This window comes from Eubalaena glacialis, chromosome 9, assembly GCF_028564815.1.
Source record: "Eubalaena glacialis isolate mEubGla1 chromosome 9, mEubGla1.1.hap2.+ XY, whole genome shotgun sequence".
NCBI classification, from domain to species: Eukaryota; Metazoa; Chordata; class Mammalia; order Artiodactyla; family Balaenidae; genus Eubalaena; species Eubalaena glacialis.
In genome coordinates, this window is record NC_083724.1 from 100,606,662 (window position 1) to 100,750,840 (window position 144,179).

A 144,179-nucleotide genomic window follows, 5' to 3' on the forward strand; every position below is an offset into this window, starting at 1 on the left:
CACCAGTCCCATAAAATAGTCACAGTCACACATCCAAATATAGACAGCTCCTGAAAATGCACACACACAAACACCCCATAACCATACAACATGCCCTGAATACACAAATGATCATCCTACATTCCCCAAATACACAAAATAAACAGACTGGACACCCAAAGTAATATACACCACTACTTTTCCTGACATTGCCCTTATGCATATGCAGATAATCCTTCCAAATCCACCATTAGACACACATAAATCCCCAAATTCATGGGTGAAAAAAACACATGGAAACATATTCCCCAAACACCAAATTACAAACACCTAACCACCAACTCCTTGAGTATGCCTGCGTCACATCTCAACACCCTCCAAGTACAACACTCACTCTTACACACTCTCACAAAAACACAGGCATGACCTCCCTTCAAACACAAACATCCACAGACAAAACCAACCCACACATTTGACTACATATCAGATTCCCACCAACCAATTAAATATGTACAGACCCCATCTATGCTTGCAAATCAATCATGATTTGACATCAGACTACAAATACATGTTTATTACCACATTCAGCGAAGTTGCTCCCATCATTGACAAAAGAATGCAGTTTGAACATAAGTGTTGATTGATGTTTTTATGATAAGAAGGAAGACACTAGTGAAACCATGAGTGTGTTCCTTCCATCTTCACTCATTTTCCAATCACCTGAGCTACACCTTTGGAACCAGATGAGGGTTTTCAACTCGCAAGAACGTCCCTCTAGCTTTTGTACTCTTCAGAACGCGCAGCCTAGAACGGCACCTGTTGAATAGCTCACACACACTATTTACCCCCCACTGTAGGCCCCGCAATCACTGAACCCTTCATGCAGCCGGCTCCCCAGTGGTGCCAATAACCCTGGGGTAAACCCCTCAAGAGAATCGAGCTCTATGGGGGCGTGAATCCACATTGTGGGGAGTCTCCTTACACGGACAAGGGCACAAATAACCCACAGGGTGAACAACAGCGCAGAGCCGTGACACCTGAGGGGTGAAAAGTCCCCGTACCCCTTACCTCAGGGTTCCTATAATTGACTCCAGAGGCGGCCATGACAGGCCCCGCCCCCGCCGGACGGCCGTTGGGGGCCCCACCCTCCGCGCTCGCGCATGCGCTCCTGTCTTCCGGAGCCGACTGCCCCAACAGACGCCGGGAGCCGTTGGAGGACGGCGGTCCGCGTGCCCGAGAGCCCCGCCCCAGTGGGCGTGCGCAGGCGTGCAGGCGAGGGGCGCGCGGGGATCTGTTCCAGGAGGTCTCTGCAGGAGAAGAGAGAAATGCAGGGTCGGGCACGCTGCGGAGCATCTCTGGCGACGCTCCTCGCCGGGAACCTTCGTGACGGTCTCTTCTTAAAACCAGCTCTTGTGAGATGTGCACTCGTGATTTTTATATTGCACACGTGAAACCCATGCACTTAGCTACAAAGAGTTCTGGAGAGCTCCGCTCTAAGCACAGTAGCCTCAAATTGGGGCAAGTGCTTTCATGCCCTTTGGACTGCAGTTCCTTGGTTCTTGTTTATGCCTTTCAAAAAACAGTAGGTCCTTTTTCCTAGCAAGCCTGAAGTTTCCGTTAAAGAACAATTCTAGCAAAGAATTCAGACCTGGGAAACACTCTTAAGATACTCTCTCCTGACTCCGTTCCTAGAGTTTTTCCAAACGCATTTACTCTACTAGAATATTTTTTCTCAGTGTATTTAATACATGGAGGTTTTTCAATAAATGTTGATTCACAGGTGTTTCCTTTGTACGGTTTTTTTTTTTTTTTTTTAATAACTTTGAGAGAGAGTGGACAATCTGGGCCAATTTCAACACAGCAGGTAGTATGGGAACAATTTTACTTTCCCTCCCTCCTTTTTTGTAATATCTTGCAGACTTTCAGTTGGCATTAAAAAAAACAACAACAACAGAAATAGTAGCGGGATCAACTTACTGACCTGACTTTGTAATACTTCCCAAAGAAACTTCAATCATCAGATCCTCTTTCTGGTCAATTGCAAGATTAGAGCATTTCTCACGCAACAGGATGCCTCTGAAGACCCCTCACATCTAACAGCACTAAGCGCCTCCAAGTGCACAGACTTGAAAACTCCACAAGACACAAACATGGTATCTCTTCGTTTCTTTAATGTTTCGTGATTGAGTGGAAGATGAACTGTCTTCTGAGGCTTGTGATGCATGTCCAGAGTTGTTTCTTCTCAGTAGTCAATGCCTGCCCCCAGCCTCTGTGCAGGAATAGTCAGAGATCATGATCCAAAGGACTTTTAGATACTCCCTTCTGTGACTGGTCTTCCCAAATTACATTTGGGCTAATTTGATGATGTCTGTCTCTGGGGTGTAGGATTTTGAAGTGGTACAAAAGTGATTGCAGAATTGGGACTGGCTAATTTTTGCACAGTGCAATTTTTGTATCAGTGGCCTTGAGAAGAGTCCTTCAAATACTGTATCAGAATTATGAGTGAGAATCTTGTAAATAATTGGTTGAATGACTGAACAAAGGGAGGAAGCAACAAGGAAGCCTGCCTTTCTCGAGTGCCTGGGTACAATATTTTGCCTCACCATCCCTCTAGTATGAAGTTATTGGTTGAAAATCATATGAGTTTTCCTTCATTGTAAAAGCTCCCGTACTGAGCGATATTCCCAAACTGTTTATTTTTTTCAGTCCCCGACAGGAGTTTCTTTAGATATAAAGTTCATTTAGAAACTTTATGTCTAAAGTTTCTTTAGACATAAAGTTTCACCATGATGTTGCTTGAAATATTCTCACCTTATCTTCTCATCTTCTTCTGAGTCAGTTTTTCCTGACAAGGGGCAAGGAACTTCTTAAGCACCAACAGGAGTCTTTTTCACACTGTGGAACAGTCCTTCTAAACCTCTGTTTCCTTCCCCAACACCCCACAATCAGTTGGAGTTCTACTGCAGCTACAGCAGTGAGAGAATCTCGTCTCCCAAGAGATTTGGTTGCCATCCTCTGAGGTTTTCAGCCTTCATCTCCCTTGACAAGTTTCCAAACAGTCCTCTCTTCTCACAACACAGAACACGAATACTCTTTCATATCATTTTGATAGTGGTAAACTGACTGACATGGATTCTCAATATGAAAATAATAATCAAACAAGTTTTGTAAAAGGAATGCTACCATGATTCCCATGCAGATGGGGCCATATGCAATGATGAGCCTAGATTCTAAAGAGCAAGTGTATGTAATGCAGACAGGAAATTAACAAACTTGTAAGCAGGGCTTGCAGGCTAGGATTTAGATGGAAGTGGGCTTGTATGAATGGGGATTGGACACTGGTGGATAAACTCTTGGCATTGTGTCAAGGTGCACATCCATCTCATGGGTAGTGGACTTTTAACACCTAGAAAAACCAGGGCTCTAGGATGTTTAGTCCCTTTAACATAAGGAAAGAGAAGAAGATTTTCTGCCTTCTTGTTCCTTACTTCTGTCCTTACCCCTACTAAGCCAAGATGTTCAGTGCTATATGATGGCTCTTCCAAATCCATTTCATCCAAAGAGGCTGAAGATTTTGTGTATGTTTACAGTTGTGTTTTCTGTTGGAGCCAAGATGCACACTTGAGTCTCGTCACTCCAAGTTCTCTTTCTCATAAGGATGAGTAACTGATAATAGCTTAGTGTGTTCTAATTTTTTGGTAGTGTTGCCAGATAAAATACAGATTTCGAGTTAAATGTAAATTTCAGATAGACAGGGAAAGAATTTGCAGTAAAACTATGTCCAAAATGTTGCATGGGACAAAGTTGTACTAAAAATGAATTCATTGTTTATGTGAAATTCAAAAGTCAAATTCAGTTAAGCATTTGTTACTTTTCTTTACTAGATGGAGCCACCCTATTCTTTCAGGTGCTTTGAAATTTAAGAGACTGTAGAAATTCTTGTTCTAGGAATCTAGTGCAGAAACAGAGGAGCCACGATACCCGTACAAAGACAATCATTGGAAATATCCTCAGATATATTGGAACATATATGAATTTTCAACTAGAAAAAAAATGAAGGCATTTTAAAAAATGAAAACAGATTGCCTTCGTTTTTAGTTGCATGACGTATCTCTGGGAAGATTTTAATGAAAGAGATAACACTGGTTTCCTCCGGGAAAGAGGATTGGGTTGACAGGGGAAAGAGGTGGGAGGAGGACTCGCCACTGCATGTTCCATTTTGCACAATTTAATTTTGAACCATGAGAAGGTGTTGCTCGCTTAAAATATTATACTAAAATCATTTAAAAGGTAAAAAACTAAATCTTTAACAACCATGGAATACTATGAGAAAGACATTTAGTGAATTCTGGTCTTGGACATGGGGGCTGCATGACGGTTTTTTGATGGACGGGGGCTTTCCAGCACAAAGGATCATTAGTAAGGCTGGTCCTGCTGGATGTTGGTTGGAGCACAAGGACCACTCCCTTAGGAGTGATGTACATACAGCAGTCAAAGACACTGGATCTGCTGAGACAATCCTGATTTCAAATACTCAGTTCCATGTGGCCATAAATACCCAAGTGTTTACCAGACTAACAGTTCTGAATTTTGTTCAGAAAGTCTAGTCTCTGTTGAAGTAAGTCAAGAGCCAGGTAGGAAGCAGAGTGTGTTGAGGGACACAAAACTAGGTTGATGGATAAAGAAGTGAAAGGAAGGGACCGTCAAGTCCAACCTCGGTGCCGTGAATCAAAAAAAGTCTATAAACTGCGTAAAGAGGCACACGCCAATTGTGTTGCCACTGTGTGAGGTGGAAGGAACTTCCGGTTCTTGCCTACCTGCCAGAGCCCTCGTGGAATGTCTCCCCACCCCCACCCTACCCAGACCCACGTGCCCTCTGCCCCTCCCCCACTGCAGAATGTTTAAATTCAAACCTGTCCCTCCTTCACTTGGATCCTGAGCGTCTGCTGAAGCAGGTCACTCTCTGGGTCCTGGTCTTGACTTTTCTCATTGAGGCTACCAGGCAGCAGTAGTCCGTGCCCAAGCCTGCAGGATGGCTTCAGAAGGAGGTAAGCCTATAGGCTGGGGGTGTGTTCTCAGAGACCCTGCCATCCCTCACATCCTTCGGGTTCACACGTGACACTTCACTGTGGGCACATAGTTGGACTGAAGTAGAGGGAGAAGAGAGCACTGGACGCACAAGGACATTTCACCTGGGGAGACTGGGGAGCCTGAAGAAACCTGAGACTGCACTGGGGAGGAGGGGTCATTGGAGGTGGATCAAGAGGAATTGCCCTAGCTATGGAGAAAGGATGGCAGCAGGCAGGTTGATTCTTTCTAGAAGGGAGACAAGCCACTTTGAAACGTGTGTGTAAGGATGTGTGTGATGTCCTGGTGGTGACACAGGGAGGGTCATGAGGAAAGCCTAGACCTGTATTGTGTTCCTGAGGCACCTGAAGCTTGCCTCACCATATCTTTCTAAGGGATTTGAACAGGAGCATACTGTATCTAAGGGGATCGTGGGGAGAGATGGTCTTGGTGAGAAAACTATTCAGTGGGGCTGTGTGTGGCCACACCTGCAGTGAAGTGTCCTCTCCGAAAGCTAGGCAGGAGGTTACTCTAACTGCTGCAGCCCACACCTCGTCCACTCTTCCCAGCCCAGAGCTCACTTCTCAGTTCAGGCAACTGTTGCTTTGGATTCAACAGGGGATGGGCAACCGTGTAACTTCAGCCAAGAGAAGGCTCAGATTCCTGAGTTGCTCTGAATTGTTCTTCCTTTTGTGGAATCGCAGTACTTCAGACCTACTTCATCTCGTCCAGTATCTCATGGTGGACCCTCAGGCTGCCTTGAGAGGAAGAGTTTGTTCATATTTCACGTCACTCCTTCATGGACAGGGAACAGATGTGGAGTGGGGTTGTTTCGGGTGGATTGTCTGTGAAGGCTGCTTCCTCTTTTAAAGGGGGAAGGAGTGTAGCCCAAGGGCAGGAAGACGATCTTCTGTGTTATTATTAAACGTCCTATGACACCTGTTCTGATTAATTAGGTGCACCGTGGTGCGTACTTTGTTCTCCTGAACAGGGATGTGTTCCAGACAACTTGATCGCCATGGCACCTGGCTTATGCCTGCGTCTCAGATTGTCTTTCCATTATTGGGAGCTGGCAGGGGAAGGACCACAGGCGGTCTGTACTCCCACGACCAATGTAACATGACAATTCCCTGGCCCTTGTTTAATCCTCTGCAGCCATCACTGGCTGTGAAATGACAGAATCTAAGGGACACGCACCTACTTCTCAGACCCCCCCAACCCGCGCCGCCTCCTAGGAACAGAACTCCTGAGTGATGACAGTGACTCTGGGCACTGGGGAGGGGGTGGCAGGACCTGGCCCATGTTACGTGTCTGCTGTGGGTTGTTCTGAGATGCAGGTGCATTCTGGGCCAGTGTTATGGGTTTGTATCAAGATTCCATTAGAGAGATATTTTCCAGCATTTTGTTTTGTTTTGTGAGGCTAGGAAAGAAAGAGGGGATTTATACTGAGCATCAGGAAAAGGAGGACTGAGGAGGAGGTGGGGCCCTAATATTTTACACAATACCTGTCCACAAAGGGCCTTTGGGTGCCTAGAACTTACCTTGGAGAAGGTCCCTACCTTTCAGTACGCCGGCTGAGGGGCATTTCTCACAGAGCGGATGTCCACCCAGTTCCAGGTCTTGGGAGACAGCCTGTGAGGCTTAGGTGCCAGGGGGTGCCTCAGGGAGGCTCTCCAAGTCAGTGCTTGCTGAGGCGATTTCTTCTCGGCAGACAGGGGTCAGGGACCTTGGTGGATGGGCGCGGGGTCACCAGTGGAATAATTCTCAACTGGAGGTCAGGGCATGAAAATCACTTGAAGACATTTGCACGCTGCACAGTTTCCCTTGTCCAAGTGTCCCTCACCTGTGGAGATTTACACTCTGATGCCACAGAAAGCCTCAGTCCCACGTGCCCATTCTCCTCCTCCATTCACTCCTTTCCTTTGCCTCAACAGCATCTCCAGTGCTGGGAACGGATGTGACCATGAACCCCGGTGCCTCCTTGTCTGCTTTCACGGCAGTGCCCTTCCCTCCACCCATTCCTGGCGCCCAGCACCGGCCACCCTGGCAGCAGCACTTGCCATGTCCCATCACCCCAGCATTCCCTCCTGGAAGCAGCCTGCTGCTGCCAGCTTTCCCCAGGACGCCTTTGGTGGCTAATGGTGGCCGTGGCCCCAGTGCCCCTGGGGCTTGCAACCTCACTGTCCAAGTCAGGTCACAAGGGAGGCCAGTGGAGGCCCCCCAGACTCAGACCTTTGTCGTTACTCAGGGCCCCCTCGACTGGAGCGCTCCAGGGGCCCTCAGCAGGAGTGCTGCATGTCCTGCACCCGTATTCTTAGCAACCCCTGTGATGGAGACCGTTGTGACTGCTCCAGCTGTTGGAGTTAGTCAGGCTGGCAAGGGAGGCTGGACCGCAGGCTTTCCTCCTCAAGCTCCACCACCAGCTGCCCAGCTGGCCCCTATCATTCGCCCAGTGAACTCTGGGCCATGGCCACATGGCACTTCCAGGGAGGGCCGCCTGGCCACCAACCAGTCCAACGCCTCGCAGGATGGCTCCTCTAACCCCCAGAGCGTGTACAGTAACTTCCGACGTTGGCAGCACATCAAGCCCCTGGCCCGGAGACACTTTCGCCTGAGTCCTGATGCAGAAGCTTTCTCCTGCTTTCTCATGTGAGTGAACGCTCAGGGGGTCCTGAGCTTATCGGAGCTTTTAGATAAAGAGGAACTGGGGATGGACTCGCACGTTAGGTTTCTAGGGATACTGGAAGGAAGGTGTGAGGGCGATGTCCATGCTATGAGAAGGCACATTGTTGGTCACATGGGTGGGCCTGTCAGCCCATGACATCATGACTGAAATGTGCCCTATCTCAACTGGCCCCACCACCCTGTGAGTCTCGCCAGCTTGCTCTTCCATGATTCTCATGGTAATATGGACTGAAGACTTGCAGTCAGAGAGGGTCGTGGTGTAAGGTGAGGAGCCAAGGAGTGGATGCCGCACTCTCCTGTGGTGCCGTCTCCTTTCATACAGGACTTGAGTGTACATGGCCAGGGGAGGTCACTTCAGAGGAGGGGGAGGAGGGCGGGGCCCAGGAGAGCGCTTTATGCATGCCTCCACTTCGTTGTGGAGAATTCCACTAGGAACAGGGTGATGGTAGAGCTCTCCTAAGGGCGTGGGCTCTCTCCCACTAGAGTTGTGAGCCTGGCAGGCATTTCCATCCTAATCCTCCGGTCCCTCGTAAAAGGGGACAATTACACTTCACTCAGAGGACTGTGCAGAAGACTCCTTGGGCTAATCTATGAAGTGTTAGCAGATTGCTTGGCACATGCCACGCCTCATTGATGATGGTGATTTTTATTATGAAAATGCAGCCTTGAGGAGGAAAAGAGCTCCCCAAGGCACAAAGTCCCAGCTCTAGCCTGGGAGTGGATGGTCATCCTTGAGTGAGTGTGAGGCGGTGACAGCAGTGGCCGGGAAGGCTTGTCTTTGCCCTCCCAGACCCCCGCCTCTCACCCTCCTGTTGCTCAGTCATGCTGTGTTGAGTGATGTGTGGTCCACATTGGCGGGTGGGGTCAGGCAGGTGGGGCTGGGCTGGGCCTGGAGACTGACCCCGAGGGCTTACAGCCCAGTGCTTCGATCCCTGGCCCGCCTGAAGCCCACCATGACGCAGGAGGAGGGACTGTGGAGGGCCGTGCAGGAATGGCGGCGCAAAAGCAACTTTGACCGGATGATCTACTACAAGATGGCAGAAAAGTGAGTCAGCGTCCTGGGCCCAGGGGCTGCGTGGAGGGTGAGGCGAGTGGGTGAGGGCAGGATCTGGCCGTGGGGGTGCTCATCAGAGAGGACAGAGGAGAAGGGCTGTCACCCAGCACAGGGTCCCCGCAGCCGAGAGGCCCTACTGTCCTCCAGAATCCCCTCCCTCACCTTGAGAGTTTGAGACTTCTGTCCTTCCTCCACCAGGAGCTCTGCCTTCCCCTGATTTTGACCTACCCTTGCCTTGACATGAAGGTCTCAGGACGGGGCAGGGTGAAGCTGTGTGTCCAGTAGGGGTCCAACTCCGGCCATATGGGCTGGGCCGGGAAAAGAGCTCCACCCACCAGCCTGCTGCTTCCTTAGTGGTGGGTGGCTGGCGGCCACTGACATAGATTTGGGACCACCTCTCCATGAAAAGTGCCCTGAGTGGGTACCCTGGAATCCCTGAAGAGGCTGGGGAAGCCAGCTGTCGTCAGCCCAAGGGTCTCCGGCCCTTCCACTGTTTGCTCCATGGTAATCCCCTGGTTTAAGAAACAAAACCAAACAAATGAGCGCCTCTCAGAGGAAAGAAAGGCCTCTCCTCTAAGCTCAGCATCCACATCGTCCAGCCTCTCCTGGGCCCTGTCTCCAGGTCTATGTTCCAGGACTCTCAGTCCTAGCCCAGGGTCCTGGATTCGGGCAAGGACCCCTGTGGGGAACACATGCCTGTTCCAGCCTCTGGCTGTCAGCCCTTCATGTGGTTCTGGATGGGGACGGGGGGCATGAGGAGGGTGCCCCCTGGGTCAGCCATGTGTCCCGTTGACCTGGTTCAATTCAGCGACCTGGGTCTATGCTGTTGAATGCCCTCCAGTGCTGGTGAGGCAGGAAGGGTCCCAGATCTTGTTATCACTTCCAGGAGCAGCTCTCTGCTGTGGACAGCACCTCACAGGGCCTTGACGGCCCCAAGGCACATCCTCTCCCAATGCCTCATTCTTGGCTGCCTTTGTTGGGCTCCAGAACCCAGGCCTTTTTCTCAGGGTGGCCTGTGCCTCCGTCACCCCCCAGGTTCATGGAATTTGCGGCCGAGGAGGAGATGCAGATTCAGAATTTGCAGTGGATGCAGCGCGCGCAGGACCTGCCTCCTCCAGCCTCAACGAAGCTGGATCCTCGGGGGCCCCCAGCCCCGAAAGTGGGCCTTCAGCCAGGCACCCAGCTTCCCACTGGAGTTGAAGGCACAGGTAACAGGGGCCTAGGGTTGGCCACTGTCCCCATGTGGATCCTTTTCCTTCAAGACAGGGGCATTGGTCTTTCAACCAAAACAGCCACCGAGGCGGGGGGTGGGGGGGGGGGTGGGGTCTCAGCTGCCCTTTGTCACTACGGGGTATTGACTTGGTCAGTTTTGTAACTCCTCTCACACCTCCCTGTCAAAGGACCCCACACTAAGTCTGCCTAAGAAGTGGGCTTGAAGGGGAGACCCCTAGAAAATTGGAGGTTCCCCACTTCCTTACTTGTGACTCTCTTAGATGACCCCCTAACCTCCCCTCTCCAACTGTGCATGAAGCTTCAGATGGTCCTGACCCCTCCCACACCCACATCAATGTCCCCCAAACAATGCCCTCACCAACGTGCGCTCGGTGGTCAGGAGGTGGACCGGGAGTCCCTCACCTTCCTTCCCTTCCTCCTGCTCTGCCTCAGCCTGTGCTCCCAGGATGTCCGGCCCCAGGGCCCAGCCCTCGCACCCGAAGCCACACAGATCCCAGCGGACCCCGGAGCCCAAGACACCCAAGGAGATTCCCCCTGAGGCTGTGAGGGAGTATGTGGACATCATGGAGGCGCTGGTGGGGCCCGTCCACTCAGCCACAGGCGAGTCACATGCAGAATGTGGAGAGGATGGAAATGAGCTGAAGCAGGAAGAGGACGACACCTACTCGGACCCGGGTCTCTTGAGCTACATTGACGAGCTGTGTTCCCAGGAGGACTTTGTCACCATGGTAGGCTGGGCCTGGAGCCTGGGGTCTACAAGATGCCAGGGCATGGAACTCTCAGCCCCCAAGGTCTGGGTTCTGCTCAGGCCGATGGGACTTAAGCTCAGCTCCTTGTTCCTGAGCCTGGTGTTAGGGGAGGTTTACGCAGATGTATGTGTGTATATGTTTGTGTCTGTGTGTATGCCTTTGTGTGTCTGTGTATGTGCATCTGTATATGTGCTCTTTTGTGTGTGACTGTGTATGTGCATGTTTGTGTGAGTGTGTGTGTGCTGACCATCCCCGCTTTGTGGAGGAGAGTGGAGGTGGGTCTCTGCTTTTCACTTTCCCTCCTGGTCTTCTTGTGTCACAGGCCACTCCTGGCCAAGGATGCTCACAGCCTCTTCTTTCTGTCCGAGGTGGAGGCAGTCATTCACCCTCGATTCCTGGCAGAATTGCTTTCCCCAGACCCACAGCTGGATCTCTTGGCCCTTGCTGAGGAGCTGAAGCAGGAGGAAGGACTCACCCCTGAAGAAGTGAGCCAAGGGAGGGAGAGGGACACTCAGGGAGCCAGGGGACTCCAGGGGAGGGGGCACCCCAGGTGATCCAGGGGACAGGGGAAACCAGGTGGCCCAGGGGAGCCAGAGGAGGGAGGGATCGCAGGTAGAACAGGGGAGACAAGGGACACCCAGGAAGACCAGGGCACGGAGGGACCCCAATGAGCAGGGGAGAGGTAGGGCCCCAGAACAGGAGGCCCACATGGCTCTGTGCATCCCTTCCCTGCCTCGGAGGCCTGGCATGGGGAAGGGCCCTCTCTGGGGTGGGTGCAGTGCAGGGTGATAGGAAGGAGAGGATGGGGAGCCGGGAGTGGAGGGAAGGACACAAAGCTGGGAATAAGGTGCAGGAGGATGGCAGGGATGCCACCGTGTCTGTATTTGGAGTCTAGTCCTGGGGTCACCCGTCCCCTCCTCCCCGCCAGGGCCATTGTCCCACTGCCCAGTGCTCCTCCTCTCACACGTGCGTGTGGAGCCGTCACTGTCCTCCTCCCTCCTCCCAGCTGGTGCAGAAACGACTCCTGGCCTTGAAAGAGGACGAGGGTTGGCCGGCAGCCCCGAGCCACAGTGCACCGGGAACGGGCTCAAGTCCTTCTGAGTCCCACGCCGGCCAAGGTGCCCAGAGGCATGACCAAGACCGCCATCTAGGGGTCAGTGATGAAGCCTGCCCACCAGGGATTGATTTTGAGGCTCTTCATAGGCCCATCCGAACAGACACTGGCCTGTTCGGGCCCAAAGTCTTTGTTCCCTCTCGAGGAAGTCAGGAGGTCTCTCCATTCCGGGCCGGACGGCCCTCCCCTCCCCAGGGTCAAAGGCGCACTGGCCCTCTACTGGGACCCAGGGATGCGTCTGTTCTCAGAGAGGCCTCTCATGTTCGGGAGGCCCGAGGGCCCAGGGACACGTCCAGTGAGGACGAGGAGGAGCTCCCCAGCCTGGCCTTCCTCTTGGCCTCTCCGCAGAGCCTGCTGCCTTGCGGGCTGTCCCAGAGTCCTGCCCCTGCCTCAGGCCTGGCCTCCCCTGGAGGTTGGGGGGCCCAGAGTGCTCCCCAGGCCCCCTCCCCTCAGAGAAGAGGCCTCAGCCCAGCTCCACCAGCCGCTCCCAAGTCGAGGAAGCGGGCTCTGTGTGGGCGCCCAGCCGCTGCTGAGAAGCCGCCCATCCCCGGGGCTGGCCACGGGGTCTCTGTGAGGCCAGCCTTGGCTCTGGGGCTGGCTCGCCCCTCACAGCCGAGAAAGAGAAAGCGTGACCCGTTTGTCACAGGGAAGAGGAGGAAGGTGAAGAGGAAGCACTGCAGCCAGTAGGGAACAGCCGGGCCGGCCCTCCAGGGCGAGCCCCCCAGGGCGGCCCCCAGGGGAGCCTAGGGGCTCCTCCTCACCCCAGTGCTGATCCTGGAGGATGTGGGGGGAAGGGAGGGAGGGCAGGACCACCAGGGCGGAGAGGAGGAGTGGGATTGTGGGGGGTTAGGGAGGTGGGGGAGGTGGGTGTTGGCAGGACCTTTGGAGTGATGTATGTAAATTGTGAATAAAGATAGTTTTGGTGGGAAATGCTCTCAGGCCACTGTCATCTTGTTCGTGTGGAGCTGCTCCACAGAGAGCAATCCTGAGAGGAAGGAAGGGTGAGGGAGGTCACAGGAGCTATGGATCTACAGGTGGCCAAACCTTTCCTCCACATACACAAGGACTCCTCAGGCTGCCCCTGGGAACACAGCTCTCACTTTCCCCAGGGACCCCCTCATCATCCCCTTCTCTAAAGCCTGCTTGGCTAGGGGCCTTCTGGAGCATCTGTAGTGTCTTCTGCATCCCTGAACCGTCTGGGGAGGGAGAGCTGCTTTTGTGCCTCTCAGCCCTCTGGACACTAACCAGTTTCTAGGATGGAGCCTGGAGGCGGCCCTTGTCTTTATGGAGCTTCTCTCTGCCTCCCTGAAGTGGCCAGGCGATGGCGCTGGGGTGACCCTCCGCTCATCCAGGGTTTCCTGTGTGGGTGGCCTGACCAGAGAGGAAAAGTCTTGGCCATGGGGACAGGACTGTCTGCCTGGTCGTAGCGGGAGCGTTCTCTAGTCCCACTGGGATTATTGCAATGTGGAGAGTGGTTGAGGCAGCTACCTCTTAATCCTAATGAGGATGCAACAAGGGGAATGGGTGCGGGGAAATTCATGGGGCACCCGTTAAAGGTGTGTATAAGGGTAGTGACAGTTGGGCCCCTTTGTGGAACTTGTGGGATTTCTGTGCAGCAGCATCTCGTTCAACTGAGGGAGGAGGACCTATCTGGCTGTGGCTGTGGGGACTGGCCTTAGGGGCTTATGGGTGTGCAAAGACACCCCAGAACTACTGTCCCTTCCCTTTCCACCCATGGCTGGACATGTGTGTGTATTGGTATCAACACTGATTTGTATTCCCATATAGAACAGTTCTCACTAACAAACTATGACCGTGTTTCGCAAGAACAGCTTGCTCACAGGGAGAGCAGGGGTGGGGGAGAGGTGTCTGTGGCCCCAGATCTGGGTGGGAGCTGGGATCCATGCTGAGGAGTGTGGAGGCCTCAGTCACCGTCCTGTGGGTGCCGGCAGAGACTTTGAATCATCAGAGCAGGGGAAATGACCCGCTCATAAGTGTGAGACGAGCAAACAATGAGGGGCAGGGAGCAGACCCCTGCTATCTCCCCGAACTGCCCCCCCCCCAGTCTGCTTAGCATCTGTCACAGCCTGTGCTGGCCCACCTCTGAAGCCCCTTCCTCCTAAAGCACTCAGATGCTCTGATCTTTTGTAGACCTGCCCTGGGCCTCACCCTCCTTCCCTGCTGGCCAATGGCTCTTCTCCAGGTTCTGAGTTCTGATTCCTTCCCCAGGACCCAGGCAGGGGTTAGGACAACAGAGACTCCCTGAACATGACCCCTACACCATCAGCATGCAAAACTGGGGCCGCAGGCTTCCACAGGTGGCATGGCTCTCTGCTGGACCCTGCAAAGAGCTTGGAGAAGAAAGGGGCTCATGTCTCTCCACCTCCACTAATCTGTAGGTCAGGCTCACAGGTCCTCCTCTGTCCAGGTGGGCAGCACATATGTGCTCCCAGCCCTCCTTGACCCTTTGTGAAAGAAAGTTTTTGCAGCTCAGTAGTCTATTAGTCAAGGTGTCTCAGGGCTTGTTCCTTTTGAAGCCCTACAGGAGAATCTGTTTCCTTTCCCTTTCTGTCTTCTAGAGGCTGCTTGCATTCCTTGGAATTAGTCCTTTCTTCCATCTTCAAAGTGCATCACTTTAATCTCTGCTTCCCTCATCACATGGTCTCTCCAACTCTGACTCTTCCTGTGTCCCTCCTATACAAATCTTTGTGTTTATATATAGTCCACCCAGAAAATTTATGATAATCTCTTCATCTCAAGATTTTTTACTTAGTCACAGCTGCAAAGTCCTTTTTTCCATACAAGGTAACATTCACATATTTTCATAGGAGGGGTTAAACACGGACCTTTTTGGGGAACCGTAATTTACCCTACTAGAAGAAATCCACAAGAATACCTATCATCAGAATCCACATGAATAACAGACTATGACCAAGTGGAATTTATTCCAGGGATGCAAGCCTGGTTCAATGGTAAAAAATCATCAATGTAATCTACCATATTGAGTCTAAAGGAACACATACTGTCACACCAATTAATACAGAAAAGGCATTTAACGAAATTCAACACCCATTCATATTAAAAATGCTCAGAAAACTAGGAATAGAAGGTCACTACTTCAACCTAATAAAGAACATCTACAAAAAACCTACTTCTAACATCACATGAAATGGTGAAAGAATGAATGTTTTTCCCTGAGTTCAAAAAGAAGGTTAGAATGTCCACTCTCATCTCTTAGTTTTCAACTTAGTACTTTAGATTCTAGTTAGTGTAGTACAGCAAGAAAAGGAAAAAAGAGGCATACATATTAGAAAAGAAGAAATATAATTGTCATTATTTACAGATGACATAATTGTCTACATAGAAAATTCCAAGGAATGTATAAGAAAACTCATAATAAATTATAATAAATTGCTTTAGCAGGATCTCAGAATATAAGATCTATACATAAACATTAATACACACATTGATCATATTTCCATATACTAGTAACAAACTGAACGATTGAAAACCAAAATTTAAAACATAGTAAATAGGTTCCAGTTCAAGGTGGCAACATAGGAAGATCCTGAACCCACCTCCTCCCACAAACACACCAAATCTACAGCTACATATGGAAAAATTTCCTCTGAAAAAAACTAAAAGATGGTGGAGCAACCCCTTCACATCAGGAAAACCAGAGGGAAACCACATCAAAACAGGTAGGAAAGGCTGAGACACAATTTTTCCATAAACCCCATCCCTGGTGTGGAGACACACAATCAGGAAGGAGCTCAAAACCTGGAGCCTCTCCCTGAGAGGTGAAGGGTTTGGACCCCACACTGGGCACTCCAACTTTTAAGGCTGGCACCTGAGAGATAGACCCCCAAAACATCTGACTTTGAAGACCAACAAGGCACATCCCATGAGACCCACAGGGCTGTGGTGAACTGAGGAACAGCTCTTAAAGGTCCTGTGCACAGACTCACCTGCCCCAGGGCCAAGTGCAGAAGCAGCCCTTCGAAAAGCACTCTGACTTTTTGTGAAAGAGACTCACTTCCCAATTTTAAAGCATTAATCTGAGGAACAGGGGCCTGCTGGAATACTCCCCAGGGACAGAGGCTGGCGGGTGCCATCTTTCTGCTCTCTCTCTGCCTTGATAAAGCTGAACGGTGCCATCTTTTTTCCCCTTTTTCCTTTCCTGCAGGTGACAACTTTGTGCTCCAGCCAGCTGGCTCCTTCTTCCCTGCTCTTCCTCTGTCTTGCTATATATATATTTTTTTCTTCTTCTTCTTTTTCTTTTTTTCTTTTCCCTTTTCCCCTTTATTCAGATGGTGTCATCTTTGCACTCTTCCCACTGCCTCACTCCAGCCAGTAAGCATCATCTTCACACTTTCCTTCTGATGTGCTCCAGAGAGCCAGAATCTCCAAGACGGGAGATCCCATTTTTGTGGCCTCCACTCAGGGGATGCTCCTTGATCACCTGGCTCTGGAGGCCAGGAGGGATTTCTTTTCTGCATCCCATGGGACTGTAACAATTGGAGAGACAGTTCTTGGCAGGATACCACCCCCAGGATGTACCAGTACACATCAGACTGAGACACAGTCCCAGCCTTTACATGAAAAAAGCCTATTTGCTAGTAGGGACAAGACTTAAGAGCAGGCTTCAGGTTCAGCACACATCTAGAGGCTACGGATGTGCTCTCAAGGAAGGTAAGCTGGGGGTACCATCTTTCCACCCTCACTCTGCCTTACTACAGTTCACTGGTATCTCCCAGAATGGAGCTTGTACACTTATCTGAAGCCCTGTTTTCTTGTGACTGCTCCCCAGGGAATATCTTCAGATTGCTTGCTTCTGGGGCCCAGCAAGGCTTACACTTGCAATCTCACAGGACTGAATATATTTGCATTCTTTAAAAGCTGTTACCAAATTGTCTGGCTTCCTATCAACCTGAATCTAGGTGCTGACTGAGATCCTCTAGTTTGGGATGCTCACTGGTCTTGGCACACCCTCAACTGCTGGGAGGGTGTGCCAAGTCTATTAAAAATAAACTGCTTAGACAATCACAAAGGTTTGAGAGGCAACCAAGAGTAGACAGCGTTAAATGACAAGGTTCATCTGTCACACAGCTCTTCAAGACTGGGAGATGTGACTATTTCACTTAATGCATAGAAACCAACACAGAGAGTCAAGCAAAATGAAGAAAGAGAGGACTATAATCCAAAAAAAGAACAAGATAAAACCTCAGGAAAAAACTTAATGAAATGAACATAAGTAATTTACTTGATAAAGAGTTCAAAGTTATGGTCATAAAAGTGCTCACTGAACTCAGAAGGAAAATGGATGAAAACAGTGAGAACTTCAACAAAGAAATAGAAGATATAAGAAAGTTCCAAATAGAAGTCACAGAACTGGAGAACGCAATAACTGAACTTAGAAATACAGTAGATGAAGCACAAGAAAGAATAGGTGAACTCAAAGACAGGTCAGAGGAACTCATCCAATCAGAGAATAAGGAAGAAAAAAGAATGAAAATAATGAATATAGCTTAAGGGATTTATGGCACATCAAATGGAATAACATTCACCTTATAGGAACTCCAGAAGGAGAAGAGAAAAGGGCGCAGAAAACATTTGTAGAAATAATATCTGAAAACTTTTCCTAACCTGGGGAAAGAAACAGACATCCAGATACAGGAAGCCCAGAGAGCTCCAAAGCAGATCAACCTAAAGAGATCCATACCAAGAAATATTAAAATTAAAATGTCAGTTAAAGATAACAAGGGAATCTTAAAATCACCAAGAGAAATACAACTTGTTACATACAAAAGAACTTCCATAAGACTATCATCAGATTTTTTAGCAGATATGTTACAGCTCAGAATGGAGTGGCACAATATATTCAAAGTGCTGAAAGAAAAATCTTTCCAACCAAGAATACTTCACCCAGCAAATACTTCACCCAGTTATATTCAGAACTGAAGGAGAGATAAAAGAGTTTTCCAGATGAGTATACGTTAAAGGAGTTCATCACCACTAACTCAGCCTTACAAGAATTGTTAAAAGAACTTCTTTAAGCTGAAAAGAAAGGGCGCTAATTAGTAACAAGAAAACACATGAAAGTATAAATCTCACCAGTAAAGGTAAGTGTATATAGTAAAGGTAGTGGATTAATGAATTATAAAGCTGTATGAAGGTTAAAAGACAAAACTCGTAAAAAGACTTATAATTAAAATAATTAGTTAAGGGATATACAACATAAAAACATGTAAAATATGTCATCAAAAACATAAAATGTGAGGAGGGAGGAGTAAAAAATTTGACCTATAGAATGCATTCAAACTTAAGTTGTTATCAACTTAAAATAGACTGTTAAAAATATAAGTTGTTATATGTGAGCTTCATGGTAACCACCAAACAAAAACCTAGAGTAGATGCACAAAAGATAACAAGAAAGGAATCTAAACATACAACTAAAGAAAGTCATTAAGCCACTAAGGAAGAGAGCAAGAGAAGAAAGGAACAGAGAAATCACAAAATAGCCAGGAAACAATTAACAAGATGGCAATAAATACATACTTATCAATAATTATTTTAAATGTAAATGGACTAAAGGCTTCAATCAAAAGACATAGGGTGGCTGAATGGATTAAAAAAGAAGACCCATCTATATGTGGCCTATAAGAAACTCACTTCAGAGCTAAAGACACACACAGACTGAAATTGAAGGGATGGAAAAAGATATTCCATGCAAATGGAAACCAAAAGAAAGCTGGGGTAGCTATCTATAATTATATCAGAAAAAATAGACTTTAAAACAAAGACTGTAACAAGAGACAAAGAAGGACATTACATATGGATAAAAGGGTCAATCCAATAAGAGCATATAACATTTGTAAATATTTATGCATCCAACATAGGAGCACCTAAATAAATAAAGCAAATATTAATAGGCCTTAAAGGAGAAATAGCAATACCATAATAGTACGGGACTTGAGTATTGTACTTACATCAACAGATATATCATCCACACAGAAAATCAATAAAGAAAGATTGGCTTTAAATGACATGTTAGATCAGATGGATTTAACATATATATATAACATTCCATCCAAAAGCAACAGAATATACATTCTTCTCAAGTACACATGGAACATTCTCCAGGATAGATCATATGTAAAGCTAAAACCAAATCTTAACAAATTTAAGATTTAAATTATATCAAGCTCCTTTTCTGACTACAATGGTATGAAACTAGAAATTGATTACAAAAAGAAAACTGGAAAATTCACAAACATGTGGAGAGTAAACAACAAATTCCACAATACAGTAAAATGGTCATATAACATGATCCAGTGAGATTTATTCCTAGGATGCAAGGATGGTTCAATATCTGCAAATCAATCAATGTGATATACCTCATTAACAACTTGAAGAATGAAAATCATATGATCCTCTCAATAGATGCAGAAAGACTTTTGAGAAAACTCAACATCAATTTATTATAAAAACTCTCAATGAAGTGGGTATAGAGGGAACATACCTCAACATAATAAAGACCATATATGACAAGCCCACAAATAACATCATATTCAACAGTGAAAAGCTGAAAGCTTTTCCTCTAAGATCAGAAACAAGACAAAGACGACCACTAAAGTCCTAACCTGGGCAATTATGCAAGGAAAAGAAATCAAAGGCATCCAAACTGGGAAGAAAGAAGTAAAACTGTTACTATTTGCAGATGACATGACACAATATATAGAAAACCCTAAAGACTCCATCGAAAAACTGTCAGAACTAATAAATGAATTTAGTAAATTTGCAGGATATAAAATCATTATACAGAAGTATGTCACATTTCTACACACTAATAACAAACTAACCAAAAGAGAAGTTAAGAAAGCAATCCCATTTACAATTGTATCATAAAGAATAAAATAAGAATAAATTTAACCAAGGAAGTGAAAGACCTGTACACTGAAACTATAAAATATTGATGAAATAAATTGAAGAAGACACAAAGATACCCCATGCCCATGTATTGGAAGAATTGATATTATTAAAATGTCCATACTCCCCAAACAATCTACAGATTCAATAAAACTCAATCAAAATTCCAGTGACATTTTTCACAGAAACAGAACAAACAATTCTAAAATTTCTATGGAACCACAAAAGGCCCTGAAAATCTTGAGAAAGAAGAAGAAAGCTGGAAAATGCATGCTCCCTGATTTCAAACTATATTACAAAGCTATAATAATCAAAACAGTATGGTATTGGTATAAAGGGAGACACATATCAATGAAAAAGATAGAGAGCCCAGAAATAAACCCATTCATATATGGTCAATTAATTTACAACAAAGGAGCCAAGAGTATACAATAGATAAAGGACAGTCTCTTCAATAAATGGTGTTAGGAAAACTGGACAGCCACATACAAAAAATGAAACTGGACCAGTATCTTACACCATACACAAATTCAACTCAAAATGGATTAAAGACTTGAATGTAAGACCTGAAACCATACAAACTCCTAGAATAAAACATAGGCAGTAAGCTCCTTAACATCAATCTTGTCAATGATTTTTTTTTCTTTTTGGGATTTGACACCAAAAGCAAAGGCAACTAAAGCAAAAATAAACAAGTGGAAGTACATCAAACTAAATAGCTTCTGCACAGCAAAGGAAACCATCAATAGAGGAAAAGGCAACCTAGTGAATAGGAGAAAATATTTGCAAATCATCTATCCAATAAGGGGTTAATATCCAAAACATGTAAAGAATTCATACAACTCAAAAACAAACAAAAAAATTCCAATTAAAAAATAAGCAGAGGATCTGAAAAGACATTGTCCAAAGACGATATACGATTGGCTAACAGGTACACAAAAAGATGCTCAACATCATTAGTCATCAAGAAATTGCAAATCAAAACCACAGTGAGGTATCACCTTATACCTGTTAGAATGACTATTATCAAAAGCGAAGAAATAATAAGTGTTAGCAAGGATAGGGAGAAAAGGGAAACTTTGTGCACTGCTTGTGGGAATGTAAATTTATGTAGCCATTATGGAAAACAGCATGGAGTTTCCTCAAAAAGTAAAAATAGAACTACCACATAATTCAGCAATTCCACTTCTGGATATTTAGCCAAAGAAAATAAAAATGCTAACTTGAAAAGATATATGCAACCCTATGTTCATTGCAGCATTATTTACAATAGCTGAACTATGGAAACAACCAAAATGTCCAGTGATGAATAAATGGATAAAGAAAATGTGAGATATATATATATATATATATATATATATATATATATATATATATATAATGGAATATTATTCAGTCATAAAGAAGAATAAAATCTTGCCACTTGTGACAGCATGGATAGACCTTGAGGGTGTTATGCTAAGAAAAATAAGTCACACACAGAAAAACAAATACTGTATGATCTCACGTATATGGAATAATGAAAAACAAACAAAACAGACTCACAAATACAGGGAACAGTTTGGTGGTTGCTGGAAGTGGGCATGAGGAAGGTGGGCAAAAAGGCTGAAGGTAGTCAAAACATACAAACTTCCAGTTATAAAATAAATATTATAAATCATGTGGATGTAATGTAAAACACGGCAACTCTAGTTAAAAATACTGTACTGCATATTTGAAAGTTTCTAAGAGAATAGATCTTAAAAGTTCTTATCACAAGAAAAAAATTGTAACAATATATGATGGTGGATGTTAACTAGACTTATTGTGGTCGTAATTTTGCAACATATAGAAATATTGAATCATTATGTTGTCCACTTGAAACTAATATAATGTTGTATGTCAGTTATACCTCAGTTTAAGAAAAATAAAAAGTGCTACAAATAAATATAAATAAATAAATGTATACAATAATTGCCTTCAAAATGAGATGTTTAATATAAATGTTTAAAAAATGTAAATCTGTATAATGAAACCTACAAAACTCTGATGAAAACAATTAAACAAGTGGTAAAAAAAAAGTACAGAGGCATATTATTTTCATGGATTGGAAGACTCAATATGGTAAAATATTAATTCTTCCCAAATTGATCTGTAGGTTTAAATGCAATTCCTATCAACTCCCAACAGGTTTTTTTTTGTCACAATAGACAAGCTTATTCTAAAATTTATATCAAAAGTTAAAGGAAGAAAGATGGCAGCAAAATGATGGTCTAGGAAGTTTCAAACTCTCGTTTCCCTACAGAAACATTCAAAACAAAAACCAATCAGAAGCTTCTAAACCAACTCTGTAAGAGCTCTGGAAAATCATCAAAGGTTTCCACAACCAAGCAAATGCCCAATTGGAAAAAATCATCTCCAAAGAGATAGGAAAGTTTTGTGGCCATTTACCTACTCTTGTTCCACTCCTCCCAACATAGCAGTGGTCTTAGTCTTGAGCCAGCAGCAGCCTGGTTTCCAGTTCTCCAATTCCAACTGGTTGGAGCAGAGTAGACCTTATTTACAAATTATTGTGTACCACTGTTCCAACCTGTCAGGGGGAAACCTGAAAGCCTGAAGCAAGATGCTCTTGTCTGTTTTGCATAACACAGAACACAGAAAAATGGCAGGTGCTACTTGTAAAGCTACAAGGCAACTCTAAATGAACAGATGCCTGGGTCAAGAGATTCTGGGTGGAGGAATACAATAGACCATTTAAAGCCCAACGTAGAAGCTGGAAGTGAGACTATTTGGGAAATTAGGACTTTCAAAGCAGCCTGTATGCAGGGGAATTTAGAAAGCCACATGCAGGACCAGGCATGACATGCTCAGAATAGTCCTGAGAAGACCTCAAGCTTTCTCCTCAGGCTAATCCCTAGGCTCAGAGCAAGTCTAGCTAAGTGGTGAACAAGGACCCCAGCACAGAGCCAATCTGCCGTAATTGGTGGTGGCTGTTCCCTCTTTTTACTTGTTTTTATTTATTATTTCAGCTCCTAGACTTCAAGGAAATCTCCATCAAAAAAAAAGCTGGGGGACTGGAGTCAAGGTGGCAGAGTAGGAGGATGCAGAGTTGGCGTCTCCTCACAACTAGGACACCTACCAGGTGTTGGTGGGGGACCTCGGACACCTAAGAGGACAGGAGGAACCCCTGAGTGACCCAGTAGGACATGGGGGGAGGGAAGGGGAAGGAGAAGTGGAGGCCAGATGGGACTGGTGCCTCTGAGGGGCAGCTGGAGGAGGGGAGGGATTCCCATGCACAGAGGGGCCCATTCCCAACGAGGGGAACAACAGGGACAGGGAGAGACCCTCAGGGGATTGGAGGACCAGAAGGAAATGCGGCCTGCATTTCCCCCCACCCAGTGGGCCTCGGGGAGCCTGCAGATCCCAGGCCTGATGCTCCACACGACAAGGCCCCTTCTGGTCGCACTGAGCCTAGGCCCATCAACCCCCCCCCCCCACCCAGGGCCTTTTCTGGCCCTGCGGGTCCTGAGCTAGGCCCCACCCCCTGGCTAAGCCCCACCCATGCCTAAACCCTACCCCCCACAGCCAAGGCCTTTTCTGGCTTTATTTTATTTTTGCTGTTGGGTTTCTCTTTTACATTGTTGTTGTTGTTTCATTTATATTTTTATCTTTCTAATAAATTTTTTATTTTTCTAACTTTATTTTTTATTCTTTGTAATTGTTCTGCTCCTTTTTGTTTGTCCCCAGCCCCTTCCTTTTTTATTTTTCTTTTCTTTCTTTCTTTCTTTTTTTTTTACTGTTGTAGTTCTGTTTTTTTTTTTTTTTCAAAATTTATTTATTTATTTATTTATTTTTGACTGTGTTGGGTCTTCGTTGCTGCGTGTGAGCTTTCTTTAGTTGCAGTGAGCGGGGGCTACTCTTCCTTGCGGTGTGCAGGCTTCTCACTGTGGTGTCTTCTCTTGTTGCAGAGCATGGGCTCTAGGCACACAGGCTTCGGTATTTGTGGCACATGGGCTCAGTAATTGTGTTTTGCAGGCTCTAGAGCACAGGATCAGTAGTTGTGGCACACAGGCTTAGCTGCTCCACGGCATGTGGGATCTTCCCGGACCAGGGCTCGAACCTGTGTCCCCTACATTGACAGGTGGATTCTTAACCACTGTGACACCAGGGAAGTCCCTGTGGTTCTGTTTTACCTTGTTGCTCTTTCATTTATTTTTTATTTTTTTTGAATTTTATTTTATTTTTTGTACAGCAGGTTCTTATTAGTTATCTATTTTATACATATTAGTGTGTATATGTCAATCCAATCGCCCAATTCATCCCAGCACCATCACCCCCCTCCACATTTCCCCATTGGTGTCCATATATTTGGACCTTACATTGAGGTCATTAAACAATTTTGAGTTTATTTTTGTGTATGGTGTTAGGGAGTGTTCTAATTTCATTCTTTTACCTGTAGCTGTCCAGTTTTCCCAGCACCACTTATTGAAGAGAATGTCTTTTCTCCATTGTATATCCTTGCCTCCTTTGTCGTAGATTAGTTGACCATAGGTGCGTGGTTTTATCGCTGGGTTTCCTATCCTGTTCCATTGATCTATCTTTCTGTTTTTATGACAGTACAATATTGTCTTGTTTACTGTAGCTTAGTAGTATAGTCTGAAGTCAGGGAGTCTGATTCCTCCAGCTCCGTTTTTTTCCTGCAAGATTGCTTTGGCTATTTGGGGTCTTTTTTGTCTCCATATAAATTTTAAGATTTTTTGTTCTAGTTCTGTAAAAAATGCCATTGGTAATTTGATGGGGATTGCATTGAATCTGTAGATTGCTTTGTGTAGAATAGTCATTTTCACAATATTGATTCTTCCAATCCAAGAACATGGTATATCTCTCCACCTGATTGTGTCATCTTTGATTTCTTTCATCAGTGTTTTATAGTTTTCTGAGTACAGGTATTTTACCTCCTTAGGTAGGTTTATTCCTAGGTATTTTATTCTTTTTGTTACAATGGTAAATGGGAGTGTTTTCTTAATTTCTCTTTCTGATATTTTGTTGTTAGTGTATACGAATGCAAGAGATGTCTGTGCATTAATTTTGTACCCTGCAACTTTACCAAATTCATTGATGAGCTCTAGTAGTTTTCTGGTGGCATCTTTAGGATTCTCTATGTATAGTATCATATCATCTGCAAATAGTGACAGTATTACTTCTTTTCCAATTTGTATACCTTTTATTTCTTTTTCTTCTCTGATTGCCGTGGATAGGACTTCCAAAACTATGTTGAATAAGAGTGGTGAGAGTAGACATCCTTGTCTTGTTCCTGATCTTAGAGGAAATGCTTTCAGATGTTCACCATTGAGAATGATGTTTGCTGTGGGTTTGTCATATATGACCTTTATTGTGTTGAGGTAGGTTCCCTCTATGCCCACTTTCTGGAAAGTTTTTATCATAAATAGGTGTTAACTTTTGTCAAAAGCTTTTTCTGCCTCTATTGAGATGATCATATGGTTTTTATTCTTCAGTTTGTTAATATGGTGTATCACATGGATTTATTTGTGTATATTGAAGAATCCTTGCATCCCTGGAATAAATCCCACTTGATCATGGTGTATGATCCTTTTAATGTGTTGTTGGATTCTGTTTGCTACTATTTTGTTTAGCATTTTTGCATCTAGTTTCATCAGTGATATTGGCCTGTGGTTTTCTTTTTTTGTGACATCTTTGTCTGGTTTTGGTATCAGGGTGATTGTGGCCTTGTAGAATGAGTTTGGGAGTGTTCCTTCCTCTACAATTTTCCGGAAAAGTTTGAGAATGTTGGGTGTTAGCTCTTCTCTAAATGTTTGATAGACTTCACCTGTGGAGCCATCTGGTCCTGGACTTTTGTTTGTTGGAAGATTTTAAATCACAGTTTCAATTTCATTACTTGTGATTGGTCTGTTCATATTTTCTAATTCTTCCTGGTTCAGTCTTGGAAGGTTATACCTTTCTAAGAATGTGTCCATTTCTTCCAGGTTGTCCAATTTATTGACATAGCGCTGCTTGTTGTAGTCTCTTATGATGCTTTGTATTTCTGCAGTGTCCATTGTAACTTCTCCTTTTTCATTTCTAATTTTATTGATTTGAGTCCTCTCCCTTTTTTCTTGATGAGTGTGGCTAAAGGTTTATCAATTTTTTTTTATCTTCTCAAAGAACTGGCTTTTAGTTTTATTGAACTTTGCTATTGTTTTCTTTGTTTCTCTTTCATTTATTTCTGCTCTGATCTTTATGATTTCTTTCCTTCTACTAACTTTGGGTTTTGTTTGTTATTCATTCTCTTGTTCCTCTAGGTATAAGGTTAGATTGTTTATTTGAGATTTTTCTTGTTTCTTGAGGTAGGATTGTATTGCTATAAACTTCCCTCTTAGAACTGCTTTTGCTGCTTTCCATAGGTTTTGGGTCGTCGTGTTTTTGTTGTCATTTGTTTCTATGTATTTTTAAATTTCCTCTTTGATTTCTTCAGTGATCTCTTAGTTATTTAGTAGCACACTGTTTAGCCTCCATGTATTTGTGTTTTTTACAGTTTTTTTCCTGTAATTGATTTCCAATCTCATAGTGTTGTGGTCAGAAAAGATGCTTGATACAATTTCAATTTTCTTAAATTTACTGAAGCTTGATTTGTGACCCAAGATGTGATCTATCCTGGAGAATGTTCCATGTGCACTTGAGAAGAAAGTATTCTGCCACTTTTGGATGGTATGTTCTATAAATATCAGTTAACTCTATCTGGTCTATTGTGTCATTTGAAGCTTGTGTTTCCTTATTCATTTTCTGTTTGGATGATCTGTCCATTGGTGAAAGTGAGGTGTTAAAGTCCCCTACTATTATTGTGTTACTGTTGCTTTCCCCTTTCATGGTTGTTAGCGTTTGCCTTATGTATTGAGGTGCTCCTATGTTGGGTGCATAAACATTTGTAATTGTTATATCTTTTTCTTGGATTGATCCTTTGATCATTATGTAGTGTCCCTCCTTTTCTCTTGTAACAGTCTTTATTTTAAAGTCTATTTTACCTGATACAAGTATTGCTACTCCAGCTTGCTTTTGATTTCCATTTGCATGGAATACCTTTTTCCATCCTTTCACTTTTAGTCTGTATGTGTCCCTAGGTCTGAAGTGGGTCTCTTGTAGACCACATATATATGGGTCTTGTTTTTGGATCCATTCAGCCAGTCTATGTTTTTTGGTTGGGACATTTAATCCATTTACATTCAAGGTTATTATTGATACGTATGTTCCTATTACCATTTTCTTAATTATTTTGGGTTTGCTTTTGTGGGGCTTTTTCTTCTTTTGTGTTTCCCACCTAGAGAAGTTTCTTTACCATTTGTTGTAGAGCTGGTTTGGTTGTGCTGAATTCTCTTAGCTTTTGCTTGTCTGTAAAGCTTTTGATTTCTCCATTGAATCTGAATTATATCCTTGCTGGGTAGAATAATCTTGGTTGTAGGTTTTTCTCTTTCATCACTTTAAGTATATCCTGCCACTCCCTTCTGGCCTGCAGAGTTTATGCTGAAAAATCAGTTGATAACCTTATGGGGATTCCTGTGTATGTTATTTTTTGTTTTTCCCTTGTTGCTTTTAATATTTTTTCTTTGAATTTAATTTTTGTTAGTTTGATTAATATGTGTCTTGGTGTGTTTTTCCAAGGGTTTATCCTCTATGGGACTCTCTGTGCTTCCTGGACTTGGGTGACTATTTCCTTTCCCATGTTAGGGAAGTTTTCAACTATAATCTCTGCAATATTTTCTCAGACCCTTTCCTTTTCTCTTCTTCTTCTGGGACCAGTATAATTAGAATGTTGGTATGTTTAGTGTTGTCCCAGATGTCTCTGCGATTGTCTTCAATTCTTTTCATCCTTTTTACTTTATTCTGCTCCTCAGGAGTTATTTCCACCATTTTGTCTTCCAGATCACTTATTCGTTCTTCTGCCTCAGTTATTCTGTTACTGATTCCTTCTAGTGTATTTTTCATTTCAGTTATTGTGTTGTTCATCTCTGTTTGTTTGTTCTTTAGTTCTTCTAGATCTTTGTTAAACATTTCTTGTATCTTCTCAATCCATACCTCTCCACGATTCTGGATCATCTTTACTATCATTACTCTGAATCCTTTTTCAGGTAGATTGCCTATTTCCTCTTCATTTACTTGGTCTTGTAAGTTTTTACCTTGCTCCTTCATCTGTGACATATTTTTTTGCTGTCACTTTTTTTTTTTTTTAATGAGTGGGATTTTGTTCCTCTGTTATTGATTGTTTGGCCTGAGGCTTCCAACACTGGAGTTTGTAAGCTGTTGGGTAGAGCTGGGTCTTGGTGCTGAGATGAGGACCTCTGTGAGACCGCACTCTGGTGAATATTCCACGGGGTCTGAGCTTCTCTGTTAGTCCAGTGGTTTGGACTCAGAGCTCCCACTGCAGGAGCTTTGGCCCGATCCCCGGCTCATGAACAAAGATCCCACCTTTGTGGTTCTTTTGTGAATAAGGACACTCCAAACCTAAAAGGTCATTATTTTCTGCTGGGTTCTGCCTCCACTGGGTTCCACCTCTGCTGGGTTCTGCTGGAGCAAACTATCTTTTAATAGTTTTGGTGAATTTAGCATATGACTTCAATTTTGGTGAATTTAGCATATGACTTCAATTCCTCTCCATTCCCCAAACACAGACTCACTCCCTCTGCTCATCTCTAGAGAAGTCTGCAGACCTTTTGTGCTGCCCATCAGGTCTGGCCCCACCCCCTGTCCCTTTGGACTCACCACACCACACATGGGCCCATGCTCCAGGAACCTAGGGTGGCATGCTCTCTGCTCCTTTTGTTTTAATTTGCATCAGATGTCAGAGGATGGTGCTTTTGGTTGCCCTACAGCTCTCTTGGGGGGTGCTTCCTTGTCTAATTTCATTTAATCTTTACAGTAAGCCCACAAGTTTAGAAATCACTTGATTGCAAGTGACCACAATCTCATGCACACTATCTGAAGCCAAAAGCAGAGGGGTTTCCTAGGAGAGAAAGTGACAGAGATAGCCTCCCCATGCTTGGAGTAGCAGAATGATGTCTCAGACCTAAAGGTACCCTCTCTGTACCTTCAGAGCTGCCTGAAGCACCATCTCTACTTCTCGGAACAGCTGTCACATCCTCCTGGTTCCACATGTTCCCTTTACTTGCTCATGACCCCCGCAGGACAGTCCCTAAAATGCAACCTTCACTCCAGGAGTTCCCTAACCTTCTGGTTCTGACCATCTCGGTCCTGGTATCTCTGGTTCTTGATTTTGGTGTCTCTAATGTGTTCAGCCTAAATAAGGTCACACTTCCTCTGAATACATGTGCCCTGATCAAGTCATCTGTGTCTGGAGTAGAGGGAGAAGTGTTTCATGTTAAGAATAGGGAATGTGTTAGTGACAGCTGAATTTTCTAAGGAATGAGAAACACCAAGATGTAAGTGTGTAGGAGGAAAATATAAGTTCTGTTCAGCCAGTGAGGTAGATAGTGCATTTATTCTTACTTTATAGGTACAGAAACAGACTTAGAAGGTTCAGTAGCCAACCCAAAGCCACTACACAATGGGTTAGCCTTCATAGAGACCAAGAATGTATGTGTATACGTGTGATTTAGGGAAATGGAGATTTAGGTGTGTTTAGTGTACAATACATATATATGATATATATCTATATATGTATTCTATCTCTAAGGCTTTCTTTGGTCTACCTGGATATGCAGATAGGCAGAAGGGCTCAGGGGCTACAGAGAACTGAGTGCTCCACGCAAGTACAGGGAGAGAATACCATGGATATGTTTCTTCTTGAAGGGAAAGTATGTTCAATGCATTTGACATTGGCAGATTGCATGTGGTTCTAGAAAGGAAAACAGGCTGGACAGCATAGTGACTATGAGCCTGGGTTTGAAGCCTGATACTGCCCTGGGCCAGCTCTGTGACTTCAGAAAAAAATACGTAATGTCTGTGTGCATCTATTCCCTCAAGTGAGCATGAGTAACATAATGCCTAGACCACAAAGATTGTTAATGCAGACTAAACAAAGTAATATTTGCAAAGTACTTAGAACCTTGCCCAGCACATAGTAAGCACCATAAGTGTATGCTGAAGAAAACCAGAGCAAAAGATATCTTTCCTTCTCTCTTTGTCTCAGGAGAGATTCATCTTCTCTTTCTGTCTCATTTAATGTTTGAAGTTCATCCTACAATCTTACAAATAACTTTTTAACCTGAATCCCTCTTCCTAGTCACAATAGCCCTTTGATTTAACATTCTTACTGGGAACTATAATAGAAAACGTTTTTCCATTGGGATAGGTATATTATTTTTCGTGTACTACCTCTTTATTACATTTTGTTTCTATTATTCAGAAGTCAACATGAGTAGACTGAGAAAGAAATTTCTTGTCTACTATCCAAAAGTAGCTTAGAACTGAATTATGTGCCATGTCTAGTTAACATCTCAATAACTCAATAACCTTATTAAGCCAATCTTTTGCTTTTTTTGTTTTGTTTTTAAACATCTTTATTGGAGTATAATTGTTTTCATTGTTGTGTTAGTTGCTGTTGTATAACAAAATGAATAAGCTATACTTATACATATATCCCCATATATCCTCCCTCTTGTGTCTCCTTCCCACCCTTCCTATCCCACCCCTCTATGTGGTCACAAAGCACAAAGCTGATCTCCCTGTGCTATGCGGCTGCTTCCCACTAGCTACCTATTTTACGTTTCGTAGTGTATATAAGTCCATGCCACTCTCTCACTTCGTCCCAGCTTACCCTTCCCACTCCCCGTGTCCTCAAGTCCATTCTCTACATCTGCGTCTTTATTCCTGTCCTGCTCCTAGGTTGTTCAGAACCATTTTTTAAAAAAATTAGATTCCATATATATGTGTTAGCATACGGTATTTGTTTTTCTCCTTCTGACTTACTTCACTCAGTATGACAGACTCTAGGTCCATACACCTCACTATAAATAACTCAATTTCATTTCTTTTTATGGCTGAGTAATATTCCATTGTATATATGTGCCACATCTTCTTTATCCATTCACCTGTTGATGGACACTTAGGATGCTTCCATGTCCTGGCTATTGTAAATAGAGCTGCAATGAACATTTTGGTACATGACTCTTTTTGAACTGTGGTTTTCTCAGGGTATATGCCCAGCAGTGGGATTGCTGAGTTGTATGGTAGTTCTATTTTTAGTTGTTTTTTTTTTAACATCTTTATTGGCGTATAATTGCTTTACAATGGTGTGTTAGTTTCTGCTTTATAACAAAGTGAATCAGTTATACATAAACATATGTTCCCATATCTCTTCCCTCTTGCATCTCCCTCCCTCCAACCCTCCCTATCCCACCCCTCTAGGTGGTCACATAGCACCGAGCTGATCTCCCTGTGCTATGCGGCTGCTTCCCACTAGCTAGCTATTTTACGTTTGGTAGTGTACATATGTCCATGCCACTCTCTCACTTTGTCACAGCTTACCCTTCCCCCTCCCCATATCCTCATGTCCATGCTCTAGTAGGTCTGTGTCTTTATTCCCGTCTTACCCCTAGGTTCTTCATGACCTTTTTTGTTTTCTTCTTAGATTCCATATATATATGTTAGCATACAGTATTTGTTTTCCTCTTTCTGACTTACTTCACTCTGTATGACAGACTCTAGGTCCATCCACCTCACCACAAATAACTCAATTTTGTTTCTTTTTATGGCTGAGTAATATTCCATTGTACGTATGTGCCACATCTTCTTTATCCATTCATCTGTTGATGGACACTTAGGTTGCTTCCATGTCCTGGCTATTGTAAATAGAGCTGCAATGAACATTTTGGTACATGACCCTTTTTGAACTGTGGTTTTCTCAGGGTATATGCCCAGTAGTGGGATTGCTGGGTCGTATGGTAGTTCTATTTGTAGTTTTTTAAGGAACCTCCATACTGTTCTCCATAGTGGCTGTATCAATTTATATTCCAACCAACAGTGCAAGAGGGTTCCCTTTTCTCCACACCCTCTCCAGCATTTATGGTTTCTAGATTTTTTGATGATGGCCATTCTGACTGGTGTGAAATGATATCTCATTGTAGTTTTGATATGCATTTCTCTAATTATTAATGATGTTGAGCATTCTTTCATGTGTTTGTTGGCAATCTGTATATCTTCTTTGGAGAAATGTCTATTTAGGTCTTCTGCCCATTTTTGGATTGGGTTGTTTGTTTTTTTGTTATTGAGCTGCTTGTAAATTTTGGAGATTAATCCTTTGTCAGTTGCTTCATTTGCAAATATTTTCTCCCATTCTGAGGGTTGTCTTCTGGTCTTGTTTATGGTTTCCTTTGCTGTGCAAAAGTTTTTAACTTTCATTAGGTCCCATTTTTTTATTTGTGTTTTTATTTCCATTTCTCTAGGAGCTGGGTCAAAAAGGATCTTGCTGTGATTTATGTCATGGAGTGTTCTGCCTATGTTTTCCTCTAAGAGTTTGATAGTGTCTGGCCTTACATTTAGATCTTTAATCCATTTTGAGTTTATTTTTGTGTATGGTGTTAGGGAGTGTTCGAATTTCATACTTTTACATGTACCTGTCCAGTTTTCCCAGCACCACTTATTGAAGAGGCTGTCTTTTCTCCACTGTATATGCTTGCCTCCTTTATCAAAGATAAGGTGACCATATGTGCTTGGGTTTATCTCTGGGCTTTCTATCCTGTTACATTGATCTATGTTTCTGTTTTTGTGCCAGTACCATACTGTCTTGATTACTGTAGCTTTGTAGTATAGTCTGAAGTCAGGGAGCCTGATTCCTCCAGCTCCATTTTTCGTTCTCAAGATTGCTTTGGCTATTCGGGGTCTTTTGTGTTTCCATACAAACTGTGAAATTTTTTGTTCTAGTTCTGGGGAAAATGCCAGTTGTAGTTTGATAGGGATTGCATTGAATCTGTAGATTGCTTTGGATAGTAGAGTCATTTTCACAGTATTGATTCTTCCAATCCAAGAACATGGTATATCTCTCCATCTATTTGTATCATCTTTAATTTCTTTCAGCAGTGTCTTATAATTTTCTGCATACAGGTCTTTTGTCTCCTTAGGTAGGTTTATTCCTAGATATTTTATTCTTTTTGTTGCAATGGTAAACAGGAGTGTTTTCTTAATTTCACTTTCAGATTTTTCGTCATTAGTGTATAGAAATGCAAGAGATTTCTGTGCATTAATTTTGTATCCTGCTACTTTACCAAATTCATTGATTAGCTCTAGTAGTTTTCTGGTAGCATCTTTAGGATTCTCTCTGTATAGTATCATGTCATCTGCAAACAGTGACAGCTTTACTTCTTCTTTTCTGATTTGGATTTCTTTTTATTCTCTGATTGCTGTGGCTAAAACTTCCAAAGCTATGTTGAATAATAGTGGTGAGAGTGGGCAAACTTGTCTTGTTCCTGATCTTAGTGGAAATGGTTTCAGTTTTTCACCATTGAGGACGATGTTGGCTGTGGGTTTGTCATATATGGCCTTTATTATGTTGAGAAAAGTTCCCTCTATGGCTACTTTCTGCAGGGTTTTTATCATAAATGAGTGTTGAATTTTGTCAAAAGCTTTCTCTGCATCTATTGAGATGATCATATGGTTTTTCTCCTTCAATTTGTTAGTATGGTGTATCACGTTGATTGATTTGCATATATTGAAGAATCCTTGCATTCCTGAAATAAACCCCACTTGATCATGGTGTATGATCCTTTTAATGTGCTGTTGGATTCTGTTTGCTAGTATTTTGCTGAGGATTTTGTATCTATGTTCATCACTGATATTGGCCTGTAGTTTTCTTTCTTTGTGACATCTTTGTCTGGTTTTGGTATTAGGATGATGGTGGCCTCGTAGAATGAGTTTGGGAGTGTTCCTCCCTATGCTATATTTTGGAAGAATTTGAGAAGGATAGGTGTTAACTCGTCTCTAAATGTTTGACAGAATTTGCCTGTGAAGCCATCTGGTCCTGGGCTTTTGTTTGTTGGAAGATTTTTAATCACAGTTTCAATTTCAGTGCCTGTGATTGGTCTGTTCGTATTTTCTATTTCTTCCTGGTTCAGTCTTGGAAGGTTGTGCATTTCTAAGAATCTGTCCATTTCTTCCAGGTTGTCCATTTTATTGGCATAGAGTTGCTTGTAGTAATCTCTCATGATCCTTTGTATTTCTGCAGTGTCAGTTGTTACTTCTCCTTTTTCATTTCTAATTCTATTGATTTGAGTCTTCTCCCTTTTTCTGTTGATGAGTCTGGCTAATGGTTTATCAATTTTGTTTATCTTCTCAAAGAACCAGCTTTTTGTTTTATTGATCTTTGCTCTCGTTTCCTTCATTTCTTTTTCATTTATTTCTGATCTGATCTTTATGATTTCTTTCCTTCTGCTAACTTGGGGTTTTTTTTGGTTCTTCTTTCTCTAATTGCTTTAGGTGCAAGGTTAGGTTGTTCATTTGAGATGTTTCCTGTTTCTTAAGGTAAGATTGTATTGCCATAAACTTCCCATTAGAACTGCTTTTGCTGCATCCCATAGGTTTTGGGTCGTCGTGTCTCCATTGTCATTTGTTTCTAGGTATTTTTTGATTTCCTCTTTGATTTCTTCAGTGATCACTTCGTTATTAAGTAGTGTATTGTTTGTCCTCCATTTGTTTGTATTTTTTACAGATCTTTTCCTGTAATTGATATCTAGTCTCATAGCGTTGTGGTCAGAAAAGATACTTGATACGATTTCAATTTTCTTAAATTTACCAACGCTTGATTTATGACCCAAGATATGATCTATCCTGGAGAATGTTCCATGAACACTTGAGAAAAATGTGTATTTTGTTGTTTTTGGATGGAATGTCCTATAAATATCAATTAAGTCCATCTTGTTTAATGTATCATTTAAAGCTTGTGTTTCCTTATTTATTTTCATTTTGGATGATCTGTCCATTGGTGAAAGTGAGGTGTTAAAGTCCCCTACTATGATTGTGTTACTGTCGATTTCCTCTTTTATGGCTGTTAGTATTTGCCTTATGTATTGAGGTGCTCCTATGTTGGGTGCATAAATATTTACAATTATTATATCTTCTTCTTGGATCAATCCCTTGATCATTATGTAGTGTCCTTCTTTGTCTCTTGTAATAATCTTTATTTTAAAGTCTATTTTGTCTGATATGAGAATTGCTACTCCAGCTTTCTTTTGATTTCCATTTGCATGGAATATCTTTTTCCATCCCCTCACTTTCAGTCTGTATGTGTCCCTAGGTCTGAAGTGGGTCTCTTGTAGACAGCATATATACGGGTTTTGTTTTTGTATCCATTCAGCCAGTCTGTGTCTTTTGGTGGGAACATTTAATCCATTTACATTTAAGGTAATTATTGATATGTATGTTCCTATTCCCATTTTCTTAATTGTTTTGGGTTTGTTATTGTAGGTGTTTTCCTTCTCTTGTGTTTCTTGCCTAGAGAAGTTCCTTTAGCATTTGTTTTAAAGCTGGTTTGGTGGTGCTGAACTCTCTCAGCTTTTGCTTGTCTGTAAAGGTTTTAATTTCTCCATCAAATCTGAATGAGATACTTGCTGGGTAATCCTCGTTGTAGGTTTTTCTCCTTCATCACTTTAAATATGTCCTGCCACTCCCTTCTGGCTTGCAGAGTTTCTGCTGAAAAATCAGCTGTTAACCTTATGGGGATTCCCTTGTGTGTTATTTGTTGTTTTTCCCTTGCTGCTTTTAATATGTTTTCTTTGTATTTAATTTTTGATAGTTTGATTAATATGTGTCTTGGCGTGTTTCTCCTTGGATTTATCCTGTATGGGACTCTCTGTGCTTCCTGGACGTGATTAACTATTTCCTTTCCCATATTAGGGAAGTTTTCAAATATAATCTCTTCAAATATTTTCTCAGTGCCTTTCTTTTTCTCTTCTTCTTCTGGGACCCCTATAATTTGAATGTTGGTGCATTTAATGTTGTCCCAGAGGTCTCCGAGACTGTCCTCAGTTCTTTTCATTCTTTTTTCTTTATTCTGCTCTGCAGTAGTTATTTCCACTATTTTATTTTCCAGGTCACTTATCTGTTCTTCTGCCTCAGCTATTCTGCTATTGATCCCTTCTAGAGTATTTTTAACTTCATTTATTGTGTTGTTCATCATTGCTTGTTTCCTCTTTAGTTCTTCTAGGTCCTTGTTAAATGTTTCTTACATTTTCTGTATTCTATTTCCAAGATTTTGGATCATCTTTACTATCATTATTCTGAATTCTTTTTCAGGTAGCCTGCCGATGTCCTCTTCATTTGTTAGGTCTGGTGTGTTTTTACCTTGCTCCTTCATCTGCTGTGTGTTTTTCTGTCTTTTCATTTTGCTGATCTTACTGTGTTGGGGGTCTCCTTTTCACAGGTTGCAGGTTCGTAGTTCCCGTTGTTTTTGGTGTCTGTCCCCAGTGGCTAAGGTTGGTTCAGTGGGTTGTGTAGGTTTCCTGGTGGAGGGGACTAGTGCCTGTGTTCTGGTGGATGAGGCTGGATCTTGTCTTTCTGGTGGGCAGGTTCACATCTGGTGGTGTGTTTTGGGGTGTCTGTGGCCTTATTATGGTTTTAGACAGCCTCTCTGCTAATGGATGGGGCTGTGTTCCTGTCTTGCTAGTATTTTGGCATAGGGTGTCCAGCACTGTAGCTTGCTGGTCGTTGAGTGAAGCTGGGTCTTGGTGTTGAGATGGAGATCTCTGGGAGATTTTCGTCATTTGTTATTACGTGGAGCTGGAAGGTCTCTTGTGGATCAGTGTCCTGAAGTTGGCTTTCCCACCTCAGTGGCACAGCCCTGATGCCTGGCTGGAGCACCAAGAGCCTGTCCTCCACACAGCTCAGAATAAAAGGGAGAAAAAATTAGAAAGAAAGAAAGAGGGTAAAATAAAATAAAGATAAAATAAAATAAAGTTATTAAAATAAAAAATTATTAAGAAAAAAATTTTAAAAAGTAAAAAACAAAAACAAAAACAAAAAACTGATGGACAGAACCCTAGGACAAATGGTTAAAGCAAAGCTATACAGACAAAATCTAACACGGAAGCATACACATACACACTCACAAAAAGAGGAAAAGAGGAGAAAATAATCTATCTTGCTCCCAAAGTCCACCACCTCAATTTGGGATGATTCATTGTCTATTCAGGTATTCCACAGATGCAGGGTACATCAAGTTGACTGTGTAGATTTCATCTGCTTCTGCTGAGGCTGCTGGGAGAAATTTCCCTTTCTCTTCTTTGTTCGCACAGCTCCTGGGATTCAGCTTTGGATTTGGACCTGCCTCTGTGTGTAGGTCGCCTGAGGACGTCTGTTCTTCGCTCAGACCGGACAGGGTTAAAGGAGCAGCTGATTTGGTGGCTCTGGCTCACTCAGGCCCGGGGGGAGGGAGGGGTACAGATGCGGGGCGAACCTGCGGCAGCAGAGGCCGGCGTGACGTTGCTCCAGCCTGAGGCGCGCCGTGCGTTCTCCCGGGGAAGTTGTCGCTGGATCACAGGACCCTGGCAGTGGCGGGCTGCACAGGCTCCCGGGAGGGGAGGTGGGGATAGTGACCTGTGCTCACACACAGGCTTCTTGGTGGCGGCAGCAGCAGCCTTAGCGTCTCATGCCCGTCTCTGGGGTCCGCGCTGATAGCCGCGGCTCGCGCCCGTCTCTGGAGCTCCTTTAAGCAGCGCTCTTAATCCCCTCTCCTCGCGCACCAGGAAACAAAGGGGCAAGAAAAAGTCTCTTGTCTCTTCGGCAGCTCCAGACTTTTCCCGGACTCCCTCCCGGCTAGCTGTGGTGCGCTAACCCCTTCAGGCTGTGTTCACGCTGCCAACCCCAGTCCTCTCCCTGGGATCCGACCGAAGCCCGAGCCCCAGCTCCCAGCCCCCGCCCGCCCCGGCGGGTGAGCAGACAAGCCTCTCGGGCTGGTGAGTGCTGGTCGGCACGGATCCTCTGTGCGGGAATCTCTCCGCTTTGCCCTCCGCACCCCTGTTGCTGCGCTCTCCTCCATGGCTCTGAAGCTTCCCCCCTCCGCCACCCGCAGTCTCCGCCCGCGAAGGGGCTTCCTAGTGTGTGGAAACCTTTCCTCCTTCACAGCTCCCTCCCACTGGTGCAGGTCCCGTCCCTATTCTTTTGTCTCTGTTTTATCTTCTTTTCTTTTGCCCTACCCAGGTACGTGGGGAGTTTCTTGCCTTTTGGGAGGTCTGATGTCTTCTGCCAGCGTTCAGTGGGTGTTCTGCAGGAGCAGTTCCACGTGTAGATGTATTTCTGATGTATCTGTGGGGAGGAAGGTGATCTCCGCATCTTACTCTTCCGCCATCTTCTCAAAAATCTCCAATCTTTTGTTGATGGGCACTTGAGTTGCTTCTATGTCTTGGTTATTGTAAATAGTGCTGCTATGAACATTGGGGTGCATGTGTCTTTTTGAATTAGAATTTTCATTTTTTCTGGATATATACCTAGGAGTTGATTTGCTGGATCGTTTGTAGTTCTATTTTTAGTTTTTAAGGAAACTCCATACTCTTTTCTCTAGTGGCTGCACCAATTTACATTCCCATCTACAGTGTACAATTCCCTTTTCTCCCCATCCTCTCTAGCATTTATTATTTATAGACTTTTTGATGATATCCATTATATTTGACCACTTCTTAAAAAGGCATCAGGTAATATATCCTTATGCTTCTTGGAGTAATGAGATTTCTCAGCCAATTTCCTGTACATAGATGGTTGGGGCACAAGGATTGTTTTATGTCTCAAAATAAATGCTTTTTTTTTTTTAGTGCAGGTTGATGACCTCTTTTAATAATATGACTCTGACAAAAATCTTACTCAATTTACCTTCCTTTCCAACTTGATTCCAGTCAGCTCCATGTGTCAACAGACATGCCCATGGTAACTAGAAATAAATTTCCTCCCATACACTTACCTTTCTCTCATCTTATGTCATTCAGAATATAATCAGGAGACAAAACCACACCATTAATTTAAACATATATATATATATATGTTGTTATGTAAGAAAAAGAGAGTTAAATACTGAAAGGGTAAAAGAGTGCTAGAGCAAGGAGTGTGGTGCACAAAAATAGGACTGTGCTGTAGTGATCAGATGGTGTCCTCCCCAGAGCATCTTACTTTCAATGAACTTATTCAGACAAATAATTGGTTATGGTTGCAGTGATTTCTTTTTGTGTTGGCTGAGGTAAACTGGCCAGATCATGCCCACACAAGTTATATTTAAAGGATGGAAATTAATTGGAATTGCGTACAGAAGACTTTAATTATTCCAGGAAGTAAAAAGCACTGTATTTGGGTATTTAAACATATTCACTCTTGATAGTTTTTTGTTTTGTTTATTGGAAAGAAATATTGGTGATATTTCTAGAATAATGGCATGAGGAGCTTATCAAATCCTCTTCCTGAAAAGCAATGATAAAACTGGACAAAATTATCAAAAGCGACAATTCCAGGACTCTAAAAACTAACTATGGTATCAGTAAATTGAGACGTGCTTATTGAAGTAAAGACAAAAATAACAAAAAAAACCCTACTAAACCTTGAGCAATAACAGTGGGAGTCTGTGGCATTATTGCCTGTGTCATTTCTTACCAACACCCCCTTCCCTGGTTTCATGAGCAACAGTCATTCTGCCAGGGTGGGGCAAGCTGTGAAAATCAGAAGTTTACTGCTGAAGAGGTCTGACTTGATTTGGAACAGAACTCTAGATCAGAAAGCAATTTTGGTGGAAACCAATGAGGAATGGCAACATTGCAGGTAGTATGAAGTCATGATCTTAGTTGAGGTTAACAGCAGACTGGCAGACTAACCAAAAATTTAACAGAAAAATCCCAAAATGAGACCACTATAGTGGGCCATAATAAACTCCCACATGTCCTTGGTGGTCTGGATGTGTGAACACATGTGTAAGGCTGCATACATGCTGGGAAAAAATTGGAGACAACCTTAGCTATCTACACATTCCTGGCTGAATGTAAGCTTATGTGCAGGCATGGGGGAGACAGGGTGGTGTCCAATAGAAAATAAAAGCTAGAAAGACTAGCAAAAGCTAGCAAACTTGAATTCTGAATACATTCTCCAACCCACATACAGATACATTGGGAAAGGGTGGAAACCTTACTGATGGAAAGTGTTTTAGTGTAAACATTTTCAATTGACTGCTAAGCTATGCTGACACAGGGTTAACCCCTAAAAAGATAGGGTTACATAAAAATAAGAATTTTAAAAATTAAAAATCTGAACAGAGACATCAGCAGGGAGACAGATATCATATAATTAATTTAGGTATATTTTTGAAAAGAAGAAACAGCCACAAATCTGAGAGGTAGGAGGAGGCATATCAGAATGCAGAATTGCTGTAATATTTTTTCTAAAATGTTTAATTTTCAACAAAAAACATTAAGAGACAAGAAATTGAAACCCATAAAATAGAAACTGCATGGGCTCTAGATATTGGATTTAGCAGACTAAAACTTGAAAACATCTATTATAAATATGTCTAAAAAAAAAGAGAAGGGAACCATGTTTAAAGAATTTAAGAAAAGTATGATGGTAATGACCCACTGAATAGAAAATATTAATAAAGGGATAGAAATTATTTTAAAAAAGAACCAAGTAGAAAGTCTGTAGTTGAAGGCTTCAAAAATGAAAATTTTTAAATTCACTAATTTCAACAGAAGATTCAAGATGACAGAAGGAAGAATAAATGAAATTGAAGATAGATTAATAGGAATGATCCAATCTGAAAAATAGAAAGAGAAATAAATGAAGAAAAATGAACAGACTCTCAGAGAGTCATCAGACATATTAATATATGCATAATGGGAATCCCAGAAGGAAAGCAGAGGAAGAAATGGGTAAAAAAAATTTTAAGAAACAATAGCCAAAATTTTTTCAAATTTGATGAACAATAATAATATAACAAAACCACAATGAGGCATCACCTCACACTGGTCAGAATGGCCATCATCAAAAAATCTACAAACAATAAATCCTGGAGAGGGCGTGGAGAAAAGGGAACCCTCTTGCACTGTTGGTGGGAATGTAAATTGATACAGCCACTATGGAGAACAGTATGGAGATTCCTTAAAAAACTAAAAATAGAACTACCACATGACCCAGCAATCCCACTACTGGGCACATACCCTGAGAAAACTGTAATTCAAAAAGAGACATGTACCACAATGTTCATTGTAGCACTATTTACAATAGCCAGGACATGGAAGCAACCTAATTGTCCATTGACAGATGAATGCATAAAGAAGATGTGGCACATATACACAATGGAATATTACTCAGCTATAAAAAAGAAATGAAATTGAGTTATTTCTGAGAGGTGAATGGACCTAGAGTCTGTCATACAGAGTGAAGTAAGTCAGAAAGAGAAAAACAAATACTGTATGCTAACACATATATATGGAATCCAAAAAAAAAAAAATGGTTCTGATGAACTTACGAGCAGGACAGGAATAATGACACAGACATAGAGAATGGACTTGAGGACACGGGGTGGGAAGGGTACGCTGGGATGAAGTGAGAGAGTAGCACGGACATATATACACTACCAAATGTAAAATAGATAGCTAGTGGGAAGCAGCTGCATAGCACAGGGAGATCAGCTAGGTGCTTTGTGACCACCTAGAGGGGTGAGATAGAGAGAGTGAGAAGGAGGCACAAGAGGGAGGGGATATGGGGATATATGTATACATATAGCTGATTCAGTTTTTTATATAGCAGAAACTAACAAAACATTGTAAAGCAATTATACTCCAATAAAGATGTTAAAAAAATTAATCTAAAATTCAAGAGACTCAACATACACCAAGTAGGATCAAAGAAATCTGTATCTGGACATATCAAATCAAAGATAAAGACCAAGAGAGAATCTTGAAAGCAGCAGGAGAAAAAAGACTTATCTTACATAAAGGAACAACATTCCAATTAATAGCTGGCTTCTCATTAGAAAAAAAAAAAGGAGGACAGTGAGATAAAATACTCAAAGTGCTAAAAGGAAAAATCTGTCAACCAAGAATTCCATACCCAGTCAAACTATCCTTCAAAATGAAGTTGAAATAAGGGTATTTTCAGATTAACAAAGACTGAGGTAATTCATTGCTAGCAATCTTGCCTTATAAGAAATACTAAAGAAAGTCTTTCCATATGAAAGAAAAGGATATAGGATGTTAAATCAAATTTACAGGAGGAAATAAAGAGCAAGGAAATGGTAAATATAAGGGTAACTGTAAAAGACTGCATAAATATATTTCCCTATCTTCTACTAACTGAATTAAAAAGGTTAAAGAATGTATAAAGTTTAAATTAAAATATTGTATTGATGATATATCATAGAGATGTAATAAAAATGACAATAACAGCACAAAGGAGGGAAAGTTAATGGAACTATATTGGATGAGTTTCTCTATTACCAAACTTAATAATCTAAAGTAGATTCGGGTAAATTAAGATGCACATTGTAATGATTATAGCAACTATGATGGTTAATCTTTGTGTCAATTTTACTGCACTACAGGGTGACCAGATTAAACATTATTTCTGGGTGTGTCTGTGAGGGTGTTTCTGGATGAAATCAGCATTTGAATTGGTGGACTCAGTAGACTGCCCTCCCCAGGGTGGGTGAGCATCATCCAACCTGTGGAGGGCCTGAATAGAACAAAAGGCAGAAGAAGGAAGAATTTGCCTTTTTTTCTTTCTTATTTGCCTGGTTGAGTTGGGACATTTGTCTTCTTCTGCCCCTAGACTGGGATTTACACCATTGCCTCCCCTGGTTCTTAGACCTTCAGACTCAGGCTGAAATTATACCACCGGTTTTCCTGGGTCTCCAGCTTGCAGATGGCAGATCATGGGACTTCTCAGTCTCCATAATCATGTGAGTCAACCCCTCATAATAAAAATCAATCTCTCTCTCTCCCTCTTCTCCCCCTCTCTCCTGATTCCTATTGGTTCGGTTTCTCTGGAGAACCCCAACTAATACAGCAACCACTATGTAAGTAACTAAAAATACAGCTACAAAATCAACAAAGGAATTAGCAGGGCACAATAAAAAAATTTATATAGTGGAAAAGAAAGAAGTAGAGAAGTGAAAGTGTTACTGACCAGGGTTCTTGCCCTCCTTAATCAATAGAAAATGATAAGAGGCCAGACAAGAAATTCAAGCAAGGCTTTATTGGAGCCCCTGCTGCAGCAAGGGGGGAGCCAGAACAAACAACAGTCTCCCTTGTTAACCTGCTCCCTGAGGGGGGGGCGAGCTGGTTCCTTATATGGGGGTGAGGGTAAGGGTGTGTCCAGGGGTCGGGCCAGAGGGGTGGCTTAGGTGGTTTGCCCACCCCTTTGTGATGTTGTGTGCAGGGGGCATGCACAGTACCCTGTTTTTGCTCCCAACCCCCTGTTTTTTCTCCTGGCTCTTCAGAAGTGGCATTTGGGCTTTTTTGGTCTTTTTGTATTTTTTGTCCATAATTTGTCCCAACTGAGCATGCACGCAGTTATTTTTAGTCCCTTATAGTTTCTTTGTATTTTTTGGCTTGAGGAAATGTTTGTCCAGATGCAAGCATTGCAGCACTGATGCAAAGGGCCCCAGGTCCCAGCCTGTCTCATTTCCCCCTGAAAGACTCTACACCCTTATTCTTAAGGGGTGAGGTGCCAAAGGTCTCTTCTTTTGAAACTTCTTCCTGCTGGACAGGGTCTGCAGACCCTAGCCTACCCTAGAGGTATAGAAATCCCTTGCTGACTGTTCCAACGACCTGTAGGGAGCTGGGCCACTCTCCACTGGAATGGGCTGAATTCCTTGAGCCCTCATGAGTCTTACTTCAAACTGTTAGAGCCTAGAAGGCACAAACTTAACCAAAAAGTTAAACAAACAAGGGCTAGAAAGAACAACAATAGCCACTAAAGGGTCTGGAAAGGGAAGGAACCAGGTTAACTTTGGGAGGGCTTCTTTCTTTCTTCTTCTTCTTTTTTAACTGTTGACCAGACAGTGGAGGCAATATCGCCCCTGTTGAAATTGTGAAGCCACTCTGCCTGGGTGTATATTTCCTTAATATTAACTGTTACCTGTCCTGTCACATTGATCCATGTGCAGCAGGAAGTATTAGTTATCGCACAAGCTCCATCTTGTTCTGCGAGACAAAAGCCAGACAATTGTCAAGAACCGCATCAGCCAAGGAAAAAAGAGAGGTTCCAAGTCTTGTTAAGGCTTCAAATAGGAGTCCAACCCACTACCTCATTTTACTTATCTGTCGATGGTGCCTATCTTTTGAATAGGTATCTCAGATTTTCCACTGACTCAGAGGTGTATTGTTCTTCTGTTGTGACCTGTGGGGTTTCTGGAGGTAAAACTTTAGTCTGGACAAATGTACGCAACTAGATATATATCCCTTGAAGTTTGACAGCAGTAGGGGTGGCTAAAATTACTTTATAAGGGCCCTTTCATCTTGGCAATTGTTGGTCTTTGGGGCACCCCTCTTTCCATGTTTTAAGAAGAACTTAGTCCCCAGGGTTTATTTGTGAAGGAACTGCTCCTTCCTCTATATCTTTAGTGGGAGCTGACAGTGCCTTGTGAGCATAATCCTGGATTGCCTTCTGAACTTGTTCTAGATTAATAGTATATCTCAGGGTCTGGTTCACTTCCTCATCTGGTAGAACATCAGTAGTAAGAAAAGGCCTCTCATAGGTCATTTCAAATGGGCTAAGCCTCAGACCACTCCTGGGGGCTACACAGACCCTGAAGAGTACAATAGGAAGCAAGTTGGTCCAGGGTTCATGAGTTTCTTGGCAGACCCTTGTTAAGGTTTTCTTTATTTTTTAAAAATTATTTATTTATTTACTTATTTGTTTATTTATTTATTTGGCTGTGCTGGGTCTTAGTTGCTGCCTATGGGATCTTTGCTGTGGCATGCAGGATCTTTAGTTGCGGCATGCAGGAATCTCTTACATGTGGCATGCAGGATCTAGTTCCCCAACCAGGGATTGAACCCAGGCCTGCTGCATTGGGAGCAAGGAGTCTTAACCACTGGACCACCAGGGAAATCCCACTAAAGTTTTCTTTAAAGTGTTGTTCATTTTCTCTACCTTCCCTGAAGACTGAGGGTGCCAAGAAGCGGCTTGTAGTCTATCCCTAGGGCCGTTGTGAGCCCCTGTGTGATTTTGGCTATAAAAGAGGGCCCGTTATCACTCTGGAGGGACTTTGGAAATCCAAACTGAGAATTATTTCTTCTAAAAGGGACTTACACACTTCCATGGCCTTTTCAGATTGGGTGGGGAAGGCTTCAACCCATCCTGTGAAAGTATCAACAGACACCAGAAGATATTTATATCCTGATCGTGAGGGCATTTGCATGAAATCTAACTGCCAGTCTTCCCTCAGGCATGTCCCCCGGCATTGAATTGGCCTGAGTAAAGAAGTGGGGAGTAGATAGGTCTGTGGGTTATTAGGGGCACATAAATTCCAGGCAAGCATTACTTGTTTTATTGTTCTTTTAAGCCCCTTCCCTGAAAAAGCCTTTTGCATCAAGTCCCATAGTGCACCCCTCCCATAGTAGGTGGCATCATGTAAGCTCTTAGTGAGTTTCCATTGTTAGGCCTCAGGGATTAGCACCCTATCCTCCTTTCTATACCAACCTGTGCTTCCTTGCTCATAACTCCATTTCTCAGAATTTTCTTGTTCCTGTGGGGAATAGTGGGGGAGCTAGGGAGTTCAGGGGGCCAATCACTAGGGCCATAACTTGTTCAGGTTCCTGCAATTGAGCTGTCTGTTTTGCAATTTGATCAGCTTGGCTGTTCCCTTGGCTAACAAAAGGCCCCTCCCTGTGATGGCCCCTACAGTGGACTACTGCTACCTAGGTCGGGAGCTGCACTGCTTCTAAAAGAGTCAAAATCAAATCTTTATGTTTTAGGGGGGAACTTTTAGCGATTAACATTCCTCTTTCTTTCCAAATGGCAGCATAAGCATGGAACACATGGAACCCATACTTAGAGTCAGTAAAAATATTTAATTTCTTATCCTTCCCTAATTGCAAACTCTCGTTAAGGCAATTAGTTCAGCCTTTTGGGCTGATGTCTGGGGTGGCAGGGCCTTGGCTTCTATGACTTCATCTAGGCTAACTATGGCATACACCACCTTTCAGTTTACCATTTCTACAAAACTGCTCCCATCAGTAAACCATTCGACCCTAGGGCTGTCTAGAGGCTCATCTAGAAGATCAGACCTACTGGAGTAAGTTTGTTCTATGGTCTCTATACACTGATGCAATAAGTCTCCACTCTTGACCACTGGAAGCAGAGTTTATGGGTTTGGGGTTTGGCACACCTTTAAGGTAATGTTGGGGGTGTCCATTAGGAGGGCCTGTAATTTTGTTAACCTTCCTCCAGTCAACCAATGTCCTTTGACTTCCAGCACAGATTGTACCTGATGAGAGGTTAACACATCTAAATGTTGTCCCGGGGTGAGCTTGGAAGACTCATTAACTAACAGGGCTGTGGCTGCTACTGCCCGCAGGCAGCTTGGCCATCCCAGGGCCACTGAGTCCAGTTGTTTTGAAAAGTAAGCCCCTGTTCTCTGATCTGGTCCCAGCTTTTGGGTCAGGACTCCTAGTGCTATCCCTGACTTCTCGTGAATGTATAGGGTAAAGGGTTGGTCCAAATTTGGAAGCTCCAGTGCTGGTGCTCTACTTAATTCAGTCCTTAGAGTCTCAAAGGCCCACTGGTGGTCCTTATTCCATTGAAGGGGTTCTCTTTCTTCTCCCTTTAGAGCCTCATATAGGGGTTTTGCTATAAGGCCGTAATTTGAAATCCAGACACAACAGAACACAGCCATCCTGAGAAAGCCTCGAAGTTGCCTCTTTGCGGTTGCAGATGGTAATGCACTAATTGCTGTTTTTTGATCTATGGCCAGGGCTTGTGCCCCTGGGGTCAAAACAAATCCTAAATATTGAACCCACTGCTGTGAGATCTGAGCCTTTGTTGGAGAGACTTTATATCCCCTTTCTGCCAGAAAATTTAGGACCCTAATGGTATTTTGATCTGAGTCTTGTTTGGTCTCACTACTTATCAATAAATCATCAACATATTGTAGCAGAGTTCCCTTCTCAAGGCTCAGTTCCCTCAGTTCCCTTGCTAACATGTTTCCAAAAGATGGGGGCTGTCCCAAATCGCTGAGGAAGCACTGTTCACGTATATTGGGTAGCCTCCAGGGTGTCAGGGTCCCTCCATTCAAAGGCAAAAAGGTATTGAGACTCAGGATGTAGAGGAATACAGAAAAGTGCATCTTTGAGGTCCAAAACAGAGAAATACTGGGTGCTCCCTGGCACTTGGGTGAGGAAGGTGTATGGATTTGGCACCAATGGGTGAATAGGGATGAGTGCCTCATTCACTGCTTGTAAATCTTGCACAAACCGATATTCCCCATTAGGCTTCTGAATGGGGAGGACCGGGGTGTTGCAAGGGGATTGGCAGGGCCTAATGAGTCTGTGTTTTAGGAATTTGCTGAGCAGCAGTTGGATTCCCCTCAGGGCCTCAGGCTTTAAAAGATCTTTTCCAGAGGTATTTTTCCCCAGGCTTTAACCTTATGTTTTTTGGGGGAACAGGTTTTGCCCTTCCTGGCACTGAGGTATCCCAAACTGCAGGATCTACTTGTTCCCTAATTTCTTGGGGAATGTCTTGGGGAATATTTTGATGACCAGCAGGTGGGTCATCTGGGGCTACTAACAGATGCATTCTCTGCTTGAATTCTCTACCTCCTAAGAATATACTAGCTCTTAACTTATTTAGCAAATCTCTTCTGAGGAGGAGGACAGGGCATTCTGGCATATACAAAAAGGAGTGAATAATAATAATGGACCTGACTCTGTGGGCAAGGGGAGATGTAAATCACCTTACCTTTGGCTGTCTATCAACTCCTGTCACAGTACAGTCTCTGTTGGAGAAGGGGGCAGCTGGCCAAGTCAGAATAGAGCAGGTGGCTCCAGTGTCTACAAGAAATTCAGTTCTCCTACCTGCCACATCGAGGTTGACCCGAGGCTCTGCTGGAGTGATGAGGATGGATCGAGTGGGATCTGGAGCTGGGAAGGCACTCAGGCTCCATCAGTTGGTGTGCAGGAATCTCTCATTGGAGAGAGAATTGTAAGGAACTGGGGCCAGTCAAGGTTGCCCCTTGGGTGTCTCACAGGAAAGCACTCAGGACATTCCCCCTTCCAGTGCCCCGCCTTCCAACAAAAGGCATACTTGTTCGAGCCCAGGCAGCTTCTTGGCAGTCTGTCCAGGCTTCTTGGCCCTCCAGCGTCCCTTTGAGATGGTGGGTGGATCAGAGCAGCCAAAAGTTGTGTTTTCTTTTTTAGCCTCTTATCCTTATTGGACTCCTCCATTGAGTCGTGGTTGTTATAGACCTTGAAAGCCTCCTCTACCAAGGTTGACAGTGGGGTTTGGGGCCCAGACTCAAGCTTTTGTAATTTTCTCCTGATAATCAGGAGTAGCCTGGGTGATAAAATTCATGGCCAGTAGTGTCCTCCCTTCTGCGGACTCAGGGTCTGTACTGGTGCACTTCCTGAATGCCTCTGTCACTCGGCTCAGGAAGACTGTTGGGTTTTCATCTTTTTTCCTTTGCAACTTCTCGGACCTTATCATAATTTACAGACTTCACCATACACCTTTTCAGTCCTTCTGATAGACAAGTAATATAATGTCTCATCCTAGCCTGGCCTACATGATCTTCATAGTCCCAGTGTGGGTCATGTTCTGCGACTGGATCCCCACCCACCTGAAAAATTTGGCGGTGTGGATTGGTGGCCAATAGGCCATCTGAGTGTTACCTGGCCTTTCTCAGTATACGCTCCTTTTCATCTGGGGTGCAACAGTAGGCCAGAATAACCATGATGCCCTGCCAGGTGAGAGAGAATGTCAACCCCAGCCTGATAAATTCATCCCTAAACTTGTCAGGGTTCTCTGAGAACCTGTCAAAATTCTCCTTACAAATTCCTAAGTCTCTCATTGAGAAGGGGACATGCACTCCAGTAGTGCTTCAGTTTCCATCAGCTGATTCCTGAAGGGGTAAAGGCTTTGTGGGGCAGAGGTGGGGGCTAACTTTGAACCTGATCCTGGGTGACAGGAAGTTCCACTACGAGTTACCCTGGAGGGACTAGTCTGTCCCTCCTGGGGCGACGGAAGATATAAAGGGACATAAGGAGGCAGAGATTGGGATTGGTCAGAGGGACCCGGAGAAGTAGGTGGCTCCGGAGGAGTAGGTGGCTCCAGGGAAGTAGGTGAAGCTTGGTTTCCCCCCTGAGAGTCGGAGAAAGTTAGAAGGGGATCATTTAAAATGTCGGGAGTGTTTCTGATTCCCCAGGCTTTTGATTACAGGAGACCCATAGAGCAGGGTTTTGGTAAAGGACCATGAAGGTTTATTTTGGGGGGTGGGGGCAGCCCCATGTGGTTTGTGGGATTTTAGTTCCCCGACCAGGGATCGAACACATGCCCTCAGCAGTGACAGCTCAGAATTCTAACCACTGGACCGCCAGGGAATTCCCAAGACCATGAAGGCTTGAACATAGGGAACCTCAGTCCATTTTCCTGTCCTGCAACAGTAGAGATCCAATTGCAACACGGTATTATAGAGACCCATTTTCAGACCATTTTTCTCCATTCCCCGACTTATACAAGGGCCAGGCAATGTTGCAATAGAGTTTAAATGTTTCCCTTTTCAGCCCGTCTATTTTGAAAGTTTCCAATTTTTAAGGATACTCTCCAGAGGTGTTTCTTCTGGCTTAGAAGAGGATCATCCCATGTTGAATAACATGCAACCGAGAAAAAGTGCTCCTAGAAATGAAGTCCAGTGTCCCAGAGACATTTACCAGGAGGCTTTTGTCCTATAATGTTTCCCTATGCTGGAGGTATTCCTCGAGTTTGAGCATCTATAAAACCTAGGACGTGGGCTGCTTGGAAGTGGCCACCCAATAGGTAATCTGTAACAAGGTATGGGCTACCAAGGCCTTGAGTGAAAGGGGGCCTAGAGGTGCAAAAAAGGAACTCCTGGAGGAATTGGAGTTGGGTGCAATGGAAAATGCCATTGGGGTCAGGACCTAAGGGCCTACGTTGGGAGTATTCCCACAGGGGATTTTTTTTGGACATAGAATAAGGTGAGAGAACTAGACAGCAGAAAAACCTAAAACCCTTTCCCCTATCTGTTTGACAGCTATGATAAAACTGGGGAGAGCCTGATGATTCCATCTGACACAGGCAACAATGAGTTTAGACAATGTTTCCCATGTAATTTAACACACCAAATGAACCCAATTAGTTTAGGATCTCTCTTTGGGAGGCTCCAGGGGCCCCATGAAGCATCCCAAAGTTAACTGGAAGTCAAAAGAATTTCAATTAGAATTTGATATTTGGGAAATCTGTCAAAAATTTCCAAAAGTTTTAAAACATCCAGTCAAATAGAATCATAGGCTGCTGTGAAACAATTATTCCTTGAGCTAAGGTGAAAAAACAAAAAAAAGGATTCCAAAAGTAAACGCAGATCACTTAAAGGCACAGAAACTCACACAATCTGTTATCAAAAGGAGCATTCGAGGAAATCTTTGTTCTCTTATGAGAGAAAGAAACCAAATCCAGTCTTATATCAGCCTACTCTTGATAAAATCCGGTTACCTAATTAAATTTAATCCAACCTTAGAAAATTCCAACCACATAAAAAATTCTCTTCTCAGTGTTCCTTTTCTGCAAATCTTCTGTAACTTTCTGTAGCCATATTTTGTCCCTTCTTTTTTCCATTCAGAAATAACCAGCTGTAGGACAAAATCACATTTTTCCATTTAACAAAATACATTTCCATTCCACATACCTTCTTTTCTGAAAGCACACATCCTACCTTCCTTATGTCACAATGAAATGTCTTTTACATTAGCATTCCCTGATTGGAATATCCCATAAACTCTTGGGACGATCCCATGTATCTTCCCAAAGCACAATTTCTTTCCTTAATGTGATGTAAGATATGTGTCCAATAAACCCAAACATCCTTACTTTCCCTCTCACAAGAAAACAAAAGTAGGTAAATTTAGACCTGTTTAGCAATTGATGTTCCAATATTTCATCTTATTTGAAATGGCCTGGATACTCAATGGATTCCTATCATTTAACTTAATTTAGTTTCAAGTTACCAAAATTTGGAGGGACTGTTCTAGATGGACATTTTGAAAACATGATTATTCCCATTGAGTTTACTAAAAAACTCTTATCCAGTTATATTTACTTAAAAGTTTAATCATATCAGGTTATTTTCCTTGCTAACAGATTCTATCACAGAAACAATATGCACTTATTGACTTCCAGTAACCCTAGGTACGATAGAAGTATTATACTTAATGTTGATAATACAGACAGGTCTGTATTAATTAAACCCACAAGCTTAAGCCACACAAGTTAATTTTTACAAAATCAGAGATCTCTTAGTTTTCCTGCTTGAATTTAAAAAGGCCTCTTTTTTTCCCTCAGTCTGGGGGACTACAGATGGATCAGGGAGTCCCTGAGAGTCCAGGCACAATAGTTACATTGCAAAGGCAGAGGAGAGAGGTGTAAGCCCCTCTCTTCTTTTTTTGTTCTTTAAAATCCCACTAAGTAACCCAAGGCTGGAGTCGAGTCTCAGACAATGTGCGATCCGTTTGTATTTCAGGGTTTAAGAGCTTCACCATGCCCACAATGTTAGCAGAGACTTGTAGGAGCAGTTGGACAGACAAAACTCATAAAACAAAAATACCAATGACAAAAACTTAGACACAAACAAGAAGTTTTCAGGATAAAGGGGATGGGAGTGCAGGTATAAGGACCAAGGGAGAGGTAAAGGGAGGAGGGACAGAAAAGACTGTAAAAGAGAAAGAGAAAGAGAGAGATTGCCATTTCAACCTGACCCTGCAGTTGTCTCTTCAGGCACCAACCTGCAAGCTTTCAGAAAGGGCCACTGAAGGAGGGTGCACCCTGTCCACTGCCCACCGGGGTGATCAAGCCTGGAAACCAGACAGTTGTATTTCATCTGTAGGAACCTAACCCACAGGTGGGACTCTCACCCATGCATACACCAGTTTATAGAAATCTGCTGTAGCACTGCAGCAAAGGGTCTCAGGTCCCAGCCTGTCTCAAAAGTCGGGGGAAAGATAAGAGACATACAGAAAACAAATACCAAAGTGGAAAATGTAATTCCAACCATATCAATAATCACATTGAATGTGAATAGATGAAACAAAGTTAAAGACAAAGATTGATAGACCATATTTGAAAAGCAAGGTCCTTAAAATATAGTCTCTAAGAAGTGGAGGAAAGAAAGGTGGGAAGGAAGGAAGGAAAGAAGGGAAAAAGAAAAAAAAGAAGGTAGGAGAGAAATAAGAAATTAAAGGCATCCAACTTTAAATGGCAGAATTAGAACTTTTATTACAGAGGACATGATCCTATGTGTTAGAAAACACCAATGATCCTACCAAAACAAAATACAACAAAACAAAACAGACTAGAATGAATAAACAAGTTTAAGAAGGTCACAGGAAACATTTCTTATAAAAATTAATTTCATTTCTATATACTAAGTACAAAAATATGAAAAGGAAATTAACAAAATGATTTCATTCACAGTAGCATGGAAAAGAATAAAATACTTAGAAATAAATTTAATAAAGAGCTGCAAGATCTGTACACTGAAAACTACAAAACATTGCTGAGAGAAATTAAAGATCTATATAAACAGAAACATTTCTTGTTCATAGATCAGGAGACTTCATATTATCACGAAAGCAATTCTCGGACTTCCCTGGTGGTGCAATGGTTAAGAATCCTCCTGCCAATGCAGGGGACACAGGTTCGAGCTCTGGTCCAGGAAGATGCCACATGTCGCGGAGCAACTAAGCCCATGAGGCACAACTACAAGCCAGCGCTCTAAAGACGGTGAGCCACAGCTACTGAGCCGTGTGCCACAACTACTAAAGCCCACGTGCCTAGAGCCCATGCTTCACAACAAGAGAAGCCACCACAATGAGAAGCCTGCACGTTGCAACCAAGAGTAGCCCCCACTCACCACAACTAGAGAAAGCCCACACGCAGCAACGAAGACACAAAGCAACCAAAAATAGATAAATAAATAAATAAATAAATAAATTTTTAAGTAAAAAAACGAAAGCAATTCTCCTCAAATTGATCTATAAATTCAATGCAGTCCCTGTGAATATTCTAGCAGGCTCTTTTTGTGTAGAATTTGACAGCTGATCCTAAAATTCATATGGAAATGCAAAGGATGCAGAATAACCTAAACAGTTTGGCAAAAGAATAAAGCTGGAGAACTTTCACCACCTGACGTCAAATTTTACTATAATACGTATTAATCTAGACAGTGGGTTTCAGGCACAAGGAAAGAAATACAGTTCAATGGCACAGAATTAAGAGTCCAGAAATAAAACCATTTTTATTATGAATTGATTTTCAACAAAGGTCCCAAGACAATTCAATACAAGAAAGACTAACCTTTCTTTTTTTAACCAAGGAAAGGTGCAGGGATAAATGGATATCCACAGGAAAAACCCAAAGCAAAGAAACAGAAACTTACATCACACTAGACAAAAATGAACTAAAACTCGATCACAGATCCAAATGTAAGAAACAACCCCTAAAATTTCTCAAAGAAAACATAGAAGAAACTCTTCATGCTCTATTAGATATAACATCAAAAACATGATCCATACAAGAAAAGATTAGTAAATTAGACTTCATCAAAATTAAAAACTTTTGCTCTTTGAGCGCCACTGTTGAAAGAATGAATAAACAAGCTACAGACTTGGAGAAAATCTTGCAAATCACATATCTGATAAAGAACGGAATCTTGCCATTTGCAACAACATGGATGGACCATGAGGGTGTTATGTTAAATGAAGTAAGTCAGACAAAGGCAAGTACTGTATGATTACACTTATATATGCAATCTAAAAAATAAAACAAATGAAGAAACCTAACAAAACAGAGACAGAGTTATAGATACAGAGAACAAACAGGTGCTTGCCAGACGGGAGAGTGTTGGGGGAAAGAAAGCAATAGGTGAGGGAGATGAAGAGGTACAAAATTTCAGTTGCAAAATAAATGAGTATGAAATGTACACTGTGGGGAATATAGTCAATAATTATGTGATATATTTGTATGGTGACATATCATAACTATACTTATCATTTTGAAATGTACAGAAATAACCAATCACTATGTTGTGTAACAGGAACTAACATAGCATTGTACATCAATTATACTTCAAAAACAAACAAATTCATAGGAAAGGAGATCGGATTTGTGGTTACCAGAGGCCGGAGATTGGGGGAGGGGGAATTGGTTAGCTGCAGTCAAAGGTACAAACTCCCAGTTATGCGATAAATAAGTACTAGGGATGTAATGGACAACATGATAAATATAATTAACACTGCTGTATGTTATACATGACAGTTGATAAGAGTAAATCCTAAGAGTTCTCATCACAAGGAAAATTTTTTTTTCCATTTCTTTAATTTTGTATCTATGTGGGATGATGGATGTTCACTAAATTTATTCCGATGATCATTTCATGATGCATGGAAGTCAAATCATTATGCTATACACCTTAAGGTTAAAAAAATTTTAAAAAAGAAAGAATGGACCTCAGTTAATATTAATGTCTCAGTATTGGCTCACTAGTTGTGATAAATGTGCCATAGTAATATAAGATCTTAATATTAGGGGAAAGTGGGTGAGGGGGATCTTGGAACTCCTTGTACTGTCTTTGCAACTTTTTCATAAATCTAAAACAAAAAGTTTATTTAAATATAAATAAATAAATAAATTTTTTAAAATGTACAGAAAATCATTGAATTGTCCCTTGTATAATAATAAGTGAACTTCATGGTATATAAATTATATCTTAGTAGAGTTGTTTAAAAGGTTATTAAGAAGGTCAGGGTGGGATCAGGGCTGGGCTGAGGCGGGGTCAGGGCAAGGTCAGGCAGGGCCAGGGTGGGGTCAGGCGGGAGTCAGCAACCCTGGCAATGGGCACGGAGGCGTGGATCGCCCAAGGCCGAGGCCAGCCTGTGGCCCTTCTCTGGCTGCTGCTGCTGCCCGTGGCCACCCTGGAGCTGCGAGGGTCCCCGGCCACGGCCACGGCCGCCCCCGGCTGGGCTCCAGGCGCGGGCGGAGCGGTGGAGGGCAGCGCTCCGACTCCGGAAGCGCAGCGGTTGGCCCCGGGAGCCACAGGTGCGTTGGGGCCTCTGTTGAGGGCTGAAACGGCTAAACTGCAGGGCCTGAGGGGGCCAGCTGTGACCAGGGCCTGGGTGCCCTGAGTCACTGAATTTCATCTTTTCTCTGCCCTGGCCAACAACCAGGCAGCCCAGAGACCCTCTCAACACAGGTGGGTCACCGACTCCCCACTGTGGAGCCTCTGGGTGGGAAGTGCCTCTGTGGGACCGTGGGACCTCTGTGGGACCGTGGGACCTCTGTGGGACTGTGGAAGTGGGGACATAGCAGGGTCTGACCCTGAGGCTGGGTGGCTGGGTGGAGGAAAGCACCAGGACTGATGAATGAGAGGCCCTGAGTCCAGGGCCGCGGGTCTCATTCCCCTCCGTGAGGCCCTGGAAGCGCAGGCCCTAGACCAAGATGCCCGCTCTCAGGGTGCCTGGGCACACCCCCTGCCCTCCCAGGTGTGAGTCCTAGAGCCAGGGCTGTCTTCATTAGCCCACTCCCTCTTCTTTTAGAAATGTAGAATCCTGAGTCAGAGAGGGGGAATGACTTTCCCCAGCTCACACAGCACCACAGACTGCAAATCTCCCTCCCTAAGACACCGGGGTGACATGGAGGAGGCACAGGCCCTTAGAAGCCATGATCTTGAGCAAGTAATGTTGGCAACTTCTGAGACCTTTAGTTCTTTGATCTACAAGAGTAGGCATTGAGGTGTGCTAGTTGAGGGAAATAAGGTCTGTGACGTGCCCAGCCCTTGGCAGCCTCACTCGGGGATGTCCTTCTCCCTGGAGATGCTGCTGTGAGCTGCTGTGGCTACCTTAGGTCCCCCCTTGCCCCATCCCACCAGACCTCTGGGTCCTCATCCCCACAGGGCTTGCTCTGTCCAATTCTCAGGGGCAGCCAGTGAAAGTAGAGTCCAGGTAGCGCTGTCATTTTGGCTAGGCCACTGGACGCTTGGCCTTGGTTTTCCCATCTATGAAGTGGACAGGGCCTTCCTGGTAGTGGCATTTGGGGTACTACTAGTGTCTCTATCGTAGGTGGCAGGGGAGTCTCCACAGTGTGCGGGAAACCCAAGGTGATGGGGAAGATCTACGGTGGCCAGGACGTGGTGGCTGGCCAGTGGCCATGGCAGGCCAGCTTGCAGTACCAGGGCTCACATATCTGTGGAGCTGTCCTCATTAACTCTCACTGGGTCGTTTCCACTGCCCACTGCTTTCTGAAGTAAGTCCTCCTTCCAGGGTGCCAGCACAGGCACTGGCAGGGGAGGGGGATATGGGGGAAGAGGAGAAAAGGGGTGATGGGCATCCCACGTCAGCTCCTCTGGGCTTTTCTCTGGGGCAGTCTGTGGCCTTCAGATGCATGTCATTCCTGCCTTTGGCCTGTGTACCCTCCACCTGGACGGTCCTCCTTGCTCACCTGCTCAGATCCGCCTCATGCTCTGCCATCAGCCCCTGTGCCTGTCCTTCAACACAGATGTGCCTCAGGAGAGTGGCAGTGTCCATCCTGGCTGCCATGCAGTGTGGACCAATCTCAGATCACAGCTTCTTCTTAATGTCCCCACATTTCCAGGTGTCAGATTCTAGGCAGGGACCTGGGACCGCATGTATGGCCAGCAGCTGGGCAATTCTTCTTATTACTCCTGCACAACTGTGTGCCCAGGAGTAGTCATGGCCGCTGGTGTGCGTTGTGGGGAGCCATGGTGCCAGGCTGCATAGGTGGGAATTGGGGCTCCCTGGGAGAGTGACATGGCTGCTCAGGAGTCTAATTCCCCTGGCCGTCCTGGGCCTGGCTCAGTGCCTAGGTCTGAACAGATGAGGAGGGGTCCCCAGGGAGTTGGGGCATCACAGCCCAGGTCTGGGAGCTGGAACTTTCAGAACTTAGAGTCCTATTGGCGCCTACTCCATACGACGATCCATGCAAGCCCCTTTGTGACATCAGGGGTGGCAAGTCCCCACCTCACCCTGGCTCCATCCTGTCACAAGAGAAGGCCCAACATGGGTGAGAAGGGCAGACGCATGGGCTGGGGGTTCCGGAGAAGGGCTATGGAGAGGGAGGGGCTTGCTGGAGGGGAAGGGTTTGGGCAAGGGGAGCATGAGTGGGTCTCCAGGTGGATGAGCCGTGCAAACAGTCAGGGAGGTGGGAAGTTTCAGCACCTGTGTTCAGGGAACAAGGCAAGGTTCTGTTTCCTGCACTCATCTGCTCATTTATTTAACAAATCTTTTGTGAGTCCTTATAACTAAGTGGAGAAGCAGCCCTTGGTCAGGAAGGTGTTTAAAGAAAGGAGAGGTCAGGAAGAATGTGGGGCCAGAAGGTGGACTGTAGGGAGTCTTGGGAAGGGTAAAGTTAGAGCTGGGATTGAGCCAGAACTCCTCCTGTGTACAATCAAAGACCTTCATTTGATACACCACCAAGGATCTTTCCAGCACAAGGATTCAATGCTCCTCTGATTCTAGTGTGTGATGGAGAAGCCGTGTGTCTGAGGTTGTAAGTAGAATATCAATTAGCCCCAAGAAAGAAGGACTCCTGAACGCTAGAAATGGGGAGAAAAAAGCTGTCTAGCATCATGTGGGGTAGAGGCCTGTGGGCAGTTAGATGAGGATGCAGGGAAAGAGCTAGCCCACACGCAGAGATGATGGTGACAATGTGCCCTTCTTCCTCCAGAAAATCTCATGCCCCGGAGAACTACCGGGTTCTGTTAGGAAGCACCCAGCTGCACCAGCACACCCAGCACACCCGAGAGATGTCACTGAGCCGGATTATCATGCACCCAGACTTTGAGAAGTTACATCCCTTCGGGAGTGACATAGCCATGTTGCAGCTGCTCTTTCCTGTGAATTTCACGTCCTACATCATCCCCGCCTGCCTCCCAGTCCCTGGCATGCAGCTACCCAGTAACTCATCCTGCTGGATAACTGGCTGGGGGATGCTCAACGAGGAAAGTGAGAGGGTGTAGGAGAGTCGGGTTGGGGCAGATGAGGGTGGGGAGGAGGAAGGGGAGAAGGACAAAGGAGGGAAGAAGGGAGGTGTGGCTCCTCCTGAGGGGTCCCCAAGCAAAGAGGCACTGGACCTTGGCCCACTATGCGTCATTTCTAGAGGAGTGGACCATTTTAGTTCTAGTTCTGAAAGTGTGTGATTGTAAAGCTTCAGTGTTCTCTAAGTGCAAAGGTTTACACTGAAAGTCTGGGAATCTTTGACTTTTGGAATCAAGATTCTGGGTTCTTGAAGTCTTTCTGGTTCTGGATTCCAAGGTTTTAATCAACCATGGATCTGAGATGACTTGATTCAACTCAAAGGTCATGCTTGGGGCCTGGCCCATTGCAGGCCACTGACAAACAAACACCCTGATTTCCCATTGCCATAAGAGGAGCTTGGGAAAAGTGGAAGGAAAACACACGTACGACTTCTGACCTCTGAGCCTGCCTGATGAAGTTAGAATGATTATGACTTAAGAGTGTTTCACTCTCTGAACCTCACTTTGCTCTTCTCCCAACGCAGCTCAGCTATCTACTTTGTAAGCTTGTTAGGTGAACTGCATAACGCAGGAAAAAAATTATGTTTTTTAAGATTGAAAGAGGAGAAATGTAGGCAAAGACTTATGAGCCAGAGTCTTTATTAAAGAAAGGAGTATTTATGGTTGGGGGAAATGCTTATGGTGCAAAATTAAGGGGAAAAAGAATATATATTTTAATTATTTGTAGGGTCATAATTTGGTACCGTGTTTCTCAACAGAGGTGCTACAGGCATTTTGAACAGACCCTGTCTTCATTGGGTGGGATGTGCCAGCATCCCTGGCCCTTGCCTACTAGTATGTCATGAACACTCCCTAATCATAGGACAAACAACCACGTTCCCAGCATTCTCACACCACATACACAACACATACACACCACAGATACACCACATTTCTCACACACACACACACACACACACAGATTGTTCCTCCTTGAGGACAGAAACCCTGTCTTTCTTGTTTTAATATCCCAGCCTGTGGCCCGGGCAGGGCCAGGCGCCTGGTAGGTACCCCACTGCTGCCACCCTGGTCCTATAGACCATAATTGCTTGCCTGGACCTCCAGACTGGTCTCTGAGATCCCACCCTGTGTGCTATACTTTAGTCTCCACATAGCTGTCTGAGTGTTTTCTTTAAAGCAGGAGTCATGCCAGTTCCCTGCTCATTACCCTCAGTGCCTTCTCATTTATACCTAGAAAAAAGTCGTAACTCCCTACCTTGGCTCTCAGGCCCTGTGTAATGTTGGCCCCAATTCCTCTCTGCTCATCTCCTACTACATCCCTCACCCACACCATCCCAGCCAGCAGGCCTCCTTCCTGCTTGAAAATGCCAAGGCCATCGCCACCTCAGGGCCTTCACCTTGGCTGCCTCCCTGGCCTCACTTGCTCTCCCTGCTAACCTTGTCGTGACTCACTTCTTTACATGTACAACTCAGCTGCTCCTCTGAGGCGTTTTACTTGATCATATGAGCTAAAACAGGCAACCTCTAATAGCATATGTCCCTGTTTTATTTCCTTTACACCACTTATTAGATCTAAAACAATTCTACTTATTTACTTCATTTACCCTGTTGATACAAAAAGCTCAGCTTCTCTGTACACCAGTGCTAAATAGAATCTTGGAGACAGAGTTTTGGGTGAAGTAGAAAAGGATAGCTTTATTACTTTGCCAGGCAAACGGGGACACAGTGGGCTCCTGCCTCGAAAAACTGTGTCTCTACTTGGAGAGGATAGTGAGAAGTTTCATAGTAATGGTTCAAAGAGGGCATGATCAGCTCTTGGACATTCTGCTGATGAGGTGGTGGTGAGGTAAGTAGGAGTCAGCATCATCAACCTTCAGGTTCCAACTGGTCTGGGGTCTACCTGCTTGTGGGCAGCATACCATTGTTAATCATTAACTTCTCCCACCTGGAGGGGGTTTCAGTATCTGCAAAACAGCTCAAAGATATTGTTTTGTATATCCATTGTTGGGGAGCCAGGACCTTGCCCCAAGGCTGCACTGTGTTTCTCTTGACTGTTTCTCACTGGTCTCGCATCCCCTCCCTTCCCTGATTAACAACTGCTTGAATCTGCCCGTTGGAACTCAGAGAAGGTCATGGAGGCTGAATGAAGTCTATTTCCTGTAATCAAAGAAATGGGGGACACAGAAAGCCTTTGTGCCCAGGAGCCCCTCAGGGCCCTGCTCGGTATCCCTGTCTCCCCCAACTAAGAATGTTCCTGTGTATCATTAGTGTCTAAAAGATACTGAACACAAGGACAGAGGAATAAATGAGTGATTGGATGAGAGGGTGGATGGGTGAAGGGTAGGTGGGAGGATGAGTGGGTGGAAGGAAAGATGGGTGGGTGGGTGAAAGGATGGTAGGCAGAGATAGATGGAGTGAGTGGAGATGGATCAAAAGATGGGTAAATGGGCAAATGGATGGAAGCGTGAGTGGATGAATGGGACATGAGGAAAGAGGAAAGATAGGTAGATGGATAGAGGAATTGGTGGATGGATGGAAAGGTTAATGATAGACAAATGGAGAGTGGATGGGATGGTCTGTGAAAGGGTAGGTAGGTTGGTGAATGGTTGCTAAGCACCACTGAGTGGCATGTGTTGGTGGGATTTGCCTTTTTCCTTTGTAGAATAGGAGAGGTGTGGTCTATTGCTATGAGGGAGGTAGAGGGAATAGGATGAGTTTGGAAAAGTTTGAGAAAAGGGGGAGGGCTTACTAGGCATAGGTAGAAGACTGAAACAGTGCTGAAGGCTCAACTGTGCTGAGAAAAGTCCATGTTGAAGTGGTGAATGGTAAGGCAGAGTAGCCTGTAGCTAAGCCACAGCACCCTTCACTGATTTCCTCCTTATCCTCGCAGCGCCTCTGCTTGAACCTTTCCATCTCCAGGAGGGTAAGGTGGGCTTCATTGAGAACAAGTTTTGTAATATATTTTATGGACTTAGAAAAGGCAAGAACTTCTCCGTGCATGAGGACATGCTGTGTGCTGGGGACTTCTCGACAGGAAAGGCCATCTGCCAAGTGAGTAAGGTCATTTCTGTTCTTCCCTTGCCTGTTCTCAGTTTCCCTAGGGGAGGGGCTGTGTTGCCTCTACTGTCTTTGTGGAGACCCCTGGGACTTCCCATTTCCTCCCTCCACATGTCTTCCTGGGCTCAATTCCTTGGCAGTGTCCCCCAGGATAGCCCCTTTCTAAGCCCCTTGCACATAAGGGCATCTACTGGCAGCACCCTCAAACAGCATCTTTTTATGAGGCATACCTTAAAGTTTTTATTTAAGTATAACATACATACAAAAGAATATATTCATGCTGTTTTCATAAGTTGGATGAACTTTCACATAGTTACGCAACAGATGACCAATACCCCAGAGGTCCCACTCACACCTCCTTCCTATCACCAACACCCAACAGAAACCACTATCTTCACTTTTGACAACTTAGATTAGATTCTGAATATTCCATAAATAGAATTTATTTCCAGTTGTCAATCTTTCGTGTCTTTATATTTGTGAGATTCATCCAAACTGTTAAATGTAGTTATAGTTTGTTCAGTCTCATTGCTCTACAGGACTCTATTGTGTGAATTGAATTCTATGATCAGTTCTACTCTTGATGGGTATTTTAGAGGTTTCCAAGTTTTTCATTTCATTTCACTTCCAAATATTTTATCTTCTATTTCACAGAAACCCTTGAGTAGAATTGTTGAATTAAAAGGTATGTGTATATTCAGCTTTGGCAGATATTTCCTAACATCTCCAAAGTGGTTGCACCATTTCCACTCATTCCAGCAGTGGATGAGAGTTTAATATTTATTTATTTTATTGATTTATTTTCCTTATTTTTTTTGGCTGTGTCGTGTCTTAGTTGCACCACAAGGGATCTTTGCTGAGGCATGCGGGATCTTTCGTTATGGTGCGCGGTCTCCTCCGGTTTCTCTCTGGTTGTGGTTCTCAGGCGTCTCTCTAGTTGTCGTGTGTGGGTTTTCTCTCTCTAGCTGTTGTGAGTGGGGCTCCGGAGTGCATGGGCTCTGTAGTTGTGGCATGCAGGTTCTCTTGAGGCGCACGAGCTCATTAGTTGGGGCACGCTGGCTTAGTTGCCCCGCGGCATTTGGGATCTTAGTTCCTCAACCAGGGATTGAACCCGCGTCCCCTGCATTGGAAGGCAGACTTTTTACCACTGGATCACCAGGGAAGTCCTGGATGAGAGTTTATATCTTCGCCAACACTTTGCACTTTCCATCTTTTCTCATTTTGATAGCTTATGGTGGTTTGCATGTCCCTGATGACAAGTTAAATATACTTTAATATGTTTATTGTCATTGGATATCTTCTCTAAAGTTTCCCTTCAAGATTTTCCCACCTCTCACTTTTCTGTTGGGTTGTCTTCTTTTCCTTTAGGGGCTCTTTGTGTATTTTTACATATTACAGGTATGAGTCCACTGTTGGATATTTGAATTGTAAACATTTCTTTCCTCTCTCTGTAATGCCCAATTTTAGAGGTGGGCCAACAGGTCCAGAGAGGGAAAGTAGCTACCCTAAAATAAGGCAGCACAACCTGGTCCCCTGTATTCTGACTCCAAGCCTAACCTGACCTCCACCATATCCACCTCAGGGCCCAGCCTCCCAAGCTGGCATCATGTGCGGAGCTCTTACATAGATGGCATTGTGGAGTGGAGGGGAGAGTATTAGGGTTCTGGAGTTAGAGACACTGCTCTGCCCTGAAGGTCTTTTCACTTTCTGAGCCCATGTCCTCATTTATACTGTAAGATTCTGAGGCCTCCTTCATGGGATTGTCGAAAGGATGGTGTAGTGGGTTGGATAGTGTCCCCTACATTTGTAACCATTTGGAATCTCAGAAAGTGACCTGATTTGGAAATAGGTCTTTGCAGATGTGATTAGCTAAGAATCTCGAGATGAAACCATTTTGAATTTAGAGTGGGCTGAGGGATAGACAGAGAGGTACTTGATTTCAGACTTCTGGTTTCCAGAACTGTGAGAAGAGAAATTTCTGTTGTTTTTATAGTTACCCAGTTTGTGGTAATATGCTTTGGCACCCCAGGAAATGCACACAGGAGGGATGGGATGCGCCTGGTCCTTGAGAAGGCCTCATGGACAGCTGTTTTCACGGCAGCCCAGTGGAGCTGCTGAGCCAGAGGGAAGAAGCTTGGCCACCTGCCCTCCTGGTAGGAGGTAGACCCAGCTTTCTTGCTTCCCAGTGCACAACCCATGGCTGTCTAGCTTGGGCCGTCGTTCTCACAGAGTCAGCTGCACCTGCAGGTGAAATAAAGGGCTCAGTCCCCCGAGTCCCCATCTGGCTGTCACCGTAGACCTCCCGTCCAGCCTGCAGAGGTCATGCCCATGGAGTTCAGGGCCGGAGCCCTTTGTCTGCTTGCCTGCTGGACATCCATTCTGCCTCTTGACCCCACCCCCTCTCGTTTCTCCCCAGGCTGAGGACACCATTGAGCTGGACACCCAGGAGCCCCAGCACGTGGCCCCTCCTGCCCCCCTTAGCCTTTCAGTCACCACAGCCTGTCTGAGAGGTTCCATCTAGATTCATCTTCTGTCACATGCCTGCTCTGGTCCCCAACCTCCAACCAGGGCTCTCTTCTCTCACTGAAGTGCCCTCCCCCAGCACAGGACACCCAGAAACAAGTCTGAGGAGAGACAGACCCCAGGAGCACTCAGTGCTCAGACTGTGGGGCAGGACAGACCTGGGTCCAGTCTTCAGTCTGTAATTTAGTGATTATGACCTTAGATAACCCATGAAATGGGGTTGCTAATGGCCTCCACTTAATAAGGTCCTTATAGAAGATTCAGTACTGTGCCTTGCATTCAGTAGGTGCTTAACACCTGCTGGCTTTCAATCTCCTGGCCTGGTCTGCCTCCCTCTATCTGGATTGTACCTGTTCTTCTGGGCCTGTCTTAGACCTGTCCTCTCACCCAAGGTAGAATTCATTGCTCTGGCCCTGCCCAACACACACACACACACACACACAGTTTGCTGTGTGTCTTCAGTAGTGCAAAGTGCATCTCACTTTGCATGGGATACATTAGTGTTGGGCCTTCCTCTGCCTTCTGAGAGCTCCCCAGGGGCCAGGAGGCTATTGGAGCCCTTCCCATCTCCCCCGGACTGGCCCAGAATCCACCATAATATAGACAACCACATGGCTCATCTGCATGAATCCCTGAGGCCTGGAGTGGACAGGGACCAGGCCTTCCCCTGGCCTTGAACAGCTTGGGGTGGGTACACTGTGGGGAGGGCCAAGGGCACCCCAGCTAGGGAGCACAGAGGGGAAGAGCTGAGGTGATGATGGCACATTCCCAATCTCCAAGAAGACCCCGTGTATGACTTTCTTGGGTCTGCAGTGACAAATCACCTCAAAGTGGGTGGCTAAAACAACAGAACTTTATTCTCTTACATTTCTGGAGGTCAAAAGTCTAAAGTCAAGTTGTTGGCCAGGCTGGTTCCTTCTGGAGACTCTAGGGGAGAATGTTTTCTTGCTTTTGCTAGCTTTTTCGAGGCCACCAGCATTCCTTGGCTCATGGCCCCTTCCTCTGTCCCCAAAGCACATTGCTCCTACCTCTGCTTCTGTCATCACATCTCCTCCTCTGACTCTGACCTCCTGCCTCCTTCTTTCCCCATGAGAATCTTTCTGATTACATTGGGTCCACCCAGATAATCCAGGACAGTCTTCCTATTTCAAGATGCTCAACTCCATCACAGCTGCAGAGTCCCTTTTGCCACGTAAGGTAACATAGCCAAAGGGTCCAGTGATGAGGATGGACATCTTTGAGGGTTATTTTTGGCCAGCTACACCATGTACCCTTCTCTCTCCTTCAAGCCGCCACTTCCCCCACCCCCTCCTCAGCTGGAGATCGTCTCATTTCACTGAGAACGCCAAAGCAATCAATCAGCCTAGAGCCCATTCATGTTGCCAGCCCCACCCTAACATCTTCCATCTCTCCTGAGCCTCATGGCCCATCCCAGCCAGTCTGTCCTGGAGCTCTGGGTGCCCAAAGGCTCTCCTGCTCCATGTCTTCTGTCTCCCTCTTTCCTGGCTCCTGTGTAAACGTGCAACAGCACTCTCCCTCCTCCATTGCCCAGTTTCTCTGCCTTCCTTCCCCAAAAGACTCACAGCAGCACTGAATCTAACCCACTCCACCCAGGAGTGTCGCCAGTGTGCCACCAGAGCCACATGACCAACATCCCCAAGAGCCTGTCTTGCCAGAGCCACCTGTGGACCTGAGTCCTCCTCTCACTCAGCACTTCAGCAAGTCTCACTCCCATTTCCTGGGCACCAGGACTAGCCAGCTACTCTGCTGTGCACCTGGTCCCCTCCCCTCCCACCTCTAAATGCTGGAGACCCCAGGGCTCCGTGCTCAGCCTGCTGCTTCCCCTCTGCAGTTCCTCCCTGGTTGGTGAGGAAGGCTCAGATTTGAAAGGTCCTGTTGCCTCCTTCAACATATTGCCCCAAATCTGACTGTTTCTTACTGCCCTGGCCCCTCCCCATCAGTAATCTCTCACCTTCTCTCCTGTAGCTACCTCCCAACTGGTTCATTCTCCACACAGCACCAGAGTGATCCAGGTGCTAGACATAACCTAGACAGTTCTCCATGGGGGTCAATTCTAACCCCCCACCATAAGGCCCTGTGACCCCATGTCCCATCTATCCCCCTTGCTCCGCACACATCACTGCTCTTCCTCCCCCACACCTGGCTCAACCCTCCTCTCCCCGTCTGCACTTACTGCTTCCCCTTCTCCTGCATCAGAAAGTTAGGTTGTTTCTTGCCTGGAGTCTCAGCACAGGAAAGCTTTGTGCCTCCACCCTATGAAGTGCCCTTCCCTTCCTGTCCTGTCCCTTCCATGGCTTGTTTCCACATGTCACATCTGACAATGGCAGGCTAATTGGCTTATTTACAAAAGCACCACAAAAGAAGAGCCTTGTCATTTCACCGCTGTGCCCAAAGGCGGAGGCTGCCCTGGATGCTTGATGTGCGCGTTGGGCAGGTGAGTGGAGGAGCAGCAAGCATGGCTATGGCCCCTGCTCCTCCACCCCCACCCCCAAGGATGGGACCTTCACTTTGGCTGATGAGTGAGGGGATTTCCAACCAGATTGTCCTGTCCTGACAGCATTTTAGGACTCCAGCAGCTTTCTGGGGACCACCCATCTTCTCCCCGAGCAAAACAGGCTGCCTCCACCAGGCCTGGGTATGGGCATTTTCTGAAAATGTTCAACCAAGAAGTTGAGAGAAAAATTAAAGGCCTAACTAAATGAATGAAAAAGGAGGAGGACCCACGTGGGCACATGCTGCTGCAGTTCAGGGTATTGCAAGAGCTGGGGACTGACGCAGCTTTAGCTGGCCAGGCTTTACTCACAGAGCAGCTCTCTTGGGCCCTATGGTGCAGCTGTCCCTTCTTGGCCTTGGATAATGCCCTGTCCTGGACCACCAGGACCTCGCTGGGCACAGAGGTCCATATGTTGATAGGTTTAGATCAATGATTGTCCTGAGGGTCAATCAGGAACTTCCTATAGCACGATTCCACTGCCTGCCTGCATGGCCTAATAGGGCTGCTCGGCAGTGGGACGCTGGTGTTGGAACTTTCACAGAGGTGCACCTGAGTGAGCCTGGATGGCAGAGACTCATAAGCCCCACCTTGCTACCTGGTCTTCTCAGACCTGGCTCAGTCACCCACATGAACTCCCATCTCTTTCCTAGGGCGATTCCGGGGGGCCCCTCATCTGTGACTTCGCCAGTGCCTGGGTTCTGATGGGGCTGTCCAGCTGGGGCTTTGACTGCCGTCATCCCATTTACCCCGGCATCTTCACCAACGTCACCTACTTCACCGACTGGATCGTCGAGATCCAGAGACTCACACCTCTCCCTGAGCCCACGTCCGCTCCTCCTCAGACCCTGTTTCCATACCAGACTCTGCAGGCTGCGGGCTCGCCTGGGCCTGGCACAGCCTTTGTGCCTCCACAGAGCTGGCCCCTGCTGTTGTTCATGCTTGGGGCCGTATGGAAAGCCCTGCAGTGATCCCCCAAGCCCCTCTGCTCTTGCTCTCTGCCTCAGGGCCCAGTCTCCTCGCTGGAACCTTCTGCCTCTCCCCTCCCGCAGCCCCATCACCTTTCAGTGGGCCCTTCTTCGCTTTCCTGTCCAACTGCTGCCACCCCACAAACCAAGCATGAAAAAAACAAATAAAAACTAATGAAAGAGTCATTTTGCTCCTGTCTTGGGGCCCTATTGCCCGCCTTGATCCTCAGCACTCACCCTTTCCCTTGAGGTCTGTCGTCTGACTCCGTGGACAAGGAAACAGGACCGGGCAGGGAGACTATCCCAGGAGGAAAGCAGGAGTGAGGACACTGAAGGAGTCCAGCTGGGGAGAGAGAAAGGTGTCTTCACTTGCAGACACCACTCCTGCCATGGGGGTGCACAGGCCTTCAGAGGAAGGATATGTCAGCTCCAGCTGCCATAACAAATACCACAGGCAATGTGGCTTAAACAACAGGAATTTATCACCTCACAGTTCTGGAGCCCAGAAGTCTAAGGTCTCTCTCCTTGGCTGATAGATGACCATCTTCTCCCTGTGTCCTCACATTGTCTTCCCTCTGTGTGTTTCTGTGTCCAAATTCTCCCTTCCTATAACGGCACCAATCATATTGGATTAGGGGCTACCCTAACGACCTCATGTTAACTCAATTATCTCTTTAAAAGCTCTACTCCAAATAAAGTCACATTCTGGGGACTTCTCTGGAGATCCGGGGTTTAAGACTCCACGTTTCTATTGCATTGGGCACGGGTTCCATCCCTGGTAGGGGAACTAAGATCCCACATGCCGCATGGTGCAACCAAAAAAAAAAATGTCACATTCTGAGGTACTGGGGTTAGGACTTCAACATATGTATTTTGGGGTGGGGGGCATAATTCAGCCTTTAATAGGAAGTAAGACATTTTGCCAGGTGTCTGTAGTACAAGGGAGTAAGGATCTTTCCCAAAGTAAAGAACCGTCACTCGTGGGATTTGGAGGAACAAGGACCAGCTCCCCACGGAGGTAGAGGGAAGTTCCCAGAGTGCGGGACAATTGAGTTGGACTGGAGTACATGACCCAGGCCTTGAGGATGGGGCTTCCAGCCTGCAGCATAGAGGGCTGTTGAATGTGGCGGGTCTAGCAAAGTGAGTGGGAAAGAGAGAGAGGAGGCCCGAAGCCAGGCTGTGAGCTGAGGTGCAGGCTGGCAGTCCTCAGACCTCTGCTCCTAGAGTCGACTTCCAGCACCCTCCTCACCCACTGCCATGCTCCCGCTCTCCACAGTCTGAAAGGGCCCAACGCACTGCCCCCCAAACCCACATGACACTGCTCTCTTCTGTGTAGGGGCCCAGGCCAGCCTGACCCAAGGTGTCCACACACCTCCAGCAGTTGGAGCCTGGTGTCTCCTTTCTGCTTAGCTGACTCAGGACTTAGTGGTCTGGCAATAAGCCTTGAAGCAATGCTCTAGTCATCCTTCCTACCAATATGCCTGACACAGAGTCCTTGTGCAGCCATCGGGATCCCAGGAGGCCTTGCAATGCACCCGCCCCAGCCTTCCTAACCCATGGTAATGTGGTAAATTTCCCATTTAGCACATATCCAATATGGACTAGATGCCATTCAAAGGGTTCAGTGCAAGTTCTTTCCAATCCTGGCACTGCCCAAATATCCTGAACCCTCACTGGCAGGTGAGCACAAATGGACTCACATGCACATGAACACTGGGATGCCACTGGCTGGAGCCAGGACCCTGCCCAGGAACTCCCTTCCCAAGATGATCTTGGGAGGCCTCAAGAAAGTGTCTTCCCAGCGTCCACACCTGTCTAGGCATTGCCGCACTCCCTGCCTCTGGCCATCCCTCTGGCTGGAGCTCTACCACTGAGGTACCACCACACCTAGCTCTGTGTCCACCAGCATCAGCCGTTAAAAGCCCAGCAGTCTCTGGAAGGGGGAAGACAAATATTCCCTCCCTTCATGGTAAACTCGGCTACGGGGTCTCAGGCAAGGTTGCTCAGGCCCCTGGGATGTCAGTGACTCTCCACAAGATCAGGGGAGCTCAGGCAGTTCAGCTGGAGTAGTAGCCACTCCACTGGTCCTAAGCTCCTATTTTCCTCCCAAACACAGCAACCTCAGGCTGGCTGGGCCCTGGGGTCCTCGCCTTCATACACCATAGTGCTGGAGTTAGGTGATTCTCTGCCCCTCCTGGATGTTCTCACACCTCTAACCAAGGGATCCCAACACAGAACTCATCCACACAACAGATGGACCTAATTTCAGCTCCAGCCTAGCCACTTTCCCCATTAACTGAAACCAACCTAGTTCTCAGTATTATCCTGGTTTAGCCGCTTTTTAAAGATAAACTGAAACCTAGTAGGGTTAAGTAGCTTTTCAGAGATGACATAGGTAGGAAGTAGTAGGAACAGGAATTCAAACCTTGATCTCTCTTGAGAGAACTTGAACATCTTTGTTCTTCCTACTCCTGCAGGCTGTGCCCACATGCCTGTTAGTCTGTCTGACCTCTCTTCAGACACCTGGTAAACGCTTACTGTGACCTGCCCCAAGAGCAAGCCCCAGAGACCCACTGCTGAATAGGGAGACTAAGGCAGAGGTGGAGGGAAAGGGCTGAGCAGAGGACAGGAGGAGCCAGGGAGCCTGGGAGTAGGGTCTGGAGGGTCACTGAAGTCATTGGCAGAGAGAGGGACTTGAAAGGTCTGTCATCAGGGACTCCCTGCCCTCCCAAATGGTGCACTGGCATGGGCTACTGGTGCTCACTGCCAAAGTCAAGCACAGACAAGCTACAGAGGTGAGAAGAAACTAACAAAACTCAACTACAGGGTTCCAGTTTCCAGTCTGGGATATAAGGAGCTTGGAAGTCATCACTCCCTTCCTCAAAACAAGGAAACTTGAACAAACTGAAAACTCAACAACTTTTCTTAGACTCATCAGGGAATTGAGGTCACAGGGCAAACCACTGCCCTCAAAATTGGCAAAACAGGCAGATACACAGAGTCACAGCTTACTTGAGTGAAGCCCAGGAGTGGAAGCTAGATGCCAGAGCCAGTAGTGGTGCAGGAGAACTTACATTTTAATTGATGAAGCGCTGGAGGGTTGACGTAAATGAGCTTGAGAGTTAAAACTCCAGGGGACTCCAGTTGCAGGGAGGCCCCACACTTTCATGATTTTTCCTTCAGCAGCCTTATTAGGTTCTCAAAGCACAGATCAGAGAAAATCTCCTCCTGCTTTTAGTCGGGGGAAGGGGTTGGGGGAGGGAGAATGTAACCATTTTGAAATATGCTCTGAGCATTCTATTCTACTTAACAAAAGCCTGCCCTCAAGAGAAACTATTTTAACAGAACGTAATCTATAGGGTTGTTTTTAATAGCCTAAGTGACTGTGGAAAAAGGGTAATCCCCAACTCCATCGCCCTCAACCGTTCCTGTCTCAACTCATGGAGGGAGTAGTACAGAGAATCAGTTGTGAAGGTCTCGGGTCCATGGACGCAGGCTCACAGAGACCTAATTATAGACTACAGAATATATCCTACCCACCACAAACCTCACCACCACCTCTAATAGAGCTCCTATATAAGAGGGGATTACAACTAAAGGAAACGCATGCCTTAGACCTTATTTAAGAAGTCTCTAGGGAAGTCCAAAGACAACAGGGGGGACAAAAACAAGGGTATGAGAAAAACTTTTATCCTCTGACACCTATAGCTATGCCAAATAGTAAGAAGCGTAACTACCAGCCAGATAAATATAAAATCTCACACTAAAGGCCTATTTACTTCAGTTTCTTTCACTCAGTCCATCACGTCCAGCTTTCGACGTAAAGCTGCAAGTCATAAAAAAAGACACACACATAAATAAACAGTTTGAAGGACAGAGCAAGCATCAGAAGCAGACTCAATTATGGTAGACATATTGGAATATTCAGACCACGAATATAAGATAACTATAATACTAAGGACTCTAGTGGAAAAAGTAACCAACGTGCAAGAACAAAGGGGTAATATAAGCAGAGAAATGAAAAAAATCTAAGAATTAGAAGTAAATGCTACAGTGCAACATTGTAAATCAAATATACTTCAATTTTTAAAAAATTTTTAAAAAGTAAATGCTAAAAATAAAAAGCACTGTAACCAGAATAAAGAATTCCTCTGATAGACTCCTCTGTACACTGGACACAACCAAGAAAAGAATCCATGAGCTTGAAGATATGCCAAAAGAAATTTCTAAAATGAAATGTGAAGAGAAAAGAGAATGAAAAAACACAACAATGTATCCAAGAATTGTGGGATAATTATAAAAGATGTAATATATGAGCAGTGGGAATACCAGAGGAGAAAAAAAGAGAGAAAGGGACATAAAAAATATTTGAAGTGATAATGACTGATAATTTTCCAAAACTAATGACAGCCATCAAACCACAGATCCAGAGATCTCAGAGAGCAATAAACAAGATAAATACCAAAAATTCTACACTTAGGCGTGTCATTTTCATACTGCAAAAAAAAAATCAAAGATAAGGAGAAAATCGTGAAATAAGCCAGAGGGGGAAAAAAAACACTTTACCTGTAGAGGAGCAAGGAAAACAATTACACTGGATTTCTCTTCAGAAACTATGCAAGCAAGAAGAGAGTGGAGTAAAATATTTTAAATGTTGAAATAAAGAAGCCACCACCCTAGAATTCTGTATTCAGCAAAATTATCCTTCAAAAGTGGGAGAGAAATAAAGACTTTTTCAAACAAACAAAATTTAAGAGTTTTTTTGCCAGTAGTCCTGCCTTGCAAGAAGTGTTAAAAGAAGTTCTACATAGAGAAGGAAAATGATATATAACAGAAAATCAGATCAATATAAAGGAAGGAAGAATTTTGGGGAAAGAATAACTGAAGGTAAAATAAAAACGTTTATTTTTCTTATTCTTAATCTAACAAACATCAGTTTGTTCAAAATAGTGATAATAACTATGTATTCAGTGACGGACTATAGCTTATGGATGAATGACAGCAATGTTATAAGAAACAGGAGGGAAGAATTGGGAATACTCTGGTACAAAGTAGTTGCACTACCCATGAAGCAGTATAATGTTATATGAAATTGAACTTAGATTAGTTGTAAATATATAACGCAAAATCAAGGATATCACTAAATATGTTTATATATATATTCATATATATATATATATATATGTATATATATACATATACATGAAATATTGAGAGGAGAAAAAATGGAGTCATAAAATGCTCAATTAAAATAAGAGAAGGGACCAGAGGGCAGACAGCAGAAGCAAGAAGAACTACAGTCCTGCAGCCTGTGGAACAAAAACCACATTCACAGAATGATAGACAAGATGAAAGGGCAGAGGGCTATGTACCAGATGAAGGAACAAGATAAAACCCCAGAAAAACAACTAAATGAAGGGGAGATAGGCAACTTTCCAGAAAAAGAATTCAGAATAATGACAGTGAAGATGATCCAGGACCTCGGAAAAAGAATGGAGGCAAAGATCAAGAAGATGCAAGAAATTTTTGACAAAGACTTAGAATACACTAGAAAGAATCAATAGCAGAATAACTGAGGGAGAAGAACGGATAAGTGACCTGGAAGACAGAAAGGTGGAATTCACTGCTGCAGAACAGAATAAAGAAAAAAGAATGAAAAGAAATGAAGACAGCCTAAGAGACCTCTGGGGCAACACTAGATGCAACAACATTCACATTATTAGGGGGTCCCAGAAGGAGACGAGAGAGAGAAAAGACCCGAGAAAATATTTGAAGAGATAAGAGTCGAAAACTTCTCTAACATGGGAAAGGAAATAGCCACCCAAGTCCAGGAAGTGCAGAGAGTCCCATACAGGATAAACCCAAGAAGAAACACGCCGAGACACAGAGTAATCAAACTGGCAAGAATTAAAGACAAAGAAAAATTATTGAAAGCTGCAAGGGAAAAACGACTAATAACATACAAGGGAACTCCCATAAGGTTAACAGCTGATTTCTCAGCAGAAACTCTACAAGCGAGAAGGGAGTGGCATGACATATTTAAAGTGATGAAAGGGAAGAACCTACAACCAAGATTATTGTACCTGGCAAGGATCTCATTCAGATTCAATGGAGAAATCAAAAGCTTTACAGACAAGCAAAAGCTAAGAGAATTCAGCACCACCAAACCAGCTCTACAGCAAATGCTAAAGGAACTTCTCTAAGTGGGAAACACAAGAGAAGAAAAGGACCTACAAAAACAAACCAAAAACAATTAAGAAAATGGTAATAGGAATATACATATCGATAATTACCCTAAACGTGTTGGGATTAAATGCTTCAACCAAAAGACACAGGATCGCTGAATGGATCCAAAAACAAGACCCATATATACGCTGTCTACAAGAGACCCACTTCAGACCTAGGGTCACATACAAACTGAAAGTGAGGGGATGGAATAAGATATTCCATGCAAATGAAAATCAAAAGAACGCTAGAGTAGCAATACTCACATCAGACAAAAGAGACTTTAAAAAAAGAATGTTATAAGAGACAAGGAAGGACACTACATAATGATCAAGGGATCAATCCAAGAAGAAGAAATAACAGTTATACATATATATGCACCCAACATAGGAGGACTTCAATACATAAGTCAACTGCTAACAGCTCTAAAAGAGGAAGTCGACAGTAACACAATAATAGTGGGGGACTTTAACACCTCACTTACACCAACGGACAGATCATTCAAAATGAAAATAAATAAGGAAACAGAAGCTTTAAATGACACAATAGACCAGATAGATTTAATTGATATTTATAGGACATTCCATCCAAAAACAACAGAATACACTTTCTTCTCAAGGGCGCACGGAACATTCTCCAGGATAGATCACATCTTGGGTCACAAATCAAGCCTCAGTAAATTTAAGAAAATTGAAATCATATCAAGCATCTTCTCTGACCACAGCACTATGAGATTAGAAATGAACTACAGGGGAAAAAAACAAACACATGGAGGCTAAACAATACATTACCAAATAACCAAAAGATCACTGAAGAAATCAAAGAGGAAATCAAAAAATACCTAGGGACAAATGACAATGAAAACACGACAATCCAAAACCTATGGGATGCAGCAAAAGTAGTTCCAAAAGGGAAGTTTATAGCTATACAAGCCTACCTCAAGAAACAAGAAAAATCTCAAATAAACAATCTAACCTTACACCTAAAGAAACTAGAGAAAGAAGAACAAACAAAACCCAAAGTTAGAAGAAGAAAAGAAAGCATAAAGATCAGAGCAGAAATAAATGAAAGTGAAACAAAGAAAACAATAGCAAAGATCAATAAAACTAAAAGCTGGTTCTCTGAGAAGATAAACAAAATTGATAAACCATTAGCCAGACTCATCAAGGAAAAGAGGGAGAGAACTCAAATCAATAAAATTAGAAATGAAAAAGGAGAAGTTACAACAGACACCACAGAAATACAAAGCATCCCAAGAGACTACTACAAGCACCTGTATGCCAATAAAATGGACAACCTGGAAGAAATGGACAAATTGTTAGAAAGGTATAACCTTCCAAGACTGAACTAGGAAGAAATAGAAAATATGAACAGACAAATCACAAGTAATGAAATTGAAACTGTGATTAAAAATCTTCCAACAAACAAACGTCCAGGACCAGATGGCTTCACAGGTGAATGCTATCAAACATATAGAGAAGAGCTAACACCCAACATTCTCAAACTCTTCCAAAAATTTGCAGAGGAAGGAACACTCCCAATCTCATTCTATGAGGCCACCATCACCCTGATACCAAAACCAGACAAAGATACTACAAAAAAAGAAAATTACAGACCAATATCACTGATGAATATAGATGCAAAAATCCTCAACAAAATACTAGCAAACAGAATCCAACAACACATTAAAAGGATCATACTCATTGATCAAGTGGGATTTATCCCAGGGATGCAAGGATTCTTCAATATACACAAATCAGTCAATGTGATACACCATATTAACAAATTGAAGAATAAAAACCATATGATCATCTCAATAGATGCAGAAAAAGCTTTTGACAAAATTCAACACCCGTTTATGATAAAAACTCTCCAGAAAGTGAGCATAGAGGGAACCTACCTCAACATAATAAAGGCCATATGTGACAAACCCACAGCAAACATCATTCTCAATGGAGAAAAATTGAAACCATTTCCTCTAAGATCAGGAACAAGACAAGGATGTCCACTCTCACCACTCTTATTCAACATAGTTTTGGAAGTCCTAGCCACGGCAATCAGAGAAGAAAAAGAAATAAAAGGAATAAAAATTGGAAAAGAAGAAGTAAAACTGTCACTGTTTGCAGATGACATGATACTATACATAGAGAATCCTAAAGATGCCACCAGAAAACTACTAGAGCTCATCAATGAATTTGCTAAAGTTTCAGGATACAAAATTAATAATGCACAGACATCTCTTGCATTCTTATACACTAATGATGAAAAATCTGAAGGAGAAATTAAGGGAACACTCCCATTTGCCATTGCAACAAAAAGAATAAAATACCTAGGAATAAACCTACCTAGGGAGACAAAAGACCTGTATGCAGAAAACTATAAGACACTGTTGAAAGAAATTAAAGATGATACCAACAGATGGAGAGATATACCATGGTCTTGGATTGGAAGAATCAATACTGTGCAAATGACTATACTACCCAAAGCAACCTACAGATGCAATGCAATCACTATCAAATTACCAATGGCATTTTTTACAGAACTAGAACAAAAAACTTAAAATGTGTATGGAGACACAAAAGACCACGAATAGCCAAAGCAGTCTTGAGGGGAAAAAATGGAGCTGGAGGAATCAGACTCCCTGACTTCAGTCTATACTACAAAGCTACAGTCATCAAGACAATATGGTACTGGCACAAAAACAGAAACATAGATCAATGGAACAAGATAGAAAGCCCAGAGATAAACCCAAGCACCTATGGTCAACTAATCTATGACAAAGGAGGCAAGGATATACAATGGAGAAAAGACAGTCTCTTCAATAAGTGGTGCCGGGAAAACTGGACAGCTACATGTAAAAGAATGAAATTAGAACACTCCCTTACACCATACACAAAAATAAACTCTAAATGTATTAGAGACCTAAATGTAAGACCGGACACTATAAAACTCTTAGAGGAAAACATAGGAAGAACACTCTTTGATATAAATCACAGCAAGATCTTTTTTGATCCACCTCCTAGAGTAATGGAAATAACAAAAATAAACAAATGGGACCTAATGAAACCTCAAAGGTTTTGCACCGGAAAGGAAACCATAAACAAGATGAAAAGACAACCCTCAGAATGGGAGAAAATATTTGCAAATGAATCAACGGCCAAAGGATTAATCTCCAAAATATATAAACAACTCATGCTGCTCAATATTAGAAAACAAACAACCCAATCCAAAAATGGGCAGATGACCTAAATAGACATTTCTCCAAAGAAGACATACAGATGGCCAAGAAGCACATGAAAAGCTGCTCAACATCAATAATTATTAGAGAAATGCAAATCAAAACTACAATGAGGTATCTCCTCACACCAGTTAGAATGGGCATCATCAGAAAATCTACAAACAGCAAATGCTGGAGAGGGTGTGGAGAAAAGGGAACCCTCTTGCACTGTTGGTGGGAATGTAAATTGATACAGCCACTATGGAGAACAGTATGGAGGTTCCTTAAAAAACTAAAAATAGAATTACCATATGATCCAGCAATCCCACTCCTGGGCATATACCCAGAGAAAACCATAATTCAAAAAGACACATGCACCCCAATGTTTGTTGCAGCACTGTTTACATTAGCCAGGTCATGGAAGCAACCTAAATGCCCATCTACAGACGAATGGATAAAGAATATGTGGTACATATATAAAATGGAATGTTACTCAGCCATAAAAAGGAATGATATTGGGTAATTTGTTGAGACATGGATGGATCTAGAGACTGTCATATCACTGGAGTGAAGTTTTGAAATATTAATTTTACATAGTAGTTCTCAGTCTTTTGCACTTGTAACCATAAGTGAATTCCCTGAAAATATGTAACCCTGGCAGCTGGAGCCATGTTTATCAGGGGAAGTTCACAGGCACGGGAATGGTGGGGAGTTTGTGGGTCCCCACTGCACACTTTTTTCTGGGCCAGCACACAGGGATCCAGTAGGGATCCAGGGTCCAGGAGAGGGACCAGAACTTTGGGCTCTGGTGTTTATATTGCAGAATCAGAGAAGCCCAGGTCCCGTGTGGGCAGGGACTAGGACCAGCACTGGGACACACAGGACCCAGGTCCAGTCCCTCTCCATGGAACGAGCACTCAGGGGGAGGGAGGCCCAGCCTCTCTCCTGCTAGTCAGGGCTGAGCCAAGCTGCGGGTGCAGCTGTATTGCTCAGTAGGCCCATGGCTGAGTCACCAGCTATGACAGCCATAAGCCCTGGCTATGGGTAGTGTCCATGAAGTCTTGAGGAAGGCCGGCCTTCCTCCTGCAGGGAGGCAGTCTTGAACAAGTTAGCCCTGTCCTCTCACTACTTCAACAACCAAAATTTTCATTACTCCCTCTTGCTCCCCAACCCCACTCAGATAAAAGCATAGTTTCTCATGGGGTGGCCAACCTTTTATTTTTCAAACATTATCAACCTCATTTAATAAAAGAAAGGACATTCGAACCCCAATTAACTAAGAAGCACATATTGCAGAATAAGCTCGTTTGCCCTAAAACAAGACCCTTAGCTATTTCCATGGACCATCCTTGATTTCTCCATTATACTGCTGAGTAGTGCAAAGTTGGTGCTCAAGAACTCCTTGGATGATGGTGTGCTATCAACAGCTGCTGTGAAAGCAAGAAGCTGGCATCCTCGGTGGCTATATGGGCAGAGGAGTTGAGGAGACAGTAGGTGATGGCTCTGTGCTGTCAGTGAGGGCTGTCCTCTGCCCACACCCCTTTTAATCCCTTTGTATCCCTACCACCTGAGGAATGAAGGCAGTGATGAGTTATTGGCAGATTTGCCCTGTCTGATAAGAGGGTCACCTGCAAGCCAGAGGGCCCAAATCCTCCCTGGAACACATCACTCCCTACCCACCACTTAACAATTCCCTTCAAACAAAGGTGCAAATTTGTAATAGCTGTACCGTTAAGATATGCAGTCTGTGATTCGGAAAATTGTGACTCCTTTCAATTTTCCTTTCGGAAAATTGTGCCCTGTTCTTGGAGAAACATGACATTTTGTAGGGAGAACCCAGGCCAGGCGGCCAAAGTCTCTGTCAAGTCTGTTTCTTCAGCCAATACTTTGATTTCAAGGGAGGGTGTTGGAGATGAGTGCACCTTCACCATGATAGCCTTTCCCTGGTATCACTGGCCAAGGTTCCCTTTGGTGAATATTACATACAAAAGCTTGCCCAGCACATGCCTCTCTCTCAGACGAGCCGTGGCCATGCTGCTCCTGGGATTAGGCACCTCCTTTGCACACCCTGTGGGTGGTGGTCCTTTCTCTGATTCTATGAATGTGTCATTTGTTAAACTATTATTTCTTGAAGCCTGTAAACTATTATTTCTTGATATCTGTGCAAGTTTCAATTCTGCAATTCCTATTTCATTCTTCTTATGGATTGAAAAACACTAGTGAAATTCCTCATCTTACAATCTATGCTCCTTAACATTAACCCTAGTCTTCTTAAAGTCCTTAGTCTTGCTCTCTCAAAGGCTTCCTGGGGCTTGATTCCAGTGGGCTGGTGAGGTGGACACCACTGAGCTTGACAACATACCATACTCCACCCAAGCCTGGAGATCTCCAGTGTCTGGGGGAAAAGGCAGGGGCCACGAGACAGGAGACAAGAATGGAGGTAAATTCAGGGGTAAAGCCCAGGGAAGAGTCCATATGTCAGTTGCAGGTCAGCTGTGTGCCCTCTGTCCGAGAAGACGCCCCTCAGTGTGGGATGACCAGCTGCTCTCAGAGAGAGCGAGGCTCCTGGCCCCGGCTTCTCATGTGATACTGGGCAGATCCTATGCACAGAGGCTGTGGCCTGCAGGGGGCATCTATCAGCACCTCTGCAGGGGTGGGGGGCCATAGGGGGCCGTGGGCAACCTATCCTGGGAGAAGTCACCTGTCCTGGGGCTGGGGCATCAGTCCCTCAGGCGCCCAGCATCTACCTTTCCACCTGGGTTCCAAGCCCAGCAAGCCACAATTCTGACTTGCCCAGTGTAGGATTTCCCCAGTGTGTGACAAGCCAGGCTGTGGCCACCTACCCCGAGGGTATAGTTCAGCAGGGCAAAGCCCGTCACTGCCCCCTGGTGAGGCAACTACAACAGGAATGTGAGCTTCTGAGAGCAGGGTCCAGGTGTCAGGGAGGAGAGGCAGAAACTCAACAAAGCTGGTGTCTGATGGAGGGACCCATTGCCTGAGCCCACGTCCTTTTCCACGTCTGTGGTGTCAGTCAGCCTCCAGTGTCTGGTCTGGGATTACAATACCCCACACTACTGGCCATCACAACCACCTGCCTCAGAACAAAACAAGAGGTCATGAGGGCAGGAGGCCCATATGATAAGTGTGGTCCGTTGAGGAGGTGCTCCCTGGGCCAAGTGACAAGACATGGCTTCTCAGGACACAGCTGCCCCCAGACTCAGCATGAAGGTCTGGGTTGTGAACCCATTGATTCTGGGAATGGTACCAGCACAAGGTGAACAGATGCTCCATACATTGAGTCAGGCAAGCCAGGAGCCAAGCACTGACAATCAGCCTGCATTACACCCTCATGTTTCACAGGGCAGGAGCCTCAGGGGTGGATGGGGCCTGCCCTGAGGTCACAGCAGAGAAGGTTTGCTGCTGGGTGTGTCATACACAGGACAGCTGTATAGAATGTGAGCAAAGGTTCTCTGGTGCTTCCTGCCATCCAAATCAGGGGCTCTTAAACAGCTGGAAGGTAGGATACCCCCAAATCCTTGCTGAAATTTCTGAGCCCATCCTCAGATCCCAAATTTTGCACAGATTGCCAAAGGTTTCATGGACTTCTGGTCAAGAACCCGATTCATCTGGACTGCTCAGTGCACAGCAAGATTGCCAAGACAGTGCCTATGGCTCTTGCCCATACAACCCTCCCTGACATTTGCTACTGGAGAACCACCTGCCCAGGTACTGACATCTCCTCCTTCCCTCTAATCAGGGTAAATGCAACTGGGAGAAAGGCAACACAAAAGGAGGCAAATGTGGAAAAATAAACCCCACAGTGCTGTCTCCAGCAGCCAAGACTAAGAGTCCATGAGTCTACCCACTGCACTCACCTGAAAGCCCCCACATATCACCAGGAGCACAGAGAGCACACAGGCCATCAGATACACCTGACCTCAATTTCCTCCTGAGAGAGCACTCAGGGGCCTCCCTGGGATTTGGAGGTGTCAACAATTCACTGCATTGTGGCTTATGCCACAGAGCAATTTTGAACAAGGATTATAGTACCAGTGAACTTTAAGCACTGCTTTAAGTCCAATCACTTTATGTTTAAAGAGAGAGGAATTGGGACTTCCCTGGTGGCGCAGTGGTTGGGAATCCGCCTGCCAATGCAGGGGACACGTGTTTGATCCCCGGTCTGGGAAGATCCCACATGCCGCCGAGCAACTAAGCCCGTGCTCCACAATTACTGAGCCTGCGCTCTAGAGCCCACGAACTACGGCTACTGAGCCCGTGTGCCGCGACTACTGACGCCCGCGCGCCTAGAGCCCGTGCTCCGCAACAAGAGAAGCCACCGCAATGAGAAGCCTGCTCACCGCAACTAGAGAAAGCCTGCGCACAACAACGAAGACCCAACACAGCCAAAAGCAAATAAATAAGTTAATGAATTTTTAAAAAGAGAGAGAGGAATGGAATATCTTAAACATAGACATATGAGCCCTTTAAAGGACAAAAAAATGTTGCTTACAGCTTTTCAAATGGGAATGGAAACAAAAAATGACTGGGTTTGCTGTTTTCCTTGAATTTGTCTAGTAGTAGCAATAGATAGTCATTGACGATCTTCATGCGTGTTAACAAACAAGATGATGCTGTAATATTCAAACTGTTGGTGAAATTTTTTTAATCTCATGATTTACCCTGGAACAATTGTGTTGACATATGCACTGATGGTGCAAAAGCAATGGTGGCAGAACTGCTGGCACCTTAACCCAAATCTAGGAGTGGCACCAAACTGTACTAGTTGGGCTTGTATTCACTATCATACACTTGCATTTAAAGTGCCAGTTTCAGTTAAGAATGTTCTTTCTTAAGCAGTAAAATTATTTATGCTAGTAAATCTTTACCATTGAAATTGAATATTTTATATGTATGATGAAACTGAACATACAAACATCACACATCTATATATCAAAGTGAATGGGGAAAAGTTAAATCAGATACTGATAAAGAGGAAGTCGATGACATGGATGATAGATGTGAAAAATTAGCTAAAATGTAGCGCAGAAAAGAAACAGTCAGAAATTATGAAAGAGAAATTTATGGACCTAGAGTCTGCTGGTGGCTTCATTTTGGACTTTGCAGCCTCCAGAACTGTGAGAAATATATGTCTTTTGTTTAAGCCACCCAGTCTGTGGTAGTTTGTTATAGCCCTTTGAGCTAAGACATATTTTAGTACCAAGAAGTAGCAAATACCTAAATATGTGGAAGTGGCCTTGGAATTGGATAGTAGGTAAAGACTGAAAGAGATTTGAAGTGCATGCTAAAAAAGAGCTGAAATCGCCATAAAGTCCTTTCAGCCTATACCTATTAAAAGTGATTCTGGTGATGGCTCAGAAAGAAAAGAGGCACACTGGAGAGAAAGTCTCCATCTTTGTAGAGAATACAGAAATAATCATGAACAGATAGAAATATGGACGTTAAATGCTATTCTGGTGAGGTCTCAAACAGAAATGAGGAACACATTATTAGAAATTGGAGGAGAGGCAATTCTTATTATAAAGTGGCAAAGAACTTGACTGAACTGTGTTCTAGCGTTTTTTGGAAGGTAGACCTTGTAAGTGATGAAACTGAATATTCATCTGAGGAGATCTCTGAACAAAGTTTGGAAGAAGTAGCTTGGTTCCTCATCACCGCTCCTAGTAAAACACATCAGGAGAAAGATAAATTGAAGACCAAATTGTTAAGCAAAAAGAAATCAGAACTTAGAGATTTGGAAACTTCTCAGCCTATCCATATTTGAAAGTGAGAAAGCTTGTTCTGAAGAAACTCTAAGGGTGTAGCTGAGCAACCCTTTGAAGAAGAGATCATAGGTGTGATATTAATTTAATTAGTCATCTCAGCAGAGGCCAGGGATAGAGAAGGGACACTGCCAGTTTGAACTAAAGGGGACAGAGAAAGCCAGGCAGAATGAGGAAGGCTGTCAGAATTCTTGGATTCTACAGAATGGGAGAGTAGAGCAATTTGGCTGTGAATGTGTACTCCTCTTGAAGAAAAGGGAAGAAGGACCCCAAAGGTGATTCCGAGGTCATCGGGTCTGTCAATCCCACCACAGGCCCAGGGGGCCTCAGTTTCAAAGTGTGAGATTGTCGCCCTCACAGAGAGTCATGGTGTAGGTGGAGGCCCTACAGAGAGCTGCAGTGTGGGTGGCACCCCACCAAGCTGAAGGAGTGGGGCTGCCCCACCGAGCTGTGGGGATGATGTTGCCACCCCAGCGGGCCTGGAGGGCAAAGCATCAAACTAAAGAGGGTTATTCTCGTACCTTAAGATCTAATGGGATTGGCCTTGCTAGGCTTTGGACTAGCTTGGAAACTGTCACCCCTTCCTTCTTTCCTATTTCTTCCTTTTGGAGTAGGGATGTCTATTATATGCCAGTCCCAACATCGTATTTGGAAACACTTAACTTGTTTGGGTCACAGATTTACAGCTACAGAGGAATTTTGCCTCAGGATGAATAGTACCTCCAGTCTCACCCATATGTGATTTAGATGGTGTTTAGATCAGACTTTGGACTTTAAATTTTACAGTTGATGTTGGAATGAGTTGAGGCTTTTGAGGCTGTTGGGATAGAATGAATGTATTTTGCATACAATAAGGACACGAATTTTGGGTACCAGGGGCAGAATGCTATGGACGTATATCCCCCCCACCAATTCTTATGTTGAAGCCCTACCCTTCAATGTATTTGGGGATAGGGCCTTTGGGAGGTAATTAGGGCATGGGAATGGAGCTTTCATAATGGGTTTAGTGCCCTTAAAAGAAAAGACACAAGAGAGATCCCTCTTTTTCTCTGCCATGTGAGGACGCAGTAAGAAGACAACCATCTGAAAAGTAGGAAGAGAGCTCTCACCAGGAACTGAATACGGCACCTTGATCTTGGACTTCCAACCTTCAGAACTGTTAAGAAATTACCGTCTGTTTTTCAAGCCACCAGGTCTATGGCATTTTGTTATAGCCGTCCAAGCTGATGAAGACACAGAGAATATATAAGATGGTCTAATATACATACATCCAGGGTTCTAGAAGTAGAGACAGGAGAGAATGAGTAGAAGTAACATATGAAAAAGATAATATTGTGTTCTAGATGAGATGAAGAATGTGTATTATCAGTTAATGAAGCAAAATAGATCACATGGAGGATAAATTTTTTTAACCTGAAACTAATCACACGTCAAGAAACTGGAGAACACAAAAGACAACAGACAGTCTTACAAAAAACAATTAGCAAGGAAACTGATCACCCACCATGAAAGGGTGTATTGATGGCATAATTTGAAAAAACAGTAACAAAAGCCATATTCGATGGAATAAATATTCAAAGTTCTGAAAGGAAAAACTTTTCCTCTGGAACTGATTATCCTGTCACATTATAATTTATAAAAGTTCACCAACAAGGGAACTGATAAATTATTTTTAATGTATGCATACAATGCAAAATTATAAATAATTAAAAAATTAAAGAACATCTAATATATCAATTTTTCTTAAAGGAAGAATGTTGAAAGAAGAAGCCAAAGGCAATATGATTTACATGACACCAAATATAACCAAAAATATTGTTATTATACATAATTTTGATTATCTACAGCTCTGCTAAAAGCATAAACATTTTTATAAGATGGATATATACCAAGTTCTTGATGGTGGCTATCTTTCTCATTGTTGGTGAGAGGTGTAAAATGGGACAACCCTTACGGAAAACAATATGAAGTTTCCTCAAAAAATTAAAAATATAACTACCATGTGATCCAGCAGTCCCACTTCTGGGTATGTATCCAAAAGAATTCAAAGCAGGATCTCAAAGAGATATTTGCACACCCACATTCGTCGTAGCATTATCCAAAATAGCCAAGACGTGAAGAAACCCAAATGTCCATCAACAGATGAAGGGATAATGGGGTCTATAAACACAATGAAATATTTCCTTCCTTGAAATAAAAGGAAACCATGTCTCATGCTACAACATGGATAAACCTCTAAGACATTATGCTAAGTGAAATAAGCCACTCATAAAAGGACATATCATAGCCACTCACATGAAGTATCTACAGTAGTTAAAATCATAGAAACATACAAAGGTGATTGTCAAGATCTCAGGGAGGAGGAGGGAGAATTAGGGAGTCTCTGCTGTCCCAACCCCCGCCTGGGTCCTGGGGAAGGAATCAGAACTCAGAACCTGGAGAAGAGGCTTTGGCCAGCAGGGAAGGGGGGGTGACGCCCAGGGCGGGTCCACAAAGGATCAGAGCATCTGAGTGCATTAGGAGGAAGGGGCTTCAGAGGTGGGCCAGCACAGGCCATGACGGGGGCTAAGCAGGCCGTGAGGGGGGGCAGTTCAGGGAGACAGCAGGGGTCTGCTCCCTGCCACTCATTGTTTGCTCATCTCACCCTTATGAGCGGGTCATTTCCCCTGCTCTGATGATTCAAAGTCTCTGCCGGCAACCACAGGACGGTGACTGAGGCCTCTACACTCCTCAGCATGGATCCCAGCTCCCACCCAGATCTGGGGCCACAGACACCTCTCCCCCACCCCTGCTGCCCCTGTGAGCAAGCTGTTCTTGTGAAACACGGTCATACTTTGTCAGGAGGAACTGTTTTCTATGGGAATACAAATCAGTGTTGATACCAATACACACACATGTCCAGCCATGGGTGGAAAGGGAAGGGACAGTAGTTCTGGGGTGTCTTTGCACACCCATAGGCCCCTAAGGCCAGTCCCCACAGCCACAGCCAGATGGGTCCTCCTCCCTCAGTTGAACGAGATGCTGCTGCACAGAAATCCCACAAGTTCCACAACGGGGCCCAACTGTCACTACCCTTATACACACCTTTAACGGGTGCCCCATGAATTTCCCCGCACCCATTCCCCTTGTTGCATCCTCATTGGGATTAAGAGGTAGCTGCCTCAACCACTCTCCACATTGCAATAATCCAAGTGGGACTAGAGAACGCTCCCGCTACGACCAGGCAGACAGTCCTGTCCCCATGGCCAAGACTTTTCCTCTCTGGTCAGGCCACCCACACAGGAAACCCTGGATGAGCGGAGGGTCACCCCAGTGCCATCGCCTGGCCACTTCAGGGAAGCAGAGAGAAGCTCCATAACGACAAGGGCCGCCTCCAGGCTCCGTCCTAGAAACTGGTTAGTGTCCAGAGGGCTGAGAGGCACAAAAGCAGCTCTCCCTCCCCAGACGGTTCAGGGATGCAGAAGACAGTACAGACGCTCCAGAAGGCCCCTAGCCAAGCAGGCTTTAGAGAAGGGGATGATGAGGGGGTCCCTGGGGAAAGTGAGAGCTGTGCGTTCCCAGGGGCAGCCTGAGGTGTCCTCGTCTATGTGGAGGAAAGGTTTGGCCACCTGTAGATCCATAGCTCCTGTGACCTCCCTCACCCTTCCTTCCTCTCAGGATCGCTCTCTGTGGAGCAGCTCCACACGAACAAGATGACAGTGGCCTGAGAGCATTTCCCACCAAAACTATCTTTATTCACAATTTACATACATCACTCCGAAGGTCCTGCCAACACCCACCTCCCCCACCTCCCTAACCCCCCACAATCCCACTCCCCCTCCCCGCCCTGGTGGTCCTGCCCTCCCTCCCTTCCCCCCACATCCTCCAGGACCAGCACTGGGGTGAGGAGGAGCCCCTAGGCTCCCCTGGGGGCCGCCCTGGGGGGCTCGCCCTGGAGGGCCGGCCTGGCTGTTCCCTACTGGCTGCAGTGCTTCCTCTTCATCTTCCTCCTCTTCCCTGTGACAAACGGGTCACGCTTTCTCTTTCTCGGCTGTGAGGGGCGAGCCAGCCCCAGAGCCAAGGCTGGCCTCGCAGAGACCCCGTGGCCAGCCCCGGGGATGGGCGGCTTCTCAGCAGCGGCTGGGCGCCCACACAGAGCCCGCTTCCTCGACTTGGGAGCGGCTGGTGGAGCTGGGCTGAGGCCTCTTCTCTGAGGGGAGGGGGCCTGGGGAGCACTCTGGGCCCCCCAACCTCCAGGGGAGGCCAGGCCTGAGGCAGGGGCAGGACTCTGGGACAGCCCGCAAGGCAGCAGGCTCTGCGGAGAGGCCAAGAGGAAGGCCAGGCTGGGGAGCTCCTCCTCATCCTCACTGGACGTGTCCCTGGGCCCTCGGGCCTCCCGAACATGAGAGGCCTCTCTGAGAACAGACGCATCCCTGGGTCCCAGTAGAGGGCCAGTGCGCCTTTGACCCTGGGGAGGGGAGGGCCGTCCGGCCCGGAATGGAGAGACCTCCTGACTTCCTCGAGAGGGAACAAAGACTTTGGGCCCGAACAGGCCAGTGTCTGTTCGGATGGGCCTATGAAGAGCCTCAAAATCAATCCCTGGTGGGCAGGCTTCATCACTGACCCCTAGATGGCGGTCTTGGTTGTGCCTCTGGGCACCTTGGCCGGCGTGGGACTCAGAAGGACTTGAGCCCGTTCCCGGTGCACTGTGGCGCGGGGCTGCCGGCCAACCCTCGTCCTCTTTCAAGGCCAGGAGTCGTTTCTGCACCAGCTGGGAGGAGGGAGGAGGACAGTGACGGCTCCACACGCACGTGTGAGAGGAGGAGCACTGGGCAGTGGGACAATGGCCCTGGCGGGGAGGAGGGGACGGGTGACCCCAGGACTAGACTCCAAATACAGACACGGTGGCATCCCTGCCATCCTCCTGCACCTTATTCCCAGCTTTGTGTCCTTCCCTCCACTCCCGGCTCCCCATCCTCTCCTTCCTATCACCCTGCACTGCACCCACCCCAGAGAGGGCCCTTCCCCATGCCAGGCCTCCGAGGCAGGGAAGGGATGCACAGAGCCATGTGGGCCTCCTGTTCTGGGGCCCTACCTCTCCCCTGCTCATTGGGGTCCCTCCGTGCCCTGGTCTTCCTGGGTGTCCCTTGTCTCCCCTGTTCTACCTGCGATCCCTCCCTCCTCTGGCTCCCCTGGGCCACCTGGTTTCCCCTGTCCCCTGGATCACCTGGGGTGCCCCCTCCCCTGGAGTCCCCTGGCTCCCTGAGTGTCCCTCTCCCTCCCTTGGCTCACTTCTTCAGGGGTGAGTCCTTCCTCCTGCTTCAGCTCCTCAGCAAGGGCCAAGAGATCCAGCTGTGGGTCTGGGGAAAGCAATTCTGCCAGGAATCGAGGGTGAATGACTGCCTCCACCTCGGACAGAAAGAAGAGGCTGTGAGCATCCTTGGCCAGGAGTGGCCTGTGACACAAGAAGACCAGGAGGGAAAGTGAAAAGCAGAGACCCACCTCCACTCTCCTCCACAAAGCGGGGATGGTCAGCACACACACACTCACACAAACATGCACATACACAGTCACACACAAAAGAGCACATATACAGATGCACATACACAGACACACAAAGGCATACACACAGACACAAACATATACACACATACATCTGCGTAAACCTCCCCTAACACCAGGCTCAGGAACAAGGAGCTGAGCTTAAGTCCCATCGGCCTGAGCAGAACCCAGACCTTGGGGGCTGAGAGTTCCATGCCCTGGCATCTTGTAGACCCCAGGCTCCAGGCCCAGCCTACCATGGTGACAAAGTCCTCCTGGGAACACAGCTCGTCAATGTAGCTCAAGAGACCCGGGTCCGAGTAGGTGTCGTCCTCTTCCTGCTTCAGCTCATTTCCATCCTCTCCACATTCTGCATGTGACTCGCCTGTGGCTGAGTGGACGGGCCCCACCAGCGCCTCCATGATGTCCACATACTCCCTCACAGCCTCAGGGGGAATCTCCTTGGGTGTCTTGGGCTCCGGGGTCCGCTGGGATCTGTGTGGCTTCGGGTGCGAGGGCTGGGCCCTGGGGCCGGACATCCTGGGAGCACAGGCTGAGGCAGAGCAGGAGGAAGGGAAGGAAGGTGAGGGACTCCCGGTCCACCTCCTGACCACCGAGCGCACGTTGGTGAGGGCATTGTTTGGGGGACATTGATGTGGGTGTGGGAGGGGTCAGGACCATCTGAAGCTTCATGCACAGTTGGAGAGGGGAGGTTAGGGGGTCATCTAAGAGAGTCACAAGTAAGGAAGTGGGGAACCTCCAATTTTCTAGGGGTCTCCCCTTCAAGCCCACTTCTTAGGCAGACTTAGTGTGGGGTCCTTTGACAGGGAGGTGTGAGAGGAGTTACAAAACTGACCAAGTCAATACCCCGTAGTGACAAAGGGCAGCTGAGACCCCACCCCCCCCCCCACCCCCCGCCTCGGTGGCTGTTTTGGTTGAAAGACCAATGCCCCTGTCTTGAAGGAAAAGGATCCACATGGGGACAGTGGCCAACCCTAGGCCCCTGTTACCTGTGCCTTCAACTCCAGTGGGAAGCTGGGTGCCTGGCTGAAGGCCCACTTTCGGGGCTGGGGGCCCCCGAGGATCCAGCTTCGTTGAGGCTGGAGGAGGCAGGTCCTGCGCGCGCTGCATCCACTGCAAATTCTGAATCTGCATCTCCTCCTCGGCCGCAAATTCCATGAACCTGGGGGGTGACGGAGGCACAGGCCACCCTGAGAAAAAGGCCTGGGTTCTGGAGCCCAACAAAGGCAGCCAAGAATGAGGCATTGGGAGAGGATGTGCCTTGGGGCCGTCAAGGCCCTGTGAGGTGCTGTCCACAGCAGAGAGCTGCTCCTGGAAGTGATAACAAGATCTGGGACCCTTCCTGCCTCACCAGCACTGGAGGGCATTCAACAGCATAGACCCAGGTCGCTGAATTGAACCAGGTCAACGGGACACATGGCTGACCCAGGGGGCACCCTCCTCATGCCCCCTGTCCCCATCCAGAACCACATGAAGGGCTGACAGCCAGAGGCTGGAACAGGCATGTGTTCCCCACAGGGGTCCTTGCCCGAATCCAGGACCCTGGGCTAGGACTGAGAGTCCTGGAACATAGACCTGGAGACAGGGCCCAGGAGAGGCTGGACGATGTGGATGCTGAGCTTAGAGGAGAGGCCTTTCTTTCCTCTGAGAGGCGCTCATTTGTTTGGTTTTGTTTCTTAAACCAGGGGATTACCATGGAGCAAACAGTGGAAGGGCCGGAGACCCTTGGGCTGACGACAGCTGGCTTCCCCAGCCTCTTCAGGGATTCCAGGGTACCCACTCAGGGCACTTTTCATGGAGAGGTGGTCCCAAATCTATGTCAGTGGCCGCCAGCCACCCACCACTAAGGAAGCAGCAGGCTGGTGGGTGGAGCTCTTTTCCCGGCCCAGCCCATATGGCCGGAGTTGGACCCCTACTGGACACACAGCTTCACCCTGCCCCGTCCTGAGACCTTCATGTCAAGGCAAGGGTAGGTCAAAATCAGGGGAAGGCAGAGCTCCTGGTGGAGGAAGGACAGAAGTCTCAAACTCTCAAGGTGAGGGAGGGGATTCTGGAGGACAGTAGGGCCTCTCGGCTGCGGGGACCCTGTGCTGGGTGACAGCCCTTCTCCTCTGTCCTCTCTGATGAGCACCCCCACGGCCAGATCCTGCCCTCACCCACTCGCCTCACCCTCCACGCAGCCCCTGGGCCCAGGACGCTGACTCACTTTTCTGCCATCTTGTAGTAGATCATCCGGTCAAAGTTGCTTTTGCGCCGCCATTCCTGCACGGCCCTCCACAGTCCCTCCTCCTGCGTCATGGTGGGCTTCAGGCGGGCCAGGGATCGAAGCACTGGGCTGTAAGCCCTCGGGGTCAGTCTCCAGGCCCAGCCCAGCCCCACCTGCCTGACCCCACCCGCCAATGTGGACCACACATCACTCAACACAGCATGACTGAGCAACAGGAGGGTGAGAGGCGGGGGTCTGGGAGGGCAAAGACAAGCCTTCCCGGCCACTGCTGTCACCGCCTCACACTCACTCAAGGATGACCATCCACTCCCAGGCTAGAGCTGGGACTTTGTGCCTTGGGGAGCTCTTTTCCTCCTCAAGGCTGCATTTTCATAATAAAAATCACCATCATCAATGAGGCGTGGCATGTGCCAAGCAATCTGCTAACACTTCATAGATTAGCCCAAGGAGTCTTCTGCACAGTCCTCTGAGTGAAGTGTAATTGTCCCCTTTTACGAGGGACCGGAGGATTAGGATGGAAATGCCTGCCAGGCTCACAACTCTAGTGGGAGAGAGCCCACGCCCTTAGGAGAGCTCTACCATCACCCTGTTCCTAGTGGAATTCTCCACAACGAAGTGGAGGCATGCATAAAGCGCTCTCCTGGGCCCCGCCCTCCTCCCCCTCCTCTGAAGTGACCTCCCCTGGCCATGTACACTCAAGTCCTGTATGAAAGGAGACGGCACCACAGGAGAGTGCGGCATCCACTCCTTGGCTCCTCACCTTACACCACGACCCTCTCTGACTGCAAGTCTTCAGTCCATATTACCATGAGAATCATGGAAGAGCAAGCTGGCGAGACTCACAGGGTGGTGGGGCCAGTTGAGATAGGGCACATTTCAGTCATGATGTCATGGGCTGACAGGCCCACCCATGTGACCGACAATGTGCCTTCTCATAGCATGGACATCGCCCTCACACCTTCCTTCCAGTATCCCTAGAAACCTAACGTGCGAGTCCATCCCCAGTTCCTCTTTATCTAAAAGCTCCGATAAGCTCAGGACCCCCTGAGCGTTCACTCACATGAGAAAGCAGGAGAAAGCTTCTGCATCAGGACTCAGGCGAAAGTGTCTCCGGGCCAGGGGCTTGATGTGCTGCCAACGTCGGAAGTTACTGTACACGCTCTGGGGGTTAGAGGAGCCATCCTGCGAGGCGTTGGACTGGTTGGTGGCCAGGCGGCCCTCCCTGGAAGTGCCATGTGGCCATGGCCCAGAGTTCACTGGGCGAATGATAGGGGCCAGCTGGGCAGCTGGTGGTGGAGCTTGAGGAGGAAAGCCTGCGGTCCAGCCTCCCTTGCCAGCCTGACTAACTCCAACAGCTGGAGCAGTCACAACGGTCTCCATCACAGGGGTTGCTAAGAATACGGGTGCAGGACATGCAGCACTCCTGCTGAGGGCCCCTGGAGCGCTCCAGTCGAGGGGGCCCTGAGTAACGACAAAGGTCTGAGTCTGGGGGGCCTCCACTGGCCTCCCTTGTGACCTGACTTGGACAGTGAGGTTGCAAGCCCCAGGGGCACTGGGGCCACGGCCACCATTAGCCACCAAAGGCGTCCTGGGGAAAGCTGGCAGCAGCAGGCTGCTTCCAGGAGGGAATGCTGGGGTGATGGGACATGGCAAGTGCTGCTGCCAGGGTGGCCGGTGCTGGGCGCCAGGAATGGGTGGAGGGAAGGGCACTGCCGTGAAAGCAGACAAGGAGGCACCGGGGTTCATGGTCACATCCGTTCCCAGCACTGGAGATGCTGTTGAGGCAAAGGAAAGGAGTGAATGGAGGAGGAGAATGGGCACGTGGGACTGAGGCTTTCTGTGGCATCAGAGTGTAAATCTCCACAGGTGAGGGACACTTGGACAAGGGAAACTGTGCAGCGTGCAAATGTCTTCAAGTGATTTTCATGCCCTGACCTCCAGTTGAGAATTATTCCACTGGTGACCCCGCGCCCATCCACCAAGGTCCCTGACCCCTGTCTGCCGAGAAGAAATCGCCTCAGCAAGCACTGACTTGGAGAGCCTCCCTGAGGCACCCCCTGGCACCTAAGCCTCACAGGCTGTCTCCCAAGACCTGGAACTGGGTGGACATCCGCTCTGTGAGAAATGCCCCTCAGCCGGCGTACTGAAAGGTAGGGACCTTCTCCAAGGTAAGTTCTAGGCACCCAAAGGCCCTTTGTGGACAGGTATTGTGTAAAATATTAGGGCCCCACCTCCTCCTCAGTCCTCCTTTTCCTGATGCTCAGTATAAATCCCCTCTTTCTTTCCTAGCCTCACAAAACAAAACAAAATGCTGGAAAATATCTCTCTAATGGAATCTTGATACAAACCCATAACACTGGCCCAGAATGCACCTGCATCTCAGAACAACCCACAGCAGACACGTAACATGGGCCAGGTCCTGCCACCCCCTCCCCAGTGCCCAGAGTCACTGTCATCACTCAGGAGTTCTGTTCCTAGGAGGCGGCGCGGGTTGGGGGGGTCTGAGAAGTAGGTGCGTGTCCCTTAGATTCTGTCATTTCACAGCCAGTGATGGCTGCAGAGGATTAAACAAGGGCCAGGGAATTGTCATGTTACATTGGTCGTGGGAGTACAGACCGCCTGTGGTCCTTCCCCTGCCAGCTCCCAATAATGGAAAGACAATCTGAGACGCAGGCATAAGCCAGGTGCCATGGCGATCAAGTTGTCTGGAACACATCCCTGTTCAGGAGAACAAAGTACGCACCACGGTGCACCTAATTAATCAGAACAGGTGTCATAGGACGTTTAATAATAACACAGAAGATCGTCTTCCTGCCCTTGGGCTACACTCCTTCCCCCTTTAAAAGAGGAAGCAGCCTTCACAGACAATCCACCCGAAACAACCCCACTCCACATCTGTTCCCTGTCCATGAAGGAGTGACGTGAAATATGAACAAACTCTTCCTCTCAAGGCAGCCTGAGGGTCCACCATGAGATACTGGACGAGATGAAGTAGGTCTGAAGTACTGCGATTCCACAAAAGGAAGAACAATTCAGAGCAACTCAGGAATCTGAGCCTTCTCTTGGCTGAAGTTACACGGTTGCCCATCCCCTGTTGAATCCAAAGCAACAGTTGCCTGAACTGAGAAGTGAGCTCTGGGCTGGGAAGAGTGGACGAGGTGTGGGCTGCAGCAGTTAGAGTAACCTCCTGCCTAGCTTTCGGAGAGGACACTTCACTGCAGGTGTGGCCACACACAGCCCCACTGAATAGTTTTCTCACCAAGACCATCTCTCCCCACGATCCCCTTAGATACAGTATGCTCCTGTTCAAATCCCTTAGAAAGATATGGTGAGGCAAGCTTCAGGTGCCTCAGGAACACAATACAGGTCTAGGCTTTCCTCATGACCCTCCCTGTGTCACCACCAGGACATCACACACATCCTTACACACACGTTTCAAAGTGGCTTGTCTCCCTTCTAGAAAGAATCAACCTGCCTGCTGCCATCCTTTCTCCATAGCTAGGGCAATTCCTCTTGATCCACCTCCAATGACCCCTCCTCCCCAGTGCAGTCTCAGGTTTCTTCAGGCTCCCCAGTCTCCCCAGGTGAAATGTCCTTGTGCGTCCAGTGCTCTCTTCTCCCTCTACTTCAGTCCAACTATGTGCCCACAGTGAAGTGTCACGTGTGAACCCGAAGGATGTGAGGGATGGCAGGGTCTCTGAGAACACACCCCCAGCCTATAGGCTTACCTCCTTCTGAAGCCATCCTGCAGGCTTGGGCACGGACTACTGCTGCCTGGTAGCCTCAATGAGAAAAGTCAAGACCAGGACCCAGAGAGTGACCTGCTTCAGCAGACGCTCAGGATCCAAGTGAAGGAGGGACAGGTTTGAATTTAAACATTCTGCAGTGGGGGAGGGGCAGAGGGCACGTGGGTCTGGGTAGGGTGGGGGTGGGGAGACATTCCACGAGGGCTCTGGCAGGTAGGCAAGAACCGGAAGTTCCTTCCACCTCACACAGTGGCAACACAATTGGCGTGTGCCTCTTTACGCAGTTTATAGACTTTTTTTGATTCACGGCACCGAGGTTGGACTTGACGGTCCCTTCCTTTCACTTCTTTATCCATCAACCTAGTTTTGTGTCCCTCAACACACTCTGCTTCCTACCTGGCTCTTGACTTACTTCAACAGAGACTAGACTTTCTGAACAAAATTCAGAACTGTTAGTCTGGTAAACACTTGGGTATTTATGGCCACATGGAACTGAGTATTTGAAATCAGGATTGTCTCAGCAGATCCAGTGTCTTTGACTGCTGTATGTACATCACTCCTAAGGGAGTGGTCCTTGTGCTCCAACCAACATCCAGCAGGACCAGCCTTACTAATGATCCTTTGTGCTGGAAAGCCCCCGTCCATCAAAAAACCGTCATGCAGCCCCCATGTCCAAGACCAGAATTCACTAAATGTCTTTCTCATAGTATTCCATGGTTGTTAAAGATTTAGTTTTTTACCTTTTAAATGATTTTAGTATAATATTTTAAGCGAGCAACACCTTCTCATGGTTCAAAATTAAATTGTGCAAAATGGAACATGCAGTGGCGAGTCCTCCTCCCACCTCTTTCCCCTGTCAACCCAATCCTCTTTCCCGGAGGAAACCAGTGTTATCTCTTTCATTAAAATCTTCCCAGAGATACGTCATGCAACTAAAAACGAAGGCAATCTGTTTTCATTTTTTAAAATGCCTTCATTTTTTTTCTAGTTGAAAATTCATATATGTTCCAATATATCTGAGGATATTTCCAATGATTGTCTTTGTACGGGTATCGTGGCTCCTCTGTTTCTGCACTAGATTCCTAGAACAAGAATTTCTACAGTCTCTTAAATTTCAAAGCACCTGAAAGAATAGGGTGGCTCCATCTAGTAAAGAAAAGTAACAAATGCTTAACTGAATTTGACTTTTGAATTTCACATAAACAATGAATTCATTTTTAGTACAACTTTGTCCCATGCAACATTTTGGACATAGTTTTACTGCAAATTCTTTCCCTGTCTATCTGAAATTTACATTTAACTCGAAATCTGTATTTTATCTGGCAACACTACCAAAAAATTAGAACACACTAAGCTATTATCAGTTACTCATCCTTATGAGAAAGAGAACTTGGAGTGACGAGACTCAAGTGTGCATCTTGGCTCCAACAGAAAACACAACTGTAAACATACACAAAATCTTCAGCCTCTTTGGATGAAATGGATTTGGAAGAGCCATCATATAGCACTGAACATCTTGGCTTAGTAGGGGTAAGGACAGAAGTAAGGAACAAGAAGGCAGAAAATCTTCTTCTCTTTCCTTATGTTAAAGGGACTAAACATCCTAGAGCCCTGGTTTTTCTAGGTGTTAAAAGTCCACTACCCATGAGATGGATGTGCACCTTGACACAATGCCAAGAGTTTATCCACCAGTGTCCAATCCCCATTCATACAAGCCCACTTCCATCTAAATCCTAGCCTGCAAGCCCTGCTTACAAGTTTGTTAATTTCCTGTCTGCATTACATACACTTGCTCTTTAGAATCTAGGCTCATCATTGCATATGGCCCCATCTGCATGGGAATCATGGTAGCATTCCTTTTACAAAACTTGTTTGATTATTATTTTCATATTGAGAATCCATGTCAGTCAGTTTACCACTATCAAAATGATATGAAAGAGTATTCGTGTTCTGTGTTGTGAGAAGAGAGGACTGTTTGGAAACTTGTCAAGGGAGATGAAGGCTGAAAACCTCAGAGGATGGCAACCAAATCTCTTGGGAGACGAGATTCTCTCACTGCTGTAGCTGCAGTAGAACTCCAACTGATTGTGGGGTGTTGGGGAAGGAAACAGAGGTTTAGAAGGACTGTTCCACAGTGTGAAAAAGACTCCTGTTGGTGCTTAAGAAGTTCCTTGCCCCTTGTCAGGAAAAACTGACTCAGAAGAAGATGAGAAGATAAGGTGAGAATATTTCAAGCAACATCATGGTGAAACTTTATGTCTAAAGAAACTTTAGACATAAAGTTTCTAAATGAACTTTATATCTAAAGAAACTCCTGTCGGGGACTGAAAAAAATAAACAGTTTGGGAATATCGCTCAGTACGGGAGCTTTTACAATGAAGGAAAACTCATATGATTTTCAACCAATAACTTCATACTAGAGGGATGGTGAGGCAAAATATTGTACCCAGGCACTCGAGAAAGGCAGGCTTCCTTGTTGCTTCCTCCCTTTGTTCAGTCATTCAACCAATTATTTACAAGATTCTCACTCATAATTCTGATACAGTATTTGAAGGACTCTTCTCAAGGCCACTGATACAAAAATTGCACTGTGCAAAAATTAGCCAGTCCCAATTCTGCAATCACTTTTGTACCACTTCAAAATCCTACACCCCAGAGACAGACATCATCAAATTAGCCCAAATGTAATTTGGGAAGACCAGTCACAGAAGGGAGTATCTAAAAGTCCTTTGGATCATGATCTCTGACTATTCCTGCACAGAGGCTGGGGGCAGGCATTGACTACTGAGAAGAAACAACTCTGGACATGCATCACAAGCCTCAGAAGACAGTTCATCTTCCACTCAATCACGAAACATTAAAGAAACGAAGAGATACCATGTTTGTGTCTTGTGGAGTTTTCAAGTCTGTGCACTTGGAGGCGCTTAGTGCTGTTAGATGTGAGGGGTCTTCAGAGGCATCCTGTTGCGTGAGAAATGCTCTAATCTTGCAATTGACCAGAAAGAGGATCTGATGATTGAAGTTTCTTTGGGAAGTATTACAAAGTCAGGTCAGTAAGTTGATCCCGCTACTATTTCTGTTGTTGTTGTTTTTTTTAATGCCAACTGAAAGTCTGCAAGATATTACAAAAAAGGAGGGAGGGAAAGTAAAATTGTTCCCATACTACCTGCTGTGTTGAAATTGGCCCAGATTGTCCACTCTCTCTCAAAGTTATTAAAAAAAAAAAAAAAAAACCGTACAAAGGAAACACCTGTGAATCAACATTTATTGAAAAACCTCCATGTATTAAATACACTGAGAAAAAATATTCTAGTAGAGTAAATGCGTTTGGAAAAACTCTAGGAACGGAGTCAGGAGAGAGTATCTTAAGAGTGTTTCCCAGGTCTGAATTCTTTGCTAGAATTGTTCTTTAACGGAAACTTCAGGCTTGCTAGGAAAAAGGACCTACTGTTTTTTGAAAGGCATAAACAAGAACCAAGGAACTGCAGTCCAAAGGGCATGAAAGCACTTGCCCCAATTTGAGGCTACTGTGCTTAGAGCGGAGCTCTCCAGAACTCTTTGTAGCTAAGTGCATGGGTTTCACGTGTGCAATATAAAAATCACGAGTGCACATCTCACAAGAGCTGGTTTTAAGAAGAGACCGTCACGAAGGTTCCCGGCGAGGAGCGTCGCCAGAGATGCTCCGCAGCGTGCCCGACCCTGCATTTCTCTCTTCTCCTGCAGAGACCTCCTGGAACAGATCCCCGCGCGCCCCTCGCCTGCACGCCTGCGCACGCCCACTGGGGCGGGGCTCTCGGGCACGCGGACCGCCGTCCTCCAACGGCTCCCGGCGTCTGTTGGGGCAGTCGGCTCCGGAAGACAGGAGCGCATGCGCGAGCGCGGAGGGTGGGGCCCCCAACGGCCGTCCGGCGGGGGCGGGGCCTGTCATGGCCGCCTCTGGAGTCAATTATAGGAACCCTGAGGTAAGGGGTACGGGGACTTTTCACCCCTCAGGTGTCACGGCTCTGCGCTGTTGTTCACCCTGTGGGTTATTTGTGCCCTTGTCCGTGTAAGGAGACTCCCCACAATGTGGATTCACGCCCCCATAGAGCTCGATTCTCTTGAGGGGTTTACCCCAGGGTTATTGGCACCACTGGGGAGCCGGCTGCATGAAGGGTTCAGTGATTGCGGGGCCTACAGTGGGGGGTAAATAGTGTGTGTGAGCTATTCAACAGGTGCCGTTCTAGGCTGCGCGTTCTGAAGAGTACAAAAGCTAGAGGGACGTTCTTGCGAGTTGAAAACCCTCATCTGGTTCCAAAGGTGTAGCTCAGGTGATTGGAAAATGAGTGAAGATGGAAGGAACACACTCATGGTTTCACTAGTGTCTTCCTTCTTATCATAAAAACATCAATCAACACTTATGTTCAAACTGCATTCTTTTGTCAATGATGGGAGCAACTTCGCTGAATGTGGTAATAAACATGTATTTGTAGTCTGATGTCAAATCATGATTGATTTGCAAGCATAGATGGGGTCTGTACATATTTAATTGGTTGGTGGGAATCTGATATGTAGTCAAATGTGTGGGTTGGTTTTGTCTGTGGATGTTTGTGTTTGAAGGGAGGTCATGCCTGTGTTTTTGTGAGAGTGTGTAAGAGTGAGTGTTGTACTTGGAGGGTGTTGAGATGTGACGCAGGCATACTCAAGGAGTTGGTGGTTAGGTGTTTGTAATTTGGTGTTTGGGGAATATGTTTCCATGTGTTTTTTTCACCCATGAATTTGGGGATTTATGTGTGTCTAATGGTGGATTTGGAAGGATTATCTGCATATGCATAAGGGCAATGTCAGGAAAAGTAGTGGTGTATATTACTTTGGGTGTCCAGTCTGTTTATTTTGTGTATTTGGGGAATGTAGGATGATCATTTGTGTATTCAGGGCATGTTGTATGGTTATGGGGTGTTTGTGTGTGTGCATTTTCAGGAGCTGTCTATATTTGGATGTGTGACTGTGACTATTTTATGGGACTGGTGGATGTTGTATATGTAGGTATGTTGTGTTTGTATGATTCTGTATTCTGCAAGATGGCAGAGTTAATTCTGTGTGAGAGGTCGGGAATGTGGGGTTATGTATATGCCAGTAGTGTGGTACTGTATGTGTATTTGGAACAAAGGGCATATAGGGTGATATTATTGCATATTTGTAGTGTTCTGGGTAATTGTGGTTCTATTTGGGACTTGTGGAGAGTTATGTGTTAAATGAGTTTGTGTGTGTATTCAAGGGGCATGGCCACTTGGAGGAATATTTGCTGAGGCTGTGCATTTGTAATTTTCAGTAGGAGCCTCTTAAGCTTATGTATTTTGGGAAGTGAGTATGTGTGTATCTGATAAAGAGGTGGGGTTCTATGTTTCTACAGGGAAGTTGGACAATTGCATTTCTATGTATTAGAAATATGTGATACGGGTATTTGTTAGTACTTGCATATGTGTGAGCTGGCTCCTAATAGCTAGGGATACTTTGATATATGGAAGTTGTTTCATAAATGGTTTGCTGGAGATACTTCCATGTATCTTACTTGTGTATTCTAATCTGTGTGTGTGTCCATCATCAGGTTCATGCATTATCAAAGTTTGTTCATAAGGTATGGAGTTGTTAGCAGTATTCAAAGTGTATTTCTTTGGAGAATGCTAGGGTGTTTATACATGTGCTTGGTAGGAGTAAGAGGTGGTCTGTCTATATATTCAGGGTGAGGGTAGAAATATATATATATATAAACACCCACACACACATATACAGTTTATATGTTGGGGTAGTGGTGGGGAGCTTGTATTCTGGAGAGGTAGCATAATGTATAGTGTTTGGGAGGGGATCTGTATGTTCAGGGCTTGGGAATATTTGCATGTGTGTGTCCGTAGGTGTGTGAGAATTGTGTATGTATATTAGTAAGACTGCAGAGGTTGTCGGTGTTTTTCTGTTTTGAGTGTGTCTGAGCATTTGGGGTGTATACTCATGAGGAGTTTGTGGGTGTGTGTATTTGTGATTTGTGAGTGTATCAGGAGGCTTAGAGTCCTCTATGTGTCTATTTCAAAATGTAATGCCTGAAGAATTTAGTGGTGTTGCTTGTGTGTGTGTTCTCAGTATTAGTGAGGTGGACTTATATGTACAGTTGACCCTTGAACAACACACGTTTGAACCACACGGGTCCACTTATAGTGGATTTTTTTTCCAGTAAATACTACAGGACTACTACACGATCCATGGATGCAGAACCACTGCATGGAGGGTTGGCGCCCTAACCCCCAAGTTGTTCAAGGGTCAGCTGTATTTGATAAGTATAGGTTATTTGTGGCTGTGTGTGTTTTTGAGTTCCTGGGGCTTCTGGGGTATGTATTCTGGGGGATGTGAGAGTTTAGTTTGTGTGTTTGGAAACCAGTAGACGGTGTAGGTTATGTGTGTGTGCAGGAATCCTGGAGTATATGTATTTTAGGGCTGTGGGACTGCATATGGGTCTTTTTTGGGTTGCACATGAGACAGTTGTGTACTTGGTGAGCCTGTGTGTTTAGGTACTCAGTGTGTACATCTGGATGGCATATTGGTTGCACATGTTTGTTTTCAGGCCCATGTTGTGTGTGTATATATATTTGTGAGAGTGGAATGTGAATATTCAGGGTGAGTAAGGTTTCATCTGTAAAAATTTAGATAGTAAGAGGTGGTCTGTGTATTTATTCAGGGTGAGGTATGTGTGTGTTCAGGATATATATATATATATATATATATGTGTGTGTGTGTATGTACAAACACATATGTGTATGTGGTATCCTTTTGGTTATATATCTGTGATGGGAGTTGAGGGTTCTACTTGGGGTGTAAGTGGATTGTGTGCACAAATTCATAGGAAAAGGTATGGGATGTGCTGGAACTGGTTCATACTATCCTGGGATAGTCAATGGTGCATATCTCTTCCCAGCTCTGTGTTCAGTGATGTCAGGTGGGTAGCTTGAAATTGGTCATGCTGGGAATATTTATACCATGTAGATAGCATAAGTGAAGTCTTTCCCACCTTTCTCGGAGAGCTTTTTAGCACTTACCAGCACACCACTGATGTGCGTGTTTGGATGTATGTATGTATGAAGCAAGAATATTTGGGCATCGGTGGGTACGTATGGGACACCCATGTGAATTGTGAGTGGGGCATCTGGGGCTATGGGCCCCTGTATGTGTGCATTGACCCTGGTAATTGTGAATCATTGCATTGCTCCTATCAGGTTGGTCTGTTCTTTAGGGCCAAAGAATCCCCATAAATGTTGTTGATTCCCAGTAGAAATCATGCAGATGGATACAGGGGTGTCTGTACCTTAGGCAGGTGGACACTCCTTCAGCATTTGTGTGGTCCTAGCATCTGGGTCCCTAGAAGGGGGGGCCTGGTGGACAGATGGCCATGCAGAGCAGAACCTTCACAGGTGTGTTGTCGGCGTGACAGGCAGCAGTCAGAAAGTCACGGGGCTTCCTGGATAGGAGGTCAGATGACCAAGGGCTCTCCCAGGAAAATACCCTGAGAATCAGTTGGACAGCTCCAGGCGTTACTGGCTCTTCTGGGGCACAGCTGACGTGCAAGGACACCCTCCACATGGGGTCCAGAGCCATGTGTCCCTGAGCCCAACTGCCCCAGGGTGGTGGGAACTGTTGCATATCAGGCTGGTCAACTGTATCACTAGGTCTCAACCAACCTGTCTCCGTGGAAACCTAAGTCCTCAGGGATAGGCAGGACCTCTAGGGATCAATGAGCTGACAAGGACAGAGGTGGGGAGGCTTTGTCCCTGAGGGAGAGTTGGGGACTGAGACCTGGAGAGCCTAGGGAGTCCCACTCTGAGGAGATATGGCTCTGATGTTCCCAAACCCTTTAGACATGTTCTCTGTTCTTTTCTGAAGGCTCAAGATGCTTCTAGCAGTGGGAAGCTTATCTCAGTTTCATGTTTCTCTGCTAGGATGAACTGACCCTTTTATTCACTATTCCACATCGAGCTGCAAACCCATCAGATGGAACCATGTGATCATTGTGGCCACCAGCTGACCCCACAGCCACCTTCTGCCTCCCTTGGACCCACCCAGGAATTTCTGAGCCTTCTTTATGGTGAGTCTTGTGGCCTTTTCTCCCTCATTGTGAATCCTCCTGCCAATAAAACATGCTGTGAATGTTAACAAAAGGAAACCTCAACTAGAATTGGAGTCTGGAAGGCCCGTAGAGGGAGCTCTCATGCCGTGTCACTCATCATCAATTACCCCAACAGGAAGAGGTCATTTACTGACCCCAAACAGGAAGCGCAACCACTTTACTACCCCAGCTGGAGGAGGGAAGACTTCCTTCCTGGCCAGCAACAAGAAATAGAGAATAGAAATAGCTAATAGAAAATTCTGCAGTTTAGCCAATGAGAAGCCATTGTCACCTGAAGTTTCACTTTCCTCCAGTGAACTTTCACTTTTTCCCTTGATGATGACTTTCTTTCCTTGTCCCACCCTCTTTACTTTAAAAGCCTTCTGGGACTTCCTGGTGGTCCAGGGGCTAAGACTCTGCTCTTCCAATGCACGGGGCATGCGTTCGATCCCTGGTCGGGGAACTAAGATTTCCACATGCCATGTGGCGTGGCCAAAAAACAGAAAGCCTTCCATGTTGTGTAACCCGTTGGAGTATCTCCCTTTCTGTCAGATGAGATGCTGCCTGATTCATGAATCGTTTAATAAAGCCAATTTATTCAAAATTCGAAGTAAATCTTCAAATTTACTCAGTTAAATCTTGTTTTTTAATACATTGGTGGCATTCAGAGGTGGCCACTAACAGTTTAATATGTATCCCTCCAGAAATGTTCTGTATAAAAATATGTATGTGCACTTTTCTAAAATCCACTCTTATGATTCCTCCTGCTAACAGGATGATTTTATGATTAAATGCTTATCTTTTTAAAAAGAAAAAGATAAATATATTGGTGGCAGTGATGGGATCTGAAGCAAATTTCTGATAACATTTGGGACAAGGAGAAACAGGTGTGGTGCCCACAACTCCTTTGAGTTCACTGTCTTTCTTGCCATTCCTGAAGGTTGTTGGTAAGCTCCTCTTGGTTTGAGCTCCATTCTCTTTGATTGAGTTTGTGCTCGCAATCTAATTGGCTTTCCTTTACAGGGCAGGTCAGTTTGGCTGGTAGAGGATTCTCCCTGAGGCCACACCCCTAGCCTTTCAGATGGAAATTCCCAGGACACAGTAACATCTCTTGGTTATTGCCAGTATATTTTTGAGTGGTAAACCCTAGCCCCTAATTTTGTTCCCTGGATTCCACATTGGGCACTGCTGACAGTGTAGTCTGCACTTCCCCATCTGTTTGGAATCAGCCCTCAGTTTCCATGCTTGGAACTGTTGGTGGCGGCTATAGTTCTCCATTTTGTTTGGCATCAGTTTGCAGTCCCCATTCCTTGGGATTTGCTGGTTGGATCTTTTTCCTCAGTCCAAGGATCCCTGGGAATTGGTGGTGGTGCATACCAGGCCTTCTTTTGGCCAGGACATAGTAACATCTCTTTGTTACTGCTGATCTATTAAGGCGCAGTTCTTTTGTGTGTTCTTTTGGGTTGACAAAGGCTAGCTAAGGAAATGAGATCCTTTATCACCAAAGAGTTGAGAATGCCAGCTTCTGGCACACCTGCTTATTTTATATTTGAGAACTATGGTCCTGGAGGCTGTAGATATTTAGAAAGATGGCAAAATTATACTAATATTGATCTAGAATTACAATGTTCATTGTGGGGAATGTTCCAGTTAGACAAGATCGTTCATTTAAGGAAAACACTAGAGAGCAAGGGTTCCCAAATTGGACAGGGAGAATGAGATGCCTGCTTTAATTGGTATGTAAAAGTTTACAGAAGGTTTCAAGATTCCAAAATAGCTTCGTTTAGAGACTTAGAACAAAAAGCTAATGAAAAATTAAAGAGACAAAAGGTACCTGAAACAAAAGACCATAGGACGGATGTGAATGCAGATTTAACTCCTACTGTCCCCCCCTTTCCTTTTTCACCTGAGTACTCTTGTTTTACTCATTTTCTGTCTGAAATACTTTTCTATTCCAAAGAGAATATTTAACAATTGCCATTTAAAGTAAAACTACCTGAGGTTGCAGGTGAGCCCCCTCAGGTGTCCTTTACCCCTTGGTCAAAGACTGAACTGAGAGCTATAGTCAAAGAATTCTCTAAACCTAGGGAGGAACCCCCAACGTTTTTTGAAGAATTTAGAGTCACTGTCACGGCCTATGTCCCCAAACTGCTAGATCTTTATCCGCTTGTACACATGTTGGTAGGACTGGGGGAAGCCCCAGAATGGACGCGGGAAGCAAAATGACATAATCCCTAGGATGATATTCAAGATCCTCAACCTAAAAAGGCTTGCAGAATAACAACTAACCTTTTATAAGCTATTCCTAAAATCTTCCCTGCTCACACTTGGTCTATTATTAATTGGCCTAATAATGATTGGCCTATTATTCACTCATACAAACAAAAGAGGGGTGAATCTGTGGAAGACTTTAGAGCCAGTTTGTAGGCTCTCTTTTTACAGCATTTGGGGTTCCAAGCAATAAAAAGGCCACTCAGCCTACTTTAACTGCCCTCTTTGTAAATGGATTATCTTCTGAGATTAATGGATTGATAAAAGGGCAGAAAATAGGCTGGGAGGCTGTAGGCCTGACTGAACTCCTGACTATAGCTGAGCATTTTGAAAGGACCTTGGAGCAAGATCACAAACAGAAATCCACCAAGCTCATAGCCTTACAGTTACAACAGCTCTAAGGCAAGAGACACAAAAGAACACCTGGGCCTCCCCCATTACAACCTCTTAGGGGTCCATGATCAATTCGATGACCCAAAGTTGATGTTTCATTTGTAATCAGTGAGGACACTGGAAAAAAAGGTGTCCTCAAAGGTCCTATGCAAACTCTTCACAAATGCTCTCATATCTGTCTCAAAGGGAGGGCCCCCCCATGACCCTCTCCCCTAGTTGGCAGAACTCCAGAGGTTCTCTGGTGAACTATTACCAGCAATTACCTTAAACAGCCCAGAGGAAAATATAATGAAAATTAATGAAAAACTGCCAAATTTTAGTTGATACTGGAGCTATGCTTTCTACTTTAAACCCCACTCTCATATTTTACTTTGAAATCTACATTAAACCCTAACCCTAACTGTAAACATAATTACCTAACCCTTTAACACCCTACCCCTAGCCCTAACCAGAGCTGTGCTTTCTACTCTAAATCCCACCCTCAAAGAACAACAGGTCCCTCTGAGTCAAGAGGATGTTTCCATAGTGGGAGTACCTAATAAAGTTCAGAGAGAATTTTTATCTCAACCAAGATTCCTTTTTGCTATGCAATATAGCCCCAGTTAATCTATTCGGTAGAGATCTCTTTTCTAACTTAAAAGGGCCAGTACATTTTGCCTCCAGTGGAGATCTCACCTTAAAATTTCCTGATCAACCTGAACCTGATTATTTATGTTCCTTCCAATCTGTCCTGGACATAAAAGAGGAAGTTCAGCACAAGTTCTCTAATTTGATGGAGATGCCTGCAAATTTGGGGGCTACTTCTGACAGTGTTAACATCAGAAGAATAAAAAAATGCAAACCTATGAAGATTCAGATAGATGTAGCTAAACCTCTCCCTAGGTTTCCTCAACAACTATTAAAGCCTGCGGTCATACAAGGTCTCACACCTATTGTAGAAGACTTAATTTCCCGGGAGGTAGTCATTCCTGTACTCGTCCCTGCAGCATGCCAATCTTGCCTGGTTGGAAACCTGGCAGGATGGCGATTTGTCCAGGACTTGGGAGCTGTTAATAAAAATAGTTATTCCCTGTTTTCCTGTTGTTCCAAACCTAGCCACCCTTCTGTCACAAGTTTCAACTGACTTGGAATGGTTTACTGTTGGAGACCTTTGTTCACCTTTCTTCAGCATCCCGGAGACCCAACAGCCAATATCTATATGCCTTTACTTGGAACAATCAACAATATACCTGCACTTTTATGCCTCAAGTGTTCACTGGGACCCCTTCTTTTTTCTCCCAAGTACTTCACCAAGATTTAAGTACCCTCTAGTTCCCTGAGAAATCAACCTTTTTACCATATGGAGATAACCTCCTGCTGTACTCAGCTACTGTAAAGATTCCATAAGGCATGCATAGAAGATTCCATTTATTTGCTGCAACAGTTAGCTGAGAAAGAACACAAAGGAAAAATTACAGTTATCTCTAGACAGTGTTCATTGCCTAGGACATAATCTAAGCACTGAAGGAATTCAGCTATCTCCAGAGAGAATTAGGCTGATACAGGAACTTCCTAGACTCACAACTAAGTGCTAGCATTGTGGATTTCTAGGTTTAGCTGGTTATTGCAAGTTCTGGGTTCCAAATTTTTCTCTGTTACCTCTTCCCCTCTATGAACTTATTAAAGATTTAGTTCCTGAATCCTTTGCTTGGGAAGAGAAACATAAGCAGGCTTTTATAAGGCTAAAACAAGCACTGCAAGAGCTGCCTGCCTTAGGGTTACCCAAATGATCAGGTTCAGGTTGATCCGGAAACTTTAAGGTGAGATCTCCACTGGAGGCAAAATATATTAGCCCTTTTAAGTTAGCAAAGAGATCTCTACCTAATAGATTAACTTTAGGTTATTCGAAACCTTTTACTTTATTTGTGCATGAATGGCATAATCAGGCCCCGCGGAACTATGTGAGCATGGTAGTAAACATAGGCCTATTGCCTATTATAGCATGCAACTTGATTCAGTTGCTTATGCCTATCTCAGTTGTCTTAAGGTTATAGCCACAACTGCAAATTTAGTGGAAGCCTTGGCAGATTTGACTCTAGAAAATGAAGTTTATTTGCAAACTCCACACATTGTCCACAGTCTTCTTAACTCTGAATTGACAACATTTCACTGCAAGTGTCACTAGATTCACTTCCTGTGAAATCCTGCTTTCACCACCTAATCTTTATCTTAAACTTTACAACGTTCTCAATCCTGCTACACTACTACCTCTGTCTCACAAAGGTGAGGACCATGACTGCAAGGTAACAGTGTTCCATGGGAATTCCCTGGTAGTCCATTGGTTAGGACTCCGAGCTTCCACTGCAGGGAGCGCGGGTTCGATCTCTGGTCGAGGAACTAAGATCCCACAAGCCACGTGGCACAGCCCAAAACAAACACAAAAAACAAAAACAAAACAAACAAACAGAAAACAGTGTCCCATTTTGTGACACCGTGTCCTGAGTAAAGATGTTACCAAGTCCAAGCTTGCTGTGCTTGCCGCACGACAGGCCAATAAATCGGAGATGAGGTGTTGAGGCAAGGAATATGACTTTATTCGGAAAGCCAGCAGACCGAGAAGATGGCGGACTAAAGTCTCAAAGTAACCATCTTATCGGGGTTTGGATGCCAGTTTCTTTTATAGCACAGAGATGGGGAGGAGATGAGGCGGTAAAGTAAAAGGGCCATAAGTTTTGCGAATATCCCCTGGAATGGCCAACCTCAGGGAGGGGCTGTGTTAATTTCTTCTTAATTGCAGCCATCCACAGGTGGACAGAGTCCTTATGTTTCCCTGAACAAAGGCACTTTGGTTTAACATTCAGGCAGAGGAACAGGGTTCCCCGAGGCAGGCCATTACTTACAGACAGTATCCTTTTAGTGAACAAAAGCAGCGGAAGACAAAGGTTAAAGTAAAAGAAACAGATCCAACGTGTAGTCAGATTTGGCTCCTCCCTGTTACAATTCCCTACTGTCAATGTCCATTCCACAGTCGTGTGGAAAAAGGGGTGACGGCCCTTCTAATTGCTTCGTCAGATGGAACTTTCCGGGAGTGTCCACCATCGGTGCCAGTGTTCCAAACGTTGTTTTTTTTTTTTTTGTTCCTCTCTGGAAAGTGTCTCCTTTACACCTGTAGCCTTAAAAAAATATTCTCAGCCTACAAGTTGAGAGTTATGATCTATTTGACGGGAATTTTGAGAGCTTCAAGCCTGGGAGGCAGCATCTCAAGTTAAGGAATTTAGCAGTTTTCTATGTATGGGAAGATGCAAGAGTCTGGGCTCACTGAAATCATTCATTTGATATGTACCTCAGCTACCCAGGGCCTGTATCCTATATTCTCATATCCTGAGTTTCGTCATGGCTCAGCGGCTCACGTTGGAGGGCTGCAATCTCTAATGACTGATGTGTCAGGAAATATTCCATTTCTCAGATCCTCTTCTCTTGGTCAGGATTTTGACCAATATCTGGGAGACATTTCAGGATCAAATTTTGTCCCACGGTGCTGGGAGGCTCATCCCAGGTCAGGGGAGAATTCTTGATATGCCACTCCAGGTGCTAGTTTTTGGATTAGGCCCTATTGATAATTAAAGATCCTCTGGATCCTCTATCTAATAATGATCCAGGAGACATTTTCCCTTGTTGCTTCCTCCCATACCTAGAATCACACTATTACAATTATTTTATGTTATAAATGTGATCTATTTCCTCAAGATGTCTACCCATGGAAGTATTGTTGGAGGCCTGGTTACATACTGGGTACTGTAAGAGACACCAATCTTATAAAATAGACAGGATATAAGTAATGCAGCTAGTAACGTTAACAAAGACACAGTGCAGCAGGGAGACACAAAGAGCAAACAATCTGGAAACAAAGAACAATGATCAGTATAACTACTTGTAATCCAATTGCAATAGCGAGCGACCAGAGGTACCATAACTGATTTAGTGAGCCATCCGCTGTTTCAGTGTACCAGCAGTGCGTACTTAGACACGCACGGCTTAATCTTTGAGACAAGCATACGCTACTGGCAGGATCAACCAGGTAGAGAGAAAAAGATAAATGTTTCAATTCTGCTTACAAGGGTATAATTTACCAAATTACTGTAAGTCATAGTTAGTTTAAGGGGAGGGTTTTGCTTACACCTGGAAAACACAGATTTAAAACAGTCATTTTTCAGATAGAAACCATAAAAATTATAACCATAGTCACCAGTTTACCCAGTCAAGTGCAACTAATCATTTTTGTTAACAGCTTTATGAAGCCATCAGGTTTCCCATTAGAATTCTTCAAGTTCTTACCCAGTTCACCCTTATGGTTTGAAAACCAGAAACTTGTATTTATCCAAAGGTCCCTACTATAAATCTTCTTGAAGGGGAAGCATTTTTGCAAAGGCATCAGAGTGAAACCATAACTGTGTACAATGACGAAAGACTTAAGAAGGCACGTTTAAATCTGATTATGATGCAGTTGACAAAGTAACGTGGTTACTGCGGTGACATGCAACACTTTAAGATAATAAAGAGAATTCTGACTGGTAACATTTTACCAGGACATACCAAATTTTAGGAACTCCATATAATCTGTAGAATACCTGTATCATTTGGCATACAATATAACCTAAGAAGATTTATTGCTTATTTGACAACACTTCCCGTGTAATTCAACATACCAAGTCAACCTAATTAGTTAATATCTCTCTTTGGGGTGTTTCAGGGGCCCTTTGAAGCACCCCAAAGTTAGCTAGAGGTCAAAGGAACTTCATTATAATTTGATTTGGGAAGTTTTGTCCGAAAAATAAGAAAAGGGTTTAAAACTGTCAGATAGGATCACATGTCACTGTGAAACAATAGTTATTCAGTTAGCCAAAGTAACAATAAAAGATTTCAAAGGCAAGTACAGAACACATCTCTTAAAAGGTAGAAAAACTTAAAATCTGGTATCAAAAGCAGTCCAAAATCTTAAGAAACCTTGTCTTCTTAACAGAGAGAAAAGCGAAATTCAAGTTTTGCACCAGCTTACTTTTAAAATTTATTTACTCAGTTAAACTTATTTTAAACTTAGTCAATCCTGACCACGTACAGAGCTCTTTTTTTCAGGGTCCACTTTCCATAAACCTTCTGTCACTTATTTTAGCACAATTCTGACTTTCAAGTGGTCAAATATCTGGAGAGACTAATTTTAGATAGACCTTCCTAAAAGATAAGTATTTTAAAAAGTTCACCTAAAGCTCTTATTTCATTTGCATTTTCTTTCCTTAAAAGTTTCTTCACATCAGGTTATTTCCTTGCTGACAAATTTGCAATAGATAGAACAAGATTTTATTTAGCTTATGTTAAACCTAGGCACAATAAAAGTATTATACTTAATGTTGATGACTCTTAACAGCGTGTCTATATTAATTAGATCAACAAACGAAAGTTAATACCAGGTCTTAATTAATACTGAATATTTCCCAGTTCACATGAACCTGAAGCTCATTTAGCTCAATTTCTCTTGTATTTAGAATAGTTTGGTTTGTAAGTGCTCACTTTTCTTTAAGCCAATTGAATAGAGCTCATCCACAAATCAACCTCAGTAATGTTATCCAAAGACAAAGACACATACAAGGACACAAACATACAGAGACGTCATAGTTGTCATTTCCAAATTTCAGCACGGAGTCAGGTACAGCCATGTGAAACCCATCAGTTTACAAAAGGAGGTTGGATTCAAATTAGGTTTCTGACAGATGGAAAAAATCAAACTCACTTGTCTAGATGGCTGAATTTTTACAGAAAAGACACTTAGTTTTTTTATTTATCCTTGATAAGTCAAGTTCTAAATTACTTTACCCTCTTTTAAAAAGATGCATTTTAAAAAGATGGCAGAGATGAGGGTTCCTGAGAAGACCAGAAAGGACGTTTGCATCTCAAAGATACAGGCAAGTTTTTCCTAGGATGACTTTGTTTCCCCTTTGTTTAATATTTACAAGCCTCTTAAGGTAAACAGGGAGGGTTTGGGGAGTGGTATCTATTGGAGAGTCAATCAACTCGTTCCCCACTGTCAAAGTTCCCTGGGGCTCCTGTGGGGAAACTAGAATCGGACGCCTCAAGTCCAAGGGCGTCGCCTGGCCTCTTATAGGTTGTCAGCACAAGGGAAATTGCCCTGCTGTGGAAGTGGCTCCCGGTCCAAATTGGGTGGCCTGTGGAGTCTTAGATGGTGATACTAAATCAGGCTCCTGTGCTCTGGGGGTTAACACAGAAACTTCTATTTGATCCCCGTGGGTAGGGGAAGCAGGAGGTGGTGAATATGATGGCGGCATGGGGGGACGGTGGGCAGTTGCAACAACTGCCGGTGCAGCTTGCTGTTTTGCAAAACACTTCTAACTGCGAGATCCTATAAAAATTGAGTGAGCCATTCAGGGGCTACCGCCCTTCTGATCCTATATTTTGGGTCCGCACCCTATTACAATAGTATATCATGTGTTTCTTAGTCATAGGCTCAGGGCTATGTTTCACCCATTTATCTAATATAGGCCCCAAAGGGCTCTCCTTCAGGGTAGATGGAGTATTTCCCATTTTGTACACCAAAACGCAAAAGACGCAAGCAAATTCTGGCATCAGTGCACACAAAACCAAGACCAAAACCAATGAACCAGTTCCCAAATCGGTTCTGAGAGGGTGTAGTGGTGTAGAGAGCAGCCGTCTGGTCCAGAAGCCCACAGGCAGCTAGGAGGAGCTGTGTTAGTCCAAAGGCTCCGGGACACATAGTCCATTCTCAGCCCAGAAGGAGCAACCAGGGGGAACCAGTGGGAGGGCTTGACTAATTGACCTTTGTGCCTGCTATAAAGCTTATTGTTTAGCTCTTTGCCAGTAAAAATGGAGGGTTTATACGTGGCTGCATAAATGGGTCTAAGAATGATGGACAAGTGTGGTATTTGTTGCCTCCGAAGTGTGAAGAGACCTAAGTAAGACGAGTTGGGCTTGCTATAGTGTGTTGGGGGGCTGAATAGTTAACAGCTGAGGTTTAGCTGCAAAAGGAATTTCCTGGCTTTTAGAGGATCAGTTAATGCCCAGAAATTTAATAGTTGTGGACAGCCCTTGAATTTTCTGTGGGGCAGTAGCCCACCTGTATGTTATAGGTGGGTCACCAACCATGTTAGGGCCTCGTGCACCAATCTCCTGAGGGGCTCTGGATTAGAACATCAGTATAGTGCCAGACGGTGCAAGGGGACACCAGGTCTTGCCAGCAAAGACTGTGGGCAATCGCTGGGCTGTTAAGATAGCCAGTAGGCAGACAGGCTAAAACATACTGGGTGCCTTCTGCAGTAAAAGTAGACTGCAGCTGGGACTCGTCAATAACTGGTACTGAATAGAACATAATAGCTAGATTGTCACAGCAAAGTAATTCCCTGGAGCCCTTTGGATATCCTTAATTAACTGGACAATGTTGGAAATGGGAGTCTTAATAGTGGGGATCAGCATTTATATCTCAGTAGTTGCTTATAAGGCACCACTCATTAATAGCAGGCTTTAATAGCAGCCAAATGGGGGAATTGAAAAGGAGAAATGGTGTGTTTAATGACTTCTTCTTGTCATAAATTTTGAATTTTGGGCTGCAATCCCACAGCCCCCTGTCATACATGTTATTGGGGGATATTTACTGTCTTAGGTGGCAGTCTTATGGGCTCCCAATATTCAGCTTCCACCAGGAAGACCAGGAATTTGGGTTTGTTCCAAATGGCGTTGCAGTACATCAAGGCATCCATAGCTGTAACGGGAAAGGGTAGGGCCAAAGGGGCTACCACCACTAAAAGATTTTTAATAAAGATTGTTTCAGTAGTGACATTCAATGGAAGTTGAATGCTTTCTACTCCCCTGACTATTATGCGTTGTAATCTAACGTGTGGCCCTTGCTTATAATTGAAGGGTTTCCCAGGAAGCACTGTAATTTGAGCTCCAGTTGTCAATGAGAGCCATAAGAAAAGTTGTTTATGTGTGTCCCAAGGATAATTAGAGAAGTATATGGGCAATTGTCCCAGAGGAGGGCCACGCTCCAGGGGTCTGCCAGGTCCCTAAGGCAGAGGCCTTGGCAGAGGTCAGGGTACAGGATTCGGAGAGGTGACAGCTGCCCATCACTCCAGTCTGCTGAAGAGTCTGTAACGCCTGAGCAAAAATTTCTAACTTGTGCTTGGGCTGTCCCAAGGTTATGTTGTCATTAGGGACCCCGATCTCCAGAGCTGCCAATACAGGGAGGTCTGTTAGTCATCTCATGAAGGATGGAGCTGTGTGAAAGCACCACCCCTTGGTGGAGACCAATAAGGGTCCCAGAAGTCCCTATATCTGTTAAGGGTCCTCTGTTGGGTTCCTGGCCGATGGGGCAGCGGGGCCCATGTGCCTTTACTGGCAAGCGAGATTTGGGGCTTCAGAAAAATTATCTTTTTCATATCTAGCTACAACATGGATGCAGTCCAATGCCTGTTGTACTGTATCTGACGTTTCTTTGAATTGTAACAGCATGGCTTTATAATTAGGGGGAACATAGTTCTCCCCCTTCCCTTGGAGAAATTTTTTCTGGAAAAATTTGCATTTCTATCATGGTATAGTTACATGTCTCTGTTTCTTGTTCATGCTGGTCATCCGATGTTTTGGTGCAATGGATGGTGACAGGGAATACCTGGAATGGAGTTTTCCTCTTCCCTGACTCATATGCTGCCACTTCCTGTTTAGGGTGTCCCAGTCAGCCTCGGTGGGGTCAAGGGATGCTTTGCAACAGCAGCAAGAATTGCAGCAACATAGGAGGCACTTACCTCAGCGGCATTTGCCCGCTCGGGGTGCCATGATGCCCCTGGTAGAGCTGCCTCTATCATGGGTTAGGGCTGTGTGGGGAACTCATGGATGTATGTTTGGGGTATAGGATGGTTTGGGGTAATAGTAAAGCTGTGTAGAGACTGTGTATGTGTGATCTGGGGAGAGATGAGGGGCCTGAGTGCCTTTATGAGTGTACGGTTTGTGTAGCATGGTGCGGCTGGGTGGTGGGGCTGGTTCTGGGTGTTTTGAGGCTCTGTGTGCAGGCATTTGAGAAGAGGTAGGGGTATGCATTTTAATGCTTTGTGTGTTGGATCTGTGTGTATTCAGAGTATAGGGGTTATACATATGCTCATCCTGTAGGGTAAGAGTTTAGGGAGTGTATTTTTGGTGTGGAGGAATTTGCAGAGATTGGGGTTGTCAGTGTAAATTGGGGTTGCTAGCTGTGTGTGTATAATCAGGGGATGTGACAGAGGCTGCTTATAGTATCTCAAGAGGGAGATGGGTGTATGTTTGTATTGGGGGTGTGAGTTCATCATGTGTTGTGGGGGGAGTATTTAGGAGAAGGTTGGAAACATTGTGTCTCTCTGATGGTATTTTGTGTTTGTCTCAGCTTCTGAGGCATTGTATGTACGTGGATGTTCACAGCTGTGGGGGGACTGTATGTGTTACATTTGGATTTTGGGGGTTGTGTCTTATATTAAGAAGTATGTGAGTTTGGTTTGAATGTATTTGGCTATTGTTGAAGGGTTTGTGTGTTTGCATTGGGGGGTTATATGGGGTTGGGTGGATTTTTGTGGGATATGAGGATTTAGGTGTTTGATTATCGGGGGCCGTTGGGGGTGTGTTTTTGTATTCAAGACTGTGGCTGTGATTTTATTGGGGTTTGTAGTGCATGTATATTGGAGCAGGAGGGTTCTGGGCACACAGGCATCTGCTTATAGGTAGGGAGTTTGTGTGTTTGAGGATGTGTGGAGCTCTGTGGGGCTGTGTGATGGTGGCACAGGCGACTGTGGGCAGGTGGAGTGTGTGTTGGGCTGGAAGGGAAACTCGAGGGCATGTTGGTGACTGTGAGGCGCCCATGTGAACTCCCACGTGGACTGACCTTTGTTCCTTCTGATCTTCTATGGCTTGTGCCCATCCTGATCTTCTGTGGCAGCTCCTCGCCTGGAATGGTCAGCAATACTCTGCTCATTCTTAGCCACATGAGTCAGGAAATGTCACTTCCTCTGGCAGCTGGATGTGTCTCTTGCAAGTGAGTGGTCCTGGAGTCCAGGGTGCAGGACTGGTGGACAGATGCAGAGTGAGGCTGATTCCCCCATGAGCCCTCTCCTCAGTGAGGTGGCCAGGAGGTCAGGGCTGTACCTCCAGAAGGTCAGACATGGCCAGTCCTCCCTAGAATGTGCTGGAGGGGCCAACTCATTGAACGGACCCTGCCAGGAGATAAACAGACCCCGAGGACAATTCCTAAGGGAGAAGTCTATACCTACCCATCTTCCACTTTCTCCTTTGGATGGCCTCTACCACAAGGTAAAAGCTAAGCCCCCTCACACGGCCCTTCTTGGCCTGGTCTTACTGACCGGCCAGTCTCTCCCCACATCCTGGCTCACTCTGGGCCCTCTGGTGATACCAGCATGAGGCCCCCCTGCATGTCAGGTCTCACCTCCTTGCCTTGGCCCATGCTGCCCTTGCTGTTTGTCCTGCTCTTCCTCCCCCAAGGCTGTGAGTCACCTTCTCCAGGTGGGAAGGATCCACTGAAAATGCAAATTTGGGTAATTACTGCATCACCCGAGTCTCTAGCACGTGCTAGGCACTATGACGCTTGCCAAATCCATAAAAACCCCACAAAGCGGATGTGCTATTAGTTGCGCTTTGCAGGTGATGAAGCTGAGGTTCAGAGGTGAGCAACCATGACCAAGTAACCTGTATGTACCAGAATATCAATCAGGCTGGTCAATGTATCCAATAAAGCCAAACATTAGTCTGATCAGTACGCCTAGATGCCAGGCTGTAAAGGCGCAAAATATGTCCCAGCAAGAGAAGGAGCAGTGCCAAGTACCCCAGCAAAGAAGCAGAGTTCATATCCTGCTTTCTTAATCAAAATAACTGCAGATCAACCCACAATTTCCTACTCTGTTAATAGGAGGAAAATACCAATGTGCGTTGTCCTATAAAACTACCTTAAAATAATATGTATGATCCCGAGTGCTTTGGTAATGACCCCAAATCATCATCATGAAGTTGGGATACTTCTTAAAACACTGCAAGTCTTACACACTGGCATATAGAATCTGTAAAGTCAGTTCTTTGGGTAATGATGGTAGATAGAAGTGGCCCAGAAGGACAGAAGACAGAAAATAGAGCAGAAACTATTTGTCCAGAGGTGACAATGGGTCATAGCCAAGGTTCAAGCATTACTAGGGAGGTGGTGAAAATAGTAATGGGCATAGAGTGTAATAAGTCAAGGATATCTAATGTAGTTTCCAATGAAAGTTTGTGAAAGACATATAACTAAAAAGATAATAGGCTGGGAGGTGAAATAGTACAAAACATTTGATATATTTTTTACAAGGATAAAAGAAGATAGAAATGAACATTAAAGAAGTAGGTCAAATAGAAAAACTGTAAAATGGTAATAACCTCACAATATGATGAGGCAACTTAGATTTATTTTGTTTAAATAAATTGGTAGACTATATTTAGAGTAGTTTTAAGTTTAAAGAGAATTTGAGCAGAGTATAGAGTTCCCATACACCCCCTCACATCTATTCCCCAAACCAAAGTTTCCCCTATTATTAACGTCTTGCATTAGTGTGGGGCATTTTTTACAATTGATGAGCCAGTGTTCATACATTACTATTAACTAATATCCATCGTTTACATTACAGTTTACTCTGTTGTATATCCTATGGGTTTTGACGAATGTATGACAAGCATTGACCATTACAGTATCATACAGAATCGTTTAAGTGCCCTACCTTTTCCAGGATGTCATATAGCTGAAATCATACAGTATGTATCCATTTCAGTTTGGCCTCTTTCATTTAGCAATATGTGTTTAGGGTTCCTCCATGTCTCTCCCATTTAGTACTCTTATAGCTCAAGCTGCCATAACATAATACTATAGGCTTGGTGACTTTAACAACTCACAGTTCTAGAGGCTTGGAAGTCTAAGATCACGGTGCTGGCCAATTCAGTGCCTGGTGAGGGCTCTCTTCCTGGCTTGCAGACAACTGTCTTTTCACTGTGTCCTCACATGGTGGAGAGAGACAGAAAAAACTCTCTGGTTTCCTCTTGTAGGGGCACTAATAGAGCCTAATCCTCATGACATCATTTAATCTAATTACCTGCCAAAGGCCTCATCTCCAAATACCATCACTTTGTTAGAGCTTGAATATATGAATTTTGGGGGGACAGAATTCAGTTGATAGCCTCATTCTTCTAACAGTATAAAATATGACTAATAAAGAAAGCTCATCATTAAATTATCTCTTTTCTAGCAATACATAGATATTGACTTGCTTTTTATAAACCATTTACATATTTTAAGATAAATGAATTAAAGATTTAAAAAAGTCAGGTAGGGCTTCCCTGGTGGCGCAGTGGTTGAGAATCTGCCTGCCGATGCAGGGGACACGGGTTCGAGCCCTGGTCTGGGAAGATCCCACATGCCGCGGAGCGACTAGGCCCTTGAGCCACAATTACTGAGCCTGCGCGTCTGGAGCCTGTGTTCTGCAACAAGAGAGGCCGCGATAGTGAGAGGCCCCGCGCACCGCGATGAAGAGTGGCCCCCACTTGCCGCAACTAGAGAAAGCCCTCACACAGAAACGAAGACCCAACACAGCCATAAATAAATAAATAAATAAAATTTTAAAAAGTCAGGTAGAACAAGATAAGAAATTGTAGGTACAAACATGTTGAAGCAAAAACACATAAACCCCCCCGTTGCATTGTCTCAAAAATTCAGTTAGAGTTCTAAGGTCTGATTTAGGTTTCCACCTCTGGTTCATGCCATTTGCTCTACCACAACAATAGGGATGGGGTAGTATGCTAAAGTTAGGACATTAAAAAAACCATTAGAAAACAGATACCTCGCTAAACTGAATGTTTATTTGGTGTGAATTGAGGCTGTTTCTTCTTAACGATATGATTCATATTAAAACTTGTCAGGACACAGTAAATTAACTAAACGTAACTTGGGGAGAAGTTTTACTTTTTACTGAGATAAAATTAACCGTTTTAACTCGCACAATTCAATAGCATTTAGTACATTCACCATGTTGTGCAACCCTTACTTCTGCGTGGTTCAAAAATATTTTTATCACTTTAAAAGGAAGACCTACCCATGCTTTCTTCTACCTAACCCCTGGGCAGTCACCAATCTGCTTTCTGTCTCTATAGATATATCTATTTGGATATTTCATATAAGTGTAAATTATACAGTATGTGACCATTTATGTCTGGCTTCTTTCACACAGCATAATTTTCAAGGTTCACCCATATTGTAGTATGTATCATTACCTCATTTCTTTCTTCTTCCCATCTTTAATGAGGTATAATAGAGAAATAAAAATATATATTTAAGATATACAACTTGATGTTTTGATATACATATACATTTTTGAAATAATTGCCACAATCAAGCCAATTCACATATCCATCACCTCATATAATTACCATTTTCTTTTTTCTTTCTTTATGGTGAGAACACTTCAGATCTACCCTCTTAGCAAATTACAAGTACACAATAGAGCATTGTTAACTATATGCACATTGTTGTACACTAGATTTCCAGAAATTATTCACCTTGCATAACTGAAACTTTGTACCTCGTCATCAATACCTGCCAATTTTCCCATCCCCTCATCTACTGTCAACCACTGTTCTGCACCCCACATCTATGACTATTTCAGATTCCACATAGAAGTAGCATCATGAAGTGTTTGTAGCTGTCTTTCTGTATCTGGCTTATTTCACTTAGCATAATCTCTTTCAGGTTCATCCATGTTGTCACAAATAGCAGCATTTCCTTCATTTTAAAGGCTGAATAATATTCCATCGTATACAGGCGTACCTTGGAGATATTGCAGATTTGGTTCCAGACCACCAAAATAAAGCAAATATTGCAACAAAACAAGCCACATGAATTTTTTGGTTTACCCGTGCATATAAAACTTATGTGTATACTATATTATAGTGTGTTAATATGCGATAGCATTATGTCTAAAAAACCAATGTTCATACCTTAATTTTAAAGTAATGCTAATTGGGAAAATGGCACCAATGGACTTACTCAATGCAGGATTGCCACAAACCTTCAATCTGTAGACAACGTAGTATCTGCAAAGCACAATAAAACGAGATATGCCTGTTTATATACCACACTCTATTTATCCATTCGTGAATCTACAGACACTTCAGTTGATCCAATATCTTGGCTACTGTGAAAAGTAAACATGGAAGTGCATATGTCTCTTCACGATACCAATTTCATTTCCTTTTGCTGTATACCCAGAAGTGGGATTGCTGAGTCATAAGGTAGTTGTATTTTTAATGTTTTGAGGAACTTCAATACTGTTTTCCTTAGTGGCTGTATCAATTTACATACCCAACAAAAATGCACGAGGGTTCGCTTTTCTCCACATCCTCATCAACACTTGTTATCTTTTGTCTTTTTGATAATTGCCATTGTAACAGGTGTGAGGTGATATCTCATTGTGGTTTGACTTGCATTTCTCTGACAGTTAGTGATGTTGAGCACCTTTTCATACATCTGTTGGCCATTTATATGCCTCCTTTGGAGAAATGTCTATTCAAGTCCTTTGCCCATTTTTAAAAATAAATTTATTTTATTTATTTATTTATTTTTGGCTGCGTTGGGTCTTTGTTGCTGAGCGTGGGCTTTCTCTGGTTGAGACGAGTGAGGGCTACTCTGTTGTGGTGCACGGGCTTCTCATTGCAGTTGCTTCTCTCATTGCAGAGCACGATCTCTAGGTGCGTGGGCTTCAGGAGTTGTGGCTCACAGGCTCTAGAGCGCAGGCTCAGTAGTTGTGGCGTGTGGATTTAGTTGCTCCACGGCATGTGGGATCTTCCCGGACCAGGGCTCCAACCCGTGTCCCCTGCATTGGCAGGTGGATTCTTAACCACTGCACCACCAGGGAAGTCCCCCATTGGGATTTTAATAGGGATTGCATTGAATCTGTGGATCACTTTGGGTAGTATGGATATTTTAATGATAGTAAATCCTCCAGTTCATGAACATGGGATGTCTTTCCATATTATCAGTGTCATCTTTAATTTTCCTCATCAATTTTTTATACTTTTCAATGTAGAGATCTTTCAGCCCTTTGGCTAAATTTATTCCTAAGTATTTTATTCTTTGTAATGAAATTAAGAATGGGGTTGTTTTCTTAATTTCCTTTTTTGGGTAGGTCATTCCTTTTGTATAATGACTTCTATATGCTGATTTTATATCCTGCAACTTTACTAAACTCACTTATGAGTTCTAACAGTTTTTTGGTTTTTATTTATTTATTTATTTATTTATTTATTTATTTTTGGGTGTGTTGGGTCTTCGTTTCTGTGCAAGGGCTTTCTCTAGTTGTGGCAAGCGGGGGCCACTCTTCATCGCGGTGCGCAGGCCTCTCACTATCGCTGCCTCTTGTTGCGGAGCACAGGCTCCAGACGCGCAGGCTCAGTAGCTGTGGCTCACGGGCCCATTTGCTCCACGGCATGTGGGATCTTCCCAGACCAGGGCTCGAACCCATGTCCCCTGCATTGGCAGGCAGATTCTCAACCACTGCACCACCAGGGAAGCCCCTCTAACAGTGTTTATTGCTGTTGTTGTTGAATCTTTAGGATTTTCTACATGTATGGTCATGTCATCTGCAAAGAGAGGTAATTTTACTTCTTCCTTTCTGATTTGGATGCATTTTATTTCTTTTTCTTGCCTAATTCCTCCGTCTTCCAGTGCTATGTTGAATAGAAGTGGTAAGTGTGGACATTCTTGCGTTCTTCCTGATATTAGAGGGACAGCTTTTAGTTCTTCACTGTTGAGTAAGATGTTTGCTGTGGTCTTTTCTTTTTCATATGCCTTTATTGTGTTGAGGTACATTCCTTCTACACCTAATTTGTTTAGAGTTTTTATCATGAAAGGATGTTGAATTTTGTCAAATCCTTTTCTGCCTCTATTGAGATGATCATATGATTTTTCCTTCATTTTGTTAGTGTGGTGTATCACATTGCTTGATTTGTGTATGTTGAACCATCCTTGCATCCCAGGAATAAATCTGACTTGAGCATGGGGTATGATAATTTAAATTTATTGTTAAAATTGGTTTGCTAATACTTTGTTGAGGATTTTTGCATCTATGTCTATCAAAGATATTGGCTGTAATTCTCTTTTCTTGTAGTGTCTGTGTCTGGCTTTGGTATCGGGGTAATGCTAGCCTTGTAAAATTAGTTTGGAAGTGTTCCCTCCTATCCAATTTTTTGGATGAGTTTGAAAAGGATTGGTAGTAATTCTTCAAATATTTGGCAAAATTCACCAGGGAAGCCATCTGGTCCTGGATTTTCTATTTTGTCTTTTTTTAAATTATTGATTCAATCTCCTTATTTGTTATTGGACTGTTCAGACTTTCTGTGTTATCTTGATTCAGTGTTGGTAGGTTGTATGTTTGTAGGAATTTATCCATTTCTTCTAGATTATCACATTTGTTGGCATAATTGATAATGGACCCTTATGATTCCTTTATTTCTGAGGCATCACTTGTATTGTCTCCTCTTTCATTTCTGATGTTATTGAGTTGTCTTTTGTATTTTTTTCTTAATTCGTGTAGTCAAGAGTCTTTCAAGTTTATCTTTCCAAAAAACACCACTTAGTTTTGTTTCTATTTTCTATTGTTTTTCTATTCCCTATTTGATTTATTTCTGCTCTAATCTTTACTATTTCCTTCCTTCTGCCAAATTTGAGATTACTTTTTTCTTCTTTTTCTAGTTCCTTGAGGCATAAAGTGAGATTGTTTACTTGAGGTTTTACTTCTCCTTTAATGTATGCATTTATCACTACAAACTTCTCCTGTAGTACTGCTTTTGCTGCATCCCATAAATCTTGGTGTGTTGTGTTTCATTTTAGTTTGTGTCAAGATTCTTTTAAAATTCCCTTTTGATTTTCTCTTTGACCCAATCGTTGCTCAAGACTGTATTATTCAACATGATAAATATAATTAACATTGCTGTGTGTTATGTACGAAGGTTAAGAGAGTAAATCCTAAGAGTTCTCATCACAAGGAAAACATTTTTTTCTCTTTCTTTTATTATGTGGCCATATGAGATGATGTTCACTAAACTTACTGTGGTAATCATTTCTTGATGTACATAAGTCATATCTTTATGCTGTACACCTAAAACTTATGCAGGGCTCTATGGCAGTTATATCTCAATAAAAGTGGAACGGGGGAAAAGAGTATATTGTTTAGTTTCCACATATTGGTAAATTTTCTTGTTTTCTTTTCTTTATTAGAATTTTGTTTTTAATTTAATTTTTTGCTGTGTTGGGTCTTCATTGCTGCATGCAGGCTTTCTCTAGTTGCAGTGAGCAGGGGCTACTCTTTGTTGTGGTGCACGGGCTTCTGATTGCAGTGGCTTTTCTTGTTGTGGAGAACAGGCTTTAAGGCGCACAGGCTTCAGTAGTTGCAGCACTCGGGTTCAGTAGTTGCGGCACATGGGCCCTAGAGCGCAGGCTCAGTAGTTGTGGTGCACGGGCTTAGTTGCTCTGCATCATGTGAGATCTTTGCTTACCAGGGATTGAACCCATGTCCCCTGAATTGGCAGGCAGATTCTTAAGCACTGTGCCACCAGGGACGTCCAGATATTCCTGTTTTGTTACTACTATGGGATTTCTAGTTTCATACCATTGTGATCAGAAAAGATACTTGAAATTATTTCAGACTTTTTAAATTTGTTAAGACTTGATTGTGGCCTAACCTATTATCTATTCTGGAGAATGTTGTGTGTGTACTTGAAATGAACGTGTATGTGCTGCTGTTGGATGAAATGTTTTGTATATGTCTGTAAGGACCATATGGTCCATAGTGTTGTTCAAGTCATGTTTGTTGATTGATTTTCCGTCTGGGTGTTCTATCCATTATTGTAACTGGGTTATTGAAGTCCCTTACTATTCGTGTACTGCAATCAATTTCTCCATTTAATTTCGATATTTCCTTTAGAGCTTTATGTGCTCTGATGCTGGATGCATATATAATTGTTATATCCTCCTGTTGAGTTGACTCTTTTATTATCATATAGAAACCTTCTTTGTCTATACAGACAATTTTTGACTTAATGTCTATTTTGTCTGTTATGCATATAGGAACTCTCACTTTGTTTTGGTTGCCGTTTGCATGGAGTATCTTTTTCCATCCCTTCACTTTGAGCCTGTATGTGTCTTTTAATCTAAAATGAGTCTCTTGTAAACAGCATAAGATTGGATATTGTTTTTTTATCCATTCAGCCACTCTATGCCTTTTGATTGGGAAGATTAATCCATTTATATTAAACTAATTATCAATCAGTAAGGACTTACTATTGCTGTTTTGTTAATTGTCTTATGTGTGTTTTGCAGCTGTTTTGTCCTCTTTCTCTGTAGCTTTATTTCATTGTTGTTTGATTTTTTTTTGTAGTGATTTACTTTGATCCTTTTCTCTTTATCTTTTGTTTATTTATAGTAGGCCTTTTCTTTGTGGTTAGCTGAAGGCTACATAGAAATCTTGTAGTTCTAAACATCTATTCTTTTACTCCCACCCAAACTTTGTGTCCTTATAGTCAGTTTCCTTCTTTGTATATTGTTAACAAATTTTAACTCAGGATTAAAGTACTTTATACAGCACCATTACAGTGTTATTATGCTATATTTGTGTGTGTGTGTATGAGTTTACCATTGAAATTTATGCTTTTGTTTGCTTTTGCATTTCTGTTCACATGTTTTCATTTCAAAGTGATCTCCCTTAAGCATTTCTTATAAGGCAGGTCTAGTAGTGATGAACTCACTTTGATTTTGTTGACTTTATCTCTCCTTTATTTTTAAAGCATAATTTTGCTAGGTATGGTCATTTTTGCTCACAGGTTTTTTTTTTTTCTCAGTACTTTGAATATATCATCCAATTCTCTCCTGGCCTGTAAGGTTTCTGCTGAGAAATTCACAAATTGTTTTCTGGGAGTTCCCTCATATGTGCCAAGTCACTTTTCTCTTGTTCCTTTCAATATTCTCTCTTTGTACTTCACATTTAACAAGTTGATTATAACGTGATTGCGTGTAGTCTTCTTTGTGTTGATCCTATATTGAGCCCTTTGAACTTACTTCTACTGCTACACTATTTATTTTCTAGATATCTTATATCCTTTTTGTTCTTCAGTTCCTTCATGATTACATTCTTTTGTGGTTGATGTTTTTCCCAGTTTACCATTTTGATTCTCTTCTTATTTCTTTTCTGTATATTTGTGAGGTAGTTTTCTTAGTGCTTATCCTAGGGGTTAAAGTAAACATCTTAAGTTTATGAAAAAACAAATTTGAAGTAATAACATTTTCATTTAATAATAACAAAAATTCTGCTTATTTACATCCCGCATCCTCGTTTACACTGCACTCGTCACAAATGACATCCTTATGTATTGTGTGCCCATTAATAGCGTTATAATAACTATTTTATATATTTGTCTTTTAAATCACATTTTGAAAAGAGGCGTTACAAACCCTAACTGCAAATGTGTTGGCCTTTTAAACTTAGTGTAGTTACCTTTACCATTGTTCTTTAATTCTTCATATGGTTTCAAGTTACGTTTCATTTAAGCCTGAAGGATTCCTTTAACAGTTCTTATTGAGCAGATCTACTAGTAATGAACTTCATCAGTGTTTCTTTATATGAATGTCTTAATTTTCCTTTATTTAAAAAAATTCTGGTAAAATATACATAACATAAAATTTATCATCTTAACAATTTAAGAGTGCAGGCCAGAGGCATGAAATATATTTACACTGTTGTGCTATCATTACCTATCATTACCATCATCCATCCACAGAACTTTTCATCTTGCAAAACTATAATAGTCTGTACTCATGAAACAACAACTCTCCATTTCCCTTGCCCCCTCACCCCTGGAAACCACCATTGTACTTTCTGTCTCTGTGAATTTGATTACTCTATGTACTTCATATAAGTGGGATCATACAGTATTTGTCCTCTTGTGACTGGCTTATTTTGCTTAGCGTAATGCCTGAAGGTTGATCCATGTTGTAGCATGTGTCAGAATTCCCTTCCTTTTTAAGACTGAATATTGATTTATTGTTTGTATAGGCCACATTTTGTATATCCCTTCATCCCTCAATGGACCCTTGTGTTTTTTCGCCTTTTGCCTATAGTGAATAATTCTGCTATGAACATGGGTGAACACATAACTCTTTGAGTTCATAATTTCAATTCTTTTTGAGTATTTAACAGGAACTCGAATTATGGGATCATATGGTAATTCTATTTTTAATGTTTTGAGGAAAGACCATACTGTTTTCCTTTCTTTGTGCACCATTTTACATACCCACCGACAGTGTACAAGTGTATACATACTGGATATTAACCTTATCAGCTATAGGATTTGCAAATATTTTCTCCCATTCAGCAGGTTCATTTTATTTTTTGATGAAAGAAGTATTTTTAAATTTTGAATACCTAGTTTATCTATTTCTTTTATTACCTCCACTTTTGGTGTCATATTCAAGAACTCTGCCAAATTTCCTGTCATGGTTTTCTTCCCAGAACTTTCTTCCAAGAGTTTTATAGTTTTAGGTCTCACATTTAGGTCTTTGATTCACTGAGTTAATTTCTGTATGTGGTGTAAGGTAAGGGTCTACCGTCATTCTTTTGAATGTGGATATTTTTTTTCCAGTACCATTTGTTGAAATCGCTATCCTTTCCCCATTGGGTGGTCTTGGCACTCCTGTTGAAAATCATTTGGTGATGTATATACGGGTTTACTTCTGGGTTTCTATTTTGTTCCACTGGCCTATTCTCCGTCCTGTATGTGTGTTTATGCCAGTACTATTTTGATTACTGTGGTTGTGTAGTAGGTTTCGAAATCAAGAAATTTGAAACTTCAAATTTTGTTCTTTTTACACATTATTTTGACTATTCAGGCCTTTTAAATTCCATATGAACTTTAGGATGAATTTTACTACTTCTGAAAAAACCTCACTGTGATGTTTAAAGAGATTGCTTTTAATCCGTACATCCCTTTAAGTCATGTTGACATATTAACAACATTAAGTCTTCCAATCTGTGAACACAAGATGCCTTTACATTTATTGGTGTCTTCATTAGTTTCCTTCAGCAACGTTTTCTAGTTTTCAATGTACATGTCTTTTGTCCCGCTGGTTAAGTTATTCCTCGTCTTTTACTATAGTTCATGATATTTTAAATGGTATTTTTTTTTTTTAACTTTCCTTTTCAAACTTTTCATTCTTAGTGTATAGAGAAACAACTGATTTTTGAGTGTTGATTTTGTATCTGGCAAATTTTCGAAATTCATTTATTAATTCTAACAGGTTTTTTTTGGTGCATGTGTGTTGTCTCTGAACAAATATAATTTCATTTCTTCCTTTCCGATTTAGATGCCTTTTATTTTTTATCTTGCCTTATTTATTTGGCTAGGAATTCCAGTACTTTGCTGAATAGAAGTGGCGACAACAGGCATCCTTCCTTTGTTCCTGATCTTAGGGAGAAAGATTTCACCACTGAATATAATAGCTGTTGGTTTTCTATCTGTGACCTTTGTTATGTTGAAGTCATCAACTTGTATTCCTGGTTTGTTGAGTTTTTTTTTTTTAATCATAAAATGGCATTGAATTTTGTCAAATGTTTCTTCTGCATCAATTAAGATGATCACATGGAGTTTAGTCCCTTCAATCTGTTTACATGCTATACTACATTGATTGATTTTCATATGTTGAACCAACCTTGCCTTGCAAGAATAAATCACATTTGGTCATGATGTATGATCCTTATAATGGGCTGTTCTGTCTCTTATTATTTTTTAAAGGGTTTTTGCATCAGTATTCATAAGGGATATTGGTCTGTAGTGTACTTTTCTTATAGTGTCTTTAGGTTTGTAATTGATGTAATGTTAACCTCATAGAATGAGTGAAGATACATTCTCTCCTCTTAAATTGTTTGGAAGAACTTGAGAAGGATTGGTGTTAATTCTTCTTTAAGTTGTTGGTAGAATTCACCATGAAGATACCTGGTGCTGGGCGTTCAGTTGTTGGGAGATTTTTGATAACTGATTCCATATCTTAACTTCTAGATCTGTTCAGATTTTGTATTTCTTGGTAGGATGTGTGTTTCTAGGAATGTGTTCATTTCATCTAAGTTATCAAATTAGTTGGTATACAACTGTCAATAGTACTCTATTGTAAGCCTTTTTATCTCTACAAAATTGGTAGTAACGTCCCTTTCTTCATTTCTCATTTTACATATTTTGTTCTTATCTCTTTTTTTAATAGTCAATCTAACTAGTTTTGTCAATTTTGTTGATCGTTTTCCTCTTTTTACAGCTATTTTGAGGCATAATTGACAAAACTGTAATATATCTAAAACGTATAACGTGATTATTTGATATACGTATATATTGTGAAAGGATTCTCACAATCAAGTTAATTAACATACCCATCACCTGTCATGTATTTACTTTTTGTGTGTGAGGACACAAATTCTACTCTCTCAGAAATTTTGTTACAGAATACAGCATCATCAGTTAGTCCCCATGTTATACATTAGCTCCTCAGACCTTATTCCTTCATTTTATCCCTCATGTTATAATTGAAAATTTGTATCCATTTACCAGCGTGTTCCCATTTCCCCCCATGCCCAACTGCAGGCAACAATTTCTGTTCTGTGTTTCTATGATTCCAACTTTTTTTTAGATTCCACACATAAGTGATACCATGCAGCATTTGTCTTTTCTCCATCAGGCTTATTTCACTTAGCATAATGTTCTCCAGGCTCATTCATGTTCTTGCAAGTGTAAGGATTTACTTTAAGGCTGAATAATATCCCACTGTGTATGTTATGTATGTATATTTGTGTGTATGTGTGTGTGTGAGTGTGTGTGTGTGTGTGTGTGTATCAGATTTTGTTTATCCATTCATCTGTGAGAGACAGGCAGGTTCTTTCCATACCATTACTGTGAATAACATTTCAAAGTTTGTTTTTGTTTTTGTTTTGTTTTTTTCCCGTACCACGTGGCTTGTGGGATCTTAGTTCCCCAACCACGGATTGAACCCGGGCCCTCCCCTCAGCAGTGAGAGCACAAAGTCCTAACCACTGGACAGCCGGGGAACTCCTAAAAAAATATTGTTTCTTTTTGCTATATGACCAGAAGTGGAGTTGCTGGATCACATGGTATTCTAATTTTATTTTCTTGAGGAATCTCCATACTGTTTTCAGTACTGCTTGTACCAATTTACATTCCCCAAAACAGTGCACACAGATTCCCTTTTCTCCACATCCTCACCGGCATTTATCTCTTGTCTTTTTCATAATACACATACTAACATGTGTGAGGTGATATCTCATTGTGGTTTTGATTTGCATTTCCCTGATGATTGGTGATGTGAATCACCTTTTCATATACCTGTTCCCCAAATGTTTGTCATCTTTGGAAAAATGTCTTTTTAGGTCCTTTGCCAATTTTTAAATTGTGTTATATGGTGTTTTTGCTACTGAGTTTTATGAGCTCCTTGTATACTTTGGATATTAACTTCTTTTTAGATACGTGATTTGCAAATATTTTCTCACACTCCATAGGTTGCTTTTTCTTTTTCTTAATGGTTACCTTTGCTCTTCAGAACCTATTTCGTTTGATGTAGTCCCACTTGTACATTTTTGCTTTTGTTGCCTTTGCTTTTGGTGTCAAATCCAAAAGAACAGTGATGAGATTAATGTCAAGGAGATTACCCCCTATATTTTCTACTAAGAATTTTAAGGATCAGGTCCTATGTTCATGTCTTTAATTAATTTTGAGTTTATTTCTATGTCTGGCGTAATGTGACTTTTGCATGTGGCTATGCAGTTTCCCCAAAAACCGTTTATTGGAGAGACTCTCCTTTTCCCATTGTTTATTCTTGACTTCCTTGCTGAAAACTAATTGACTATATATGCATGGGTTTATTTTTGAGCTCTCTATTCCTTTTTGTTGATCTGTGTTTCTGTTTTTTGCCAATACAGTACTTATGTGATTACTATAGCTTTGTATTATAGTTTGAAATCAGGAAGTGTGATGTCTCTAGTTTTGTTCTTCTTTCTCAAGATTGCTTTGGCTCTTTGGAGTCTTTTGTTGTTTCATATGAGTTTTAGGATTTTTTTTCTATTTCTCTAAAAAATGCTTTGGAATTTTGATAGAGATTGCATTGAATCTGTAGATCACTTTGGATGGTATGAGCATTTTCACAATATTAACCCTTCCAATCCATGAACACAGAATATCTATCCATTTGTTTGTGTCTTCTTCAATGTCTTACATCCGTGTTTTATGGTTTTTAGTGTATAGATCTTTCACCCCGTTAGATAAATTTGTTCCTAAGTATTTTACTTTTTTTCATACTATTGTAAATGAGATTATTTTCTTAATTTGTCTTTCTGATAATTCATTGTTAGTTGATATTCGTTCGTATACAAATGCAGCTGATTTTTGTATATTGATCCTGAAACTTTACAGAATTCAGTTATTCTAACAGGTTTTTTTTTTTTTGCAGTGTGTTTAGGGTTTTCCACATATACTGTCATGTCATCTGCAAACAGACTTATTTTACTTATAACTTTACAATTTGGATGCCTTTTATTCATTTTTCTTGCTTAATTGCTGTGGCTAGGACTTACATTCATATGGTGAATGAAGGTGCAGAGAGTTGCATCCTTGTCTTGTTCCTGATCTTAGATGATCCTGTTCCTTGCTTCAGCTTCTCACTGTTGCGTGTGATGTTAGCTGTAGTCTTATCATATATGGCCGTTATTACGATAATGTACATTACATCTATACATAATTTGCTGAGTTTTTTTTCACACACACACACACACTGTATTTTATTTTTACAAGAGGTAAACTGAGACCATGCATTGTAAATGGATGACCACAACAAAAGCAACAATGATTGCAATTACCAAACACGAAACACACTCATACTGTGTCATAATGTTGACATTCAGTCCAGCAGTCCTCCACTGTAACAGCTCCTTTACTTTGCAGTGAAAATTGATTTGTATATTTTTTGCCTCTGAGTCCTTGTGCGATTTTTTTTTTATTCAAACAGAAAGTCACAAAAATTATAATCATCCTCATCAGTTCACTCAGTCCCATGTAATTAATTATTTTTATCTTGATCTTTTGTTAGCACCTTTATGAATTCATCAGTTTTTCATTAGAGTTCCGAATATGCTTATGCATTCAGTTCAGCAGTATAGTTAGTTACCAGAAACCTGTACTTGTCAGAGTCTTTTCCATGAATGCCTTGAATATGAAACCCTTTTATAGGAACATTTTTGTGAAAGCATCAGAGTACACCCAGAACTGTCTGTAAATGACAAAAGACTTAAAAATGACCACGGTTAAAGATTTGATGAAAGTTCATAATAATCCAATTGACAAGGAAATTTAGTTATTCCTGAGATACACATTTTAAAGTAATAACTAGAATTATGACTTATAACATTATACCAGAACACATAAGATTTTTAGAAATTTCATGTACTGTCTGAAACATTTATATTAGCATATTTCCATACAAATAACCCAAAGAAAGTTTCGTATTAGTTGTTTTTTTGGTTTTTTTTCTATACTGCAGGTTCTTATTAGTCATCAATTTTATACACACCAGTGTATACATGTCAATCCCAATCGCCCAATTCAGCATACTACTATCCCCACCTCACCGCAGTTTTCCCCCCTTGATGTCCATATGTTTGTTTTCGACATCTGTGTCTCAACTTCTGCCCTGCAAACCGGTTCATCTGTACCATTTTTCTAGGTTGTACATACATGCGTTAATATACGATATTTGTTTTTCTCTTTCTGACTTACTTCACTCTGTAGGACAGTCTGTAGATCCATCCACGTCTCAACAAATGGCTCAATTTCGTTCCTTTTTATGGCTGAGTAATATTCCATTGTATATATGTACCACAACTTCTTTATCCATTCGTCTGTCGATGGACATTTAGGTTGCTTCCATGACCTGGCTATTGTAAATAGTGCTGCAATGAACATTGGGGTACATGTGTCTTTTTGAATTACGGTTTTCTCTGGGTATATGCCCAGTAGTGGGATTGCTGGATCATATGGTAATTCTATTTTGAGTTTTTTAAGGAACCTCCATACTGTTCCCCATAGTGGCTGTATCAATTTACATTCCCACCAACAGTGCAAGAGGGTTCCCTTTTCTCCACACCCTCTCCAGCATTTGTTGTTTGTAGATTTTCTGATGATGCCCATTCTGACTGGTGTGAGGTGATACCTCATTGTAGTTTTGATTTGCATTTCTCTAATAATTAGTGATGTTGAGCAGCTTTTCATGTACTTCTTGGCCATCTGTATGTCTTCTTTGGAGAAATGTCTATTTAGGTGTTCTGCCCATTTTTGGATTGGGTTGTTTGTTTCTTTAGTATTGAGCTGCATGAGCTGTTTATATATTTTGGAGATTAATCCTTTGTCCGTTGATTGGTTTTCGAATATTTTCTCCCATTCTGAGGGTTGTCTTTTCGTCTTGTTTATGGTTTCCTTTGCTGTGCAAAAGCTCTGAAGTTTCATTAGGTCCCATTTGCTTATTTTTGTTTTTATTTCCATTACTCTAGGAGGTGGATCAAAAAAGATCTTGCTGTGATTTATGTCAAAGAGTGTTCTTCCTATGTTTTCTGCTAAGAGTTTTATAGTGTCCGGTCTTACATTTAGGTCTCGAATCCATTTTGAGTTTATTGTTGTGTATGGTGCTAGGGAGTGTTCTAATTTCATTCTTTTACATGTAGCTGTCCAGTTTTCCCAGCACCACTCATTGAAGAGACTGTGTTTTCTCCATTGTATATCTTTGCCTCCTTTGTCATAGATTAGTTGACCATAGGTGCGTGGGTTTATCTCTGGGCTTTCTATCTTGTTCCATTGATCTATGTTTCTGTTTTTGTGCCAGTACCATATTGTCTTGATTACTGTAGCTTTGTAGTATAGTCTGAAGTCAGGGAGTCTGATTCCTCCAGCTCTGTTTTTTCCCCTCAAGACTGCTTTGGCTATTCGGGGTCTTTTGTGACTCCATACAAATTTTAAGATGATTTGTTCTAGTTCTGTAAAAAATGCCATTGGTAATTTGATAGGGATTGTATTGAATCTGTAGATTGCTTTGGGTAGTATAGTCATTTTCACAATATTGATTCTTTCAATCCAAGAACATGGTATATCTCTCCATCTGTTTGTATCATCTTTAATTTCTTACATCAGTGTCTTATAGTTTCCTGCATACAGGTCTTTTGTTTCCATAGGTAGGTTGATTCCTAGGTATTATATTCTTTTTGTTACAATGGTAAATGGGAGTGTTTCCGTAATTTCTCTTTCAGATTTTTCATCATTAGTGTATAGGAATGCAAGAGATTTCTGTGCATTAATTTTGTATCCTGCAACTTTACCAAATTCATTGATTAGGTCTAGTAATTTTCTGGTGTCATTTTTAGGGTTCTCTATGTATGGTATCATGTCACCTGCAAACAATGACAGTTTTACTTCTTCTTTTCCAATTTTTATTCCTTTTATTTCTTTTTCTTCTCTGATTGCCGTGGCTAGGACTTCCAAAACTATGTTGAATAGTAGTGGTGAGCGTGGCCATCCTTGTGTCGTTCCTGATCTTAGAGGAAATGCTTTCAGTTGTTCACCATTGAGAATGATGTTTGCTGTGGGTTTGTCGTATATGGCCTTTATTATGTTGAGGTAGGTTCCCTCTATGCCCACTTTCTGGAGAAAACCCATTTATCATAAATGGGTGTTGAATTTTGTCAAAATCTTTTTCTGCATCTATTGAGATGATCATATGGGTTTTATTCTTCAGTTTGTTAATATGGTGTATCACATTGATTGATTTGCATATATTGAAGAATCCTTGCATCGCTGGGATAAATCCCACTTGATCATGGTGTATGATCCTTTAATGTATTGTTGGATTATGTTTGCTAATATTTTGTTGAACCTTTTTGCATCTATATTCATCAGTGATTTTGGTCTGTAGTTTTCGTCTTTTGTAGTATCTTTGTCTGGTTTTGGTATCAGGGTTATGGTGGCCTCATAGAATGAGTGTGGGAGTTTTCCTTCCTCTGCAATGTTTTGGAAGAGTTTGAGAAGGATGGGTGTTAGCTCTTCTCTAAATGTTTGATAGAATTCACCTGTGAAGCCATCTGGTCCTGGACTTCTGTTTGTTGCAAGATTTTTAATCACAGTTTCAATTTCATTACTTGTGATTGGTCTGTTCATATTTTCTGTTTCTTCCTGGTTCACTCTTGGAAGGTTATACCTTTCTAAGAATTTGTCCATTTCTTCCAGGTTGTCTATGTTATTGGCATATAGGTGTTTGTAGTAATCTGTTATAATCCTCTGTATTTCTGCAGTGTCTGTTGTAACTTCTCCTTTTTCATTTCTAATTTTATTGATTTGAGTCCTCTCCCTCTTTTTCTTGATGAGTCTGGCTAATGGTTCATCAATTTTGTTTATCTTCTTAAAGAACCTTCTTTTAGTTTTATTGATCTTTGCTACTGTTTTCTTTGTTCCTATTTCATTTATTTCTGCTCTGATCTTTATGATTTCTTTCCTCCTGCTAACTTTGGGTTTTGTTTGTTGTTCTTTCTCTAGTTCCTTTAGGTGTAATGTTGGATTGTTTATTTCAGATTTTTCTTGTTTCTTGAGGTAGGCTTGTATAGCTAGAAACTTCCCTCTTAGAGCTGCTCTTGCTGCATCCCATAGGTTTTGGATCCTCGTGTTTTCATTGTCATTTGTCTCTAGGTATTTTTTGATTTCCTCTTTGATTTCTTCAGTGATCTCTTGGTTATTTGGTAATGTATAGTTTAGCCTCTAAGTGTTTGTGCTTCTTACTGTTTTTTCCCTGTGATTGTTGCCTAATCTTATAGCGTGGTCAGAAAAGATGCTTGATATGATTTCAATTTTCTTAAATTTACTGAAGGTTGATTTGAGACCCAAGATGTGACCTATCCTGGGGAATGTTCCATGCGTACTTGTAAAGAAAGTTTAATCTGCAGTTTTTGGATGCAATGTCATATAAATATCAATTAACTCTATCTGGTCTATTGTGTCATTTAAAGGTTGTGTTTCCTTACTTTTCTGTTTGGATTATCTGTCCATTGGTGTAAGTGAGGTGTTAAAGTCCCCCACTATTATTGTGTTATGGTCGATTTCCTCTTTTAGAGCTGTTAGCAGTTGCCTTATGTATTGAGGTGCTCCTATGTTGGGTGCATATATATTTATAATTGTTATATTTTCTTCTTGGATTGATCCCTTGATCATTATGTAGCGTCCTTCCTTGTCTCTTGTAACATTCTTTATTTTAAAGTCTATTTTATCTGATATGAGTATAGCTACTCCAGCTTTCTTTTGATTTCCATTTGCATGGAATATCTTTCTCCATCCCCTCGCTTTCAGTCTGTATGTGTCCGTAGATCTGAAGTGGGTCTCTTGTAGACAGCATATATATGGATCTTGTTTTTTTATCCATTGAATTTGCTGAGTTTTTATTATGATATAATGTTCACTTTTGTCAAAAGCTATTGCTGCATCCATTGAGCTGATCATATGATTTTATCCCTCATTTTATTAATGTGCTGTATCACATTTATTGATTTACATGTGAGGAACCATCTTTGCCTCCCAGGAATAAACCTGCTTGGTCATGGTGTATGATTCTTGTAATGTGCTGTTGAAGTTTGTTTGGTAGTATTTTGTTGAGGATTTTGGCATCTGTGTTCATCAAGGATGTTGAGCATTAATTTTATTTTCTTGTAGTGTGCTTGCCTGGCTTTGGTAGCAGGGTAATATTGGCCTTGTAAAATGAGTTTGGAAGTTTTCCCTCCTCTTCAGTTCTTTGGAAGTGTTTGAGATAGAATGGTTAATTTCTTTAAAGTGTTGGTAGAATTTACTAGTGAAGCCATCTGGCCTTGGAACTATTTTTGGTTGAGAGGTTTATTATTTACTGATTCAATCTCCTTACTTGTAATTTGTTCATATTTTCTATTTTCTTATGATTCAGTCTTGGTAGGTTGTATGTTTCTAGGAATTTATCCATTTCTTCTAGGTTATCTAATCTGTTGGCATAAAATTGCTCATAGTAATTTCTTCTGATCCTTTATCTTTGTTGTTACTGTTACGTGTGGTAATATATCCCCTTTCACTTCGGATAATACTGAGTCTTCTCTTTTTTGCCTAGTTAGTCTAGCTAAAGGCTTGCGCATCTTTTTTTTTCTAACCTTTAAAAAACCAGCTCTTAGTTTCAGTGGTCGTCTCTTGTATTTCTAGTCCCTGTTTCATTTATATCTGCCCTAATTTTTATTTCCTTCCTTCTGTTAACATTAGGCTTACTATGTTGTTTAGTTCCTTGAGGTATTTTAGTTGTTTTTTTTTTTTAGGTTGTTTATTTTAGACCTTTCTTTTTTCCTAATGTAGACTTTTATCATTATAAACTTCCCTCTTAGAACTGTTTTTGCTGCAGCTCATGAGTTTTAGTACATTGTGTTTCATTTTCATTTGTCTCAGAATATCTTGCCAATTGCCCTTTGATTTCTTCTTCAACCCTTTTGTTTAGGAGCCTGTTGTTTAACCTCCACATATTTGGGATACTTCTGGTTTTCCTCCTATAATGTATTTTAGTGTCAAACCATTGTAGTCAGAAATGATACAGTGATTTTAGTTATATTATGACCTAACAGATGATCTATCATGGAGAGTATTCCATGTATGCTTGGGAAGAATGTGTATTCTTCTGTTCTGCATATGTCTGTTAGGTCCATCTGGTATTATGTGTAGTATGTGTAGTTTAAGTCCAATGTTTCCTTATTGATTTTCTTTTTGGATGATGATCTATGCATTGTTGAAAATGGGGTATTGAAGTCCCGAAATACTGATTTGCTGCCTATTTCCGCCTTCAGGTCAGTTACTATTTGCTTTATATATTTAGGGTGCTTTGATAGTGGAGGAATACAAATGTATAATTGTATGTCCTGTTATAACTAAATTTATTGTTTATCTTTATAGAATGACTTTCTTTGTCTCCTGTTACAGTATTTGACTTCAAGTTTATATAAGTATAGCTACCACTGCTCTCTTTTGTTTTCCATTTGAATAGAATATCTTTTTCCATCCCTTTACTTTCAGTGTAAGTGTGTCATTAAAGCTGAAATGAGACTCTTCTTATCAGCAGACAGTTGGGTCTTCTTTTTAAATTCATAAAACCACTCTATGTCTTTTAATGTGAGAATTTAATTCATGTGCATATAGAGGAATCATTGACAGGTAAGGACTTACTAATTCCATCATATTAATTGTTTCCTGGCTTTTTTGTCATTCTTTTACTCCTTTCTTCTTTTCTTGCTGTCTTTCTTTGTGAATTGATAATTTGTTGTGGTATGCTTTGATTCTTGTCTCTGTTTTTTGGGTATCTACTAAAGGTTTTTGATTCTTTGTTATCGTGAGCCTTTCATACAACCTCTTAGACTTATGACATACTATTTTAAGGTGATAACAACTTAATTTTGAATACATACAAAAGCGCTACAATTTTACACTCTCCTTATTTTACGCTTTGATGTCACAATTCACATCTTTTTATATTGTGAATCCATTAAAAAATTATTGCAGTTATAGTTGTTCTTGTCTTTAACTTTTATACTAAAGGTATAAGAGATTTACCCATCACCATCACTATATTAGAGTATTCTGAACTTAACTATCTTTTGACCCATGAGTTTTATACTTTCATGTGTTTTCATGTTCCTAATTAATTAACATGCTTTCATTTCAGATTGAAGAACTTTTAACAACTTTTGTATAAACTCCTTCAGCTTTTGTTTGTCTATGAAGACTCTGTCTCTCCAATTCTAAAGGACAAGTTTGCTGGATAGAGTATTCTTGGCAGTTTTTTTTTCTTTGCACACTTTGAATACATCGTTCCTATCCCTTATGGGCTGCAATATTTTTTGCTGAAAATTCTGTTAATCTTATGAGGATTCCCATGTATTAAACAAGTGGCTTTTCTGTTCTTGCTTTTACGATTCTGTCTTTATCTTCTGATAATTTCATTATAGTGTGTCTATGTGTAGATCTCTTTGGATTAATCTTCTTTGGAAGTTTTTGGGCTTCCTCGATCTGGATATCTCTTTCTTTCCCCACATTAGGGAAGTTTTTAGGCATTATTTCTTTGAATATGCTTTCTGCCCTTTCTTTCCTTCTCTTTCTTGAAGACCTGTAACGCATATATTGATCCACTTACTGGTGTCCCTTATGTGATCGTCACCTTTTTCTATTCTTCTTTCTTTTTGCTCTTTTGATTAGATGACTTCCACTGCCTTGTCTGATTCTTTCTTCCATTTGGTCTAGTCTGCTTGTGAAGCCCTGTATTGAATTTTTTGGTTCATTTATTCTTGAAATCTATGATTTCTGTTTCGTACTTCTTAATATTTTCTGTCTCTTTGTTGAAACTCATACTTTGTTCATGCTTTATTCTCCTGACGTCAGTAAGCATCTTTATTACCATTATTTTGAACTCTCTGTTGGGTAATTCACTTATATCCACTTCATTAAGGTCAGCTCCTAGACGTCTGTTTATTTGTTTGAAACATCCCCATTTCTTTATTTTCCTTGACTCTCTGTGTTGGTTTTTGTATAAAACAGCCACTTTTCCCAGTTTTGACAGATTGGCCTTGTGTAGGATATGAACCTCCTTAATCAGCCTGGCCTGGTTGTTGAAATCATTGTCTTTGTTCTTAGTGACTTCCAGTAGTTGAGGGTGTTCCAAGACCCATCAGTGTCCTCAAAGATGTGGTTAATGCTCATATGCCTGTTTAGGCTTCTGGACAACTGCCAGTTGCCTGCCGCTTTAACTCCCTGATGCAGGTTAATTGGAAGCCCTATTATCAGGCAGGAGTTGGAAAAGTCAGAATATGACATATGTAGTCTAGCCCCTATGAAGAAGAATCCAGAGCTGGAAGAGTTTTTTCTTCCTCACTCTGTGCTGAGCCAAGGGAAATAGTTGCTCTGAATGCTTCTCTGTCCAAGTAAAACAGCCTTTGTTTTTAGTGGTCCCAGGGACTCATGAAGGCTGAGCCCTTTCAGCTCCCAGAGCTAGGTGAATTGGGGGCTAGTCCCTTAGGTGGCAGTTGAAAACTGGTGTGCTAGAGGTGTGGACAAGCTCCTTCCAGGAGAGAAGATAAAAATTTGGTCTTACTTGGAGCTGGGGGAGATGGCAGGGGACATGCCCACCAGCTTTACCAGGCTCACAAAAGGATCCCAGTGAGCTTCCACATGCTGACTAACTGGAAGCCAGAACCACAGGCAGCAGCTAGGAAAATATACAACTTCCTTCCAGGGAGAGACTGGGAGATGGGCATTATTTTGTCATCTCCCTCCATGCTGGGTCTGGGTGTATAGCTACGGGGAATCCTCATGCATCCATTTAAAAACTGCTTCTTTGTTTGCTATAGTACTGTGGTGCTCAGGAATGCAAGCCCAATTGACTTTCAGAGACAGGTAATTTTGGGGTCCATCCCTCAGGTGGCAGTTTTAAAAGTCAGGGTTCTAAATGTGTAGACAAGCTCCCTCCAGGGACATGCAGGAGATTTGGCTTTATTGTTGAAGGAAGCTGGGGGGAGAGGGCAGAGTAAGTACCCACTGGCTCTTTTGGGCTCTGGGCAGGATTCCAGTCAGCTGAAATGCAAGCTGATTAGAAGCTGGGCCCTCAGACAGTGGCTGGGAAAGTATGTAGTCCAACACCCTCCAGGAAGAAATTGGGAGATAAGCATTTGTGTGTGTTCCCTCTGCTCTGAGCTTGGGGAGATAGCCAGAGGGAGTGCTCAAGCACCTTGTAAAAACTGCTTATTTGTTTGCTCTAATACCATGGCACTTGTGAAGGGAAGCCCATTTGGCTCTCAGAGCTAGATGATTTGGGGGCCCATCCCTCAGGCGGCAGCCTTAAAATTTGGGACATTAGAAATGTGGTGCAAACACTGCGCTAATTGGGAAGAGGCTAGGAGTTGGTGGTTTCAGAAAGATTATAAGGTGCTGTTCTTGGGTGGGGTTTATAGTAAGAGTGTGTCTCATCCTTTCCTACACATTTCTGAGTGGGTATTTTCTCAGTTTCCCAATGTGTAGGAGTCACTAAAGTTAGTTTCTTGATATCTTTCAGAGGGAATTGATCTGTGTGTAGCTGTATATTCAGTGCATCCATGGAAGGAGGGAAATTCAGGAGTCTGTTCTGTGTCCATCTTGAGGTACCTGTTGATCTTTTCTAATAACCGACTCCTGGTTTCATTGACTTTCCATATTGTTTTTCTGTTTTGTTTATGTATGCTGTAATATTTATTATTTTTCCCATCTGCTGGCCTTGGGTTAAGTTTTTTCTGCTTCCTTAAGGAAGATGTTCGATTGTGGATATGAGATCTTTATTCTTTTTTAAATGTAAGCCTTTACAGGTATAAATTTCCCTCTCATCACTGCTTGTGCTCCATCCCGTAAGTTTTGGTATTTTGTGTTTTTTTTCTTTGGTCTCAAGGTATTTTGTAGTTTCTCTTGTAATTTCTTCCTCTACCCATTGGTTGTTTAAAAGCATGCTGTTTAATTTCCACATGTTTGTGAACTTTCGTTTCCCTTCTGTTACTGATTTCCACTTTTATTCCGTTGTGATAGAAAAAGATTCATTGTGTGGTTTCAATAGTTTTAATTTTTATTAGGAATTTTTTTTGGCCTAACATATGGCCTATTCTGGAAATGTTACATGTACACTTGAGAAAAATCTGTAATTTACTGTCTTTGGGTAGAGAGCTGTGTATATATGTGTCTGTTAGGTCATTTGGTTTATACTGTTGTTTAAGTCTTCTGTTTCCTTCCTGGTCTTCTGTGTGGTTGTTCTCTCCCATTTCTGAATGAAGGCTATCAAAGTCTCCAACTCTTACTGTTTCTCCCTTCCATCAATGTTTGCTTCATCTGTTAAGGAGCTCTGGTACAAATGTTTATAATTTTTATTTTTTCTTGGAGAATTGATCCTTTTCTCATTATATAAATTCCGTCTTTGTTCCTTGTAAGAGGTTTGACTTAAAGTCTAGTTTGTCTGATATTAGTATAGGCACCTTGTTCCCTTTTGCTTACTATTTGCATGGGATATTTTTCCATTCTTCACTTTCAACCTGTGTATGTCCATAAATTGAAACTGAATCCCTTGTAGACAGCATAGACAGCTTATAGTTGGATTCTGTTTTTTATCCATTCTGCCAGCTTATGCATTTTAATTGGTGAGTTTAATCCATTATACTTAAAGTAGTTACTGATAGAGAAGGACTTTTTTTGCCATTTGTGATATTTGTTTTCTGTATGCTTCATTAAATTTTTGTCCCTTCCTTTTTGCCTTCTTTTGTGTTTATTTGATTTTATTTATTTTGGAGTGACACATTTTGATTCCCTTCTCACTTCCTTTTCTGTATACTTTGTAAATATTTTCTTTTTGTTTATCACAGGGATTACATACAATATCCTAAAGTCATAACAATCTGTTTTAAACTGTCAACAAGTTAACTTCAATAACATACAAAAATTCTTCTCCTTCACAGCACCACTCCTCTAGTCTGTTATTGATGTTAAACAATATATCCTTATATATTGTGTATCCATTAACATAGAAATTATGTTAATTTTTAATTTTTTTTACTTTTAATCCTATAATATATAAAAAGTGTGATTACCAACCCACATTGCAATACTCATGTTTTTTATATTTCCCCACTTATTTACCTTAACCAGAGAACTTTCTATTTTCTTCTAGCTTTGAGCTACTTGTCTAGAATTTTATCATTTCAACTTGAAGGACTCCCTTTAGTATTTCTGGTAGGGAAGGTCTAATGATAGTAATTCCCTCCAAGTTTTGTTTATCTTGGAATGCCTTAATTTCTCCTTTATTTTGAAGTACAGTTTTGCCGATATAGGATTTTCAGTTTATAAGGCTTTTTTTTTTTTCCTTCAGTACTTAAAATACATTATCCCAGTGCCTTCTGGACTGCAAAGTTTCTGCTGAAAAATCTGGTAAAAATTTTATTTGGGATCATTAATACATGATGACTCAGTTGTCTATTGATTCTTTCAAGATTCTTTGTTTTTCACTTTTGTCAGTTTGATTATAATGTGTTTTAGTGTGGGTCTATTTGATTTTACCCTACAGTTGGTTTAACTTGTATTTTTATATCCAAGTATTTCACAGTTTGGGAAGTTTTTGTCCATTATTCCTTCAGACGAGGTTTCCGCTGTTTTCTCACTCTTTTTTCTTCCTGGATTCCCATAATGTCTTCTTTTTTGGATTCCCATAATTCCATTAGGGTGTGTTCACGTTTCTTCATTCATTTTCCTTTTTGCTCTGAGAACTAATAATTTCAAATGATTTGTCTTCAACTTTGCTGATGCCTTCCTCTGCCTGTTTCAGTCTGCTTTTGAACCCCTCTTGTGAAATTTTCAATTTACACTTTTAGCTCCACATTTGCTTTTTTAAAATAAATTGTCTCTTTGTTGATATTCTCACTTTGTTGATATATCATCTTCCTGATTTCCTAGGCAGTTGTTTTCAAGAGTTCATCTAGCAACTCTGAAGCCTGTGTTTCTTTTTTTTTTTTAATTTTTTAATTTTTAATTTTATTTATGGCTGTGTTGGGTCTTCGTTTCTGTGCGAGGGCTTTCTCTAGTTGTGGCAGGTGGGGACCACTCTTCATCGCGGTGCTCAGGTCTCTCACTGTCGTGGCCTCTCCTGTCGCAGAGCACAGGCTCCAGACGCACAGGCTCAGTAATTGTGGCTCACGGGCCCAGCTGTTCTGCGGCATGTGGGATCTTCCCAGACCAGGGCTCGAACCCGTGTCCCCTGCATTGGCAGGCAGATTCTCAACCACTGCGCCACCATGGAAGCCCCTGAAGCCTGTGTTTCTTTAGTGTCACTTTCTAGAGATTTATTTTGTTCCTTTGAATAGGCCACATTTCCCTGTTTTTTTCTGTGTTTTGTGAGTTTTTGTCAAAAATTGCATATTGAAAAACACAGCCACCTCTCCCAGCCTTGTAGACTGGATACTTGCAGAGGAAAACCTTCACTAATCAGCCTGGTGTAAAGACTTAAGGTTTCTCAGATCTTTTATGAGGATGTGCCTTCATTGGGCCTGTGTGTAAAGCCCAGCTGCAGGCCCCTAATTCTGCCACACACACAGCTGCTTTTAAATGTTTCATTTCTCCAAGAGCCTCACCCCCGGCTTCTTGGCCCTTAAATGTTCTGTTGTATTCCTCTGTCAGTAATCTCTGCCCTCCAGGTGTGTGCAGGTCTACAGTTGCCATGAAGTTTTCATGGGCCATTGAATCCGTCATTGCTTTCACAGCCACCAATCTGATATACAAAATATTCCACTATTCCTATCTCAGCTCTGAGTCATGTGAGACAGAAATCAGACTCTCAGACATTGCCTGGCATGCCACACATTGCAATCAAGTTGCACTCTTTTACTTTTCTCCCAATGGAGGACCAGTAATTGGGCAGCTTTCACTCTACTGCACCATATTGAGCCAGGAATGGGTTAGGATAAGAGTGAGCAAAAATGTCACGAAATTTGCTCTCATTTTGAGAGTGACTCTTTCTTTACTGGGCATTCACTTTGTTGCTTCAGATTACTGACTGTTTCTAGAGCTCCCACAAAGCTATTTTTATTCTGTTGTTTAGTTCAGAGTTTTCATGGGGTTACATACCTGGAGCTTCCTATTCTGCCATCTTACCTATATCACTGCTGTCCTTCATTTTTGGAAGATGGTTTTACCAGATATAGAATTCTTGGTTAACAGTGTTTTTCTTTCAACACGTGAATATGAAATCCACCAGCCTTCTCCCTTGACGCTTTCAAAATTCTCTCTGTTGTTAGTTTTTGCAATTTTAATATAGTGTTTTTGTGTAGATCTCCTGTTGGAGTTCATTGAGTTTCTTGGATATGTACTTTCATGTATTTTATCATATTTGAGGAGTTTGGGACAATTATCTCTTCAAATACTTTCCCTGACTTTCTATCCCTTTCTCTCCATGTAGGATTCCTATTATGGATATGTTGTCATACTTGATGATGTCTTGTAGGTCTTTTATGTTCTGCTCGTTATTCTTCACTCTTTCCTCTTTCCACCCCTCAGAGTGGATAGTCTCAATCAGTTCTTCTTCAAATGTGCCAATTCTTTATTCTGCCTGCTTACATCTGCTAATGAATCCCCCTAATGACTTTCTTATTTCAGTTGTGGCACTTTTCAACTCTAGAATATATATTTGATTCCTTTTTGTAATTTCTTTCTCTTTATTAGTATTCGTCGCTTGGTGAGGCACCATTTTCCTGATTTCCTTTAGTTCTTTGTCCAAAATTTCATTTAGTTCTATGGGAATATTTAAGAGAGTGATTTAAAGTCTTTTTAATGACTGGACAATGTGTATATGTGTATGTCCACATTGTGTGGACAATGTGTATGTATATATATACACACACACACACACACACACACACACATATATATAAATATATATATATATATATATATATACACATTTTTTCCCTCATTCATGGATCATACTTTGTTGTTTATTTTCATACCTCATAACTCTTTGTTGAAAATTTATATGTTAAATAATATAAAGTAGAAATTCCGGAAATCAGATTCTCCCTTCCCATCAGGATTTTCTGTTGCAGCTGGTTGTTGCTGTTGGTGGTGGTGATGGTGGTGGTGGTGGTATTGCTCCTGTTTTTTGAAATCTAGCTTGCATTTGGGAAGATGTAATGGTTGTTACAGGTTGGAAGGAAGCTTTATGATATGAGAAGCCTATACCATTTTTTTGTGACTTTATTTTAAATTAATATAAAATGGTGTTGGTTTTTTTGGATGTATTTTTATGTTCCATGCTACTAACGTTTAAGATTCAAACATTTGACAAAAGTGTATTTAGGACTTTTCATAAGTATTTGATTGAGACTATTCAGTGGTGATATTTTGTTTCTTGTATATACATGGGTCTCTTTCTGGGCTCTCTATTTTGTTCCGTTGGTCTATATGTTTGTATTTAACCCAGTACTATTCTGTTTTAATTACTGTAGCTTGGTAATATGTTTTGAAAGCAGGAAGTGTGATCCCTTGAGCTTTATTCTTCGAAAGATTGTTTTGGCTATTTGGGCTCTTCTGTGGTTCCCTATGAATTTTTGGATTGCTTTTTCTATTTCTGTATTGAACACCATTGGGATTTTAATAGGGACTTCATTGAATCTGTGGACCACTATGGTAGTATGTACATTCTAAAAATAGTAATCATGAACATGGGATGTCTTTCCATATTATCAGTGTTTTCCTTAATTTTCCTCATCATTTTTTTATACTTTTCAGTGTACAGGTCTTTCACCTCTAGTTAAGTTTACTTCTAAGTATTGTATTCTTTGTATTGAAGTTGATAATGGGTTTGTTTTCTTAATTTA

At 43.2% G+C, this 144,179-nt stretch overlaps 3 protein-coding genes across 3 annotated transcripts; 2 read left to right on the forward strand and 1 right to left on the reverse strand.

The window, feature by feature from the left end:
- Positions 1-5,011: 5,011 nt before the first annotated feature.
- LOC133097377 (NUT family member 2G-like) lies at positions 5,012-12,568 on the forward strand. Its single transcript, XM_061199234.1, has 7 exons — positions 5,012-5,027; positions 6,981-7,695; positions 8,648-8,776; positions 9,821-9,993; positions 10,451-10,746; positions 11,136-11,252; positions 11,774-12,568. The coding sequence occupies exons 1-7, from the start codon at positions 5,012-5,014 to the stop codon at positions 12,566-12,568; spliced, it is 2,241 nt and encodes a 746-aa protein (XP_061055217.1).
- Positions 12,569-13,784: 1,216 nt separating this feature from the next.
- On the forward strand, positions 13,785-67,055 carry LOC133097379 (putative serine protease 47). The gene is made up of 6 exons (XM_061199237.1): positions 13,785-13,875; positions 54,743-55,039; positions 56,059-56,242; positions 57,683-57,960; positions 60,883-61,043; positions 66,738-67,055. The coding sequence occupies exons 1-6, from the start codon at positions 13,785-13,787 to the stop codon at positions 67,053-67,055; spliced, it is 1,329 nt and encodes a 442-aa protein (XP_061055220.1).
- A 19,174-nt stretch (positions 67,056-86,229) lies between these two features.
- On the reverse strand, positions 86,230-93,786 carry LOC133097380 (NUT family member 2G-like). Its single transcript, XM_061199238.1, has 7 exons — positions 93,771-93,786; positions 91,103-91,817; positions 90,022-90,150; positions 88,805-88,977; positions 88,052-88,347; positions 87,546-87,662; positions 86,230-87,024 (listed from the first exon to the last, which is right to left on the reverse strand). Exons 1-7 carry the CDS (start codon positions 93,784-93,786, stop codon positions 86,230-86,232), a joined length of 2,241 nt encoding a protein of 746 aa, XP_061055221.1.
- Between the last annotated feature and the right edge of the window lie 50,393 nt (positions 93,787-144,179).

What these genes read in the sequence shown, in the direction of transcription:
- LOC133097377 (XM_061199234.1), top strand. An exon ending in TACTACAAGATGGCAGAAAA is followed by an intron (nt 8,777 to 9,820) that starts GTGAGTCAGCGT and finishes GTCACCCCCCAG; the next exon opens with GTTCATGGAATTTGCGGCCG. An exon ending in CACTGGAGTTGAAGGCACAG is followed by an intron (nt 9,994 to 10,450) that starts GTAACAGGGGCC and finishes GCTCTGCCTCAG; the next exon opens with CCTGTGCTCCCAGGATGTCC.
- LOC133097380 (XM_061199238.1), bottom strand. An exon ending in CACTGGAGTTGAAGGCACAG is followed by an intron (nt 88,348 to 88,804) that starts GTAACAGGGGCC and finishes GCTCTGCCTCAG; the next exon opens with CCTGTGCTCCCAGGATGTCC. An exon ending in AGGAGGACTTTGTCACCATG is followed by an intron (nt 87,663 to 88,051) that starts GTAGGCTGGGCC and finishes TTTCTGTCCGAG; the next exon opens with GTGGAGGCAGTCATTCACCC.
- LOC133097379 (XM_061199237.1), top strand. Translation starts at nt 13,785, where the DNA reads ATGCTGAGGAGTGTGGAGGCCTCAGTCACCGTCCTGTGGGTGCCGGCA. An exon ending in GGGAAATGACCCGCTCATAA is followed by an intron (nt 13,876 to 54,742) that starts GTGTGAGACGAG and finishes GTTATTAAGAAG; the next exon opens with GTCAGGGTGGGATCAGGGCT. An exon ending in CAGGAAAGGCCATCTGCCAA is followed by an intron (nt 61,044 to 66,737) that starts GTGAGTAAGGTC and finishes TCTCTTTCCTAG; the next exon opens with GGCGATTCCGGGGGGCCCCT.